Raw genomic sequence first — 144,179 nt, 5'->3', positions numbered from 1 at the left:
GAACTCAGCAGGAAATGGAAAGGGCTTGGATATGTGGTTTGAAGGAGAGATCGGAGGCAAGGATTGCCCCAAGACAGTGAGCTTGTGGGACTGGGGAGAGTGAGCAGCCATTTACTTTAATGGATAGGTCTGTTGGGGGAGTCGAGTAAGATGGGGGAGAGATGATGAATTCTGTTTTGTCCATGTAAAGTTTTAGAAATCTAGCGGAGAAGAAGGATGAAATAGCAGACAGACATTGTGGGATTTTGGTAAGTAGGGAGGTGATATCTGGTCCAGAGTGGTAGATTTGTGTGTAATCAGCATAGAGGTGATACTGCAAGCCATGATATTCTATGAGCTGACCCAGGCAAAAGGTGTAAATGGAGACGAGCAGGTGCCCTAGGACTGAACATTGCGGGACTCCGACAGATAGGGGGCGAGGTGAGGAGGTGGTGTATGAGTGGGAGACACTGAATGTCTGGTCTGTTAGGTATGACGCGATCCAAGATAGGGCCAAGACTGTGATGCCAAGAGATGTGAGGGTCTGTAGTGATAGGGAGTGGTCCACTGTGTCAAAGGCAGAGGACAGGTCCAGGAGGAGGACAGAGTAGTGTTGCTTGGCTTTGGCAGTCAGTAGGTCATGGGGCAGTTTCAGTGGAGTGATGCTGTCAGAAGCCAGATTGTAGCGATCGAAGAGGGAGCAGGAAGAGAGGTGAGAGGACAGTTTGAAATAGACATGCTGTTCCAGTAGTTTAGAGGCATAGGGGCGAAGTGATATGGGGCGATAGCTAGATACAAAGGATGGGTCAAGCGGGTGCTTTTTGAGGATGGGTGTGATTGAGGCATGTTTGAAGCATGAGGGGAAAACACCAGTTGTTAGTGATAGGTTGAAGAGATGGGTTATGGTTGGGATGAAGACTGTGATGAGGTTTAGGATGAAATGGGATGGGATCGGGTCAAGTGTACAGGTGATGAGATGTGATCTGGAGAGTAGGGGGAAAGTTGGTCTTCTGTAAAGGTGGAGATGATGGTTTGGGAGGAGAAGGGCTGAATAGTTAGGAAGAGGGGTTGTGGGGGTTTTAAGCTAAAGCTGTATCTGATGTTATCAATCTTCTGTTTGAAGAATGAGGCAAAGTCTTCAGCTGAGATAAGTGGAGAGGGTGGAGATGCTGGGGGGCGGAGGAGAGAATTTAAGGTGTTGAATAGTCGTTTAGGGTTGTGAGAAAGGGAGGATATGAGAGATGAGAAGTAGGTCTGTTTTGCTGTGTCGAGTGTAGATTTGAAAGTATTGAGGGACGGTTTGAATGCGATGAAATGCTCGTTGGAGTGTGATCTTTTCCATCTCCGCTCAGCAACCCTGGAAGCCCGCCTCAGTTCTTTGGTCAGGTTGGTGTGCCAGGGTTGTCTGTTGATTTTGCTTTTGCGTGTGTGTGAGAGGGGTGACTGATTCAAGAGCTGCAGCTATTGTGGTGTTATATAAAGCGGCAGTGGCATCCGCACTGTGTAGGGAACTTATGTCTGTAAGAGCTTTAAGAAAGAGAAGGGATTCAGAAAATGATTGTAGATCAAGGTGTTTGAGATTTCTGCAAGGGTGTGCAAGTTTGTGACGTGGAGATTGTGGACATGGAGAAGAAAGGGAAGAGAATGTGAGTAGGTTGTGGTCAGAAAGAGGTAGACATGAGTTATAGAGGCAGGGAGCAGAGGTGGGTGAAGATGAGGTCCAGTGTGTAGCCATCTTTGCTAGTGGCTGCAGAGACCATTGAGCGAGGCTGAAGGAGGAAATAAGAGAAATTTAGTGACAGATGAGAGAGAAGTGTAAATGGGGATGTTGAAGTCACCCAGATGATAGTGTCAACAGAGAGGAAATGAAGCAGCCAGGTGGTGAAGTGGATGAAGGAGATGGTGGCTGGGCCTGGGGAGCGATAAATGACAGCCAGTTGGAAGTTGGTGGGCGAGTAGATGCGCACAGAGTGCACCTCAAAGGAAGGGAGGGTAACAGAGGGTGGCAGTGGTAAGTGGGTGAAGGCGCAGTTATCTGACAGGAGAAAACCAACTTTTCCACCTTGCTTGCTGCTGGGTCAGGGGGTGTAGGAAAGGTGGAATCCATCATATGAAAGTGCAGCTGGAGAGGCTGTGTCAAAGGGGGTGAGCCAGGTTTTGGTGATAGTGAGGGAGGAAAGTTGGTTAGCAATGAAAACATCATAGATGTAGGAAAGTTAGTTGCAGACAGAGCGAGCATTCCATAGAGCTCCTGTTAGTGGTACTAGGGAAGCAGGGGATGGGCAAATGGGTATAAGGTTAAAAAGGTTGCGGAAATTCATCTGAGTGGTACCCGATTATATAGTTATTTATTTTTTTACGGACCCATAGTTTTGCATTGGCGAATTTGATCATATGTTCCCATATTTTGGTGCAAACAACTCGGTCTGGAAAAAAACACAGACATGTCAATGGCCCCACAGATTATAATTGGTACAAGTTCTATCTGTATATGTGAAAAACATAGAACACATACATGAGAAACTGAAGTATGAATGTGCCCTAAGGTTACATTCACATGAGCTTGTCCAGGTTTTGCATCCGCAAGATATGGGTTCTTAAAAAAACCAGAAAGCATGTGGATGGCTTCGTGTGCTCTCTATTTTCTACTCACTTCCGTAGACTTGAATGACTGACAAAGTCTGATGTGGAAAATGAACCAGTATAGGACATGCAGGGAGTTTTGTCAGATTAGGAAAGCAAGTCTGCAAAAAAAAAAATAGATACTTACCATAAATAGTCTCATTGAATTGTATGGGTCCATGTCCTGACTGTCTGTTTTTAATAAGTTTGCATAAATGAGTACTAATGCCAAATTCAGAAATCCATATGCGGTTTGAGTAAGTACCATGAGTTCAAGATTTATCATGGATTATTCTCCAGACCTATGCATAAATGCAAAATGATATTTTGTGGTCATGTGACCACTTGCTCTTGCTGGAAATTCCAGTCAATCCTGACAGTGTGGGGTGTGTGCACTACAAGGATTCAGACATCTGCTGTCACATAGAATGATGTAGACTTTTATCAGAAGTCTGGACAACCCCTTTAAGTTAGTCAGGAGATCTCTGGTCAGTCCGGATATCATAGTCCATACTTGGAATGTGTTTCACAGATGGCTGAAATGGGGCTAAGGTTGTGTTCATCCTAAACTCTTTATGTGCATTTAAGGATGCATTAAAACAGTATCCATAAAATGTATTATTGCTTCTAGTCCTCTCTCCTGCTGTGCTTGTGTGTGCCTTGTATTGCTCATGTTTATTGTGCTTGACTATGTATGCCCTGTCATCATCCAGACCAGGTTTTGAGTCCTGTATTTCCATGTTCCCGGTCTGGTCATGTCAGGGGTTAACCTTTCTCAGCCTCAGTCTGGGTTCAGGTTTGCTATTTATCGCTGCTGCTTCCTGCAGGCGATGTCAGTTATAGTTCTGCCTACGGCATGAGTAGCTGACTCTGGATCATCCTGATTTGTCCTGCTGTGATTCCTGACTTAACCCATGTCTCTGGTATTCCCCTCTCCATGTCCCGACTCTGTGTTTCCTCTTTCGTTTGGACTTCCTGGTACTTGAACTTGGCTTTGGACCCTGACCTGCTTTTTGTCTCTTATCTTTGGCATATCCGCTCCTGATCATTACTGATCCTTCGGCTTATCCCTGACCCTGAGTTTGCTTGTTCCTTTGGTACTGAGCTACAGTCTAGGATTTGACCTGGCTTGTTTGACTATTCTGCTGCCATCTGTTAGTAGCCTCGCTGCTGCATGGCAGGTCTGCTTCATCTGTGTACAGACCCTCTTCCACTCTATCATCATCTAGTGGAGCTTGCTTCTACCTGCATTGCAGCAGTGTGACATGCCCCCTTTTTCACATGTAAAGTGCCATGGAATAAATGGCACTATAAAAATAAATGCCTAAACATGATGTTTTTTCAATGCAATAATTGGCCATTCAATTTTAAAAGTGAAACACATTTATTTTGCAAGTTTAAATGTAAAAACAGCATAGCAAAACTGCTCATGTAAAGGTATGCTTACTAATGCAAATGCATCAGAGTTGCGTTTATCAAAATAATATGATTTGTTTGATGCAGTGACATCATTGTGCCGCATTTGTCAGTAATCTGACATTAGGTTTGTTTCTTCAATCTACTATGTCACAGGCCTGGGGAAAGGGAACTATAATTTTAAAATTCTGTGGAAGCATGGTTGAAAAGCAATATCTGACTTTCATTTGTTCATTTTCAGAGATTTTTTATTTATTATTACTTTTGTCAGATTCAAGTTATTTCTGTGACTATTGTGGGTTTTTCTGTCATTAAACGAGGGGTACCAACAATTTTGACCACGTGTGGATGTGTCCGTTTAAAATGGCGTTGAATGGATTTTAATTTGGAAAGACCTTCTTCTTGGTTGGCACTCTCAATATTGAGCACAAGTTAATGGATTCTTCTTCGGAGTTCCCCTGATGTCATACAGATAAAAATCAAGTCACAGGGGCCTGTGTCATAACAGATTACAGCTCTCATTAATATGATGTGTCATGTGATTGCATGGCCGCATCAGGACTCTTCCCCCTTCTCAGCTATGCCAACTGCGTTGCTATAACGGTGCATGACGTTTTACATCACATGACTGGATTTAGTCCAGCAATTCTTTTTTTTAGGGGGTGGCTTTACTGCATCTTGGATAATTTTCCACAGGTAATGAATATGTAATTAACCCATACCTTATGTGATTGAACCTTTTGCCCTATAAATTATTGGCATCCCACCACTCCTGGACAAAGTATTTGTATGAGAAACACGTATATGCATATGTTTTGTTTGGAAGGAATAATTGGATTGGATCTTGCTTCCAATCCTTGCCTTACTTTCCGAACATACAGTGGGTATTGAAATCATTCAGACCCCTTCAAATTTTTCACTAATTGTGTAAATTGCAGCCATTTGGTAAATTCAAAAAAGTTCATTTTTTTTTCATTAATGTACACTCTGCACCCCATCTTGACTGAAAAAAAAAAAACAGAAATGTAGAAATTTTTGAAAATGTATTAAAAAATAAAAACTGAAATATCACATGGTCATAAGTATTCAGACCCTTTGCTCAGTATTGAGTAGAAGCACCCTTTTGAGCTAGTACAGCCATGAGTCTTCTTGGGAATGATGCAACAAATTTTTCACACCTGGATTTGGGGATCCTCTGCCATTCTTCCTTGCAGATCCTCTCCAGTTGCGTCAGGTTGGATGGTGAACGTTGATGGACAGCCATTTTCAGGTCTCTTCAGAGATGCTCAATTGGGTTTAGGACCAGTCAAGAATGGTCCAAGAGTTGTTCTGACGCCACTCCTTTGTTATTTTAGCTGAGTGCTTAGGGTCAGTAGCGTAGCTACTGGGGGGGCAGTGGGGGCCGTTGCCCTGGGCCCAGTTACATGCAGGGGCCCGCTGGGAGACATGGCCAGTATCTGAGGTGTCAGGGAGAGAGCAGCACAATGCCGACTCCCCTGTCTGACAGACTCTGCACAGCTCGTTAATACTTTAATAAAAGATTAATATTACAGTATTAGTTTAACCAAGGCACATACAGACGCCGTATAACTCATGCGAGGATCGCACTGCAATCCTCGGACTGGCCGGTACCGATCCTGACATGAGCATGATAGCGTGATGTATTACTATGCAGCTGTCACACTCAGATGTGGAGAGCTGACAATCAGTCCGAGGATTGCGATGCGATCCTCGCATGAGAAATATGTCCGTCTGTCTGCCCCCTAACAAGTATAACAATACAGTAACCACAAGCTGCATTCTATTTAATAATTTCATAAGCAATTTATTATTATAAAGTTATTAAAGACTCGGGATAATTGTCTGCAGTCACTCTGAGACTACAGATCGCAAAATCATGACTGGGTGCGACTGCCGTCATGAGACCCCAAGACCACTGGTGCGATTAGGCGGTCATGCGACCATATTTGCTATTTGCACATTCCAACTAGATAAGATTGACATCACTCAATAGAAGATAATTGGGAGAAGCCGAAAGAGTCATCACACGACCCCCTGCTCTCATCAGTGATGCTGGGGCCATTACTAATGTACATAGGGGGACTCAGATAAATATTAAGTGGCCACTTTAGAAGCATTATTATTTAGTAGGGTAAATACTGGGTGGCAGACAGTGCTGAGACGGCTGTCAGTCAGTGCCGGGGTGAGGTTCCAGCCGCCACTCTCTATATACAGAGTGGTGACTGAAACCTTGCCAGCGCAACTTCTTATTACTGGAAGAGCAAGGGTGCCAGAAAGAATAAAGTTACATTCTTCCCGGTAAAGGGGCTCTCAGTGCAGGCGCAGCACAGAGTCAGGATGCTATTAACTATTATACTGTGCATTGGAGGAGCAGTGGGGACATCATTATATGTATAGCAGAACTCTTGGGTCCATCATTCTGTATGTACGGGAGCTGTGTACCTATCATTCTGTGCATAGGGGAGCTGTGGGATCATCATACTGTGCATAGGGGAGATGTGTGAGCATCATACTGTGTATAGGGGAGATGTGGGAGCATCATACTGTGTATAGGGGAGCTGTAGGCCCAGCATACTGCACATAGAGGAATTATACATGGGGAACTCAGGGGACATTATTAAATGTTAAGTGGGCACTTAAACATTATTGTTATAGGGGCACTCAGTGATCATCAAAGTTGCACAAGGAGTATTATTACTTTCTAGGGACAAAATTTGGAAGGCACATGCACAGGAAATTAATATTTTCTAGGGGGCAATTTTACCACCTAGAGAGCACAAAGGAGGCATTATTACGATGTAAAGGGCACAGTGGTGGCATTACTATGTGGGGCAGTAAGAGGAGCCGTTATTGTACCACACAGCAGGTGCAGTAAAAGGGACACATACGTCAGTAGGGGCTTAGCATTGGGGTATCAGCAGGATGAGGAGTTTGTGCAGGTTGGGAATACATTTGCACATGGAAACACGAGAAGCAATGGGATGAAACTGAAAGTGAGAAGATACACATTTCATATTAGAAAAAACTTTTAGACAGTAAGGGTGTTCAATGAGTGGAACAGGCTGCCATTAGACTTGGTGAGTTCGCCTTCAATGGAATTGTTCACACAGAGGCTGGACAGACATCTGTCTGAGATGGTTTAGTGAATCCTGCATTGCTGCATTGAGCAGGAGGTTGGACACGATAGCCCTGGAAGTCCCTTCCAACTTGAACATTCTAGGATTTTATGATTCTACATATGAACGGTGCTGGAAATATAAAAAAGACAGATGTGTCTTTGTTGTAATCTCTGCAGATGAGTCTTGGCTGGAGAAGTCGACATGTTGGTCTGGGCCAGATGGAGAAGACGGGAAAAGTGAATGACTCCACCAGAAAGAACGTCCTCTGTAAGTCACCATCTATAACTGTGCAGTAATCTCTATATGTCCTGCAGGACTGGTATCTACCACTATTTGTCACCATAAGTAATATCAGTGCTGGTCTTTGTATAGACTTTTATTATCAATAATAACAGGGCGGTCATCGCCAGAGGTTTCCCTATACCACCATAGTTATAATCATGATTATCTGGTTAAGGGCCACAGGCAGACACAGATAGAAAGGGGCCCTGTGCAAGAACAATATTCCTGTGCAAGAACAATATATGATCCCTTTATGGCAGCCCAAGAGCTCCTAAAAATACAAAATTGCACCATTTTTGGAGGTAGAAATGGGCCCCCTTACCGCCTGCACCCATGTGCAGCCACGCAGGTTGCACCAATGATATGTCCTCCTGTTAGGAGCCCATTCAGATGTTTCGCCCACCCCTGAGCTGAACCCTTAGCTACGCCTCTGCATAGGGTCGTTGTCTTGTTGGAAGGTGAACCTTCGGCCAAGTCTGAGGTCCAAAGTACTCTGAAAGAGGTTTTCATCCAGGATATCCCTGTACTTGGCTGCATACATGTTTCCTTCAATTGCAACCAGTCGTCCTGTCCCTGCAGCTGAAAAACACCCTCCATAACATGATGCTGCCACTACCATGTTTCACTGTTGGGATTGTATAGGGCAGGTGATGCGCAGTGCCTGGTTTTCTCCACACATACTGCTTAGAAAGCAAAAAGTTCTAGCTTCGTCTCATCAGACAGGAGAATCTTATTTATCATAGTCTGGGAGTCCTTCATGTGCTTTTTAGCAAACTCTATGTGGGCTTTCATATGTCTTGCACTGAGGAGAGGCTTCCATCGGGCCACTCTGCCATAAAGGCCTGACTGGTGGAGAGCTGCAGCAATGGTTGACTTTGTGGAACTTTCTCCCATCTCCCTACTGCATCTGTGGAGCTCAGCAATAGTGATCTTGGGGTTCTTCTTTACCTCTCTCACCAAGGCTCTTCTCCCACGATTGCTCAGTTTGGCTGGACGGACAGGTCTAGGAAGACTTCTGGTGGTCCAAGACTTCTTCCATTTAAGGAATATGGAGGCCACTGTGCTCTTAGGAACCTTGAGTACTGCAGAAATTCTTTTGTAACCTTGGCCAGATCGGTGCCTTGCTACAATTCTGTCTCTGAGCTTCTTGGCCAGTTCCTTTGACCTCATGATTCTCATTTGGTCTGACATGCTGTTATGAATGGGTCACCGAGGAGGAAAAAGCAAAACAAGCTAAGTCACAGAAAACCAGAGAGGTTGGTAACTATGCAGATTGAAGATCCCTGATCCTAACCACACAACTAGCAGCAGCCGTGGAGCGTTCATACGATGAACCTAGACGCTTCGTCACAGCCGGAGGACTAAATAAGCCTAAAGCAACAAAAGGGGAAAACTAACTGCCCCAGAGCAGACCCCAAAGGAAAGACAGCCCCCACACATGTATTGACGGTGAAACAAGATGAAAACACAAACACAGGCAGGAAAATAGGCTGAGCAAACGATGGGGCCCAAACTAACTAGAAAGGATAGACACTGTCTGCAATCTGCCAAAAACCCTACAAAAATAATGTCCAACACTTCTGATAACAAAATTAACCCTGAAGTCACTAGACTTCTCCCACTATATCAGCACTCTGAAATATTCTGAGACAGAGCAAAAAGAGACCAATCTAATAAGGGACAAAAAGAAAATTGGCAAATACAGATAAATAAGAGTGGAAATTCAGCACAGCCCCAGCCGGGGCTGGCTGACCACAAAAAACTGAATAGACCAACAAAATCAAGTGTGAACATTAGCAGAAAAACTTAGCTTGAGCTGACTGGAACAGAGCTGAGAACCAAGACCTGACAAGCCAGAAGGAATTCTACAGCACCAGAATAGGGCGTCGGCTGTCTTAAATCCAGTCTGAGATTCCTGAGGTCCAATCGTCATCCTCCTTATCAGGTGTCAGATCTCCACTGATTAAATCAGCCTCACTACCTCCTGTTACCATCAGAGGGAGCCTGGAAGGAGAACTCACAACTGGTAGACCAGAAAATGAACTCACAACAGTACCCCCCCTTGAGGAGGGGTCACCGAACCCTCATCCATGCCACCAGGCCGATCAGGATGGGCCCGGTGAAAAGCACGAACCAATCTATTGGCATGAATATCAGAGGCAGAGACCCAAGAATTATCCTCCTGGCCATAACCCTTCCATTTGACCAAATACTGGAGTCTCCGTCTAACCAAACGAGAATCCAATATTTTCTCTACCTCATATTCTACATTACCTTCAACCAACACAGGGTCAGGAGGTGCTGCCATAGGAACCATTGGCTCAACAAACCTCTTCAACAGAGATTTGTGAAATACTTTATGGATCTTGAACGTAACTGGAAGAGCCAAACGAAAAGAAACAGGATTAAGAATCTCCAAAATCTTATAAGGTCCAATAAATCTTGGCTTAAATTTTGGAGATGCAACCTTCATAGGAATATTCTTAGATGACAACCAAACCATATCACCCACTTTAAACCGGGGACCAATGGTCCTATGCCGGTTGGAAAATCGCTGGGCCTTTTCCTGAGAGAGTGACAACTTATCCACCACTTGGTCCCATATCTGCTGCATTCTCTCAACCACAGTGTCCACACCTGGGCAGGGCAAAGATTCCACTTGCCCTGAAAGAAACGAGGATGAAACCCAAAATTACAGAAAAAGGGTGACATCAAAGTGGCAGAACTAGCTCTATTGTTCAGCGCGAATTCAGCCAAGGGCAAAAATGAGACCCAATCATCCTGATCAGCAGATATAAAACATCTTAAATAAGACTCCAAGGTCTGGTTTGTTCTCTCAGTCTGTCCATTGGTCTGGGGATGAAACGCAGAGGAGAAGGACAAATGAATTCCCAGATTGGAACAAAAGGCTTTCCAGAATCTGGAAACAAACTGGACTCCTCTGTTGGACACAATGTTCTCAGGAATCCCATGTAACCGAACCACCTGTTGTAAAAACAAAGGTACCAACTCAGCGGAAGATTGCAACTTTGGGAGTGGTACAAGATGGACCATCTTCGAAAATCTATCACAAATCACCCAGATAACAGTCATTCTCTGAGAGACAGGAAGATCAGAAATAAAATCCATTGAGATATGTGTCCATGGCCTCTTGGACACCGGCAGGGGCATCAGCAACCCACTAGAATGAGAACAGGGTTTAGACCGAGAACAAGTCCCACAGGACTGTACAAAATTCCTGACATCACGAGATAAGGCGGGCCACCAAAAAGACTGATTCACCAAATCTCTGGTACCAAAAATACCTGGATGACCAGTCAATGCAGAGCAATGAATTTCAGACATCACTCTCTTTCTCCACTGGTCAGGAACATACAATTTTCCCATAGGGCAACGCTCAGGTTTATCGTCCTGAAATTCCTCCAGGGCGTGTCTCAAATCAGGCGAAATGGCAGAAAGAACTACCCCCTCACCTAGGATGGTAGTAGGCTCGGTCACATTAAGAGAATCGGCAAAGAAACTCCTAGAAAGGGCGTCTGCCTTTACATTCTTAGTGCCCGGAAGAAAAGAGACCACAAAATTAAAACGCGTGAAAAACAAGGCCCATCTAGCCTGTCTAGGATTCAAGCATTTGGCCAACTCCAGATAAATCAAATTCTTGTGATCGGTGAGGACCACAACTTGATGTCTAGCTCCTTCCAACCAATGTCTCCACTCCTAAAATGCCCATTTCATGGCCAACAAATCTGATTCCCCACGTCATAGTTGCATTCAGATGGGGAGAACTCTCGAGATAAGAAGGCACAGGGAATCATCTTAGAAATCACAGGGTCTTTTTGGGACAAAACAGCTCCTGCACCAATCTCAGAAGCATCTACCTCCACCTGAAATGGAAGTGAGACATCAGGTTGCCGCAAAACTGGAGCTGAAGTAAATCTCAGCTTAAGCTCCTGAAATGCTGAGACAGCCTCAGGAGACCAATTCAGCACATCAGCGCCCTTCTTGGTCAGATCAGTCAGTGGTTTGACAATACCAGAAAAATTACCTATAAATTTAGGATAGAAATTAGCAAAACCCAAAAACTTCCGGAGGGCCTTCAAAGAAGTAGGCTGAACCCAATCATAAATGGCCTGTACCTTGGCCGGGTCCATTTCAATGGTTGACGGAGACAAGATAAATCCCAAAAATGAAATCCTCTGTACACCAAATAGGCATTTCGATCCCTTAAGGCCTCTTTCACACTTCAGTTAGGCCTCTTTCACACTTCAGTTTTTTGCCATCAGTCAAAATCCGCCAAAATTTGAAAATGGCGGATCCGCAAAAAATGAACAAAAACGGATGCCAGCTGATGGAACGGATCCGTTTTTTTAAAGGATCCGCTATACCGATTTAATGCGGATCCTTAACAAAACGGATCCGTTCCATCCGCTGGCATCCGTTTTGTACATCCGTTGGATCCGTTTTCTTACGGATCCGTTTTTCCACACCTCCAAAATGGGATGCTCCCAAATTTGATTCGCTCTTGGAGAATGCTCTCAAATGTGATTGGATACTGGAAACTAGGGAGAACTATATCTAGGGTGTTGTAATACAATTTCTTTGAAAGGTTTTAGAGCTAGTGGCAGCGATGGAAGGAGTTAGTGCGAGTTTGGAAGGAGTTATTGCGAGTATTGACAGCTTCTGTGTGGAATTGGATCTTCACTTGAATCGGTTGGCAATTATTGCTCTCGAGAGGGAGAAAAGAAGATTGCGAATCCTGTGTATGAGGAGACGGCGCCAGTGGATTCATCCCATTAATGCGCAGAGGTTCACCCGTGGCGTTTTTTCCACACTGTACCTGGAATTGAGGGAGAATCCGGACAAGTTCTTCAACTACGTGCGCATGCGGATGGAATTCTTTGAGATATTGGTGGATCGTGTTGGAGAACAAATCCGGAGAAGGGACACCTACATGCGGTTTTCTATATCACCGGCGGAGCGTTTGATGGTGACTAGAGTTGAGCGATACCAGCCGATACTTGAAAATATCGGATCGGAATGGATCGGCCGATCTTAAAAAAAAGTATCGGTATCGCCGATTCCGATACCGGGAACCAATGCAAGTCAATGGGGCCAAAATATCGGAATTAAAAAAAACCCTTTCTTTCCTTGTAGGTTAATTCTACATGAAGAAAAACAACTAAGAATAATGTAGAATGTATTGTGGGAGGTGGAGGAGACATTAAAGCCATAGAGGTTTAGCCCAATCAAATGGAATAGCAGGAATTAAACTTTTTTTTTAAAGACGTTAGGAGTTACAAAGATATTGACTATGTTAGCCTCATTTATATTTTGCCAGACATGTATGTCTTCTTCTTCTTTCTTCTTTCTTCTTCTTTCTTATTCTTCTTCCTTTTTTTACCTTCTTCTTCTTATTATTATTCCTTTTTTTACATTCTTCTTCTTCTTCTTCCTTTTTTTACATTCTTCTACTTCCTTTTTTTACATTCTTCTTCTTATTCCTTTTTTTACATTCTTCTTCTTCTTCCTTTTTTTAAATTCTTCTACTTCCTTTTTTTACATTCTTCTTCCTTTTCTTACATTCTTCATATTCTTCTTATTCAACAATTATTATTCTACATATTCAACTTCTTCATCTTCTTCCTTCTTCTTCATCATATTCTTGTTTGTGTCAGGCATTCCTGTAATTGTTATCTAGAAAAGTTAGAAGTTTACACCTTCCGTTCTGCCTGTCACAAAAGATTTACAACAGGATTTGTTCGCGTTCAGTTTGGCCTGCAGCAGCAGGCCTTTTCCAGGGGCACCATGAGGAGGAACGGACTCACCCCCATACACTGCTTAGTCTTCTTCTGCTTATAAATAAGATAATATCATTTGCTCAGAGTATTAGTCTTATGCTTAATGTTCTTCTGCTTTGTTTTTTTATGCTTCTTTGTCTTCTCTCTCTTGTTGTTCTGCATCTTGGTGGTTGTCTTCCTGTTCTTTGTCCTCTTGAACCAGCTGACGGTACTGGCACCCGTAGGGGCAGCAGAAGGAACAAGAGCCAATGGCACTACCGAGGACCAGCTGACGGTGCTGGAACCCGGTTACTAAGCAGGAGGTACCTGTGCTACAAAGCACTACCAAGGACCAGCAGACGTTGCCGGAACTCTAATACCGAGATGGAGGCACCTAGGCCAAAGGCTCTGACGAGAACCAGCTGACGGTGCTGGAACCCGGAGGGGTAGCATAAGCTGCAAGAGCAAATGGAAATAGCGAGGACCAGCTGACAGTGCTGGCACCCGGAGGGGCAGCAGAAGGAATAAGAGCCAATGGCACAACCGAGGACCAGCTGACGGTGCTGGAACCCGGTTACTAAGCAGGAGGTACCTGTGCTACAAAGCACTACCAAGGACCAGCAGACGTTGCCGGAACTCGGATACCGAGATGGAGGCACCTAGGCCAAAGGCGCTGACGGTGCTGGAACCCGGAGGGGCAGCTGAAGTTACCCCTGAAAAGCAAAGTTGGCATGCCGCAAGCTGGCCGCAGTTACCGAATCACACAGTCCTACAGGGGGTGCTTGTCCTACTGGCACTACGGAACAAGCCTTTCTTACCAGAACCCGCAGTCCACATAGGAAGCACCTAAACTGCTGGCACCCTAGCCTCGGCTAACCCAACCGCAACACGACATGGCAACTTGGGGTGGCAAACTGACATTGACACTTCCCGGAAACAGCAGGCAGGGCTGGAACCAAGCTGGGCAGGAGGGAGTACCCGTGCCAAAGTCAGTTATGAGCAGCAACTGGCGATGTTGGAGCCCAGGGACAAGCACTTAGCAGGCTGAGGCCTGATGTGCTGTCAATTGGGAGGCAGCAGGACAGATTGCCATCAAAACAGCAGGGGAACAGCTGACGTTACTGAACCCCACAAACACAGGAGCTAGTGTTTTACTCTGTGAAGACGGCACTTCCGAGCAACAACTGGCTGTGTTGAAGCCCAGGGACAAGCACGAAGCAGGCTGAGGCTGCATTGAAGAAATTTTAAGATCGGTTGTAGACTTCTACTAATTTTAACCAAGCTCCACTTAGGCCTGTGGCTTCACTGATATTCGTATTTCCCCTGTCCTCCAACCCCGCCAGTTACAGCTCCGAAGTGGCGTCTGCACAATTCACACTTGTTCCTGTGTTACAGGTGTTCAGTCCGGTCAGTTAATCCCCTGATTTGTGTCCGGCAATGTCATATTATGGGAATGTGGACAGAGCAGGCGACATTGCCGGACACACATCAGGGGATTAACTGACCGGACTGAACACCTGTAACACAGGAACAAGTGTGGATTGTGCAGACGCCACTTCGGAGCTGTAACTGGCAGGGTTGGAGGACAGGGGAAATACGAGAGACAGTGGAGCCACAGGCCTAATTGGAGCACGGTTAAAAATCAGTAGTAGTACGACTGTGTAGGCAGCAGGAGACTTTGCCATCCACACAGCAGGGGATCAGCTGACGTTACTGAACCCCACTGAGACACGGGAGCAAGTGTCTCTTTCAGTGTGGACGGCACTTCCGAGCTACAACTGGCTGTGTTGAAGCCCAGGAAATAGGAGGGTGTAGGCAGAGGCCTACTGTATTTGGAATGTGGTGACAGCAGGAGAGACTGCCATCCACACAGCAGGGGATCAGCTGACGTTACTGAACCCCACTGAGACACGGGAGCAAGTGTCTCTTTCCGTGTGGACGGCACTTCCGAGCTACAACTGGCTGTGTTGAAGCCCAGGAAATAGGAGGGTGTAGGCAGAGGCCTACTGTATTTGGAATGTGGTGACAGCAGGAGAGACTGCCATCCACACAGCAGGGGATCAGCTGATGTTACTGAACCCCACTGAGACACGGGAGCAAGTGTCTCTTTCCGTGTGGACGGCACTTCCGAGCTACAACTGGCTGTGTTGAAGCCCAGGAAATAGGAGGGTGTAGGCAGAGGCCTACTGTATTTGGAATGTGGTGACAGCAGGAGAGACTGCCATCCACACAGCAGGGGATCAGCTGATGTTACTGAACCCCACTGAGACACGGGAGCAAGTGTCTCTTTCCGTGTGGACGGCACTTCCGAGCTACAACTGGCTGTGTTGAAGCCCAGGAAATAGGAGGGTGTAGGCAGAGGCCTACTGTATTTGGAATGTGGTGACAGCAGGAGAGACTGCCATCCACACAGCAGGGGATCAGCTGACGTTACTGAACCCCACTGAGACACGGGAGCAAGTGTCTCTTTCCGTGTGGACGGCACTTCCGAGCTACAACTGGCTGTGTTGAAGCCCAGGAAATAGGAGGGTGTAGGCAGAGGCCTACTGTCTTTGGAATGCGGAGACAGCAGGAGAGACTGCCATCTCCACAGCAGGGGAACAGCTGTCAGTGCTGAACCCCACTAACACTTGAACGAATGTGTTTGGCTCTGTGGAGACGACACTTCTGAACACCAACTGACGCTGTTGGAGCCCAGGATTAGGCGAGGAGCAGGCTGGGGCCTGTTGCTTTTGGCAGGTGAAGGCAGCAGGAGACTTGCCATCTCCACAGCAGGGGAACAGCTGTCAGTGCTGAACCCCACTAACACTTGAACAAATGTGTTTGGCTCTGTGGAGACGACACTTCTGAACACCAACTGATGCTGTTGGAGCCCAGGATTAGGCGAGAAGCAGGCTGGGGCCTGTTGCTTTTGGCAGGTGAAGGCAGCAGGAGACTTGCCATCTCCACAGCAGGGGAACAGCTGGCAGTGCTGAACCCCACTATCACTTGAACAAATGTGTTTGGCTCTGTGGAGATGACACTTCTGAACACCAACTGACGCTGTTGGAGACCAGGATTAGGCGAGGAGCAGGCTGGGGCCTACTGGATTTTGGCAGGTGTAGGCAGCAGGAGACTTGCCATCTCCACAGCAGGGGAACAGCTGGCAGTGCTGAACCCCACTAACACTTGAACGAATGTGTTTGGCTCTGTGGAGACGACACTTCTGAACACCAACTGACGCTGTTGGAGCCCAGGATTAGGCGAGGAGCAGGCTGGGGCCTGTTGCTTTTGGCAGGTGAAGCCAGCAGGAGACTTGCCATCTCCACAGCAGGGGAACAGCTGGCAGTGCTGAACCCCACTAACACTTGAACGAATGTGTTTGGCTCTGTGGAGATGACACTTCTGAACACCAACTGACGCTGTTGGAGCCCAGGATTAGGCGAGGAGCAGGCTGGGGCCTACTGGATTTTGGCAGGTGTAGGCAGCAGGAGACTTGCCATCTCCACAGCAGGGGAACAGCTGGCAGTGCTGAACCCCACTAACACTTGAACGAATGTGCTTGGCTCTGTGGAGACGACACTTCTGAACACCATCTGACGCTGTTGGAGCCCAGGAATAGGCGAGGAGCAGGCTGGGGCCTGTTGCTTTTGGCAGGTGAAGGCAGCAGGAGACTTGCCATCTCCACAGCAGGGGAACAGCTGGCAGTGCTGAACCCCACTAACACTTGAACGAATGTGTTTGGCTCTGTGGAGACGACACTTCTGAACACCAACTGACGCTGTTGGAGCCCAGGATTAGGCGAGGAGCAGGCTGGGGCCTGTTGCTTTTGGCAGGTGAAGGCAGCAGGAGACTTGCCATCTCCACAGCAGGGGAACAGTTGGCAGTGCTGAACCCCACTAACACTTGAACGAATGTGTTTGGCTCTGTGGAGACGACACTTCTGAACACCAACTGACGCTGTTGGAGCCCAGGATTAGGCGACGAGCAGGCTGGGGCCTGTTGCTTTTGGCAGGTGAAGGCAGCAGGAGACTTGCCATCTCCACAGCAGGGGAACAGCTGGCAGTGCTGAACCCCACTAACACTTGAACGAATGTGTTTGGCTCTGTGGAGATGACACTTCTGAACACCAACTGACGCTGTTGGAGCCCAGGATTAGGCGACGAGCAGGCTGGGGCCTGTTGCTTTTGGCAGGTGAAGGCAGCAGGAGACTTGCCATCTCCACAGCAGGGGAACAGCTGGCAGTGCTGAACCCCACTAACACTTGAACGAATGTGTTTGGCTCTGTGGAGACGACACTTCTGAACACCAACTGACGCTGTTGGAGCCCAGGATTAGGCGAGGAGCAGGCTGGGGCCTGTTGCTTTTGGCAGGTGAAGGCAGCAGGAGACTTGCCATCTCCACAGCAGGGGAACAGCTGGCAGTGCTGAACCCCACTAACACTTGAACGAATGTGTTTGGCTCTGTGGAGACGACACTTCTGAACACCAACTGACGCTGTTGGAGCCCAGGATTAGGCGACGAGCAGGCTGGGGCCTGTTGCTTTTGGCAGGTGAAGGCAGCAGGAGACTTGCCATCTCCACAGCAGGGGAACAGCTGGCAGTGCTGAACCCCACTAACACTTGAACGAATGTGTTTGGCTCTGTGGAGATGACACTTCTGAACACCAACTGACGCTGTTGGAGCCCAGGATTAGGCGACGAGCAGGCTGGGGCCTGTTGCTTTTGGCAGGTGAAGGCAGCAGGAGACTTGCCATCTCCACAGCAGGGGAACAGCTGGCAGTGCTGAACCCCACTAACACTTGAACGAATGTGTTTGGCTCTGTGGAGATGACACTTCTGAACACCAACTGACGCTGTTGGAGCCCAGGATTAGGCGAGGAGCAGGCTGGGGCCTGTTGCTTTTGGCAGGTGAAGGCAGCAGGAGACTTGCTATCTCCACAGCAGGGGAACAGCTGGCAGTGCTGAACTCCACTAACACTTGAACGAATGTGTTTGGCTCTGTGGAGATGACACTTCTGAACACCAACTGACGCTGTTGGAGCCCAGGATCAGGCGTGGAGCAGGCTGGGGCCTACTGGATTTTGGCAGGTGTAGGCAGCAGGAGACTTGCCATCTCCACAGCAGGGGAACAGCTGGCAGTGCTGAACCCCACTAACACTTGAACGAATGTATTTGGCTCTGTGGAGACGACACTTCTGAACACCAACTGACACTGTTGGAGCCCAGGATTACGCATGCCGCATGCAGAGGCCAATGGGCAGCGGTTTTTATGGAGGTTGTTGACTACTACTGATTCTAACCATGCTCCACTTAGGCCTCTGGCTCCACTGACTCTACTATTTACCCTGGCCTCCAACCCCGCCAGCTACATCTCTGAAGTGGCGTCAGCAAAATCTACACTTGTTCCTGTGTTACTGGTGCTCAGTCCCGTCAGTTGATCCCCTGATGTTTGTCCGGCAAGTTCGCCAGCTCTGTCCTCATTCCCACTACTGGTTATGGGAATGTGAACAGAGCAGGAGACCTTGCCGGACACACATCAGGGGATAAACTGATGGGACTGAGCCACAGGAACACAGGAACAAGTGTAGATTGTGCTGACGCCACTTCAGAGATGTAGATGGCGGGGTTGGAGGCCAGGGGAAATAGTAGAGACAGTGGAGCCAGAGACCTAAGTTGGGCACGGTTAAAAATCAGTAGTGGTTTGAATGTTGATGGAGCTGGTGACTTTGCCGTCCACACAGCAGGGGATCAGCTGGCGTTACTGAACCCCACTAACACAGGAGCTAGTGTGTTTCTCTGTGCAGACGACACATCTGAGCGACAACTGGCTGTGTTGAAGCACAGGGATTATAGTTCAGGTGGTAGAAAAATGAACACACCAGCAGACCTGGATACAGTTGCCAACCACTAATTTAGTCTGTAAGAGGAATGGCAAAGTCTTTGGAGATCCAGGCCTTGTTCATTTTCAGAAATGTCAGCCGGTCAACATTATCGGAAGATAGTCGCGTGCGACGGTCTGTTAGTACACCACCTGCGGCACTAAAGACGCGTTCCGATAATACACTGGCAGCAGGGCAAGCCAGCACCTCCAATGCATACTGGCTAAGCTCTGGCCATGTATCCAGCTTAGAGACCCAAAACTTGAAGGGGGAAGAGCCATCTGGGAGTACAGCGACAGGGCAAGACATGTAGTCTGACACCATCTGACGGAAGCGTTGCCTCCTGCTGACTCGAGTCGTCGCTGATGGTGTAGACAATTGTGATGGACACATAAAACTTTGCCACATTTGGGCCATAGTGGTCTTGCCTTGTGCTGCGGCGCTGCCTCTGCTCCCTCTTTGTGCAGAGTTTCCTCCACTGCCTCGACGCACAGAGCTGCTTTGTAAAGCACTAGCAACAATGCTGTCGGGTGGAATGGAAAACATTATGGACTGCACCAGTGACTCTTCGTACTCCCGCAGTTTACGCTCCCGGTTCAACGTTGGTATGAGCCTTTGTACGCTGTCCCGGTAGCGAGGATCTAGGAGGGTGTACACCCAATAATCAGCCGAGACGAGAATGTGGGCGATGCGGCGGTCGTTTCTCAGGCACTGCAGCATGAAATCAACCATGTGCTGCAGACTCCCAACTGCCAAAGAACCGCTGTCCCCTGTTTGAGGCGTGACCTCGGCCTGCTCTGCATCACCCCACCCTCGCTGTACATACTGAGTAGAGGTTTGTGTACCTCCCTCCTCTGGAGAGATGTCTTCCTCCTCCATCGACTCCTCCTCATCCTCCTCACAAAGTGTCCCCTGCCTAGGCCTTTGTGAGGAAACACGTAGCGCAGACTGTCCAGAAGCAGATGGCATTTGGGACTCCTCATCCTCCACCTCTTCCGAAACCTCATCCCTTAGTGCTTGCAGTGTTTGTTGAAGCAGGCAGATAAGGGGGACAGTCATGCTGACTAGTGCATCATCTGCACTCGCCATCCGCGTGGATTCATCGAAGGCACGCAAAACGAGGCAGATGTCCTTCATAGAGGCCCACTCAATGGTGCTGAAGTGTGAACGGCGCACAGTGCGACTTGTTTGCGCCTGATGCAGCTGGTACTCCATGACTGCTGCCTGCTGCTCACACAACCGCTCCAACATATGTAACGTTGAATTCCACCGGGTGTGTAGGTCACATATGATGCGATGTTCCGGAAGGCCAAATCGTCGCTGCAGAGCAGCGAGGCGCGATCTTGCCGTGCTGGAACGCCGCAAGTGAGCGCACTCTATGCGGACCTTGTGCAACAGTGCATCAAGATCCGGATAGTCCCTCAGAAAGCTCTGCACGACCAAGTTAAGCACATGTGCCAGACATGGGATGTGTGTGAGGTTGCCTAGGCCAAGAGCTGCCACCAGATTTCGGCCATTGTCACACACTACCAAGCCCGGCTGGAGATTCGCTGGCCCAAACCACACATCGCTCTCCTGCTTGATAGCATTCCAGAGCTCCTGCGCTGTGTGGCTTCGATTCCCCAAAGAAATTAATTTGAGTACAGCCTGTTGACGTTTGGCCATGGCTGTGCTCATATCGGTCGTAACAGGCTCCTGCTCTGCTGTTTCTGAGGAATTTGAGTAGGAGGAGGAGTCTATGTGTACAGACTGGAGTCCTGCAATCCGTGGCGTTGGAAGAACACGTACAGCGCCACTCTCCAGATCTGTACCCAGCTCCACAACATTGACCCAGTGGGCAGTGAGGGAAAGGTATCGTCCCTGTCCATGGTTACTGGTCCACGCATCGGTGGTCAGGTGGACCTTGCTACTAACGGCGTTTGGTAGCGCATGTTTTATTTTGCCCTCAACATGTTTCTGCAGGGCAGGGACGGCTCGCCTGCTGAAAAAAAAGCGGCTGGGCACGTTGTATTGGGGGACTGCCAATGCCATTAAGTCCCGGAAGGTGTCAGTGTCCACCAGCCTGAATGACAGCATTTCAACTGCCAGAAGTTTGGCAATGCCAGCATTCAGAGACTGTGCTCGGGGATGGTTTGCCGAGTAAGGGCGCCTTTTATCCCATGCCTGTGCTACCAATGGCTGTGATGGATGGGAACGTGCTGCTATGGGTGGAATCTGACAGGGTCTCCGGACAACAGTGGCAGAGGTTCTTCCTTGGCGATCCTGTGAGGAAGCCGAACCAGCAGTGTGTGAGCTGGAGGAAGAGGCACCAACACGAACTGAAGAGGTGGTAGGTGGTGCTGTACGTTGGCCTACGTCTTCAGGGTGTCTCTGCAACTCCAACTCGTGCTTGGTGCGCACATGTTTCCACATATTTGTGGTATTGAGGTTGCTGACATTTCTCCCTCTTTTGACTATCTGATGACACAGCTTGCATTTGACAAAGCAAATGTCATCTGCAACTGTGTCAAAAAAGGACCACGCACTGCAAGTCTTGGGAGCGCCCGTTTTGCCTTTGGAATGAGGAATGCTCCTAACGGGTGCCGAAGTGGAGGGTACAGGCAACCAAGTCTTCCCCCTCCCTCTGCCTCCTGTTTTGGCCGGTAGGGGAATCTCTTCCTCCGAGCTGCTCCCACCACCTTCCTGTTCCTCACGCCATGATGGGTCAAGGACCTCATCATCTTCCCTCCCCTCTTCAAACAGCTGCTTCTCCGGGGTTCTCTCACCAGCACGGTACGCACCAGAAAGTGGCAACTGAGTCTCGTCATCATCTGATGCGTACTGAGGTGTGCTGACCATAGGCACTGGCCCACTCGCCTCTTCAGATTCAGAGGGACAAAGAAGTTGCGCATCACTGCATACTCCCTCTTCTTCACATTCAGGAATGCTGCTTGGCTGGCCCCCTCTTTCCAAGCCAACAGATTCCGATAACAGAAGTAGAGACTGTGATGGCTCCTGTCCATGTCTCTCTGACTGCCTGGGCACTTTGGCAGGTGGTGAAGAGACAGATGGTTGCTCTTCGGTGCTCTGGTCCTGAGAGGCTGTGGAAGTAATTGAAGTCGATGCGTTAGCTGCCATCCATCCGACAACGGCTTCAATTTGTTCCTCCCGCAGCAGTGGGGTACGTTGAGGTCCTACAAAGCTGCGCATAAAGGACTGTTGCCTGCTAAAACTGGGGGATGCTGATCCACTGGTGCCCGCAGCAGGCCCAGAATCCCCATGTCCTCTACCTCCAGAATCCCCACGTCCTCTCCCTGCAGAATCCCCACGTCCTCTCCCTGCTGAAACTCCACGCCCACGCCCACGCGCCTTACTCCCTGCCTTCTTCATCTTGCCAGACTGCTTAAGATAGGCAGAAAAGTACAAGGGGGGCCTTAGTGTGCTTATTCCTGAACAGCTGGTTACAGGTACAAGAAACACTAATTTTATGAAGTGTGTGTGTGTGGACTACACTTTAATAGGAGCTGATGTGGCCTACACAAGTTCCAAATGTAGTGTTTGGTGAACTTTTTTTGTGGTTTCTTTGTTGGAAACAAACTCAAAGTATGTGAACAAAGAATTGAAACTGATAGTATCACCAACTTTTTGGAGCTATTACAATGCAGGCAGGTAACCTACAATGCAAAAGATGAGGCTCCAAAAAAATTGGGTAATACTAATCTGGCTGCGCCGGCAGGGCACAAGCCAGAAAAAAGGCTCCTCTATCTACTCCTATATAGTGTTTGCAACCAACCAATGTTGATGGATACGGATGGATGCACACTAATAGGAGAAGATAAAATGAGCTGCACTCAAAGACAAATATGTGTGAGGCAGTGACGCACATTGAGCGTCCTACAACCAGACGTAGCTGCAGGACACTCTACTCTGCGTGAGCTGCACTCACACACAGTCAGAGACCTCTCAGACAGCCGTGAACAGTGCAGCTAAGTGGGCACTGGCACTGACAGGCTGCAGAAAGGCTCCGCTGTGTACTCCTATATAGTGTTTGCAACCACCGTAGATGGAGACGGATGGATGCACACTAATAGAAGAAAAAATGAGCTGCAATAAAAGAAAAATGTGTGAGGCAGTGACACGCTGAGTGTCCTACAACCAGACGTAGCTGCAGGACACACTACTCAGCGTGAGCTGCACTCACACACAGTCAGAGACCTCTCAGACAGCCGTGAACAGTGCAGCAAAGTGGACACTAGCACTGAAAGGCTGCAGAAAGGCTCCGCTGTCTACTACTAGTGTTTGCAACCAACGTATATGGATACGGGTGGAAGCACACTAGATTGAAATTATGTAAAAAATGCAGCTCAAAAATTAAAAGATATATGAGGCAGCAGTGAGGCACGCTGGGCAACCTACAACCTGACGTGGCTGCAGGACCCACTCCACAGCGTGAGCTGCACTCACACAGCCCTTGCAGACAGCTGTGAACACTGCTGCTAGGGCAAAGAAGGCTACAGTGGTGGTTTATGTAGCCTGGGTAAAGCACTAGATGTTTGGTGGAATCGCTATTTCTAACTGTCCCTCACAGTCTTCTACAGCAGCCTGTCCCTAACTGAATTCACAGCAGAGTGAACCAGAAATGGCGGCTGCGGTGGCTTTTATAGTGCATCATGACATCATTTCGGCAGCCAATCACAGCCATGCCAATAGTTAACATGCCTACATGCCTAACAGGATGTGCCCACACTTCGGAGGATTCCCATTGGCTTAATCAAAGCAAGCAGGCTCATAGCATGATGGGAACTTCCGATTCCGATTCCGGTATCCGATATGACAAAAGTATCGGAAGTCAGTATCGGAATTCCGATACCGCTAATATCGGCTGATACCCGATACTTGCGGTATCGGAATGCTCAACACTAATGGTGACCCTTCGGTAAGTTATCTACCTTTTAAAATGTTTCAGATTCTGCAGGCTTTTATTGTTATGTTATGGCTTGTAGTTTGTATTAATTTTACTTTTTTTCCCTTTTTTTAAGATTCCTGGCAACTGGAGAATCCTTCACCTCCCTCCATTTCCAGTTCCGGATTGGGATTTCCACTATTGCTGGAATTGTACAACAGACCTGCCGGGCATTATGGGATTCTCTACAGGAGGAATACATCCCAGAGCCAACCCAGGAGAAGTGGCTGGAGATTGCAGAGAAGTTTCAAGAAATCTGCCAGTTTCCAAACTGCATCGGTGCCGTGGATGGCAAGCATATCAGGATTGTGAAACCCATGGGATCTGGTTCACAGTTTTACAACTATAAAAAATACTTTTCTATTGTGCTTACGGCCATTTCGGATGCAAACTGCAAATTCATTGCCGTGGACATTGGTGCATACGGTCGTTCTAATGACTCTCAGGTATTCAAGATCTCCACCATGGGTCGTCGCTTGTATGGAGACAATTTTGACTTCCCACCTCCAAGACCACTCCCTGGAACAACAGGCCCACCAATGCCTTTTGTGTGCGTTGGCGACGATGCTTTTCAACTTTCTAAACACCTACTCAAACCATACGGTAGTCGTGGATTAACACACCGCAAAAGAATCTATAACTATCGGTTAACCAGAGCGCGCAGAGTGGTGGAGTGCGCGTTTGGAATTTTAACTGCCAAATGGAGAGTCCTGTTAACTGCCATGAAAATGAAAACAGAGACTGTGGATGAGGTGGTAAAGGCCTGTGTAATCCTGCACAATTTTGTCCTTTCAAAGGAACCAGTTTCCATCGATGAAAATGTGTCTGAAACCACCTTGTGGGATTATGAGCAGCAAACTTTTCGGAGTACTGGTTCAGTGGCAAGAATCAGGGACACCTTTGCAGATTATTTTGTGACACCAGAGGGACAAGTGGACTGGCAAGATGACATGATATAATTTTCTTCATACCAATTGTGAGTAATTTTTTTTTTTTTTTTATCTGAAATTTTACCAAGTGTTTGCTTTGCACAAGCATTGTGTTTTACCATGTGATTTGGTTAGTTTTACACTTTGCAGTGTTACCAATTGTTGGGTACCAAGCGTAAAGTTACCAAGTGTTATGTACCTATGTTACCAAGTGTTGTGTACCAAGCGTTTTACACTTTGAAATGTTCACAAGTGTTGGTTATCAAATTTTGTGCTACCAAGTGTTTTTTTGTACCTTGTACACCACAGGTGTACTGTGAAATATTACCCAGTGTTGTGTGTTGTGTTAATGAGACAAGAGGGTAGGTACAGAGGGGTCGGATACCTCGATGTGGTCACCGGGGGCGGTCTCACTAGGGATCACTCCAGAGGGACGCAACTCTGATGCAGACTCCCGAGTGCTGCAGATGGTGCTAAAAAAAAAGGAGAAAAAAATGTATATTAAAAATATTGATATTTAATTTAAGTCTGCTGAAAAAAAAATTGGTTAAACATTTCTACTACAGGAATTGTTTGGGGAATATTTACCTTCTGCACGCCATTGTAGATCGCAGGAACGCCAGGGCTTTGTAGTTTTTGTACTGGGGTCCCCGGCATCCTCCCGACGATCCACTCGGGGTCTGAATCTCTTTGTTGTAGTCCCTCTTGAAGCGATCCCGGAGCGACCGCCACCGTGTGATAACCCTGTCACCTGTGAAGCAAAAAAAAAAAAAAAGGTTTAGTATTCAATAGAGTTGAGCGAAACGGGTCGAAAAAATTCAAAAGTCGCCGACTTTTAGCAAAGTCGGGTTTCATGAAACGAAACCCGACCCTAGGATGAGGTCGGCCACGAGGTCGGCGACTTACGCGCCAAAGTCGCGTTTCAAAAGTTTGTTTTGCGCTCTTTTTCAGCCAATCAGGATCCACGGACACTGTGGGCAACGTGATGACATAGGCACGGGTCACCACCATCTTTCAGAAGGGCATGCAAGTGATTGGTTTGCTTTGGTGGGCGTCACAGGGGGTATAAAAGGGCGTGCACACCGACCGCCATCTTACTTCTGCCGATCTTAGTATAGGGAGAGGTTGCTGCTGATTCTGTAGGGAGAGCGTTAGGCAGGGAAGAAGACAAAAAAACTGCTTCTGCTGCTAGCGATTTGGCCTGCACAACACACCAGTCACTGTGTGTGCAGTGCAAGGGGAGGCTATATAGTGGTGTATCAGTGGTGTTGGTTGTTGGGCTGCCTTTTAAGGCTTCCTGACAGGCTGGCATTGCTGTTTACCCACTGCTCCGCAAACTGCTTTTTTAAAAGCAATCCCAATTTTTTTTTTTTGTCCTGCTGAGAAGAAAAAAAAACTGCTTCTGCTGCTAGCAATTTGGCCTGCACAACACACCAGTCACTGTGTGTGCAGTGCAAGGGGAGGCTATATAGTGGTGTATCAGTGGTGTTGGTTGTTGGGTTGCCTTCTAAGGCTTCCTGACAGGCTGGCATTGCTGTTTACCGACTGCTCCGCAAACTGCTTTTTTAAAAGCAATCCAATCTCCCTTATCCTCTAGTCACTTTTGTCACAGCTGTGCCATCGAGCCTGTCACATAGCGCTCAGATATTCATTGGGCCTCACACAATCCAAAAGTGTCCAGTGTCCAAAAGTGTGTGCAGAGATTCAAAATCTCCCTTATCCTCTAGTCACTTTTGTCACAGCTGTGCCATCGAGCCTGTCACATAGCGCTCAGATATCAGTGGGCCTCACACAATCCAAAAGTGTCCACTGTCCACAAGTGTGTGCAGAAATTCAAAATCTCCCTTATCCTCTAGTCACTTTTGTCACAGCTGTGCCATCGAGCCTGTCACATAGCGCTCATATCAGTGGGCCTCACACAATCCAAAAGTGTCCACTGTCCACAAGTGTGTGCAGAAATTCAAAATCTCCCTTATCCTCTCGTCACTTTTGTCACAGCAGTGCCATCGAGCCTGTCACATAGCGCTCAGATATCAGTGGGCCTCACACAATCCAAAAGTGTCCACTGTCCACAAGTGTGTGCAGAAATTCAAAATCTCCCTTATCCGCTAGTCACTTTTGTCACAGCAGTGCCATCGAGCCTGTCACATAGCGCTCAGATATCAGTGGGCCTCACACAATCCAAAAGTGTCCACTGTCCACAAGTGTGTGCAGAAATTCAAAATCTCCCTTATCCTCTAGTCACTTTTGTCACAGCAGTGCCATCAAGCCTGTCACATAGCGCTGAGATATCAGTGGGCCTCACACAATCCAAAAGTGTCCAGTGTCCAAAAGTGTGTGCAGATATTCAAAATCTCCCTTATCCTCTAGTCACTTTTGTCACAGCAGTGCCATCGAGCCTGTCATATAGCGCTGAGATATCAGTGGGCCTCACACAATCCAAAAGTGTCCAGTGTCCAAAAGTGTGTGCAGATATTCAAAATCTCCCTTATCCTCTAGTCACTTTTGTCACAGCTGTGCCATCGAGCCTGTCACATAGCGCTCAGATATCAGTGGGCCTCACACAATCCAAAAGTGTCCACTGTCCACAAGTGTGTGCAGAAATTCAAAATCTCCCTTATCCTCTAGTCACTTTTGTCACAGCTGTGCCATCGAGCCTGTCACATAGCGCTCAGATATCAGTGGGCCTCACACAATCCAAAAGTGTCCACTGTCCACAAGTGTGTGCAGAAATTCAAAATCTCCCTTATCCTCTAGTCACTTTTGTCACAGCAGTGCCATCGAGCCTGTCACATAGCACTCAGATATCAGTGGGCCTCACACAATCCAAAAGTGTCCACTGTCCACAAGTGTGTGCAGAAATTCAAAATCTCCCTTATCCTCTAGTCACTTTTGTCACAGCTGTGCCATCGAGCCTGTCACATAGCGCTCAGATATCAGTGGGCCTCACACAATCCAAAAGTGTCCACTGTCCACAAGTGTGTGCAGAAATTCAAAATCTCCCTTATCCTCTAGTCACTTTTGTCACAGCAGTGCCATTGAGCCTGTCACATAGCGCTGAGATATCAGTGGGCCTCACACAATCCAAAAGTGTCCAGTGTCCAAAAGTGTGTGCAGATATTCAAAATCTCCCTTATCCTCTAGTCACTTTTGTCACAGCAGTGCCATCGAGCCTGTCACATAGCGCTCAGATATCAGTGGGCCTCACACAATCCAAAAGTGTCCAGTGTCCAAAAGTGTGTGCAGATATTCAAAATCTCCCTTATCCTCTAGTCACTTTTGTCACAGCAGTGCCATCGAGCCTGTCACATAGCGCTCAGATATCAGTGGGCCTCACACAATCCAAAAGTGTCCACTGTCCAAAAGTGTGTGCAGATATTCAAAATCTCCCTTATCCTCTAGTCACTTTGGTCACAGCTGTGCCATCGAGCCTGTCACATAGCGCTCAGATATCAGTGGGCCTCACACAATCCAAAAGTGTCCAGTGTCCAAAAGTGTGTGCAGAAATTCAAAATCTCCCCTGTCCTATAGACACCTTGAACCTAGTTTTACATTACTATATAGTTTGTTGGATTTTGTCTACATTTCTACCAAAAATGAGGAAGGCTGGTGGAAGAGGCCGTGGAATTGGGCGGGGGTTGGCAGCTGGTAATGATGGTGTTGGTGGTGGATCTGATCGTAGTGGCAAGAGCAAAATAGGACCGAATGCAGGAGGTGCTGACCCTGCGTCATCGTCTGGCTACATAAGACCTCGAACGCTTAGTTTTCTAGGAGTTGGCAAACCGCTTTTAAAGCCAGAGCATCAGGAAAAAGTTTTGTCTTACATTGCTGACTCAGCCTCCAGCTCTATCGCCTCCTCTTCTTCAGTTGTAAAAAGTAAAAGCACTGAGTCGTCATTGGAGGCTCATGTTCATGAACCACACCTTTCCTTGTGTCCTTCACCCCAAGCAAGATTGAAGGATGACGCAGGCCATACTACTGATTACTCCATGGAGCTGTTTTCACATACCATGCCTGGATTATCAAGTCAAATTGTGAATTACCCAGGCCAAGATAAATCTGACATGGAGTGCACTGATGCACAGCCGCTGATGGATGATTCTGCTGGTACATTCACTCAGAGCACTACATTGTCCTCGCAGTGTACAGAGCCAGATTCTGACCCTGAAGAGACTCAGGTGCCCCTTCCCGCACACTATACCACCATACACGGTGACACAGAGGAAGGTGCACATGACATAGAAGAGGAGGTGATGGATGACCCAGTTGTTGACCCAGATTGGCATCCATTGGGGGAAGAGGGTGCTGCTTCCAATAGCTCAGATGAGGAGCATCCACAGCAGACATCAACATCGCAACAGCTGTTATCTGGCAAGCCCGGAGCACTCCAAAGACAGGTTCCAAACATCAAAAGAGTTGCTGGACAGCTTGTCCAGAGGGTCAAAAGATCACAGCATGCTAGGCCGCAAAATGTCTGCCAAAGTAGGAAGAGTGCAGTGTGGCACTTTTTTGAACAAAATCCTCATGATCAGGCCAAGGTTATCTGTAAGAAGTGCGCAAAGACCTTTAGCTGAGGGAAAAATCTGAAAAATTTGAATACCAGTTGCATGCTTAGACATTTAACCAGCATGCACTTTTAAGCGTGGACACAACACCAAACCTCAAGTGCCACATGTGCAACTGATCACAACGAAGGTAGTCAGCAACGCTACATTGTTTCCCCCACTGTAAGCCCACCGGTTAGCACAGCAGCAAATGTTGAGGTGTCGTTGCAAGACCACAGCAGTCAGGAATCCCACTGTTATATCAACGAAAGACTGATTCTAGGCCATCAGAAAGAACACCAACTCCATCACCATCATCAACCCTCTCTCAGTCCACCCTGTCCACCGCTACTTCCACCATATGCAGCTCTCAAGTCCAGCTCACCCTCCCAGACACTATGAGTAGGTCAAGAAAGTACTCAGTCTCTCATCCGCGTACACTGGGTTTGAACGCCCACATTGCCAAACTAATCTCGTTTGAGATGATGCCCTTTCGGTTGGTGGAAAGCACAGCTTTCCGCGAACTCATGGCCTATGCAGTACCACGCTATGACCTACTCAGTCGCCACTTCTTCTCTCGCAAAGCCATCCCAGCCCTCCATCATCATGTGATAGACCGCATTGTCCATGCACTCAAGCAGTCAGTGAGCGGAAAGGTGCCCCTCACAACTGATGCATGGTCCAGTCGGCATGGCCAGGGCCGTTACGTGTCCATCACTGCGCACTGAGTTAATGTGGTGGATGCAGGGTCCACAGGGGACAGCGGTGGTGGGACAGTGCTGCCTAGCCCACGGTATAGGAAACAGTTGGCTGTAGGCGTTCGACCCTCCTCCTCCAGAAGCGAAAGCTCGTCCACAGAGCGCAGTCGTACGAGCACTCCATCTGCAGCTGCCACTGTTGCACACGATGTGTCCCCCCTATCAAGCAGCTAGTGGAAAGCGTCAGCAGGCTGTGTTGCAGATGATGTGTTTGGGCGACAGACACACCGCCGAGGTGCTGGCTGAGTACTTGAAGCGACAAACTGAGTCATGGCTGGGCAGTGTACATCTTGAGGCAGGCAAGGTAGTTAGTGATAACGGCCGTAATTTTGTGGCAGCCATAGCCCTTTCAAAACTCAGCCACATACCTTGCTTGGCTCACACCTTGAATCTGGTGGTGCAGTGCTTCCTCAAAAATTATCCGGAGTTAACAGCCCTGCTCCAGAAGGTGCGAAGACTGTGCGTGCACATCCGCCGGTCGCCTGTACACTCCGTTCGTATGCAGAAGCTGCAGCGATTGCTCCACCTTCCCAACCACCGCCTCATTATCGACATTGCAACAAGGTGGAACTCCACCCTGCACATGGTGGAGCGGCTGTGCGAGCAGAGGCAGGCCATAATGCATTTGTGGGAGGATACACGGCCAGGCACTTTGAGAGCAGACATGGAGTTGACAGGTGTGCAGTGGTCGAAGCTGAAAGACCTTTGTAAAGTCCTTCAGTGTTTTGAGGAATGCACACGGCTGGTAAGCGCAGACGACGCCATCCTAAGCATGAGCATCCCACTTATGTGTCTGCTCATGCAAACTTTGACGCACCTTAAGGAGCAGGCGTCTGCAGCCAATGTTGATGAGGAGGAAGAGGAGGAGGGAATCCTTGATGACATTCAGCCATTGTCTGCTCAGGGACCTCTCCTGGACGAGGTGGAGGAAGAAGAGGAGGAGGAGGATGATGATGGGGATGATTACTTAGGGGAGGAGGATGCATCTCGTGGGGCAAGTGAAAATGTTGGCGTGGCAAGGTCTGGTACAGGGTTTGTGCGTGACTGGAGGGATGTGGATTTGCCAGAAAGTGCTCCTCCACCCAGCACTCGCAGTGCATCATTGACACCGGGAACATTGGCCCACATGTCAGATTATGCCTTGCGGATCCTAAAAAGGGACCACCGCATTGCCAAAATGATGAACGATGACGACTACTGGTTGGCCAGCATCCTGGATCCACGCTATAAAGGCAAATTACAAAACATCATGCCACAGGAGAACCTTGACCTAATATTGGCTAATAAACAAGCAACTCTGGTAAATCGGTTGCTTGAGGCATTCCCAGCACACAGCAGCGGTGATGGTTCTCACATGAGCCGTACGGGCCGGGGGCAGCTTGGCAGAGGTGTTTGTGGTGCACACAGCAGAAGTGGCGTTGGAGACAGGGGTTTCATGACAATGTTGTGGACTGATTTTTCAAATACCGCTCACACAACTGGTAATACTGCATCGGTGGAAAGTGACAGGAGACAGCAGTTGTCAACTATGGTTACAAACTACTTTTCCTCCCATATCGATGTTCTCCCACACAGGTCATTCCCCTTTGACTATTGGGCCGCTAAACTGGACACCTGGCCTGAATTGGCCCAATATGCCTTACAGGAGCTCGCTTGCCCAGCTGCAAGTGTGCTATCAGAAAGAGTCTTCAGTGCAGCTGGATCAATCCTGACAGAAAAAAGGACCCGTCTGTCAACCCAAAATGTGGATGATCTAACCTTCATTAAAATGAACCACGCATGGGTTTCCAAGGATTTTGTCCCACCTTCCCCTGATGACACATAGGGTGACAGAAAAATGGCTTGCTTTGGTCCACCTCTTCCTGGTACTTCACCTATTTCGCCTTTTGCATCAGCTGAATGTCCAACATCAACATATGCCACTTTCTAAAACTCCCTAACTGTGCTGCCTCCCCCCCATGGCCGGGGTCACCACCTAGCGCACGACACCGTGAGAGTGCCGTTGCCCTGGACAGGTGGGTAGGCCGACTCTTGGGCGCGGGCACTGGCACAGGGTCCCTCATAGTGCAATCAAGTGTCTCTGACGGTGGTGGTGCACACCCGCCGTCAGACACACCGCTGTACTATGAGGGGCCCAGTGCCAGTACCGACGCCCATGAGTGGGCCCCCCTTGCTTGGGCAGGGCCCCAGCATTTGCAATCTTTACCTCTCCCTGCTCCTCCGCTGTGTAATCTGGGCCGTCAAATCCATACTGTGCCTGACACCGTCTGAGCCTGCCTCCTGAGACATATATTTTGAATGTGTACGCTATCCATACATGTTATCCAGGGATACTGTACCCTTTCTAACCTTTGTGCAATCACGTGCAATCCATACTGGGCCTAACACCGTCTGAGCCTGCCTCATGCTGTATAGACCTGTCTATCCTGTCTGGCCTATACTATTACTGGTGGTTCAGTCCCTCTGTCCTTGTTCACATTCACGTCACTTGACAAGTGGAAAGGTTTTAAATACATGAGTTAGGACTGTCCCACAAGGGTTGCCGTGACGTGGCGGGATGGCTTCTACATTATTTTGATCAAAATTATGTTAACTAAATACCCTTATTATTACTATTATTACTACCTTCATGCAATTTTTGCAACATATTTTTTTACTTTTTTTTACTTTTTTATTCCAGGATATTTGTTTTGTGTTTTGCTTTTGGTTTTCTCTGTGTAAAGGTCATGTGTTCATATGCAATTACATTTTGCATGCACATTCATTTACTTTTTCTGCTCAGACCCAGTTTCTCATTTGTTTCATTGTGCATTCTGTGCATATAAGGGTGTGACCGCCCTGTTTCTGAGTTGGAAAATCCATCCTGTCTGGCCTATTCTATTACTGGTGGTTCAGTCCCTCTGTCCTTGTTCACATTCACGTCACTTGACAAGTGGAAAGGTTTTAAATACAAGAGTTAGGACTGTCCCACAAGGGTTGCCGTGACGTGGCGGGATGGCTTCTACATTATTTTGATCAAAATTATGTTAACTAAATACCCTTATTATTACTATTATTACTACCTTCATGCAATTTTTGCAACATATTTTTTTACTTTTTTTTTACTTTTTTATTCCAGGATATTTGTTTTGTGTTTTGCTTTTGGTTTTCTCTGTGTAAAGGTCATGTGTTCATATGCAATTACATTTTGCATGCACATTCATTTACTTTTTCTGCTCAGACCCAGTTTCTCATTTGTTTCATTGTGCATTCTGTGCATATAAGGGTGTGACCGCCCTGTTTCTGAGTTGGAAAATCCATCCTGTCTGGCCTATACTATTACTGGTGGTTCAGTCCCTCTGTCCTTGTTCACATTCACGTCACTTGACAAGTGGAAAGGTTTTAAATACAAGAGTTAGGACTGTCCCACAAGGGTTGCCGTGACGTGGCGGGATGGCTTCTACATTATTTTGATCAAATTTATGTTAACTAAATACCCTTATTATTACTATTATTACTACCTTCATGCAATTTTTGCAACATATTTTTTTACTTTTTTTTACTTTTTTATTCCAGGATATTTGTTTTGTGTTTTGCTTTTGGTTTTCTCTGTGTAAAGGTCATGTGTTCATATGCAATTACATTTTGCATGCACATTCATTTACTTTTTCTGCTCAGACCCAGTTTCTCATTTGTTTCATTGTGCATTCTGTGCATATAAGGGTGTGACCGCCCTGTTTCTGAGTTGGAAAATCCATCCTGTCTGGCCTATACTATTACTGGTGGTTCAGTCCCTCTGTCCTTGTTCACATTCACGTCACTTGACAAGTGGAAAGGTTTTAAATACAAGAGTTAGGACTGTCCCACAAGGGTTGCCGTGACGTGGCGGGATGGCTTCTACATTATTTTGATCAAAATTATGTTAACTAAATACCCTTATTATTACTATTATTACTACCTTCATGCAATTTTTGCAACATATTTTTTTACTTTTTTTTACTTTTTTATTCCAGGATATTTGTTTTGTGTTTTGCTTTTGGTTTTCTCTATATATTTTGAATGTGTACGCTATCCATACATGTTATCCGGTGATACGGTACCCTTTCTAACCTTTGTGCAATCACGTGCAATCCATACTGGGCCTAACACCGTCTGAGCCTGCCTCATGCTGTATAGACATATATTTTGAATGTGTACGCTATCCATACATGTTATCCAGGGATACGGTACCCTTTCTAACCTTTGTGCAATCACGTGCAATCCATACTGGGCCTAACACCGTCTGAGCCTGCCTCATGCTGTATAGACATATATTTTGAATGTGTACGCTATCCATACATGTTATCCGGGGATACGGTACCCTTTCTAACTTTTGTGCAATCACGTGCAATCCATACTGGTCCTAACACCGTCTGAGCCTGCCTCATGCTGTATAGACATATATTTTGAATGTGTACGCTATCCATACATGTTATCCAGGGATACGGTACCCTTTCTAACCTTTGTGCAATCACGTGCAATCCATACTGGGCCTAACACCGTCTGAGCCTGCCTCCTGAGACATATATTTTGAATGTGTACGCTATCCATACATGTTATCCGGGGATACGGTACCCTTTCTAACCTTTGTGCAATCACGTGCAATCCATACTGGGCCTAACACCGTCTGAGCCTGCCTCCTGAGACATATATTTTGAATGTGTACGCTATCCATACATGTTATCCAGGGATATGGTACCCTTTCTAACCTTTGTGCAATCACGTGCAATCCATACTGGGCCTAACACCGTCTGAGCCTGCCTCATGCTGTATAGACATATATTTTGAATGTGTACGCTATCCATACATGTTATCCGGTGATACGGTACCCTTTCTAACCTTTGTGCAATCACGTGCAATCCATACTGGGCCTAACACCATCTGAGCCTGCCTCATGCTGTATAGACATATATTTTGAATGTGTACGCTATCCATACATGTTATCTGGGGATACGGTACCCTTTCTAACCTTTGTGCAATCACGTGCAATCCATACTGGGCCTAACACCGTCTGAGCCTGCCTCCTGAGACATATATTTTGAATGTGTACGCTATCCATACATGTTATCTGGGGATACGGTACCCTTTCTAACCTTTGTGCAATCACGTGTAATCCATACTTGGCGTGAGAACGGCTGGCGAGCTGTTAAGCAAGCTACAGCACCTGTCCAGACAAGTACAGGGATTCCCTAGCGAGGAGACTTATTTGATTGTTTTCAATGTTGGGACAGCAATTTTTGGGGAGCACTATACTCTGGAGAATGATAGATGGGGCCCACCATACACTGGAACATTCCAAAGGTGGACATCAGACACTGGAGCAGCATTTACAGGGCCCATTATACACTAGAGCATTAGAAATGGGGCCCATTATGTTTGGAGCATTATTTGGGCCCATAAGACAGTGGAGCTTCATCCATGGGGACCAACATATACTGTAGCATTATGTGGAGCTCATCATATAGTGTTTCAAACATTATATGGGACCAATGATTCTGTATGGAGAAATAGATGGGCCTCGTCATGAGATGTAAAAAGTGAGGTATTTTTCATTGGACTATACCGCTATTTCTCTGCCGTATCGGAGCATGATGAGTTGTGGTATGTGTTAAAGGGGCGCTCTTTCGCCCAGGGCACATGAAAACCTGGAGCCAGCCCTCCCCCCCCACAGTTTGTAGCCAAAAAACCCCCATTTTTCAGTGCGTAACTTGTATTATGAAGTTAATTAAGGTTGACAAGCTTAAGAAAGAAGAATTGATGCTTTTGGCATTCAAATGGGCACTGTAGGTGTGTTTCCTGTCCTCCTCTCACTGCCGACTTTTATTCCCCATTGACTTACATTGGGTTTCGTGTTTCGAGACGACCCCGACTTTTCCCTATAATCGGATGATCTTGCTCGACCCGACTTTTGGAAAAGTCGGGTTTCACGAAACGAAACGCGACCCTAAAAAACCAAAAGTCGCTCAACTCTAGTATTCAACACTTCACATGCTGGAAATATAAGTTACTGAAATTGTAATACTTACGCACAAAATCCCTGGCCCTCGCATTGAGTTCCTCACAGTTGTCAATAACTGAAGAACAGAATTCATCCCAGAGCTGGTTGGTCGGCGTGAAGACGGTTTGCCATGTTCCACAGCGGCTCCCGGATTTCCACCTCACGGATGAGTTCATCGGTATCAATAAGGACACCCTCCTCCTGATGTCTGCGGGGAGCACGCTGTGAAACCTGTGAAGATAAAAAGCAAAACAAAAAGCAAAAAATTACATTATATTCAAACACATGATGTTCATTTAAACAATTATCCAAATAGGGTTACTTACTGTTTGCCGACCACCAGAGGCATCACCTTGACGACCCTGGGATGTCCTGGGAGTCACTCTAGTGCGGGCACCGGATTCTGAAGACTGTGGGAAAAAAAAAAATTTTGTTTGTATGGATGCGTAGTTATGGTGTGTGCACTGTGATGAATGTTTGTGTTGGGTGTAGCATTATGTATCTGTGTATGTGCTAAACTTACAATCTGCGCACCCCCTCCGTGTGTCTCTCCACCCTGCACGTCTCCTCCTGGATGCTCCTCTGAATCAGCTTCCTGTTAAAACATAATAGGATAGTGTTTTTAACCCCAAAAAAATTATTTTAAATTAAAAAAAACAAATTTTTTTTACCTCAGCTCGCTAATGATGTGAGGGGGAGCTTTCAGGAGAAGACATTAAGGCTTGGGGCAGCTATATTGCTTCCTGAACTGATCTGCAAGTATAAACACACTTGTTAAGCTACTATACAAAGTATCATAATAAGCTTTCAGGCTTTTATACTTACAGGGAAAACAATGTTTGGCTGGCAGTCTCTGCTTCGGCCTGGCTGGCAGTCTCTGTTGCGGTCTGGCTAGCCCTCTCTGCTGCAGCCTGGCTGGCCCTCTCTGCTGCAGCCTGGCTGGCCCTCTCTGCTGCAGCCTGGCTGGCCCTCTCTGCTGCTGCTCTCTCTGCTGCGACCCTCTCTGCTGCGGCATTGCTGGTAGTGCTTGAAGTGATCTGCAAGTATAAAGACACTTGTTAAGCTACTATACAAAGGATCATAATAAGCTTTCAGGTCTTTATACTTACAGGGAAACTAATGGTTGCTTGTACGCCGCGGTGTGGCTGTTCCTCTCTGCTGCGGTCAGGGTTACTGTTTCTGCTGCGGTCTGACCGGTTATCTCTGCTGCGTTGTTGATCCCTGCTGTGGTCTGAATCTCTGCTGCGGTTGGGCTGGCCGTCTCTCCTGCTTGTATGGTGGCGCTTCATTGTGTGAACTGAAAGAAAATGATATGAAAGTTTAAAAAAACCAAAAAAACATTTTGTATGTGTAATTCCCTGAAACTAATTATACACAATTTTAAGTGTTTGCATGTCTACATTCCCTTATCTCAGAGTGTAACCAGTGATTGAAGGTGTGTAATATTTTGTGTAAACCCACTTTCTTTGTGTTTTGTAACTGAGTGTAACCAGTAATTGAAGGTGTGTAATTGCTGTGTATACCAGTTTGCATTCCCTGAAACTCTCACCGAGAGTGTAACCAGTGATTAAAGGTCTCACCGAGTGTAACCAGTGATTGAAGGTGTGTAATTGCTGTGTATACCAGTGTTTGCAGTCCCTGAAACTCTCAACAGAGTGTAACCAGTGATTGAAGGTGTTTAATTTCTGTGTATACCCACTGTGTTTGCATGTTTTTGAATTCCCTGAAAAACTCAGCTGTGTATACCCATTTTTTCATGGTATGTTGCAATCTCACTTTTACCCACACTTGTATACCAAAAAATTTTAATTACCTTTATGGTAACTTAATTTTACCTTTTTTAAAATGATACAAAGGAGTTTTTTCAAAACAATTTTTTTTTTTTATTATTTTTTTTCCAACAAATAGGAGCTACTCTGCTCTTTATTTTAAATACCACAATAAATGAAAAATAAAAAAACGCAAATTTACAACAGATACATTAATCACACCACAATATGAAAATAAAATCCAAGAAACATTCAAAAGAACAAAAATTAAAATATGTAAAAAAACCACAAACACGCATAACACACAGCCAGGCTACACACACTCCAGGTGTCTTGCAGGTGGAAGATTTGCAGCGGAGTTTGAAATTCTATCAGTCAGGCTGGTGTTTGATGTCTGGTTCGGTGTCTTCAGTGTGGCTGTTGCCAGATGTCTGGGCCCAATAACACCACATACAATACCAGTTAGGCCGGTTTCACATTTGCACTTTATAGCGCTGCGATGGCCTGCACACGTCCGCCACTAATCCCCGCCTACTACCGCACATGAACGCTTGTGATCTGCGCACCCTATCTTTATCATAGGGTGCGCAGATGGTGCGCTGGCAGAATTTTACAGTGTGCTGCGCACTTTTGAAGGTGTGCCGTGCGCGCCAAAATGCAACATGCTGCGTTTGGCCACAAGGGCACACCTTCAAAAGTGCGCAGCACACGGTAAAATCCTGCCAGCGCACCATCTGCGCACCCTCTGATAAAGATAGGGTGCACAGATCGCAAGCGTTCATGTGCGGTAGTAGGCGGGGATGACCGGATGGGACGGTAATTGCGGTGGACGTGTGCAGGAAATTGCTGCGCTATAAAGTGCAAATGTGAAACCGGCCTAAATGGTATTGTATGTGGTGTTATTGGGCCCAGACATCTACATCAAACACCAGCCTGACTGATACAGTCAGGCTGGTGTTTGATGTAGATGTCTGGGCCCAATAACACCATACAATACGGTTTCACATTTGCACTTTATAGCGCAGCAATTTCCTGCACACGTCCGCCACTAATCCCCACCTACTAGCGCACATGAACGCTTGCAATCTGCACACCCCATACTAAAGATAGGGTGTGCAGATCGCAAGCGTCCATGTGTGCTAGTAGGCGGTGATGACCAGATGGGACGGGGATTAGTGGCGGACGTGTGCAGGTTATCACTGCGCTATAAAGTGCAAATATGAAACCGGCCTTACACCACACAATCACAGCAAGAAATACAATATTAAAGTTGTATGAAAATAACATGCAGTACACATGCAACAGATAAAAAAAGAAAGAAAAAAAAAAAAATGCAACACACACACGCTCAAGGGGTCTTGCAGGTGGTAGACTTGCAGCTGTGCAGACAGGTTTTATAGCTCTAGTTCAATCTTCTATCAGGCAGGCTGCAGTCTGATATCTTGCTTGGCGTCTTCAGTGTTGCTGGTGCCGGATTGTCTGGGCCCAATTACACCACATACCATACACCACTCAATCGCAGCAATCACAGCATAAAAAATACAATATAATTACAGTTGTATGAAAATAAAAAGCAGTACACAAGCAACAGAAAAAAAAAAAAAAATGGAAAAAAAAAAAAAAAAATGCATTACACACACACGCACGCACACGCACACACACACACGCACACGCACACACGCACACGCACGCTCCAGGGGTCTTGCAGGTGGTAGACTTGCAGCTGTGCAGACAGGTTTTATAGCTCTAGTTCAATCTTCTATCAGGCAGGCTGCAGTCGGATATCTTGCTTGGCGTCTTCAGTGTTGCTGGTGCCGGATTGTCTGGGCCCAATTACACCACATACCATACACCACTCAATCGCAGCAATCACAGCATAAAAAATACAATATAATTACAGTTGTATGAAAATAAAATGCAGTACACAAGCAACAGAAAAAAAAAAATATAAAAAAAACCACAGACATGCAACACTCGCAGACCACACACACACACACACACACACACACACACACACACACACACACACACACACACACACACACGCACACGCAGGCAGGCAGGCAGGCTACACACTAGCAGGCCATACACACAGAAAAGTCATAGGTATACTCACACTTGGTAAGCTGGTACTGGCAGGCCTCTTGATAGCTGTGTGGCTGCAGGCTGGGTGGGTGGTCTGGCAGGCTTGGTGGGTGGATGGCTTGCTTGCTGTCTGGCTGGCTTGCTGTCTGGCTGCTACTGCATGTCTGGGCCCAATTAGCCCATCTTATATAGTTTTGGGACTGTCTGGAAAAGTATCTTTTTTTCTGGGCATGCACAGTGCGATTTTGCGGATCCTGCCGGCGGATTCCGCAAAATCGCGGATCCCGGTGGATCCGCCGCCCATAGGCGACCATTCTACCGCATGGCGGATGACGGCGGATCCGCCGTCATCCGCCATTTTGACGGCGAAAGAAAACGTTACATGCTCCGTCCCCCTCAGACAGAATCCGCAAGGAATTTTGCGGCTCCGCCGAATAACGGACGCAACGGACGACCATCTGTCAAAATCCGCCACTAATGTATCCCAATGGGGAAAATGGCGGATCCGCAACAAGAAAAAGCGGATCCGCCATTTTCAAATTTTGGCGGATTTTGACTGATGGCAAATAACTGAAGTGTGAAAGAGGCCTTACAAACAGGGAATTCTCCCTCAAAATACAGAACACCGTCCGGACGTGTTCCACATGAGAATCCCAATCACTAGAAAAGATCAAAACATCATCCAGATAGATGATCAAAAACTTATCCACAAAGTCACGGAAAATATCATTCATACAGGACTGGAAGACAGAAGGGGCATTAGTGAGCCCAAAAGGCATCGCCAGGTACTCAAAATGTCCCTCCGGAGTATTAAACGCCGTCTTCCATTCATCCCCGTGCTTGATGGGAATAAGATTATACGACCCCTGAGGTCAAGCTTAGTAAACCAGCAGGCACTCTTAACTCTGGAGAATAAATCAGACATCAGAGGTAACAGGTACTGATATTTAACCGTCATCTTGTTAAGGGAGCGATAATCAATAGACGGTCTTAATGAACCATCTTTCTTGGCCACAAAAAACCCCCCAGCACCTAAAGGTGACGAGGATGGTCTAATATGACCCTTCTCCAACGACTCCTTAATATAGGATCGCATAGCATCATGTTCGGGTACTGATAAGTTGAAAAGCCAACCCTTGGAAAATTTACACCCAGGCATCAACTCAATTGCACAGTCATAACTCCTATGAGGAGGCAAAGACTCAGACTTACTCTCACTAAATACATCAGAAAAATCGGCCAGATAATCAGGAATATCATGAGACTGAGGAGAGGTGGAGAAAACAGGAGCGTCCCTAAGAACACACTGACAACCCAAACTCACCACAGTCCCAGATTTCCAATCCAAAACTGGATTATGAGTTTGCAACCAGGGAAAACCCAGAACAATAGTATCATGCAAATTATGCAGCACCAAAAATTTACAATTTTCTTGGTGGTCTGGGGCAACTCGCATTATCACCTGGGTCCAAAACTGAGGTTTATTCTTCGCCAAAGGAGTAGCATCAATACACCTCAAAGGAATAGGCATCCACAGAGGCGTCATAGAAAAACCACAACGTTTAGCAAAGTCCAAATCCATCAGATTCAACGCTGCTCCTGAATCCACAAAAGCCTTAGTGGAAAACGTGGATAAGGAGCAGATCAGACTAATTGCCAAATGGAACTTAGTTTGTACACTGCCCACAGCAAATGTGTGTGCAAAACGTTTCTCTCGTTTAGGGCAGACAGAAATAGTATGAGAGGCGTCACCACTAGAGTTGAGCGATACCGTCCGATACTTCAAAGTATCGTATCGGATGGTATCGGCCGATCTTTAAAAAAAGTATCGGTATCGCCGATTCCGATACCGGAAGTCCCATTCAAGTCTATGGGACTTCCGGTATCGGAATAAGAAAAACCCTTTCCTGCCCTTGTACAGCCTCTCTGGGGTCTGTACGGGCCTTTCGGGGGGCTGTGCCGGCCTGCCAGGGGGTCTGTGCAGGCTCCGGTGGTCTGTGCCGGCCTGCCGGTGGTCTGTGCAGGCTCCGGGGGGCTGTGCCGGCCTGCCGGGGGGCTGTGCCGGCCTGCCGGGGGGCTGTGCAGGCTCCGGGGGGCTGTGTCGGCCTGCCGGGGGGCTGTGCCGGCCTGCCGGTGGTCTGTGCCGGCCTGCCGGTGGTCTGTGCAGGCTCCGGGGGTCTGTGCAGGCATCGTCCGATGGGACTACAAGTCCCATCGGGCGATGCCTGCTACCATGACAGTGATTGACACATTAGCCAATGATGGGACAGTAGTAGTCCCATCATCCGGCTAATGTGTTAAATGTAAAAAAAAAAAAAAAAAAAAAAAAATTACATGCTACATTCATACTACATACTACATACATGCTACATTCATACTACATAAATACTACATGCAACATACATACTACATATATACTACATGCATGCTACATACATACTGCATGCTACATACATACCACATATATACTACATACATACTACATGCATGCTACATGCTACATACATACTACATATATACTACATACATACTACATACATACTACATGCTACATACTACATATATACTACATGCATGCTACATACATACTACATGCTACATACTACATATATACTACATGCATGCTACATACATACTACATGCTACATACATACTACATATATACTACATACATACTACATACATACTACATGCATGCTACATACATACCACATACATACCACATACATAACACATATATACTACATGCATGCTACATACTACATACATACCATATACATACTACATGCATGCTACATACATACTACATGCATGCTACATACATACTACATGCTACATACATACTACATATATACTACATGCATGCTACATACATACTACATGCTACATACATACTACATATATACTACATGCATGCTACATACTACATGCTACATACATACTACATATATACTACATGCATGCTACATACTACATGCTACATACATACTACATATATACTACATGCATGCTACATACATACTACATGCATACCACATACATACTACATATATACTACATGCATGCTACATACATACTGCATGCTACATGCATGCTACATACATACTACATACATACTACATGCTACATACATACCACATATATACTACATACATACAATACATTCATACAATACATACATAGACATACAGTACATATAACATAGAGTAACATACTTACCAATACTTGTCACATTGTTCCCCGAAGCCATTGTCTTTTCCGGAATAAATATTAACATAACAAACCACAAAAATACTCACCCACGATCCGAAGCAGTCCACGAGTGTGTCCCACGACGATCTTGGGTAGAGAACTGCAGCATCAGCTGTTGCTGCCGTTCTCTACGGGCTGCAGGAATCCAATGACGGAAGGTAGGTATCCTTCCGCACTGTATTCCTCCGCCACTTAAAAAAAAAAAAAAGTCCCTAGTCTCACTTTATGCCATTGCTGTGTGGGAATTTCCAGCCAGAGAGGTTGGTAACTATGCAGATTGAAGATCCCTGATCCTAACCACACAACTAGCAGCAGCCGTGGAGCCTTCCTACGATGAACCTAGATGCTTCGTCACAGCCGGAGGACTAAATAAGCCTAAAGCAACAAAAGGGGAAAACTAACTGCCCCAGAGCAGACCCCAAAGGAAAGACAGCCCCCACACATGTATTGATGGTGAAACAAGATGAAAACACAAACACAGGCAGGAAAATAGGCTGAGCAAACTATGGGGTCCAAACTAACTAGAAAGGATAGGAAAGGAAAGACACTGTCTGCAATCTGCCAAAAACCCTACAAAAATAATGTCTAACACTTCTGATAACAAAATTAACCCTGAAGTCACTAGACTTCTCCCACTATATCAGCACTCTGAAATATTCTGAGACAGAGCAAAAAGAGGCCAATCTAATAAGGGACAAAAAGAAAATTGGCAAATACAGATAAATAAGAGTGGAAATTCAGCACAGCCCCAGCCGGGGCTGGCTGACCACAAAAAACTGAATAGACCAACAAAATCAAGTGTGAACATTAGCAGAAAAACTTAGCTTGAGCTGACTGGAACAGAGCTGAGAACCAAGACCTGACAAGCCAGAAGGAATCACCAGCACCAGAATAGTTCGTCGGCTGTCTTAAATCCAGTCTGAGATTCCTGAGGTCCAATCATCATCCTCCTTATCAGGTGGCAGATCTCCACTGATTAAATCAGCCTCACAACCTCCTGTTACCATCAGAGGGAGCCTGGAAGGAGAACTCACAGCTGGTAGACCAGAAAATGAACTCACAACACATGCACTGTGAGCTGTGAAGTCTTATATAGACAGGTGTGCTCCTTTACAAATCAAGTCCTTTTTGTTTAATTAAACACAGCTGGACTCCAATGAAGGAGTAGAGCCATCTCAAGGAGGATCACAAGGAAATGGACAGAATGTGACTTAAATATATGTGTGAGCAAAGAGTCTGAATTCTTATGACCATGTGATATTTCAATTTTTCTGTTTTAATAAAATTTTAAAAAATTTCTACATTTCTGTTTTTTTTCAGTCAAGATGGAGTGTACATTAATGAGAAAAAAAATTTTTTTACGAAATGGCTGCAACGAAACGAAGAGTGAAAAATGTAAAGGGATCTGAGTACTTTCCATACCCACTGCATAATTTTATGCACATGGTTATGTACAGTAAATGTCTATATTTGTATATACTTTTATTGATTACAACAGGTCAGGTTACCAGATGTCCCCATTTCTTTTTACTTACCTGTGATGTCTCGATATTATTGTGTGTTTAATTGTCCTTTTATGTATTAATAAAATTCATTTTTCTATTATATTTTGAATTACACTTTTATGCGTTGAGGTTCCTTTTCTATACTATGGTGCATAATGGCAGTTTTGTATGGATTTTTGCTGTAGGTGTTTAATAGAGCTTAGAAGGTTTCCGCTAGTTTGTTTTGCAAGTGATAAAATAGACCTAATGGAAACGGAAGAAATATCTGGGCAGAAAAGCAAAACGAGAAACTGTACCTACACGACACTATGTAAGAAGATGATTGCAATGCATAAAGAAGATAAACATTTTGATGGGAGTGCTTCTTTAACGAGAATAGCTTGTTTGGCTACTGGGGCATTTTCACTGGGTGCAAGGTATTGAATGCCATGGGTGTCATGCTCCTTAAATACAGGGTAAGGTCGGAAAATGGAAATATTTACATGGGTGAAAAAGCTACAGCTTTGAAGCTCATTGGACAAATATTAGAGTTGAGCGACTTTTGGTTTTTTAGGGTCGCGTTTCGTTTCGTGAAACCCGACTTTTCCAAAAGTCGGGTCGAGCAAGATCGTCCGATTATAGGGAAAAGTCGGGGTCGTCCCGAAACACGAAACCCAATGTAAGTCAATGGGGAATAAAAGTCGGCAGTGAGAGGAGGACAGGAAACACACCTACAGTGCCCATTTGAATGCCAAAAGCATCAATTCTTCTTACTTAAGCTTGTCAACCTTAATTAACTTCATAATACAAGTTACGCATTGAAAAATGGGGGTTATTTGGCTAAAGTTGTGGGTGGGGGTAGGGCTGGCTCCAGGTTTTCATGTGCCCTGGGCGAAAGAGCGCCCTTTTAACACATACCACAACTCATCATGCTCCGATACGGCAGAGAAATAGCGGTATAGTACAATGAAAAATACCTCACTTTTTACATCTCATGAAGAGGCCCATCTATATCTCCATACAGAATCATTGGTCCCATATAATATTTGAAACAGTATATGATGAGCTCCACATAATGCTACAGTATATGTTGGTCCCCATGGATGAAGCTCCACTGTCTTATGGGCCCAAATAATGCTCCAAACATAATGGGCCCCATTTCTAATGCTCTAGTGTATAATGGGCCCTGTAAATGCTGCTCCAGTGTCTGATGTCCACCTTTGGAATGTTCCAGTGTATGGTGGGCCCCATCTATCATTCTCCAGAGTATAGTGCTCCCCAAAAATTGCTGTCCCAACATTGAAAACAATCAAATAAGTCTCCTTGCTAGGGAATCCCTGTACTTGTCTGGACTCCTTGTCGTCCCCATCTTCCATCTCACTGCACAGTATTTCAACTTTGCAAGTGCTGTGATCCTGAGCAAGCAGGGGGGGCCCACTCGTTGGCGATGGCACTGGCACAGGGCCCCTGATAGTACGGTGGTGTGTCTGATGGCGGGTGGGCCGAACCTGCACTTTCATCTGCAGCTTCCTCTTTGTCACCGTGTAAGATGGAACTGTATATGGGAAGGGTAACCTGAGTTTCATCAGGGTCAGATTCAGGTCGTGTAGCATGCGAGGGGAATGTAGTGGTCTGGGTCAATGTACCAGCAGATTCATCGAGCAGTGGCTGGGCATCAGTGCACTTGTGTCGCCCCCAGGAGTACGGTCGCCACAGTGGCATTACCTTCTTCCTAGGGAGTGTGATGTCATGCTTGGGAGCAACGAAGGATCTCTCTAGCAGGTTAACTGATTGGGCGGCGTTATTCCCACGAGTCAAGACCCTCCAAACAGCGTTCATGAAGGCAAAGTGTTTGTTTTACGTGGGCAGTATGGTTGCAAAGCTGAACCTTAAAGGAATGTCCAGAAGGGCACCACCAGGAGTGGAGCCTACGGTTAAATTCGACTCCACCTGGGAAACCTCAACCATGCCAGCTACAGAACAGATGCAAACATTGCAAGCTTAATTCCGTTAACGAACGAGACTCCGTCATGCCCCGCGGTCCGAGTCCGGCTTACTAGAGGGACACGTGAGGCTCTGGCACATGAGATTGGCCAATAACTGGTGTGTCATGCCCTTACATGTCCGTGGCTGCATGTGCGCTACACTGAAAAGGCCAGCGTTTGTCACTTACAGGTGCAGATAACCCGCTGAACAACGTTAGTGATGGGGATCACTGATTACTATTATTATTACTATTACTACTATTATTATTACCCGCGAACAATGATTTCCCAGTAAGTGCAGGTCAACCGCAGTTCCGAAATTAGGCCTAACCGTCATTCCTGAAAAAATGAAAAACTTACGTGTGCAAACCACAGGTGCTGTAGCTTGCTTAACAGCTCGCCAGCCGTTCTCACGCCCAGTATGGATTACACGTGATTGCACAAAGGTGAGAAAGGGTACCGTATCCCCAGATAACATGTATGGATAGCGTACACATTCAAAATATATGTCTCAGGAGGCAGGCTCAGACGGTGTCAGGCCCAGTATGGATTGCACGTGATTGCACAAAGGTTAGAAAGGGTACCGTTTCCCCAGATAACATGTATGGATAGCGTACACATTCAAAATATATGTCTCAGGAGGCAGGCTCAGACGGTGTCAGGCCCAGTATGGATTGCACGTGATTGCACAAAGGTTAGAAAGGGTACCGTTTCCCCAGATAACATGTATGGATAGCGTACACATTCAAAATATATGTCTCAGGAGGCAGGCTCAGACGGTGTTAGGCCCAGTATGGATTGCACGTGATTGCACAAAGGTTAGAAAGGGTACCGTATCCCCAGATAACATGTATGGATAGCATACACATTCAAAATATATGTCTCAGGAGGCAGGCTCAGACGGTGTTAGGCCCAGTATGGATTGCACGTGATTGCACAAAGGTTAGAAAGGGTACCGTATCCCCAGATAACATGTATGGATAGCGTACACATTCAAAATATATGTCTCAGGAGGCAGGCTCAGACGGTGTCAGGCCCAGTATGGATTGCACGTGATTGCACAAAGGTTAGAAAGGGTACCGTTTCCCCAGATAACATGTATGGATAGCATACACATTCAAAATATATGTCTCAGGAGGCAGGCTCAGACGGTGTCAGGCCCAGTATGGATTGCACGTGATTGGACAAAGGTTAGAAAGGGTACCGTTTCCCCAGATAACATGTATGGATAGCGTACACATTCAAAATATATGTCTCAGGAGGCAGGCTCAGACGGTGTCAGGCCCAGTATGGATTGCACGTGATTGCACAAAGGTTAGAAAGGGTACCGTATCCCCAGATAACATGTATGGATAGCGTACACATTCAAAATATATGTCTCAGGAGGCAGGCTCAGACGGTGTTAGGCCCAGTATGGATTGCACGTGATTGCACAAAGGTTAGAAAGGGTACCGTATCCCCAGATAACATGTATGGATAGCGTACACATTCAAAATATATGTCTCAGGAGGCAGGCTCAGACGGTGTCAGGCCCAGTATGGATTGCACGTGATTGCACAAAGGTTAGAAAGGGTACCGTTTCCCCAGATAACATGTATGGATAGCGTACACATTCAAAATATATGTCTCAGGAGGCAGGCTCAGATGGTGTTAGGCCCAGTATGGATTGCACGTGATTGCACAAAGGTTAGAAAGGGTACAGTTTCCCCAGATAACATGTATGGATAGCGTACACATTCAAAATATATGTCTCAGGAGGCAGGCTCAGACGGTGTCAGGCCCAGTATGGATTGCACGTGATTGCACAAAGGTTAGAAAGGGTACCGTTTCCCCAGATAACATGTATGGATAGCGTACACATTCAAAATATATGTCTCAGGAGGCAGGCTCAGACGGTGTTAGGCCCAGTATGGATTGCACGTGATTGCACAAAGGTTAGAAAGGGTACCGTATCCCCAGATAACATGTATGGATAGCGTACACATTCAAAATATATGTCTCAGGAGGCAGGCTCAGACGGTGTTAGGCCCAGTATGGATTGCACGTGATTGCACAAAGGTTAGAAAGGGTACCGTATCCCCAGATAACATGTATGGATAGCGTACACATTCAAAATATATGTCTCAGGAGGCAGGCTCAGACGGTGTCAGGCCCAGTATGGATTGCACGTGATTGCACAAAGGTTAGAAAGGGTACCGTTTCCCCAGATAACATGTATGGATAGCGTACACATTCAAAATATATGTCTCAGGAGGCAGGCTCAGACGGTGTTAGGCCCAGTATGGATTGCACGTGATTGCACAAAGGTTAGAAAGGGTACCGTATCCCCAGATAACATGTATGGATAGCGTACACATTCAAAATATATGTCTCAGGAGGCAGGCTCAGACGGTGTCAGGCCCAGTATGGATTGCACGTGATTGCACAAAGGTTAGAAAGGGTACCGTTTCCCCAGATAACATGTATGGATAGCGTACACATTCAAAATATATGTCTCAGGAGGCAGGCTCAGATGGTGTTAGGCCCAGTATGGATTGCACGTGATTGCACAAAGGTTAGAAAGGGTACCGTATCCCCAGATAACATGTATGGATAGCGTACACATTCAAAATATATGTCTCAGGAGGCAGGCTCAGACGGTGTCAGGCCCAGTATGGATTGCACGTGATTGCACAAAGGTTAGAAAGGGTACCGTTTCCCCAGATAACATGTATGGATAGCGTACACATTCAAAATATATGTCTCAGGAGGCAGGCTCAGACGGTGTTAGGCCCAGTATGGATTGCACGTGATTGCACAAAGGTTAGAAAGGGTACCGTATCCCCAGATAACATGTATGGATAGCGTACACATTCAAAATATATGTCTCAGGAGGCAGGCTCAGACGGTGTCAGGCACAGTATGGATTTGACGGCCCAGATTACACAGCGGAGGAGCAGGGAGAGGTAAAGATTGCAAATGCTGGGGCCCTGCCCAAGCACGGGGGGCCCACTTGTGGGCGTCGGTACTGGCACTGGGCCCCTCATAGTACAGCGGTGTGTCTGACGGCGGGAGTGCACCACCACCGTCAGAGACACTTGATTGCACTATGAGGGACCCTGTGCCAGTGCCCGCGCCCAAGAGTCGGCCTACCCACCTGTCCAGGGCAACGGCACTCGCACAGTGTCGTGCGCTAGGTGGTGACCCCGGCCATGGGGGGGGAGGCAGCACAGTTAGGGAGTTTTAGAAAGTGGCATATGTTGATGTTGGACATTCAGCTGATGCAAAAGGCGAAATAGGTGAAGTCCCAGGAAGAGGTGGACCAAAGCAAGCCATTTTTCTGTCACCCTATGCGTCATCAGGGGAAGGTGGGACAAAATCCTTGGAAACCCATGCGTGGTTCATTTTAATGAAGGTTAGATCATCCACATTTTGGGTTGACAGACGGGTCCTTTTTTCTGTCAGGATTGATCCAGCTGCACTGAAGACTCTTTCCGTTAGCACACTTGCAGCTGGGCAAGCGAGCTCCTGTAAGGCATATTGTGCCAATTCAGGCCAGGTGTCCAGTTTAGCGGCCCCATAGTCAAAGGGGAATGACCTGTGTGGGAGAACATCGATATGGGAGGAAAAGTAGTTTGTAACGATAGTTGACAACTGCTGTCTCCTGTCACTTTCCATCGATGCAGTATTACCAGTTGTGTGAGCGGTATTTGAAAAATCAGTCCACAACATTGTCATGAAACCCCTGTCTCCAACGCCACTTCTGCTGTGTGCACCACGAACACCTCTGCCAAGCTGCCCCCGGACCGTACGGCTCGTGTGAGAACCATCACCGCTGCTGTGTGCTGGGAATGCCTCAAGCAACCGATTTACCAGAGTTGCTTGTTTATTAGCCAATATTAGGTCAAGGTTCTCCCGTGGCATGATGCTTTGTAATTTGCCTTTATAGCGTGGATCCAGGATGCTGGCCAACCAGTAGTCGTCATCGTTCATCATTTTGGCAATGCGGTGGTCCCTTTTTAGGATCCGCAAGGCATAATCTGACATGTGGGCCAATGTTCCCGGTGTCAATGATGCACTGCGAGTGCTGGGTGGAGGAGCACTTTCTGGCAAATCCACATCCTTCCAGTCACGCACAAACCCTGTACCAGACCTTGCCACGCCAACATTTTCACTTGCCCCACGAGATGCATCCTCCTCCCCTAAGTAATCATCCCCATCATCATCCTCCTCCTCCTCTTCTTCCTCCACCTCGTCCAGGAGAGGTCCCTGAGCAGACAATGGCTGAATGTCATCAAGGATTCCCTCCTCCTCTTCCTCCTCATCAACATTGGCTGCAGACGCCTGCTCCTTAAGGTGCGTCAAAGTTTGCATGAGCAGACGCATAAGTGGGATGCTCATGCTTAGGTTGGCGTCGTCTGCGCTTACCAGCCGTGTGCATTCCTCAAAACACTGAAGAACTTTACAGAGGTCTTTCAGCTTCGACCACTGCACACCTGTCAACTCCATGTCTGCTCTCAAAGTGCCTGGCCGTGTATCCTCCCACAAATGCATTATGGCCTGCCTCTGCTCGCACAGCCGATCCACCATGTGCAGGGTGGAGTTCCACCTTGTTGCAATGTCGATAATGAGGCGGTGGTTGGGAAGGTGGAGCAATCGTTGCAGCTTCTGCATACGAACGGAGTGTACAGGCGACCGGCGGATGTGCGCGCACAGTCTTCGCACCTTCTGGAGCAGGGCTGTTAACTCCGGATAATTTTTGAGGAAGCACTGCACCACCAGGTTCAAGGTGTGAGCCAAGCAAGGTATGTGGCTGAGTTTTGAAAGGGCTATGGCTGCCACAAAATTACGGCCGTTATCACTAACTACCTTGCCTGCCTCAAGATGTACACTGCCCAGCCATGACTCAGTTTGTCGCTTCAAGTACTCGGCCAGCACCTCGGCGGTGTGTCTGTCGCCCAAACACATCATCTGCAACACAGCCTGCTGACGCTTTCCACTAGCTGCTCGATAGGGGGACACATCGTGTGCAACAGTGGCAGCTGCAGATGGAGTGCTCGTACGACTGCACTCTGTGGACGAGCTTTCGCTTCTGGAGGAGGAGGAGGAGGGTCGAACGCCTACAGCCAACTGTTTCCTATACCGTGGGCTAGGCAGCACTGTCCCACCACCGCTGTCCCCTGTGGACCCTGCATCCACCACATTAACCCAGTGCGCAGTGATGGACACGTAACGGCCCTGGCCATGCCGACTGGACCATGCATCAGTTGTGAGGTTCACCTTTCCGCTCACTGACTGCTTGAGTGCATGGACAATGCGGTCTTTCACATGATGGTGGAGGGCTGGGATGGCTTTGCGAGAGAAGAAGTGGCGACTGGGTAGGTCATAGCGTGGTACTGCATAGGCCATGAGTTCGCGGAAAGCTGTGCTTTCCACCAACCGAAAGGGCATCATCTCAAACGAGATTAGTTTGGCAATGTGGGCGTTCAAACCCAGTGTACGCGGATGAGAGACTGAGTACTTTCTTGACCTACTCATAGTGTCTGGGAGGGTGAGCTGGACTTGAGAGCTGCATATGGTGGAAGTAGCTGTGGACAGGGCGGACTGAGAGAGGCTTGATGATGCTGATGGAGTTGGTGTTCTTTCTGATGGCCTAGAATCAGTCTTTCGTTGATATAACAGTGGGATTCCCTGACTGCTGTGGCCTTGCAACGACACCTCAACATTTGCTGCTGTGCTAACCGGTGGGCTTACAGTGGGGGAAACAATGTAGCGTTGCTGACTACCTTCGTTGTGATCAGTTGCACATGTGGCACTTGAGGTTTGGTGTTGTGTCCACGCTTGCAAGTGCATGCTGGTTAAATGTCTAAGCATGCAACTGGTATTCAAATTTTTCAGATTTTTCCCTCGGCTAAAGGTCTTTGCGCACTTCTTACAGATAACCTTGGCCTGATCATGAGGATTTTGTTCAAAAAAGTGCCACACTGCACTCTTCCTACTTTGGCAGACATTTTGCGGCCTAGCACGCTGTGATCTTTTGACCCTCTGGACAAGCTGTCCAGCAACTCTTTTGATGTTTGGAACCTGTCTTTGGAGTGCTCCGGGCCTGCCAGATAACAGCTGTTGCGATGTCGATGTCTGCTGTGGATGCTCCTCACCTGAGCTATTGGAAGCAGCACCCTCTTCCCCCAATGGATGCCAATCTGGGTCAACAACTGGGTCATCCATCACCTCCTCTTCTATGTCATGTGCACCTTCCTCTGTGTCACCGTGTATGGTGGTATAGTGTGCGGGAAGGGGCACCTGAGTCTCATCAGGGTCAGAATCTGGCTCTGTACACTGCGAGGACAATGTAGTGCTCTGAGTGAATGTACCAGCAGAATCATCCATCAGCGGCTGTGCATCAGTGCACTCCATGTCAGATTCATCTTGGCCTGAGTAATTCACCATTTGACTTGATAATCCAGGCATGGTATGTGAAAACAGCTCCATGGAGAAATCAGTAGTATGGCCTGCGTCATCCTTCAATCTTGGTTGGGGTGAAGGACACAAGGAAAGGTGTGGTTCATGAACATGAGCCTCCAATGACGACTCAGTGCTTTTACTTTTTACAACTGAAGAAGAGGAGGCGATAGAGCTGGAGGCTGAGTCAGCAATGTAAGACAAAACTTTTTCCTGATGCTCTGGCTTTAAAAGCGGTTTGCCAACTCCTAGAAAACTAAGCGTTCGAGGCCTTATGTAGCCAGACGATGACGCAGGGTCAGCACCTCCTGCATTCGGTCCTATTTTGCTCTTGCCACTACCATCAGATCCACCACCAACACCATCATTACCAGCTGCCAACCCCCGCCCAATTCCACGGCCACTTCCACCAGCCTTCCTCATTTTTGGTAGAAATGTAGACAAAATCCAACAAACTATATAGTAATGTAAAACAAGGTACAAGGTGTCTATAGGACAGGGGAGATTTTGAATTTCTGCAGACATTTGTGGACACTGGACACTTTTGGATTGTGTGAGGCCCACTGATATCGGAGCGCTATGTGACAGGCTCGATGGCACAGCTGTGACCAAAGTGACTAGAGGATAAGGGAGATTTTGAATCTCTGCACACTCTTTTGGACACTGGACACTTTTGGATTGTGTGAGGCCCAATGAATATCTGAGCGCTATGTGACAGGCTCGATGGCACAGCTGTGACCAAAGTGACTAGAGGATAAGGGAGATTTTGAATCTCTGCACACACTTTTGGACACTGGACACTTTTGGATTGTGTGAGGCCCAATGAATATCTGAGCGCTATGTGACAGGCTCGATGGCACAGCTGTGACCAAAGTGACTAGAGGATAAGGGAGATTTTGAATCTCTGCACACACTTTTGGACACTGGACACTTTTGGATTGTGTGAGGCCCACTGATATCTGAGCGCTATGTGACAGGCTCGATGGCACAGCTGTGACCAAAGTGACTAGAGGATAAGGGAGATTTTGAATCTCTGCACACACTTTTGGACACTGGACACTTTTGGATTGTGTGAGGCCCAATGAATATCTGAGCGCTATGTGACAGGCTCGATGGCACAGCTGTGACCAAAGTGACTAGATGATAAGGGAGATTTTGAATCTCTGCACACACTTTTGGACACTGGACACTTTTGGATTGTGTGAGGCCCACTGATATCTGAGCGCTATGTGACAAGCTCGATGGCACAGCTTTGACCAAAGTGACTAGAGGATAAGGGAGATTTTGAATCTGCACACACTTTTGGACACTGGACACTTTTGGATTGTGTGAGGCCCAATGAATATCTGAGCGCTATGTGACAGGCTCGATGGCACAGCTGTGACCAAAGTGACTAGAGGATAAGGGAGATTTTGAATCTCTGCACACACTTTTGGACACTGGACACTTTTGGATTGTGTGAGGCCCACTGATATCTGAGCGCTATGTGACAGGCTCAATGGCACAGCTGTGACCAAAGTGACTAGAGGATAAGGGAGATTTTGAATCTCTGCACACACTTTTGGACACTGGACACTTTTGGATTGTGTGAGGCCCAATGAATATCTGAGTGCTATGTGACAGGCTCGATGGCACAGCTGTGACCAAAGTGACTAGAGGATAAGGGAGATTTTGAATCTCTGCACACACTTTTGGACACTGGACACTTTGGATTGTGTGAGGCCCACTGATATCTGAGCGCTATGTCACAGGCTCGATGGCACAGCTGTGACAAAAGGGACTAGAGGATAAGGGAGATTGGATTGCTTTTAAAAAAGCAGTTTGCAGAGCAGTGGGTAAACAGCAATGCCAGCGTGTCAGGAAGCCTTAAAAGGCAGCCCAACAACCAACACCACTGATACACCACAATATAGCCTCCCCTTGCACTGCACACACAGTGACTGGTGTGTTGTGCAGGCCAAATTGCTAGCAGCAGAAGCAGTTTTTTTTTCTTCTCAGCAGGACAAAAAAAAAAAATTGGGATTGCTTTTAAAAAAGCAGTTTGCGGAGCAGTGGGTAAACAGCAATGCAGGAATGTCAGGAAGCCTTAGAAGGCAGCCCAACAACCAACACCACTGATACACCATTATATAGCCTCCCCTTGCACTGCACACACAGTGACTGGTGTGTTGTGCAGGCCAAATCGCTACCAGCAGAAGCAGTTTTTTTGTCTTCTTCCCTGCCTAACGCTCTCCCTACAGAATCAGCAGCTACCTCTCCCTATACTGAGATCGGCAGAAGTAAGATGGCGGTCGGCGTGCACGCCCTTTTATACCCCCTGTGACGCCCACCAAAGCAAGCCAATCACTTGCATGCCCTTCTGAAAGATGGTGGTGACCCCTGCCTATGTCATCACGTTGCCCACAGTGTCCGTGGATCCTGATTGGCTGAAAAAGAGCGCAAAACAAACTTTTGAAACGCGACTTTGGCGCGTAAGTCGCCGACCTCGTGGCCGACCTCATCCTAGGGTCGGGTTTCGTTTCATGAAACCCGACTTTGCCAAAAGTCGGCAACTTTTGAAATTTTTCGACCCGTTTCGCTCAACTCTAACAAATATGTCTTCACCACATCTCTGTTTTCTCCAGAATACCTAATTTCCTGCAAGTTATTTCCAAGTCTTTGTCTACTATCATCTTGAACATGACCCTAATAGAGTTGAGCGAATATGTTCGTAATCAGTCGCCGAATCTGAATTTGCCATATTCGTGCCATATTAATACCCTATTCGTGCTGAATTTATGTTTGATGATCGGTTCCGAACATATTCGGTAATTTCTACTCCTATTGACTCCAGTGACATTCAGGTGTGTTCGGAGAATATTGAAAAAACAATATTTGCCGCAGATCGTAATCGGGACCGAAATTTGAAATATTTGCTAAACTCTAGTCCCTAATCCACTGAACCTCAGTCTAGGCACTTTGCTAGATGGTCTTACCTTAAAGGTCATAAGTATCAATGGATCAATTCTTAAATTTCTTCAATAATCTTAAAGTCATAAGAAACATAAACTGACATGATGGTGACGACTTTTTTTTACCATGAACTCCTAAGCAAGCTAGAAAAAAAGGGCGCTACACCTACAAAACTTGGCCACAGAATAAAGTGATATATTATACTCCATACAAAACATTCTTTAAAGTGGTCAAGATGTTCTTTTCCGTCTAATCCTCATTTATACTCCTTAGTCATTTGTTTGGGATTAAATTAGCTGCAATTTGGGGAAAAAGAAATGAAAGGCGGCACATTGAGTGGATATCACTTGTTATCTGAATAGTGATTGCGCAAAACCTTTCATGGCATTTCAGTAAGCCTCAAGGGGAGCGCCATGTGAATTGTTAGACTGTCACTCTGCAACAAAGTCTATCAGCCAGTACTGCCATAGAAAAAGGAGGCAAGGACAATGAATTAAATAGAACTTACCCAATACATTAAAATAAAAAAGGAGTTAAGCATTTCTCGTTAAAACTGTTATTTCTGTTATTTCCTACAGTAAAGCGGAGGCTGTTACTGCAGGCCGATGTTGCTGATGAAGTCATTCCCAAGTGAAATGTATTGAGATCATTTTTTATTTCCATCTTTTGCTAATTTTAAATGTGAATAGATGTTAATGGTTGGAGCAGAAAATTTAACGTTAGCACTTTAATTGGTCTCTTAATTAACACCACTTGGCTTTTCTCCAGCAAGTAGAAAAAAAATATTCTGGAGCAAGAAGATCAGAAGGGATGTATTGCATGCTGGCACTAAAGCTAATGTCAGGAATTTTTGCTTTACATTACATTAGGCCATTTTGATACTTTTCAATGTGACCAAACTGCCATCAGTAGTGAATAGCAGCAGCTCATCATATAATGAAGAAACATTGTGTTAACATGTGACTTATTGCCTAGTCCTTATTTGCAGCCATTCACACCAGAAGGTAAAATGAGGCTGAGAATCATTTGGGCGTAAAAATAAGCTCAAGTTTTGTGCCTTATATTTAAGTAGGTGACAGTAAAAGCTGAAAGATTTAATATAAATACAAGTGGCACATTCTGGCATCTGCAAAATAAAATAAGTGCAAAAGTAGCAAAACTGTATTTGCACACATTTTTTTTTTCTGGGTGAACCACCAAGTTGAGCAAGAGGAAGACTCTTTGGAAACTTTTTCCTTAAGTGTCTTTTTTGTGTTTTTTTGGTTGTTTCCTGCGCACTTTTTTGTTGTTTTTGGCTGTCTGCATACAGTATGTTTTCTTCCGCCATCCCATTACCTTGTTTTGTAAAGTCTATAGTGTCTGCAGAACGTGAGTAGAGATGAGAGAACTTGTTCAGAAAACGTTTGCCAAATTGAAATTTGGCACAAACCTTACACATTCAGATTTGTGTTTGTATTCTTGAACATTTTCCTAAAAATGGCTGCTAAGATGAATAGCGCTGATGACACAGACATCAGCATCACTATTCTGGTCATCTACATCCTGGTCCCAGAGGAAGAGGATTAAGCAGAGGAGGATGTTGAAAAGATCACAATATCTCTAAGTTCCAGACATTCATCGCACAGGCAGGTGCCATGGGAGTGGATTACAGCAATCCAGAGGGGCTTATGCTACCAAACAAACTGTTAGTGAAGGTGCAGGAGCCGAGGACCAAATGGAGGAGGACGAAGAGGAAGAGGTGATGGGCATGCAACAGTCAAGAGATGAAGAGGATCATGATCCCCTATTTGTTGTCTGTTGTTGGCGGGGGGGATGAAGGAAGCATGCTTGATTGTTATCCTGCCACACACCATGGACTAGGACCTCAAGGAAGCACCCGACACGAGTGCCATCTTGCTGCACATGATGTCCGTATTGCTAGGATTCGAAGTAATGCTGACTACTGGGTTGCCACTCTGTTTGACCCATGGAAAAAGAGTACATTTTGCCAGATGCTTTCCCCCCTGGAAAGGGACATGGGCATGCTGGAGTATCGAAACACATTTGTAGACAATCTTAAGAGTGTTTTTCCCCAAGATAGCAGTGAGACACACAGTGTGCATACCAGTTCTAGACTTCCAACCCCGGGAATGTCGAGTTGTCAACGCAAAAACATTAGCAGCAGCAGTGTAAGTGGCTCAAGCAATTTCTGTGAGTGGTTTCACACATTTTTTGCACGATCTCATGCACCAGCAGAGCAAAGAACAAGTGTGACACATAGTGAATGACTGGAGAGAATGGTGCAGGAGTATCTCAAGCTCAATATCGCTGCAATAGAGTAGGTTTGGACCCCTTTGCATTTTGGCCTTCAAAAATGGAAGAGTAGCCTGAGCTCACCAGTCACGCCTTGTAGGCTATGTCATGCCCGGCAGCCAGCGTTGTCCCAGAACATGTAATTAGCGCTGCATGTGGTGTCCTGACTAAAAAGCGCATCTGGCAGTCCTCTGAAAGTGTAGACCACCTAACGTTCATCAAGATGAACAAGTCATGGATCTCCAATGACTTTTGCACCCCAGTCGCAGACTGGGCAGACTAGGCGATGGTGTAGCTCTCGGTGTGCTGCATTGATCTTGCGTTATTGCAGTCTGTGACACCTTTGTTGTAGCTTCTGTTGCTGCTGTTGCTGATGTTAGTAACAAGTGCCTTTGTGGCACAACAATTAGAAGTTGTGTCCATTGCTGTTACTTTTACATTTTGCCTTAATTTTTTTTTCAAAGTACCTAATATTCCTCCTGTTCCTCCTCCTTTTGCTTCCTCCTGAGTCATGACAAGCTGAATTTTTCGTAAATGGACACTCTTTTTCTGGTCTCCTTACTGTGTGTTGCTTGTAGTGGCAGGGGTCTTAGTGCATCATTATACTATTTCTACTCTGGGGAAATTGATGCCACTTTAGTGATATGTGACAATAATTTTTTTAAAATGTGCCTTCTTGGTAGTGATCTACAATCTGCATCGAAATTCCATAACAAAATACGTTAGTAACAACCCCACTTATACCTGTAGCATAAAAATTCAGGAGCAGGTAGTTGGCATGCAGTGCAGTTTTAAATCAGCCTCGTCCCTGATCTGATGCTGCTAATTTTATTTATTGCAAATTAATGTGGTTAAAGGGATCATCCAGGGCTTTCTTTTTTTACTATGGGCCTAAAAACTAACAGGCAGGGAGTTGTTAACTAAGTGTCTACCAACAGCACTCGCTTAGGGCGGTCACTGACCACTCCTGCCGGCAATTCAGCTGCTCGATGTCAACAGAACCAATCTTCTTCCCGGGATGCTGTGTCGATGGGATATGACTATATGACTGCCGACATCATGCTGATTGACTGCTGGCTTCTCGCAGTTAGGCAGCGGGGAGGTGGCTGTCAATCAGCATTACGTGTCAGTCACGACCAATCAAAAGGCCAGAGTGGAAGAGAAACTGCTGCTCTGTCGATGTGACATCAGCAGAACCCTCTGAATCACTGGCAGGAGAAGTCTGTTGCTCTTAGACATATTGTAAAAAAAGATAGTCCTGAATAACCCCTTTAAATTGAAAATAGACATCAACAACAAAATCCACATGTAACACATTCAGATTTCAGACCAAGGTCATCAAATATTAATATATTATAATATGGAGCATGTATGCATATTGTTATACTTCAGTCTCTATGGTTTATGCTTATTATTTATCTTCCTGTGTGGTTGCTGTTTCATAGATCAGTTCCATTAGGGCACAGTTCTGATCTGTAACGAAATTTTAGCTATGTGCCTACGGTGCCTACAGCGAGTCTGAGGTAGTCAGAAAAAGACCTGCTTTCAGATCATTGATCCACAAAGCACGTTTGTTTCTTCTGATTGGTTGCTGTATGTCAGTAGAAGTTCATCACAATCTCAGTAGGAAGTCACTTAGAGTTCATTTCCATTACATCCAGTGCAGAATAATTAGAGATACATACTAATAAACCAATATAGGGGTGGTCCAAAATTCAAAATAATTTTCATCCTAAATTCCCATCTATTTAATGCCATGATCTATTTTCTAATATACTTTAGTATATTAGGGGGGCAGTGAACATGTTGCATTTCGGCGCGCACGGCGCACCGTCAAAAGTGCGCAGCACGCTACTTTCACACTGGCAGCGCATGATCTGCGCACCCTATGCTAAAGATAGGGTGCGCCGATCGCATGCGTGCAAATGCGAAAGTAGGCGGTGATCCCGGATGGGGCGGGCAGGGAGCCGGCTCGGGGCGGGGCTTAACGACGCAGGGCGCAGCATTGTTTTAACGCAAATGTGAAACCAGCCTTATACGTTTTTTAACAAGTTTTTCGAGGGTTATATACCAACGAAATGTACACCAGTCAATGGAATAGTCTATGGGTCACAAATATTATGCAGATGAGGGTATGTGCACTTGTTGAGTAAAATTTCTGCACCATTTCTACATCTCTTGGCAGGAAAAATAGAGCTGTAAAAGCGCATGTTTTTGTTGTACTTTTGCTTGCTCTGAGTAAAGTCAATGGTGAAAAACCTAGGGCACAAATGCACAGAAAATTAACATGCTGCAGATTATCTGCAGCAAATCTGCAAGCCAAGAATACTCAATGAGTGCATGATACTTTAGGTTTCTCATTCACTTTGCTGTAATCAAGTTTTGTGACAAATCTACACAGAAAAAAAACAACAAAAATGCATCAAATCTGCATGCAACGTTTGCACACAGCCTAAAATTTGGAACAAGTTTTTTGTGGCTTATATAGCAAGGAGATCTACCCAAGAATATGTAATACTATATGGGTGAGCAATATCATACTGATAAATTTTGAACAAGATTTTTGAGGCTGATATAGAACTAAATGTGCCCAAAATGTAAGATGTACAGTAAAACCCTATGGATGAGCAATATGATACAGATAAAATTTGAACAAGTTTTTTGAAGCTTATATAGCATCAAAATGTGCACAATATAATATCTATACATAGTGAACAATTTTTATGGAGGGTTATACACCAAGGAAATGTACTCCAAACCACAGAATAGTCTATGGGTGATCAATATAATAACGATAAAATGTTGCAAGTTTTTGAAGGGTTATATACCAACGAAATGTAGCCAAGAACACATAATACTGTATGGCTGAGAAATGCAACCAAGCAAAATTTATAAACATTTTTTGTGAGTCTCATATATTACAAAAATGTACCACAGAACACGGACTAGTGTACGGGTCAGAAACAAACAACATTTTAAAACGCTTTATCTACTGTTATATACCACAAAAATATGAGAGTAAGTACACAATACTTTATGGATGAGTAATCTAATCCTTGACTTTCTACCCTTTTTATAAGTTTTACATGCCACCGTAATGCAACAATAACCATGTTAAACTGTATGGATGAGTCATTGAATCCATAAAAAAATTTGGAACAAAAATATTTTAAAAGTATAGTTGATGTACTTATACAGTCATAATGGCTTTGCAGAAAGTGCAAAGCCAGACAGAAAATATGTTGAGGGTCATGCATAGACCATTGAAAGGAAACAAATGGTGGGACTCATTAAAATATTGAATATTATAAACACTTTATGTGCTGCTGTCAACTTGTGGTGTGGAAAATTATGGGCTAATCCAGACTTTGTTTTTTTTATGAGAGTGAGCCTGTCAACATTCTCTGAAGGCAAAAGCGCTTGTCTATTATGACCCCCCTGGCAGCACTAAAAATCTTTTCAGACAAGACGCTAGCAGCATGGCAGCACAACACCTCAAAGGTATTGAGGGACAGCTCATGCCAGTTGGCCAGCTTTGAGACCCAATAGTTGAAAGTCGCAGCAGAATTAGGGAGTACACTGGTTTGATTGGCCAGGTATTGCTTGACCATCTTTAAAAACTTTTCCCTCGTCAAAAATACCCTGGGGCTGGGCTGGTGTCATGAAATTGGCTTAAACCTTTTAATGTGTACCCCTGCCTCTGCTACAGTCATATGTTAAAGTTTGGGCACCCCTATTAATGTTAACCTTTTTTCTTTATAACAATTTTGGTTTTTGCAACAGCTATTTCAGTTTCATATATCTAATAACTGATGGAAGAGTCTTGAGGAGATCATTTGCATATTCCCAGTGCCTTCTGGGATAAGTGAAGAGTCTCCGCGAGCTCAACGATCACTGGGTTTTGGCCGTTGCAGCTGAAAAGAGGAAATCGGAAAACCAGGGGAAGAGTCTTGAGGAGATCATTTGCATATTCCCAGTGCCTTCTGGGATAAGTGAAGAGTCTCCGCGAGCTCAATGATCACTGGGTTTTGGCCGTTGCAGCTGAAAAGAGGAAATCGGAAAAACTGAGCGCCAATCGGCGCGCGAATTTTGGCTCATCTTTCATCGTTTTTAAGAAATCTCAAGATGGAAGAGGCCAGGAGCCATTTGGTGAGCTGCATTTCTTGCTACATGTTCACAGATTTACCAGTGGAAAAGCCAAACTTCACATGCCACAAATGCAAGCTTGTGTCCCTGTTGGAGGAAAAGTTGCAAAATCTCGAAGAGAGGTTAGCTACGTTGAAGATCATTAAGGAAGGTGAAGAGTTCTTGGACAGAGCAGAATTATCTCTTCATGTTACAGAAAGAGAAGAAATTCGAAGTGCACCTGAAGAAACAGAGGAATGGAGACATGTGACCCAGAGAAGCAGGAGGATCAGGAGGCAGTCAGCACCCATACTGCTCAGGAACCAGTACCAGGCTCTCACGCAGGAAAACGATGAAGAAATACATCAGGATAAGACTTTGCCAACAAACAGCAACCTTGTACACCTTCAGAGTCCTCCTGGATGGAGAAAGAAAAATGTTGTGAAGAAGAAACGGAGAGTGGTGGTCATGGGGGATTCCCTGTTGAGAGGAATAGAGGCCGCTATCTGCAGACCGGATATAACTTCAAGAGAAATGTGCTGTCTTCCAGGTGCAAAAACTAAAGATGTGTCTGACAGGATATCAGGACTCTTCAGACCTACAGATGACTACCCATTCCTGCTACTACATGTGGGGACAAATGACACCGCAAGAAACGACCTGGAAACCATCTGCAGAGACTTTGAAGACTTAGGCAAGAAAGTGAAAGAACTGGGAGCGCAGGTGGTCTTCTCTTCCATCCTCCCAGTGGATGGCCATGGAACAAGGAGGTGGAATAAGATTCTGCAGGTGAGCAACTGGCTACGTCGATGGTGCTGTCAGCAACAATTTGGATTTCTGGATCACGGAGTGAACTACTTATACGATGGACTACTTGCTAGAGATGGGGTGCACCTTACGAAGACTGGAAAGCATGTATTTGGAAGTCGCCTTGCTACACTTGTAAGGAGAGCTTTAAACTAGAACAACATGGGAAGGGAAGCAAAAGACCAGAAAAAGCCATACACCTGACAAATGCTATTGAGAACTCTGCTATTAGAAGTGGAAAGGAAGAACAAAGACGAAAGAATCTAATTAATAAAAATATTGGAGAAAGAGAAACCAATCACAAACTAAAATGTTTCTATACTAATGCACAAAGCATGGGCAACAAACAAGGAGAATTGGAACTACTAACACAGGAAAAGAAATATGATGTCATTGGAATCACTGAAACTTGGTGGGACAATACACATGATTGGAATAGAAGACTAGAAGGATACAACTTATTTGCAAGAAACAGACTTAATAAACGAGGAGGGGGTGTCGCATTGTATGTTAGAAACGCGTATATCTGCACAGAGATTGAAGCTTCAGAGACTGGGAGTTCTGTGGAAACTGTTTGGGTAAGAATACAAGGACAGAACAATGGAAAGGACACCATTGTAGGCATTTACTACAGGCCGCCTGTGCAAGCTGAAGATATGGATGAACTCTTTATGCATCAAATGGCCAAGTTCTCCAAAAAATATGACATAGTTGTCATGGGAGATTTCAACTATCCAGACATTTGTTGGGAATCTCTCTCAGGCAAAACTAACAGGTCAAGGAAATTCTTATCCTCTCTTGCTGACAACTTTATCTTCCAAAAGGTAGGGGAGAAAACAAGGGGAACTGCTACCTTGGATCTAATCCTTATAAACAGGGAGGAGATGGTTGAGGAGGTAAAAGTGGCTGGGACCCTAGGAGGTAGCGACCATGCTATTTTAGAATTTTGGATAACTAGAGGCGGAAGACCTGTGAAGACTCAGACGTCAAGGTTAGATTTCAGAAAGGCAGATTTTAAGGGATTCAGAAAGATAATTGGAGGGATCCAATGGCTGGATATCCTTAAAGACAAAAATGTCCAGGAAGGATGGGAAATCTTGAAAAATGAAATTCTCAAAGCACAGTTGTTAACAATTCCGAAAAGAGGGAAGAATAGGAAGCATTTAAGGAAACCAGGATGGGTGAACACAGAACTTAAGCACATGCTAAAAAGGAAGAAATAAATGTTTATAAAATGGAAAGAGGGAGGCATATCTAAAGAAGAATATAATGCTGTCTGCAGAACCTGCAGGGCACAAATCAGATTATCTAAAGCTGAAAATGAATTGAGGCTTGCAAGAGATGTCAAAAACAATAATAAAGGATTTTGGGGATATGTCAAAAGTAAAAGAAAAGTCAAAGATGCTATAGGATTTTTACAGGATGAAAATGATGAAATGGTAAGACAGGATGTTGAGAAGGCTGAACTTTTAAATTCCTATTTTGCATCTGTTTTCTCTCAGAAAGGAAATGTAACACCAACTGTTATTCACTGTCCTATTAAGGGAATAGAAGAATCCAGGATATCTATAAACAGAAAGATAGTGAGGAAACACTTAGCTAACTTAAATGAATTCAAGTCTCAAGGTCCAGATGAATTACACCCCAGAGTACTGAAGGAGATAGCAGAAGAAATTTTTGAACCCCTCTCCATAATCTTTGAAAATTCTTGGAGAACAGGAGAAGTGCCAGAAGACTGGAGAAGAGCAAATGTTGTTCCTATCTTCAAAAAGGGGAAGAAGGTGGACCCAGGCAACTATAGGCCGGTGAGTCTGACTTCTATACCAGGAAAGATCTTTGAACAAATTATTAAACAACATGTATGTCAATACCTGGATAAGAATGAAGTGATCAAACAGAGTCAGCATGGGTTTGTAACTAATAAGTCATGTCAGACTAACTTAATTTCCTTCTATGACGGTATCACTGATTGGGTGGATCAAGGAAATGCTGTAGATATAGTATATCTTGACTTCAGCAAAGCATTTGACAAAGTCTCTCATACAATCCTTATTGAAAAAATGACTAAGTATGGAATGGACAAGGCAACTGTTAGGTGGATTCATAACTGGCTTAGTGATCGGACCCAAAGAGTGGTCGTAAATGGCTGCACATCCAGTTGGAAGAATGTCTCAAGTGGGGTACCACAGGGCTCTGTCCTGGGCCCTGTATTGTTCAACATCTTTATCAACGATTTAGATGAAGGATTTGAGGGTAAACTGATTAAATTTGCTGATGACACAAAGCTAGGAGGGATAGCTAATACTAGAGAAGAGAGAGAGAGGATTCAAAAAGATTTAAATAAACTGGAGAAGTGGGCAGCAACTAACAGAATGGTTTTTAACAGGGAGAAATGCAAAGTACTACATCTGGGCAATAAAAATGAAAAAAGCATATATAGAATGGGAGGAATAGGGCTAAGTGACAGCACATGTGAAAAAGACTTGGGTATACTAATAGATCACAGACTGAATATGAGTCAACAGTGTGATGCAGCAGCAAAAAAGGCAAATGCAATTCTAGGATGTATTAACAGAAGCATACAGTCTAGATCGCGTGAAGTCATTATTTCCCTCTACTCCTCTTTGGTCAGACCTCATCTGGAATATTGTGTCCAGTTTTGGGCACCACATTTTAAAAAAGACATCAACAAACTGGAGCAAGTTCAGAAAAGAGCGACCAGAATGGTGACCGGTCTGCAAACCCTGTCTTATGAGGAAAGGTTGCAGGATTTGGGAATGTTTAGTTTGCAAAAGAGAAGACTGAGAGGAGACTTAATAGCTGTCTACAAATATCTAAAGGGCTGTCACATTGTAGAAGGATCAACTTTATTCTCATTTGCACAAGGAAAGACTAGAAGCAATGGGATGAAACTGAATGGGAGGAGACACAGATTAGATATTAGAAAAAACTTTTTGACAGTTAGAGTGATCAATGAGTGGAACAGGCTGCCACGAGAAGTTGTGAGTTCTCCTTCAATGGAAGTCTTCAAACAGAGGCTGGACAGACATCTGACTGGGATGATTTAGCGAATCCTGCTTTGAGCAGGGGGTTGGACCAGATGGCCCAGGAGGTCCCTTCCAACTCTACAATTCTAAGATTCTATGATTCTATGATGGACTCAGTTATATTTCTGGATTCAAATGAGGTTTATTTTACTAACAGAAAATGTGCAATCTGCATTTAAACAAAATTTGACCGGTGCAAAAGTATGGGCACCCTTATCATTTTCTTGATTTGAACACTCCTAACTACTTTTTACTGACTTCCTGAAGCACTAAATTGGTTTTGTAACCTCATTGAGCTTTGAACTTCATAGCCAGGTGTATCAAATCATGAGAAAAGGTATTTAAGGTGGCCACTTGCAAGTAGTTCTCCTATTTGATTCTCCTATGAAGAGTGGCATCATGGGCTCCTCAAAACAACTCTCAAATGATCTGAAAACAAAGATTATTCAACATAGCTTTTCAGGGGAAGGATACAAAAAGTTGTCTCAGAGATTTAACCTGTCAGTTTCCACTGTGAGGAACATAGTAAGGAAATGGAAGAACATAGGTACAGTTCTTGTTAAGCCCAGAAGTGGCAGGCCAAGAAAAATATCAGAAAGGCAGAGAAGAAGAATGGTGACACCAGTCAAGGACAATCCACAGACCACCTCCAAAGACCTGCAGCATCATCTTGGTGCAGATGGTGTCACTGTGCATCGGTCAACAATACAGCGCACTTTGCACAAGGAGAAGCTGTATGGGAGAGTGATGCGAAAGAAGCCGCTTCTGCAAGCACGCCACAAACAGAGTCGCTTGAGGTATCCAAAAGCACATTTGGACAAGCCAGTTACATTTTGGAAGAAGGTCCTGTGGACTGATGAAACAAAGATTGAGTTGTTTGGTCATACAAAAAGGCGTTATGCATGGAGGCTAAAAAACACAGCATTCCAAGAAAAACACTTGCTACCCACAGTAAAATTTGGTGGAGGTTCCATCATGCTTTGGGGCTGTGTGGCCAATGCCGGCACCGGGAATCTTGTTAAAGTTGAGGGTCGCATGGATTCAACTCAGTATTAGCAGAATTCTTGACAATAATGTGCAAGAATCAGTGACGAAGCTGAAGTTACGCAGGGGATGGATATTTCAGCAAGACAATGATCCAAAACACCGCTCCAAATCTACTCAGGCATTCATGCAGAGGAACAATTGCAATGTTCTGGAATGGCCATCCCAGTCCCCAGACCTGAATATCATTGAACATCTGTGGGATGATTTGAAGCGGTCTGTCCATGCTCGACGACCATCAAACTTAACTGAACTGGAATTGTTTTGTAAACAGGAATGGTCACAAATACCTTCATCCAGGATTCAGGAACTCATTAATAGCTACAGGAAGCGACTAGAGGCTGTTATTTTTGCAAAAGGAGGATCTGTGAAATATTAATGTCACTTTTATGTTGAGGTGCCCATACTTTTGCACCGGTCAAATTTTGTTTAAATGCAGATTGCACATTTTCTGTTAGTACAATAAACCTCATTTGAATCCAGAAATATAACTGAGTCCATCAGTTATTAGATATATGAAACCGAAATAGCTGTTGCAAAAACCAAAATTGTTATAAAGAAAAAAGGTTAACATTAATAGGGGTGCCCAAACTTTTACATATGACTGTATGTGTCTTCCTGGCCTCTTCTCCTTACTTGGGCAAGGAAGTGCTGCCTCCCCCATTGGAGAGTATGACTAATGAAGACACTGTTGGCAGTGACTTCGGCTACTTTCACATCAGCGATTTCTGCCATGCGCGGTAGATCTGGCAGTTTTTTCGCATCTGCCGAGTAACGGTTCACTTACGGCAACACTGCGTTCGGACTCACTCATTCCCTATGGGACTTGTGGACATGTGCGGCACTTGAGGTTTTGCCGCGATCCGGCAAATGTGATACTTGCAGCAATGGAAAAAAAACGCTGCCAGCAGTGTTTTTTGTCTCACCGCAAGTGCAAAACCGCAAGTGCCGCACATGTCCGCAAGTAGCCATCACTACCTGTCCCTGCACCAATGCTAGCTCATCCCTAACCTTCCCTCTCTGACCTAAAACTACACTATAAAGCTTTAGAAAAGCAATTTATTAACTTACTTATTCCTATGATATTGAGGGCTCCAGGCTGCAACGTAAGTGCATTGCTTTCCCTACGGAGGGCTTCAGGAAGACGGCTGCCATAAGCGGAGCATGGGCAGGACTGAGACTGCATCTGGACCAAGATCCCAATCTCCGCATGTGCCACCTTCGGTGGCCACAGTTACAGAGACTCCTCTTAGCTCACCGCCAGCATCGGGCCTGCAGCATTGCACCGCTGGGACACCCCCTCCTCCCATTCAGGGCCCGCTGTATTGCCCCACTGCTTCCACTGCAGACTTCCACAGGAAGGGACTCGGTCTCCTGTGATCCTGCTTACAAGATAGGAGACCATTATTACAGGAAGGGTATGTTATTACAGGACACAGGATGTAATTACAGGACCGGAGACTGTTATTACGGCACATGGAACTTTTTTACAGGACAGGGGACGTTATTACAAGACAGGGGACATTATTACAAGACAAGGGATGTTATTACAAGACAAGAGACGTTATTACAGGTCAGAGGACGTTATTACAAGACAGGGGACGTTATTACAAGACAAGGGACATTATTACGAAACAAGGGACGTTATTACAAGGCAAGGGGATGTGATTACAGGTCAGGGGATGTACTTACAGGACAATGAACGTTATTACAGGACTGAAAATGTTAATACATGACGAGATGTTATTACAGGACAGGAGACTTTTATTACAAGACATGGGACGTTATTACTGGACTGGGGACATTATTACTGGACTGGGGACGTTATTACTGGACTGGGGACGTTATTACTGGACTGGGGACGTTATTACTGGACTGGGGACATTATTACTGGACTGGGGACGTTATTACTGGGCGGTGGACATTATTAATGGGTGGAGGACGTTATTACAGGGTGGGGGCTGTTATTACAGGGCGGGGGATGTTAATACAGGACAGGGACATGTATATGTATCACACATACACTGCACAGGGGGCACAGTATACACATATGTATCACACACAGATACACTGCACGGGGGGCACAGTATGCACACAGATACAAAGCACAGGGGGGAACAGTATACACACAGATACACTTCACAGGTGGGCACAGTATACACACAGATACACTACACAGGGGGGCACAGTAGGCACACATACATACACCACACACACCCATCACATGGCAGTGACACCGGCGCCCAGCAGTCTCCGATGAGCAGTAGAGCTGGGCTCCTCCCAGCTTCAATGGGATAACCCCGCTACCCTAGCCGGGCACAGCACACAGGAGCGGGTTGTATCCCGCCCCCCCAGAGAGCCGAGGCCGAGTCCGTTTGGCCCAGAACCAGCCCTTCTGTGGTGTCTTATTTGCCGGAATTCTCTGGCCTGTGGGTCGCTGCAGCATCACTAACTCACAGCAGAAAGTGAGCGGAGCAATGAGTGGAATTATTATTATTTATTATTATAGCGCCATTTATTTCATGGTGCTTTACATGTGAAAAGGGGTATACTGTACATAATAAAAAAACAAGTTCAATGATCTTAAGCAATACAAGTCACGACTGGTACAAGAGGAGAGAGAACCCTGCCCATGAGGGCTCACAATCTAGAAGGGATGGGTGAGGATACAGTAGGTGAGGGTAGAGCTGGTCATGCAGCGGTTTGGTGGATCGGTGGTTACTGCAGGTTGTAGGCTTGTTCGAAGAGGTAGGTAGGAATGAGGAGACATCCCATCTCCCAGCCTAGTGAGGCCCACCAGATCCTCGGCCTGTCCTACATTCAGCAGCAGTGTGCCGCCAGCCGGCATGAGCACCGCACTGCAGGCTGAGGCCTCGCTCTGTCCCAGTGTTCTCCACTTACCTTTCCAAGCTGCTTTTTTTTCTCTCCTCCTTTCTCCCCCCTTATCTGTTTGGCTGTCAGATCCCAGGACCTCCCGAGCCAGCTGCGATCTGGACCTGGGGCGCTGTGCCACTCTGGATCTCCTCCTTCCTGCCAGGTGAGTTTAGCAAACACTGACTGCACAGTGTGGGCATGTCTGCAAGGCAGGGATGAGGCTGCTAGCACCAGGCCTTTAACCCAGCAAACAGTAAGCAGCCTGAAACTGCTGCTGGGGGACTGTCCTTGGGGCACCTGCACCCTGTCCTCCGGCCAAGCCCCCCCCTGTTGGTATCCGAGACCCCCACAGCAGCCGGAAGTCTGAGGTGGGTGGGCCGGCCGACCCTGGACTGTCAGGCAGGAACTGAACTTGGACAGAGGAGATTGCCCCAAAGAATTAACACGGAGGACTGTGGACAACAAAACAACCTATATAAGAAAACAGGCCCTCCAAGAGGTTTTATACTTTAAAAATAAATTTTTATTGAACAATGTCATTACACAAGTTTTTTAACTTGTGTAATGACATTGTTCATTAAAAATTTATTTTTAAAGTATAATACCTCCTGTTTTCTTATATAGGAACTGAACTTGGTGCCTCAGTGAGGAGGGGGTGTGGCCTGCAGTGTGACGTGCTTCCGCTTCCAGCTCCCTGTGCAGTACACGTGACAGCACTGGATACGAGACCCCCGCAGCAGCCGGAAGACTGAGGTGGGTGGGGCAGTGGGCGGGAGGGCGAACGGGTCCCAGACTATAAAAATAAAAAACCTTACCTTGCTCAGGTGCCGCCCCCCCCGCATCCTACCGCCCCAGGCACGTGCCCTCAAGTGCCTAGTGGCAAATACGGCCCTGGGTGCAGGGCAGGAGGCATCTGCACCAGTGTTTTGGGCAGGGAATTGGGAAGTACAGGGGAAGAGGCAGTGGTGTCACCCAATGGTGTCTAACTGTGATCTGAGAATTGCTACTGGGCAGGTGTGGGTGGCGCCATCTTGGAGAAGAGATTTTTGTTCTTCTCCAGTAAGATGGCACTGCCAGCGCATGCACAGTAGCAGCTATCGTACCACAGCTATAGAGTCTAATAGCTACTACTGTGCAGGTGCGCCGAGCGCCATTTTCAATTTTTTTTTTTTTTCCCTAGCTGGATAGCATCAAGAAAATGTATTATTGGCACACTAAACATGCGATTATGCTGCAAAGCAGGTGCTACTGCCAGCACCTGCCTGCAGAAGCATTTTTGGTCTCTTTCTTCAGTATGTTAGGTATTCATTATGTAAACTAGGGGGCAGGGTAGTGAGGGATCAGTGACCTGTCAGCAGTCTGCATTATGAATATCTAATCAGAGCACACATACACCAACCACACCTTAGAATCTCATTAACACAAGCTGAAAATAAAGATTAAAGAACAACCATAAGAGGGATTTCATCAACCAAGGTATCATTTTAATCAGTATCTTATTGTGCTGTTTGTATACACCCCTGATGACTATTTCTGCTCCATTTAACTAGTTTTCTGTGTATCCAGCATCTTAAATTAACTATGAGCTCACTTTAATTGCTCATGTCTATCAATAGATGTGGTATCAGATGGACAGATACATGTCTGGACATAAGTGCAAAAAAATCAGTCTATGCTTTATGTAACAGGATCAACGAAGGATCAATGTATGACATGATTAAAGCATACAAAGTAGCTGATATGTATTTAGTACAGATGTGCTCAAAAGTTTGCGCACTAAGGCAGAATTTTTGTTTTCTTGGCCTTTTTTTCAGAGAATATGAATGATAACTCCAAAACTTTTTCTCCACTCATGGTTAGTGGTTGGGTGAAGCCATTTATTGTCAAACTATTGTGTTTTCTCTTTTTAACTCATAATGACAACCCAAAACATCCAAAGGACCCTGATCAAAAGTTCACATACCCTGGTGATTTTGGCCTGATAACATGCACAGAAGTTGACACAAATGGGTTTGAATAGCTACTAAAGGTAACATCCTCACCTGTGACCTGTTTGCTTGCAATCAGTGTGTGTGCATAAAAGCTGAGTGAGTTTCTGGGATCCAGACAGACTTTTGCATCTTTCATCCAGCCACTGACATTTCTGAATTGTAAGTCATGGGGATAGCAAAGAATTGTCAATGGATCTATGGGAAAAAGTAGTTATCCAAGGAATTAATAATGCCAGTAAGCAGCATTCAAACTGTGATTAACAACTGCCAGGAAAATTGTTCGGAATGCAAAGAAAAACCCACAAATAACATAACAATAGTGTAACAAAGAATGCAAAAGTATATGGATGACAATCAAATTCAATCCAGAAAAATGTTTCAATGCTTTTTCTCAGTAGTAGAGATCTCAGAAATATTCAGTTTAAGTAACAGTGTATGTCTGAGAAATTTAAGCCTACAAAAGTTTTAAAAGCTTTTATTCACTTTTAGAGATCACAGAAATGTACTCCACACTACGGAATAGTGTATGGCTGAGAAATGGAGCACAGGAAAATGTTTCAATCATTTTTGAGTGTGCTATATAACACAAAAAAAGACCTCAAAGCACGTAATACTTGATGGATCAAAATAAATTCATTTTTCCAGCCCTCACAAAAACAACTGCAACTCTATATTTACCAATGGACTTCACAAGCCTCATCCCTGTCTACTGACTGGATTCTGTCACTCTCCCTGCTCCTGCAACTCTCTCTCCCTCCCTGGGATAAATTCAGATTTTATGTGATACAAACGAATTGCCCTTAGGCAATTGCCCTTAGGCCTTAGGGCTGTTATTATGATGGCTCCGCTTCAGCACCAGTATCAACACTACAGGCCTCTAATGCATTATACTGTGCACACACAGGCCTAGACAAGCCCTCTCTCCCTCCAACACGAAGTGGCAAGAGCTGTGCAATGGTGTAAGTGTGCAGAGCTGGGCGGCGCCTGTCCTTTTATAATCCCTGATGATGTCACATGGCCAGCCAATCACAGTAATGCCACAGCCAAGATGACTACGGCATTACAGTGACTTACAAGCAATCCCTGCATGCTTATTGGCTGTGTAACAGGTGCCAAAGATGCGTGGCGGGGATTCGAGTTTTACATCGAGCACCGTATATTACTCGCCAAGTAACAAGCACATTCGAGTACCGTGATAACCAAGTATCACTGAGCTCGTTCGCTCATAGTAACTACCTCACAAATACTGAGGTTTATGTAAAGTGGAGTTTGAAAAGTTCATTTCGGTCCATTACACATGTTTGAAATAGTTAATAATAATTAAAATAAATATATATTTTTATTGTGGCACCTAAAAATATCCAAAAAGCTTCAACAGTGGTAGTGAATGTCTACCATGATGTGACATTGCCAGGAATATTACTGTAGCTATATTTGCTTGTTTAACTTTTTTACACCTTTATGATAAATTTTTGGATTTCATTTGGCTACTTGTTGACATTAAAATGGAACAAACCTCCCTGAGTTCCAAAAAGCAAAGCAGTCTCAGTCATGGGAGCAATCATTCAGCAGTCCAGGCTAGCAAAATTCAAAGTGATTTATTTCAGGGAGGTTTATGTCATCATTTCTGGTCCTCTGGGACCTTCCTCCGGCTGCATTAGGGGCTGGAATATTGATATACAAACAACATAAATAATGCATTGGTGTTTTGTTAGCCCCCAGAGTGCTGAATGAGGGCACTGTGGATGTGTCATATGTACTGACACTGGACAGAGACCCCGAAGTGTTGATGTGTTTGTACTTTCCGATGTTTTTGAAGGCCTTGCTTACGTGTTCCTGCAGAAGACACCTTATAAATCCTGATTATAATTTATGAAATTATATACCTCAACAATCCAAACTTTGGAATTCACATTCTCCTGTTCCTTTTTGCTTCCAAACCCTATATTTACAGTCTGCCTTGAATTTTAAAATGCTTTTCAAGTGACCCGAACTTTGATATGCTAAGGTTTTATGCTATATGTGTGTATATATGTATATAACTCAGGATCAATAGTACACTAGTAATGCAATAGAATGTTTTCAGAGTTGGTTGAAATTTTATTTTACGTAGAATTATTAATATATATATATATATATATATGAATACATTATACATCGATATTATTGTATTTTATTGCATTGTACACATAGTATTATTGATCCTGAGTTGCATTCACAGTTTTATAGGATTGAGTCCTGAAATCATACAGGATTCTTTGCAGCAGGCATTGTACTGAATTCTGTCACAAAGGTCTTTTCAGCGCATTTACATATAAGAAAACGTGGATTTCTCAGGAACTACTCATAGGATTGCAGAAATCACAATATCATGTCATTCAACTTTCTATGACTTAAATACACATAAAGTCTAGATTATAAGGGTTGATGCTACTGACAAATGTAATTTAAAATGACCCTCTATCCTGACCCTGAAAAATGGTTATATATTTGTTATGTACACAGGGGCAAATAAGTATTTGGTCCCTTTCTGAATTTTTAAGTGTGCCCACTGATAAAGACATGAACAGTCTATAATATTAAGGGTAGGTTAAATTTATTTGCATTTTGCAGAGAGAAATAAGTATTTGATCCCCTACCAACCATTAAGCGCTCTGGCTCCTACAGACCAGGTAGATGCTCCTAATTACCTGCATTAAGGACAGCTGTCTTACATTAGTCTTTATAAAAGACTCCTGTCCACAGATTCAATTAATCAGTCAGATTCTAACCTCTACAACATGGGCAAGACCAAAGTGCATTATAAGGATGTCAGGGACCAGATCATAGACCTGCACAAAGCTGGAATGGGCTACAAAACCATACGTAAGATGCTGGGTGAGAAGGAGACAACTGTTGGTGCAATAGTAAGAAAATGGAAGAAATGCAAAGTGATTTTCAATCGACATCAATCTGGGACACCATGCAAAATCTCATCTCATGGGGTATCCTTGATCATGAGGAAGGTGAGAGATCAGCCTAAAACTACACGGGGGTGAACTTGTTAATGATCTCAAGGCAGCTGGGACCACAGTCACCAAGAAAACTATTGGTCAAACACCTTTCTGTAAAGGTTTAAAATCCTGCAGTGCCCACATGATCCCGCTGCTTAAGAAGTCACATGTGCAGGCCCATCTGAAGTTTGCCCATGAACACCTGCATGATTCTGCGAGTGATTGGGAGAAGGTGCTGTGGTCAGATGAGACAAAAATTGAGCTCTTTGGCTTTAACTCAATTCGCCGTGTTTGGAGGAAGAGAAATGCTGCCTATGATCCAAAGAACACCATACCCACTGTCAAGCATGGAGGTGGAAACATTATGTTTTGAGGGTGTTTCTCTGCTAAGGGCCCGGACTACTTCACCGCATCAATGGGAGAACGGATGGAGCCTTGTACCATAAAATCCGGAGTGACAACCTCCTTCCCTCCACCAGGACATTAAAAATGGGTCCTGGCTGGGTCTTCCCGCAAGGCAATGACCCAAAACATACAGCCAAGGCAACAAAGGAGTGGCTGAAAAAGAAGTACATTAAGGTCATGGAGTGGCCTAGCCAGTCTCCAGACCATAATCCCATAGAAAACTTATGGAGGGAGTTGAAGCTTCGAGTTTCCAAGCAACAGCCTCAAAATCTTAATGATTTAGAGATGATCTGCAAAAAGGAGTGGAGCAAAATTCCTCCTGACATGTGCGCAACCCTCATCATCAACTACAAAAAATGTCTGACTGCTGTGCTGCCAACAAGGGTTTTGCCACCAAGTATTAAGTCTTGTTTGCCAGAGGAATAAAATACTTATTTCTCACTATAAAATGCAAATAAATTTGTATAATTTATACAATGTGATTTTCTGGATTTTACGTTTGGTATTCTATCTCTCAATGTTAAAATTAAACTAACCTTAAAATTATTGAATGTTCATGTCTTTGTCAGTGGGCAAACTTACAAAATCAGTAAGGGATTAAATACTTATATCCCCCACTGTATACAGTAACGATCCAGAATAATGACGCTTGATTGTCTCCTGCTGCCTCTTCCAATGAGATTGGCTTTCTGGTCATCAAGAATTTAAGATGGCCGCTAAAGATATAGGCAGCAAAACCAAAGAAATGAGCAGGAATATATGCTAATATAAGTGCAATCTCTAGGTGCATATTCACATTTAGCAGACAAACCCCAAGATAAAAACAGAATGAACAAATACCCTGCAATAAATAATTAAATAGTAACATCACATCTAAATCACCTAGGGTACTTAACTGACACAATTTTGATAAAAAAAGCATAAAAGCCATCCCACAGCAACAAGGTGTACCCAATCAGGATGGTCCTGCCCTGCCGTTATCTGTAAGGCCTGCTGACATATAATGGGGTGAACTATAGGGTCTGTCCCGATTGGATATACCTTGTCGCGGGGGGGTGGCTTTTACGCTTTTTTGATCAAAATAGTATCAGCTATGTTATTTACATGGACTGTTACTACTTACTACAGAGTTTTTGCTCCTTTTGTTTTAATCTTAGGTCTTGCCTGGTTTAGGGATAAGTAGTACGTTGGAATTACGCCTTGTGCAGTGGAGGTGAAGATTAGACTTACCACTACCTCCTGTGACACAGTGGGCCATCTTGGGTCCAGGAGAATAGTGGTCTCATCGGAGAAGGGAAGAGGAGGAAAATACAGGCCACTAGGTAGGGTGACGGCGTGAGAAACAAGTAGTCACTATTCAGTCCCTGGGTGTAGGGTCACTATAAATAAAGGGAGAGAACAAAGGGAAGTAATGCATTGACAGGCTAGAATGTATTGAAATACAACATAATATTTTTTAAGACTAAAAAACATCAATATGGGGAGCATCCGATGTGTTAGACTCTTTTCAGAACCGAACCCAAATTTCAGGCAAGTTGGCAGCAAATGCACTCATAAATCTGCATTTGTTACAAGGACATTTTTCAACATAAATATTTGTAATAAATAAATATTGAATAACAATGGAATAAAAGTGATGGGAGTGATGATACACAAAGGTACAGAAATCTGGTATTGAGGCAATCTGATCGTCCCATTCAACGAGAACAAAATATTGCAGAACTTGCCTCCCCCCACCTTAAAAACAAAGACTACATTTCTAACATAATTAGAAACACAAAAATTTAATTTAATTAATTAATTAAAAAGTAATAGCTGTCATGATAAGTCGGATGCAAGAATGACAAATGTGTGCAGTATGTAAGGCACATGTGATCAGAAATGTCACTGACGGATTGAGTAATTTTTAATTTGGTGATTATTAATGTTATAAAAGTAATAATTATCCTCATTATCATAAATAATATTGTAGAATGATGTTAAAATCATTTATATTTCTGAGAACTTTGGCAAATGATGTCACATTGGAAGAGTTTCAGCAAGTAAAAAAAATGTGCTCATACTTTTTTCCCCAATGTTATACAGACACCTAGTGGTCACTTTGCAGATTGCACAGGTCTCATTTAAAGTTTGTGAACTTTTTGAAGTGTGTGACCTAAAATGAAAACCACACAAGAAGGTTTATTATGAATGCATTAAATATAAAATGACACAAAGGTGCATATCGCTGTTAGCATTTGTAAACATGTTTGCATTTTAATTCTCCTACTCTGACTACTGTAAGTGGAAAGGTGCAGCAGCAGCAACTGAGAAAAGGAAGGAAATACAGTGTGACAACTGAAGGGCATGGTGAAATGTCATGACAAGTGAGATACTCCTACTCCTGTAATTGTTAAGATTATTTGACACTGACTACTGAACCTACGAGAAGTAAAAATGATCCCATCTCTGATACAGAGAGGGGATCACTGCTGCACAACAGAGGGTGAAGTGTGCACAATGCTTCAATTGGTTGCAGAGGGTTACAGATGGACCAACAGCTTTCTGGTGTAAGCTGCAAGTGATTTCTCTTTTTACAGGTTAATTATATTTTATGAGCCCCATTTCAAAAATTATATGAATACTGCACTACCTTGACGAATTTAATGTTATAAATAATAATAGTTAATAATAAAATGTTCTTTACAATTCAGAAAGGGAAAAGAGCAAACAACATTCACAATCGGACACCACAGTGTGACACAATCTGTGAAAAAATAGGAGCAAACCAAAAGTTAAAAAGTAGGGAGGAGTGAACACGAACTGTAAAGTGTCCTGTACCGAACTCTGAACATGGACTTTTAGCAGGATGTCCGGTTTGCTGTTTGCGTTCCGATGACAAATAAAGTTTGGCGCAGCCAATCACCAAGCTTTTAGGCTGTGGGCACTTCCACATCACCGGTTCCGGGCGTGTATAAATGCCAGATGACAAGTGGTGCCTCCATTTAGCTCTGATTAGTGTAGGGACAGAGTGCAGCTGGACAGAGGGACAGTGTTAAGTAGTGCACTCTGCAAAAAAGCCGCTTTGTGTACTCTGCATGTGTCTCAGTGGGAGCAGTGTTTCAAAATGCTGCTGTGTGTACTCTGCACCCATATCTATGGGAGTACTGTGCCAAAAAAGCCACTGTGTGTACTCTGCACCCTTGTCTGTGGGAGTACTGAGCCGTAAAGCTTCTCTGTGTACTCTGCACTTCCGCCTGTGGGAGTACTGTGCCAAAAAGCTTTTGTGTGTACTTTGCACCCCCGCCTGTGGGAGTACTGTGCCTTTAAGCCTCTGTGTACTCTTCAGCCATGTCTGCATGAGTGGTGTGCCTAAAAATAAATCTATACGAAGAAACAAAAAAAAAAAGAAGCATGCTATGTACACAAGGGACACTAGATAAATGTAAATATTTTATTGAAATAAACTGCAAAACACGTAAAAACAGTTAAAATTTTTCAGGAAATGACATGGAAACATACAAAAGCCCACAATAGGGCTGAATACCTGCCAAGCTTATGACCTAATGGATGGTGTCATCCTTAACAATATGCACAATAATGCATCCAGAAACCAAAACTGTATCATTTGTATATGTAGTCAGCTATATAAGAATGTTTAAAGCTCAAACTATGTATCAATGTGGATAATAAAATGCTAAAGTGCACAGTGCTAATATACACATAATGGATAGAAGTCCCTGGTGATCATAACTATGACATGAGAAACTCACAGTTGACATATCAAAAAAATTGCCCTACAAAAGTAACATAATGCAGGGTACCAGTAAGATCATGTGCACATAAGAGACCACTTACTGAACTATATTAATATGAATTGCTAGTTTCTATCAATAAGCCAAAAGCTAACTTGAGATGTATATCGAACTGCAGTCAATAAGGCTACATATAGGGCAGAAATGTCACCACAAGCTGGTATAAACAGTGTTTGTAATAAGGCCTGAAATAATCAAAAAGAAATGGCAGATAAAAATTTTCACAATGTTTTTACTCTGCAGCCGTCTCTTTGCCATTTGTGGGCCAAACAAATAAATTTACTGTATGAGTAGTTTGCCTAAAAAATAAATACACTTTGCAGCCATCTCTGCAGCCATTTGTTGGCGAAAAAAATAATTCTACTCTGCAGCTGTGTCTTTGCCATTTATGCTCCAAACATGTAATTCTAGTCTGCAGCTGTCTCTTTGCAATTTGTAGGCCAAACAAAAAGTGTTATTGTACTGTTGTGTCTATACAAGTAGCATGGCAAAAAAATAAATTTACTCTGCCGCCATCTCTGTGCGAGTAGTGTGCTGAAAAACCACTTGCAACATTGAGGGAGAGCAAGAAATAGGGGACGAGGGTGTAGCCGTGATGGCGCTGGTGTAGTTGCTGTTGATGGTGGTGTAGCTACTGCAGGGAGAGGATGTGGTCATTTTATGCCTGCTATGTTCAAATATACAACACCTTTCTCTGGTGCATGAAGGCAACAGGACGTTATGCGTCATTTCATAGGGCCGAATATTGCTACATGAATTGTAAGGCCAGAACATGTTGAGGCATTGATACATTGGATGGCTGATAACAGCTCCAGTTCCTTCACATTATCTTCTACCCAGTCCACTGCAGAAGGCACCTAGTTGGCATTGGAGGACTATGGTCATCCACAGGGCCGGACTGGGACAAAAAAGCAGCCCTGCCACACAAACCCCACCAGCCCACACTCAGCACTCATCAGCCCTGATCAGTGAATTTTTGCTATACTTTGTCATCCCCTCATCACTCTATTAAAGGAGTTATTTGAAGAGCCACATGTTAATGGCACCGCAGTGCGTATGATTGACCACAGCTCCCTTTACATGGTGCTCTTCAAAGCTACATTTCCTAGGATCATGGGTGTCCCAGCAGTCAGATCCACAACAAACAGAAAGTCATCCCCTATCCAAAAGATAGGGGAGAACTTCCGAATTTGGATAACCCTCCATACAGTATTATGGGCACCACATAATGCTCCACACATTACTATGGCCCCATATATTGCTCCATATGCTATCTCCTCCATCATTGCTTTGAACTGTACCTGCATCTATGACGCTGGTACAGTTGAATGCCATGGCGGGGGGAGTTGGCGCTGGAGGCAGGTAGGCCCCCTACCTCACAGAGGCCCCATAGTGGCTGTGTGATGTGCCGCTAGCTGGGGGCCCCTGGGGGAGTGGAGGCCCAAGGTGGCTGTTACACTTAGCGATGCATTAGCAATCCCGACAACGATATGGATTGCTGGTGCATCGCTAAGTGGTCACTAGTGAGCTGCCAAACAGGCAGATCTCACCAGCGACATAGCAGCGGTCGGGGGTCGCTACTTACCTGTCAGACGTGGCAATCCTGACGTCCTCCCGCCCCCGCGTCCACGCATCGCTCGTCGGCGCCACAGGAAGCCCAGCAGGACGCGCCCGACGAGAAATGGTCCAGGACGTTCTTGCGCGATCAGCAATAATCAGTGGGGGAGCTGGTCGGAGGTAAGTATTACATGTAGCGATATCGCTAGCAATATCGCTGCTGTGTCACAAAATTGGTGACATTACAGCGATATTGCTAGCGATATCGCTATGTGTAATGGGCCCTTAACTCTGGCCCTGCCTGCAACATAGGTCCTGCTACATGCGCTGCAAGCACTGACTGCTGCTTGCGCACACCTGTAAAACCGCTGTGCCCACAGAGGGCCGGCAGCAGGAAGAACAGGCCGGTGGCCACATCAGCTGGCAAGCGGCCAGATGAGCCAGTGCTGCCAGCCCGCGGCCCACATGACAGCGGCCCAGTGGGAAACTGCCCGGTTGGGCAGATTATCAATCCGAGCATGGTCATCCAGCTTCCACCTCACCCCCTTGCAAATCTGCCAAGCAGTTTAAGCCCCAAGTCATGAAGCAGTATCTTTTGCTTTTTCATGACTCCACTGGCTGGGGTTCCATGGCCCATCCACCTAGCTCTGCCCCAGAAGTGAAAGAGACTGAGTGCACTGAATGTCAAACCATGTGTTAGGTTGCAGGTACATAGTAGGGGTAGTGTAGATGGTCAGTGGGCCATGGCAGCATAAGTCAGAGGATGATGAAACACAGTTGCTAACTGTAGCATCTTCATGCAGTGTGCAGACTGGCAAGGAGGGCAGGGGTGAGGAGTGGGTAGAAGATGATGTGTGGGATGATGAGGTCCTAGACCATACATGGAGAGGAGTTCATCCTAGTGATGTGCGCAGTTTGGAGGAAGAGGAGGTGGCCATGCTGCCCAGCACCACAGCAAAATAGGGAGCAGGGTGCAAAGGCATGGTGGGTAGCCCCTAGCCAATACGTCAACTGCTACTGCCCACAGTGTCGTTGAAATCAATACACCAAAACCAGCTTAAATGAGCTCCATGGTATGACATTTGTTAAGGGAATGTGCTGACAACAAGTGATGGATGGCTTGTATGCTGTGCCATCAGAACCTGAAGCAAAGCATAAATCTTCATTATCTGCACCACCTGCATGATGTGGCATCTAAATTTCAAGCATGAGGTGCTGTGGAGTACACACCTTAGAAAGCATGACAGATCTGAGCCACCTCCTGCTCCCTCTTCTGCTGTGATCTTTGAATATTCTCCCTGCTCACGATCAACAAGGTCATCTGCCTCCCCGCAAAGAGAGGATGTGACAGCACCACCACCGTCACTAGCATCACCGGGCATCTCCACACCTTAAAAAGCATGACAGATCTGAGCCTCCTCCTGCTCCCTCTTCTGCTGAGAGCTTTGCCTATTCTTTCTGCTCACGATCAACAGGGCAATCTGCCTCCCCGCAAAGAGAGGATGTGACAGCACCACCACCGTCACTAGCGTCACCGGGTATCTCCACATCGTCCCATGGAAATGTTCAACTTTCTCTCTCCCAAATCCTCGAGAGAAAGAGGAAATGCCCCCCTACTCACCCACAAACCATGGTCCTGAATGACAGCATTTCCAAATTACTGCCCTTTGAAATGCTGTCATTCTGGCTTGCTGAGACTAAAAATTTCAAGTTACAGCGGTGGCTGTTTTCCAGTACGTTTCCCAGCCGCCACTACATTTTCAGGCATGCCACCATTGCCCTATGCACACAACATCAGTGGCAAGGTCCACATAACCTCAGATACATGGACCAGTAAGCATAGCCAGGGATGTTACCTCTCCCTAACTGCATACTAAGGTAAATGTAGTGGTGGCTATGACAGACACTGAAGGCGTTCTAGCCAATGTCGTGCCACCAATGAGGATTGCTGGATAATTCTCTGTCCAGGTTGCATCCTCCTCCTACTCTGCTTGTGGGTCGCCCCGCGGCTCGCCCAGGGCTGTGGGGTACTCGGTACCGGGCCGGTGTAAGGGGGATGATGTGTCACAGCAACGGTGACCCGGTCCATGGCCCTGGGCCCCAATATCAATGGCGGTGGTGTTTGTTTGTAAAGTAAAGTTCGTGATGCCACCCGTGGTATATGGCAAGTGAGATGTTAGCCAACGCTGCGTGCAGATCCTCTGGGGCTGATGGTGTGTTGCAGCTTAGATGGTGTAGCTTTCCACAGGTGAAGCTGTAACCCCAGGGCAGTGTATAAGTGATGGGCACAGGGATGTAGCAGTGCCGACAGGTTAGGAAGCAGACACAACACAGCGGGGTGCAATTTCTGTACCTTTACTTGGTAACTGCAGTCCAGGGTCCTGATTACAGATGGTATTGAGCAGGCTAGCCTGGAAGCAACTCAGGAATTCTCTCTCACAGATGGGCTGTGCAGTCTCCTTAATAGCGCTGTGTGTGTGAAGTACTCCAGTCCATAGTTACTTTGAAGTTCCTCCTGTCAAATGTTCCTAGAACTCTCCTTGCACGGCAGACAGCTGTAGCTAGAGTTGAGCGAAACGGGTCGAAAAAATTCAAAAGTCGCCGACTTTTGGCAAAGTCGGGTTTCATGAAACGAAACCCGACCCTAGGATGAGGTCGGCCACGAGGTCGGCGACTTACGCGCCAAAGTCGCGTTTCAAAAGTTTGTTTTGCGCTCTTTTTCAGCCAATCAGGATCCACGGACACTGTGGGCAACATGATGACCTAGGCACGGGTCACCACCATCTTTCAGAAGGGCATGCAAGTGATTGGCTTGCTTTGGTGGGCGTCACAGGGGGTATAAAAGGGCGTGCACGCCGACCGCCATCTTACTTCTGCCGATCTTAGTATAGGGAGAGGTTGCTGTTGATTCTGTAGGGAGAGCGTTAGGCAGGGAAGAAGACAAAAAAACTGCTTCTGCTGCTAGCGATTTGGCCTGCACAACACACAAGTCACTGTGTGTGCAGTGCAAGGGGAGGCTATATAGTGGTGTACCAGTGGTGTTGGTTGTTGGGCTGCCTTTTAAGGCTTCCTGACACGCTGGCATTGCTGTTTACCCACTGCTCCGCAAACTGCTTTTTTAAAAGCAATCCAATCTCCCTTATCCTCTAGTCACTTTTGTCACAGCTGTGCCATCGAGCGTGTCACATAGCGCTCAGATATCAGTGGGCCTCACACAATCCACAAGTGTCCAGTGTCCAAAAGTGTGCGCAGAGATTCAAAATCTCCATTATCCTCTCATCACTTTGGTCACAGGCAGCTGTGCCATCGAGCATGTCACATAGTGCTCAGATATCAGTGGGCCTCACACAATCCACAAGTGTCCAGTGTCCAAAAGTGTGCGCAGAGATTCAAAATCTCCATTATCCTCTCGTCACTTTGGTCACAGGCAGCTGTGCCATCGAGCGTGTCACATAGCGCTCAGATATCAGTGGGCCTCACACAATCCACAAGTGTCCAGTGTCAAAAAGTGTGCGCAGAGATTCAAAATCTCCATTATCCTCTCGTCACTTTGGTCACAGGCAGCTGTGCCATCGAGCCTGTCACATAGCGCTCAGATATCAGTGGGCCTCACACAATCCACAAGTGTCCAGTGTCCAAAAGTGTGCGCAGAGATTCAAAATCTCCATTATCCTCTCATCACTTTGGTGACAGGCAGCTGTGCCATCGAGCGTGTCACATAGCGCTCAGATATCAGTGGGCCTCACACAATCCACAAGTGTCCAGTGTCCAAAAGTGTGCGCAGAGATTCAAAATCTCCATTATCCTCTCGTCACTTTGGTCACAGGCAGCTGTGCCATCGAGCATGTCACATAGCGCTCAGATATCAGTGGGCCTCACACAATCCACAAGTGTCCCGTGTCCAAAAGTGTGCGCAGAGATTCAAAATCTCCATTATCCTCTCGTCACTTTGGTCACAGGCAGCTGTGCCATCGAGCGTGTCACATAGCGCTCAGATATCAGTGGGCCTCACACAATCCACAAGTGTCCAGTGTCCAAAAGTGTGCGCAGAGATTCAAAATCTCCATTATCCTCTCGTCACTTTGGTCACAGGCAGCTGTGCCATCGAGCGTGTCACATAGCGCTCAGATATCAGTGGGCCTCACACAATCCACAAGTGTCCAGTGTCCAAAAGTGTGCGCAGAGATTCAAAATCTCCCTTATCCTCTCGTCACTTTGGTCACAGGCAGCTGTGCCATCGAGCCTGTCACATAGCGCTCAGATATCAGTGGGCCTCACACAATCCACAAGTGTCCAGTGTCCAAAAGTGTGCGCAGAGATTCAAAATCTCCATTATCCTCTCGTCACTTTGGTCACAGGCAGCTGTGCCATCGAGCGTGTCACATAGCGCTCAGATATCAGTAGGCCTCACACAATCCACAAGTGTCCAGTGTCCAAAAGTGTGCGCAGAGATTCAAAATCTCCATTATCCTCTCGTCACTTTGGTCACAGGCAGCTGTGCCATCGAGCCTGTCACATAGCGCTCAGATATCAGTGGGCCTCACACAATCCACAAGTGTCCAGTGTCCAAAAGTGTGCGCAGAGATTCAAAATCTCCATTATCCTCTCATCACTTTGGTCACAGGCAGCTGTGCCATCGAGCGTGTCACATAGCGCTCAGATATCAGTGGGCCTCACACAATCCACAAGTGTCCAGTGTCCAAAAGTGTGCGCAGAGATTCAAAATCTCCATTATCCTCTCGTCACTTTGGTCACAGGCAGCTGTGCCATCGAGCGTGTCACATAGCGCTCAGATATCAGTTGGCCTCACACAATCCACAAGTGTCCAGTGTCCAAAAGTGTGCGCAGAGATTCAAAATCTCCATTATCCTCTCGTCACTTTGGTCACAGGCAGCTGTGCCATCGAGCCTGTCACATAGCGCTCAGATATCAGTGGGCCTCACACAATCCACAAGTGTCCAGTGTCCAAAAGTGTGCGCAGAGATTCAAAATCTCCATTATCCTCTCGTCACTTTGGTCACAGGCAGCTGTGCCATCGAGCGTGTCACATAGCGCTCAGATATCAGTGGGCCTCACACAATCCACAAGTGTCCAGTGTCCAAAAGTGTGCGCAGAGATTCAAAATCTCCATTATCTTCTCGTCACTTTGGTCACAGGCAGCTGTGCCATCGAGCGTGTCACATAGCGCTCAGATATCAGTGGGCCTCACACAATCCACAAGTGTCCAGTGTCCAAAAGTGTGCGCAGAGATTCAAAATCTCCATTATCCTCTCGTCACTTTGGTCACAGGCAGCTGTGCCATCGAGCGTGTCACATAGCGCTCAGATATCAGTGGGCCTCACACAATCCAAAAGTGTCCAGTGTCCAAAAGTGTGCGCAGAGATTCAAAATCTCCATTATCCTCTCATCACTTTGGTCACAGGCAGCTGTGCCATCGAGCCTGTCACATAGCGCTCAGATATCAGTGGGCCTCACACAATCCACAAGTGTCCAGTGTCCAAAAGTGTGCGCAGAGATTCAAAATCTCCATTATCCTCTCGTCACTTTGGTCACAGGAAGCTGTGCCATCGAGCGTGTCACATAGCGCTCAGATATCAGTGGGCCTCACACAATCCACAAGTGTCCAGTGTCCAAAAGTGTGCGCAGAGATTCAAAATCTCCATTATCCTCTCGTCACTTTGGTCACAGGCAGCTGTGCCATCGAGCGTGTCACATAGCGCTCAGATATCAGTGGGCCTCACACAATCCAAAAGTGTCCACTGTCCACAAGTGTGTGCAGAAATTCTAAATCTCCCCTGTCCTATAGACACCTTGTACCTTGTTTTACATTACTATATAGTTTGTTGGATTTTGTCTACATTTCTACCAAAAATGAGGAAGGCTGGTGGAAGAGGCCGTGGAATTGGGCGGGGGTTGGCAGCTGGTAATGATGGTGTTGGTGGTGGATCTGATGGTAGTGGCAAGAGCAAAATAGGACCGAATGCAGGAGGTGCTGACCCTGCGTCATCGTCTGTCTACATAAGGCCTCGAACGCTTAGTTTTCTAGGAGTTGGCAAACCGCTTTTAAAGGCAGAGCATCAGGAAAAAGTTTTGTCTTACATTGCTGACTCAGCCTCCAGCTCTATCGCCTCCTCTTCTTCAGTTGTAAAAAGTAAAAGCACTGAGTCGTCATTGGAGGCTCATGTTCATGAACCACACCTTTCCTTGTGTCCTTCACCCCAACCAAGATTGAAGGATGACGCAGGCCATACTACTGATTACTCCATGGAGCTGTTTTCACATACCATGCCTGGATTATCAAGTGAAATGGTGAATTACCCAGGCCAAGATGAATCTGACATGGAGTGCACTGATGCACAGCCGCTGATGGATGATTCCGCTGGTACATTCACTCAGAGCACTACATTGTCCTCGCAGTGTACAGAGCCAGATTTTGACCGTGATGAGACTCAGGTGCCCCTTCCCGCACACTATACCACCATACACGGTGACACAGAGAAAGGTGCACATGACATAGAAGAGGAGGTGATGGATGACCCAGTTGTTGACCCAGATTGGCATCCATTGGGGGAAGAGGGTGCTGCTTCCAATAGCTCAGATGAGGAGCATCCACAGCAGACATCGACATCGCAACAGCTGTTATCTGGCAGGCCCGGAGCACTCCAAAGACAGGTTCCAAACATCAAAAGAGTTGCTGGACAGCTTGTCCAGAGGGTCAAAAGATCACAGCGTGCTAGGCCGCAAAATGTCTGCCAAAGTAGGAAGAGTGCAGTGTGGCACTTTTTTGACCAAAATCCTCATGATCAGGCCAAGGTTATCTGTAAGAAGTGCGCAAAGACCTTTAGCCGAGGGAAAAATCTGAAAAATTTGAATACCAGTTGCATGCTTAGACATTTAACCAGCATGCACTTGCAAGCGTGGACACAACACCAAACCTCAAGTGCCACATGTGCAACTGATCACAACGAAGGTAGTCAGCAACGCTACATTGTTTCCCCCACTGTAAGCCCACCGGTTAGCACAGCAGCAAATGTTGAGGTGTCGTTGCAAGGCCACAGCAGTCAGGGAATCCCACTGTTATATCAACGAAAGACTGATTCTAGGCCATCAGAAAGGACAACAACTCCATCACCATCATCAACCCTCTCTCAGTCCGCCCTGTCCACCGCTACTTCCACCATATGCAGCTCTCAAGTCCAGCTCACCCTCCCAGACACTATGAGTAGGTCAAGAAAGTACTCAGTCTCTCATCCGCGTACACTGGGTTTGAACGCCCACATTGCCAAACTAATCTCGTTTGAGATAATGCCCTTTCGGTTGGTGGAAAGCACAGCTTTCCGCGAACTCATGGCCTATGCAGTACCACGCTATGACCTACCCAGTCGCCACTTCTTCTCTCGCAAAGCCATCCCAGCCCTCCACCACCATGTGAAAGACCGCATTGTCCATGCACTCAAGCAGTCAGTGAGCGGAAAGGTGCACCTCACAACTGATGCATGGTCCAGTCGGCATGGCCAGGGCCGTTACGTGTCCATCACTGCGCACTGGGTTAATGTGGTGGATGCAGGGTCCACAGGGGACAGCAGTGGTGGGACAGTGCTGCCTAGCCCATGGTATAGGAAACAGTTGGCTGTAGGCGTTCGACCCTCCTCCTCCTCCTCCTCCAGAAGCGAAAGCTCGTCCACAGAGCGCAGTCGTACGAGCACTCCATCTGCAGCTGCCACTGTTGCACACGATGTGTCCCCCTTTCGAGCAGCTAGTGGAAAGCGTCAGCAGGCTGTGTTGCAGATGATGTGTTTGGGTGACAGACACACCGCCGAGGTGCTGGCCGAGTACTTGAAGCGACAAACTGAGTCATGGCTGGGCAGTGTACATCTTGAGGCAGGCAAGGTAGTTAGTGATAACGGCCGTAATTTTGTGGCAGCCATAGCCCTTTCAAAACTCAGCCACATACCTTGCTTGGCTCACACCTTGAACCTGGTGGTGCAGTGCTTCCTCAAAAATTATCCGGAGTTAACAGCTCTGCTCCAGAAGGTGCGAAGACTGTGCGCGCACATCCGCCGGTCGCCTGTACACTCCGTTCGTATGCAGAAGCTGCAGCGATTGCTCCACCTTCCCAACCACCGCCTCATTATCGACATTGCAACAAGGTGGAACTCCACCCTGCACATGGTGGAGCGGCTGTGCGAGCAGAGGCAGGCCATAATGCATTTGTGGGAGGATACACGGCCAGGCACTTTGAGAGCAGACATGGAGTTGACAGGCGTGCAGTGGTCGAAGCTGAAAGACCTTTGTAAAGTCCTTCAGTGTTTTGAGGAATGCACACGGCTGGTAAGCGCAGACGACGCCATCCTAAGCATGAGCATCCCACTTATGCGTCTGCTCATGCAAACTTTGACGCACCTTAAGGAGCAGGCGTCTGCAGCCAATGTTGATGAGGAGGAAGAGGAGGAGGGAATCCTTGATGACATTCAGCCATTGTCTGCTCAGGGACCTCTCCTGGACGAGGTGGAGGAAGAAGAGGAGGAGGAGGAGGATGATGGGGATGATTACTTAGGGGAGGAGGATGCATCTCGTGGGGCAAGTGAAAATGTTGGCGTGGCAAGGTCTGGTACAGGGTTTGTGCATGACTGGAGGGATGTGGATTTGCCAGAAAGTGCTCCTCCACCCAGCACTCGCAGTGCATCATTGACACCGGGAACATTGGCCCACATGTCAGATTATGCCTTGCGGATCCTAAAAAGGGACCCCCGCATTGCCAAAATGATGAACGATGAGGACTACTGGTTGGCCAGCATCCTGGATCCACGCTATAAAGGCAAATTACAAAACATCATGCCACAGGAGAACCTTGACCTAATATTGGCTAATAAACAAGCAACTCTGGTAAATCGGTTGCTTGAGGCATTCCCAGCACACAGCAGCGGTGATGGTTCTCACACGAGCCGTACGGGCCGGGGGCAGCTTGGCAGAGGTGTTCGTGGTGCACATAGCAGAAGTGGCGTTGGAGACAGGGGTTTCATGACAATGTTGTGGACTGATTTTTCAAATACCGCTCACATAACTGGCAATACTGCATCGATGGAAAGTGACAGGAGACAGCAGTTGTCAACTATGGTTACAAACTACTTTTCCTCCCATATCGATGTTCTCCCACACAGGTCATTCCCCTTTGACTATTGGGCCGCTAAACTGGACACCTGGCCTGAATTGGCCCAATATGCCTTACAGGAGCTCGCTTGCCCAGCTGCAAGTGTGCTATCGGAAAGAGTCTTCAGTGCAGCTGGATCAATCCTGACAGAAAAAAGGACCCGTCTGTCAACCCAAAATGTGGATGATCTAACCTTCATTAAAATGAACCACGCATGGGTTTCCAAGGATTTTGTCCCACCTTCCCCTGATGACACATAGGGTGACAGAAAAATGGCTTGCTTTGGTCCACCTCTTCCTGGTACTTCACCTATTTCGCCTTTTGCATCAGCTGAATGTCCAACATCAACATATGCCACTTTCTAAAACTCCCTAACTGTGCTGCCTCCCCCCCATGGCCGGGGTCACCACCTAGCGCACGACACCGTGCGAGTGCCGTTGCCCTGGACAGGTGGGTAGGCCGACTCTTGGGCGCGGGCACTGGCACAGGGTCCCTCATAGTGGAATCAAGTGTCTCTGACGGTGGTGGTGCACACCCGCCGTCAGACACACCGCTGTACTATGAGGGGCCCAGTGCCAGTACCGACGCCCACGAGTGGGCCCCCCTTGCTTGGGCAGGGCCCCAGCATTTGCAATCTTTACCTCTCCCTGCTCCTCCGCTGTGTAATCTGGGCCGTCAAATCCATACTGTGCCTGACACCGTCTGAGCCTGCCTCCTGAGACATATATTTTGAATGTGTACGCTATCCATACATGTCATCCGGGGATACGGTACCCTTTCTAACCTTTGTGCAATCACGTGCAATCCATACTGGGCCTAACACCGTCTGAGCCTGCCTCCTGAGACATATATTTTGAATGTGTACGCTATCCATACATGTTATCCGGGGATACGGTACCCTTTCTAACCTTTGTGCAATCACGTGCAATCCATACTGGGCCTAACACCATCTGAGCCTGCCTCCTGAGACATATATTTTGAATGTGTACGCTATCCATACATGTTATCCGGGGATACGGTACCCTTTCTAACCTTTGTGCAATCACGTGCAATCCATACTGGGCCTAACACCGTCTGAGCCTGCCTCCTGAGACATATATTTTGAATGTGTACGCTATCCATACATGTTATCCGGGGATACGGTACCCTTTCTAACCTTTGTGCAATCACGTGCAATCCATACTGGGCCTAACACCGTCTGAGCCTGCCTCCTGAGACATATATTTTGAATGTGTACGCTATCCATACTTGTTATCCGGGGATACGGCACCCTTTCTAACCTTTGTGCAATCACGGGCAATCCATACTGGGCCTAACACCGTCTGAGCCTGCCTCCTGAGACATATATTTTGAATGTGTACGCTATCCATACATGTTATCCGGGGATACAGTACCCTTTCTAACCTTTGTGCAATCACGTGCAATCCATACTGGGCCTAACACTGTCTGAGCCTGCCTCCTGAGACATATATTTTGAATGTGTACGCTATCCATACATGTTATCCAGGGATACGGTACCCTTTCTAACCTTTGTGCAATCACGTGCAATCCATACTGGGCGTGAGAACGGCTGGCGAGCTGTTAAGCAAGCTACAGCACCTGTCCAGACAAGTACAGGGATTCCCTAGCGAGGAGACTTATTTGATTGTTTTCAATGTTGGGACAGCAATTTTTGGGGAGCACTATACTCTGGAGAATGATAGATGGGGCCCACCATACACTGGAACATTCCAAAGGTGGACATCAGACACTGGAGCAGCATTTACAGGGCCCATTATACACTAGAGCATTAGAAATGGGGCCCATTATGTTTGGAGCATTATTTGGGCCCATAAGACAGTGGAGCTTCATCCATGGGGACCAACATATACTGTAGCATTATGTGGAGCTCATCATATACTGTTTCAAACATTATATGGGACCAATGATTCTGTATGGAGAAATAGATGGGCCTCGTCATGAGATGTAAAAAGTGAGGTATTTTTCATTGTACTATACCGCTATTTATCTGCCGTATCGGAGCATGATGAGTTGTGGTATGTGTTAAAGGGGCGCTCTTTCGCCCAGGGCACATGAAAACCTGCAGCCAGCCCTCCCCCCCCACAACTTTAGCCAAATAACCCCCATTTTTCAGTGCGTAACTTATATTATGAAGTTAATTAAGGTTGACAAGCTTAAGTAAGAAGAATTGATGCCTTTGGCATTCAATTGGGCACTGTAGGTGTGTTTCCTGTCCTCCTCTCACTGCCGACTTTTATTCCCCATTGACTTACATTGGGTTTCGTGTTTCGGGACGACCCCGACTTTTCTCTATAATCGGACGATCTTGCTCGACCCGACTTTTGGAAAAGTCGGGTTTCACGAAACGAAACGCGACCCTAAAAAACCAAAAGTCGCTCAACTCTAGCTGTAGCCTCTCTCTCTGAGACTCCTCTCACTCTCTGAATCCCCGGCTCTCTATCCGTTTCGCTGTTGTGCCTCAAGTCTTTGCTGGGAGCAGGGCATCTACAGCCTCCTACTCCTCGGGTATCTGTGGCAGGGCCATTAGTACCCGTACCACCGTGGAGACCCGACTCTAGTTCTGTGCGCTCTCAAGTTGAGGGAGCTCGCCTGGTGCAGCTCAACCTCCATCTTCGTATTCCCTGTCTGCACACTTCACTCTCCGCAGACTAACTAACTCTACTTCCTCCTGGCCCTCAGGGATCACTCCTCCCCTCAAACCTGGGTCAGAGCTCCCCCTGCTGGTCAGGAGTGAAACTGTGTTGTATGCATGGATTGACTGTGAGAGAGTCCCATCATTGTCTCCAAGCCTAGCATTACCCTCCCCTGGAGGAAAGCAAAGCCATTGTGGCGACTGTACTCCTGGGGGGCCACATTCCCCCTAGTGAAAGTCAGCACTCCTGGGCTGAACAAAAGAAAACATAGATAACATATAAACATTTGAACAATAATATTTGTACAAGATTTGAAAAAGGAAAAATGTACAAAAACCAAGTGTTTCCAAAAATGGTCCTATGATGGTAAGTCCAGCATCAATGTCCCTGGTCCATTCCTGGGAAAATGGTAAATAGTTAGAAATAAAGTTTTTGACCACACACAAGTCCAGTGGTTCAGTGTCCATAAAAATCACCTGTACCTGTAGGTACAAAAGCTTGAAAAACGGTTACATATTTACATTTCAACAGTTTCAACATTTACATTTTACTTTAGATGCGGTATCTAACTGGTGGTATTCCCTGTGTGGTACGAATAGATCTACGTAACACTGGTGCTGTAGTGTGTGAGGTACTGAGTACACTACTAGGGATTCTACATGGCACAGCGATATGTGATTGTCTAGTGACTCTTGGACTCCACTGGGGTACAACAGGTTCACCACTGGCAGGGCGAGGGTTCTCCGGCTCCACTGCTGGTGTGGCTTCTGCTACCTGATTCTCCTGATTCTCTCGAGTCACGTCCTCCTGTGCCTCCACTTGGGGAAATAACAACACTGGTACCACAATTGCATCGTTAATTCTAGTCCAATTCGCAGGGAACTCCCCAAGCACTGTGCTGACCTTCTCTTCTGCCTCTACATGTTGGATGTCCTCTAACTCTTCTGCTCTTGCTTTCAACTGGTCAGGGCATAACTTCAAATGGTCCCTGGATACCGCTGCTGAGGTATTTCCTCCATCTTTACTCACAAGGCATACTTTAGCATTATCAAAGGTTGAGGGCAGAATGGTATAAGGTTCGGCCTCCCATTGATCATCCAGCTTGTGCAACCTCCTCTTCTTTTTGAGGACTACCTCTCCCAGTGAAAAGGGGACAGCAGGTGCATTCTGATTGTAAAGCTTCTCCTGCCTTTGCCTTGCCTGGGCCAGACTCTTCTCCACACACTCCTGTACTCTTTTGTACTGCTGCTGCCTCTCTTTGTCCCAGTCAGCATCTGGTGACGTTACTTCAGGCATCAGGACTCCCATGTCCAAGTCAATAGGCAGCTTACCAGGCCTTGCTCTCATCAGGTACGCTGGAGTACAGTTGGTAGAGTTCACTGGGATATGGTTGTAGAGGTCTACCAGATCGGGCAACTTTTCTGGCCACAGATTTCTCTCCTCCAAGGGCAGCGTCTTCAGCAGGTCAATCACTACCTGGTTCATCTTCTCACACATGCCATTGGTCTGTGGGTGATAAGGTGTTGTCCGGATCTTCTTACAACCATACAAGTTGCAGAACTCATGGAACACTTCCGCCTCGAAAGCTGGACCTTGATCGGTGAGTACTCTCTCAGGATACCCATGCTGCCTACAGAAGTGTTGTTGGAAGGCTCTGGCTGCTGTTCTGGCAGTGAGATCTTTGACAGGTACCACTACCAGGAATCTTGAGTAGTGGTCCACAATGGCGATAGCATAGCTGTAGCCCGACCAGCTTGGAACCAGCTTCACATGGTCCAGGGCTACCAACTCGAGGGGTTGTTTGGTGATGATTGGTTGCAGGGGAGCTCTCTGGCTGTCTCGATCCCTTCTGCGCAGGTTACATCGTCCACACTCCCGGCACTACCTCTCAATGGCTTTCCTCATACCAGTCCAGTAAAACCTCTCTCGGAGCAATGCTTCCAACTTCTTCCATCTGAAATGTCCAGCTCCCCCACGGCTCGCCCAGGCCTGTGGGGTACTCGGTACCGGGCCGGTGTAAGGGGGATGATGTGTCACAGCAGCGGTGACCCGGTCCGTGGCCCTGGGCCCCATTATCAATGGCGATGGTGTTTGTTTGTAAAGTAAAGTTTGTAACGCCACCCGTGGTATTTGGCAAGTGAGATGTTAGCCAACGCTGCGTGCAGATCCTCTGGGGCTGATGGTGTGTTGCAGCTTAGATGGTGTAGCTCCCCACAGTTGAAGCTTTAACCCCAGGGCAGTGTATAAGTGATGGGCACAGGGATGTAGCAGTGCCGACAGGTTAGGAAGCAGACACAACACAGCGGGGTGCAATTTCTGTACCTTTACTTGGTAACTGCAGTCCAGAGTCCTGATTACAGATGGTGTTGAGCAGGCTAGCCTGGAAGCAACTCAGGAATTCTCTCTCACAGACGGGCTGCGCAGTCTCCTTAATCGCACTGTGTGTGTGAAGTACTCCAGTCCTTAGTTACTCTGAAGTTCCTCCTGTCTAATGTTCCTAGAACTCTCCTTGCACGGCAGACAGCTGTAGCCTCTCTCTCTGGGACTCCTCTCACTCTCTGAATTCCCAGCTCTCTATCCGTTTCGCTATGGTGCCTCAAGTCTTTGCTGGGAGCAGGGCATCTACAGCCTCCTACTCCTCGGGTATCTGTGGCAGGGCCGTTAGTACCCGTACCACCGTGGAGACCCTACTCCAGTTCTGTGCGCTCTCAAGCTGAGGGAGCCCGCCTGGTGCAGCTCAACCTCCAGCTTCGTATTCCCCATCTGCACACTTCACCCTCTGCAGACTAACTAACTCTACTTCCTCCTGGCCCTCAGGGATCACTCCTCCCCTCAAACCTGGGTCAGAGCTCCCCCTGCTGGTCAGGAGTGAAACTGTGTTGTATGCATGGATTGACTGTGAGAGAGTCCAATCATTGTCTCCAAGCCTGGCATTACCCTCCCCTGGAGGAAGGCAAAGCCAGTGTGGCGACCGTACTCCTGGGGGCTCCACATTTGCTCTACCTCTTCCTCATCCAGTCACAGAAACACTTGCACTACCAGCTTCAGCACAGACAGGGGGAAATGAAAGTAGGCTGTTCTTAAACTCCTGTTTGGGGGAAAAATCCCACACCGTTCAGGAGATGCGGAAGGGGATCAAACAGCAGACAGATGCGTGATTGGTGTTGGTTAACCTCAAGGCCAGCCTGGTGGTGGGCAATAACAGGCAAAATCTTATAGCATCTCTGGGCCTAGCTGGTTTGACGCAAATCACTTGCCTGGGACACGTGCTGCACTTGTTGGTGCAGAGATTCCTGGAAAACTACCAACATATGTCAGATCTGCTGCTGAAAGTGTGGGCAGTGAGTGCGTTCTTTTGTCATTCTCATCCTGCTGCCTCTCGTCTGTCTGCGCTGCAGCATCAATGCTGCTTTCTCACTCACTGGCTGATATATTATGTACCAGCAAGGTGGAACCCCACCTTGCTGGAGAGACTGTGCAAACAGTAGCAGGCAATAGTGGAGTTTCCAATGTAGCAAGCACAGGTGAGTCGCTCTCCAAAACAGCACCACGTCACCACAAATGACTGGATCTCCATACGGGACATATGTGCTGTGTTGTGCTTCTTTGAATACACCACCAGTATAACCAGCGCTGATGACTCTATCATCAGCATTTTTATACCATCTATATGCCTGCTGGAAAAAAAGCAACTCAGGCAATGATGGATGAGGCGGTGGCACAGGAGGAAGAGGAGAAGGAGCAGGGCCAATTCATACCGTTATCAGGTTTTTCATCCACACATGGCTCAGATTATGGGCTTCTGTTCAAACAGCGGCCAGGTACTCAACTGTACAACCAGGGGACAGCTTGGGAGGATGAGGGGGAGGACGAGGCATGCAGATTGATGCTGAATTGCTAACCTGTTTTTCTTAACTGATGGGTTTGACCCATTTGACCTATTTAACTTATGGGTCTCCAAAGTGGACACATGGCCTAAGCTTGCTCTTTATATCTTGGAGGTGCTGGCCTGCCCTACAGCAAGTGTACTGTCGGAACGTGTGTTTCGTTCAGCAGTGAAGTTTGATCACAGACAGGTGAATCCACCTATTCACATCCAACGTGGAGAAGCTAGTATTATTTAAAATGAACCAGATGTGGAACCCACATGACTTTTCCATACCTTTCAGAGGACTGTAAGAGAAATTAGCGCAAATAGGATCTTATACGATATAGAAAATAGGTATCACTTAGATTAGACTAACTTGATATATCCATTGAAAAGCATGGAATGTGAGCATCTGCTGCAGCGGATCCACAGGTCAGCCAGTGACCATTAGACATCAAATGAAAGGATATTTGTAGATGATTTCCACACTGCTAGATGAACTGAGATGTATACTCCGGTATAATGAGTGGAAAAGTTGGTGGTTTTGAAGTACAAAATTATTTCTTCCTCAGGATCCACCAAATGTGTTACGGGGTTACCAAAACGGAATGGTGCCAGAAGACTGCAGTGTCTGTTTGCTCCTACTCCGCCGCTGAGAAGAATCACTTCTCCAGTTTATTAAACATGTTTATTTCTTCCAGCAGGACAGGGGTTAATCATCCATGTTGGAAATTCCTGTGTTCAGCTGTGCTCGGTTAGCCACTCTTTTTCCCTATAAAATCTGGTCTCTATTACCTAGTCCTTTTCAGAGTTAGCACTTGCTGCATGACAAAAGGAAGGAGAGAAGTTGGTTTGAGAAGGAGTGCTGGAGGAGTTAGAAGTGACTGTTGTTTGGTTGTTTGGTTCTTCCCCTTTCTGCACATCCTGGTAGAATCCTCTGTTATATGTGAGTGAATATTTTGTGTGTGGAGTTTTCAGTTTAGTCTTGTCTTTGTTGCCCTGTTTGTTGGGTTGGCGCACTGTGGTGCACAGTAGTGCCCCCATTTCCCTGGGAGGGGGAAGGGGGCAGACAAAGGGCTAACTTAGGAGATAAGGCAAGGCCGGACTCCCCGGCGTCTTCGCCATCTGAATTATCCCGAGGAACAGGGTGAGCTAGGGTGTTTCCTTGTGTTAGGGCCAGGAAAGGAGCCCCTGGTCCTAGGTCACTCGACAGCTGTGTCTCAAGTAATTTTGTACTTCAAAAGGCGTAGAATAAACCACTACCTTTTCCACTCATTATACCGGAGTGTATGTCGTATTTCATCTAGCAGCGCCAAAACCATCTACAAATATCCTTTCATTTGTTGTCTTCCATACCTTTGGATGACTAGACAACTATACTGGCCATACCCATCCAGTTTTCAACTCTATTTGCCCTTCGTTTCATTTGGGTGCCTCCTCCCCAAGTAAAAAAACAAAATTTTGTGTTGGCTACCACCTCCTCCACCTCTTCCACCTACACTAACTGTGGTTAGTTATAACAAATTATAATGATTATATTGCACATAAAAACATTTCATATCATATATTCAACACTACAAATTTTCAACACAAATTAACTAAATGATTACCCAAGTATTAATAGTATTTTATTTTCAACTCATTCAAGAGCCTTTTGATAAACAACATTTTTGTTTTTTCCTTCCGGTGCAAAGATGAACAGATTTTTGGCAGTTCCAACTCTTGAACAGGCCATGTAAAGTTGACCATGAGAAAAGCATGGAGATTGCAAATCGATCCCTACTACTTTCAACCAAAGTTTTTTTCAAAACAATATTAACCCCTTAGCGACTGCCGATACGACTTTTGAAAGCAGCAGTTACGGAGCCTTATTCCTCCTGCACCTCATGCTCCTACTTTTCACACAGCCTCCTCCTGCACCTCACGCTTCTCCTTTATACACAGCATTTTTCTGTAGCACAGCTTTTCTCCTTTATAGATGCCTCCTCTGGCAGAACCTCACATTCCTCTTTCATATACAACTGGAAACAGTTGATCCTGAGAGAAATTATACAGATACAATATATACAATTGCACTAAGTATACACAGCCTACTTCTTCTGCAGCACCACACTTTTCTCCTTTATACCTCGTTCACATGTTATTTGGTCAGTATTTTTACCTCAGTATTTGTAAGCTAAAGCTTGGACTAAAACAATCAGAGGAAAAGCATATTAGAAACTCGTCACCTCGTTTGTATTTTTCAACCACTCTTGGTTTTGGTTTTGGCTTATAAATACTGCAGTAAACTGAACATGTGAATGTGACCTTATACACAGCCTCCACCTGCAGCACCTCATTCTTCTGTATACACAGCCTCATACTGCAGCAGCACTTCACTTCTCTCATTTTCCCATCACTCCTCTCATTTTCCCCCTCACATCTCTCATTTTCTGCCTCACACCTCTCATTTTCCCACTCACTCCTCTCATTTTCCCCCCTTACACCTGTCATTTTGACCTCACACCTTACATTTTCCAATCACTCCATTATTTTCCCTCACTATTCTTTCATTTCTATTTCTTTTCACTCCTCTAATTTTCACCTCACTCCTCTCTTCCCCTCACACGTGCACAGCAACCTCCCTTTCTCTTAACATCATGCCTCACAGGAGAAACTCCATTCTAGACATGATAGAGCTAGATGTGGCCTTTTCCTGCCGCACACTGATACTCTGAAGGTGGTGGCCCTGATTGTAGCTCGCAGCGGCTGGGACATCGCAGTGGGTGAGCGTTGAAGGGTGAGGTTGGAATTCGAGCTTAAAATCAGAGCATCAGCCAATGCTCGTCAAATACCAAGCACATCTGAGCATCCAGATACTCAAATGATATCCAAGTATCCCTGAGAACATTAGCCTCTGGGAGTACTATGCCAGAAAACCTCTGTGTGTACTGTGCCAAAAAGCCTCTGCTTCTACTTTACCAAAATGCCTCTCGGAGAATATCTGTTTGTACTACAGTAGCTGTCCTGAACCTCAGAACATGTCCCGGTTTAGTGTGTATAATTATATAAATGTATATATATATACAGTATAGTTGGCTCGTAACATTGTAAAGATGTGTACAAAACGTGCTATGTATATACAGTGCCTTGAGAAAGTATTCGGCCCCCTGGAACTTTTCAACCTTTTCCCACATATCATGCTTCAAACATAAAGACACCAAATGTTAATTTTTGGTGAAGAATCAACAACAAGTGGGACACAATTGTGAAATTGAATGAAATTCATTGGCTATTTTACATTTTTGTTGAAATACAAAAACTGAAAACTGGGGAGTGCAATATTATTCGGCCCCTTTACTTTCAGTGCAGCAAACTCACTCCAGAAGTTCACTGTGGATCTCTGAATGATCCAATGTTGTCCTAAATGATGATAAATATAATCCACCTGTGTGTAATCAAGTCTCCGCATAAATGCACCTGCTCTGTGATAGTCTCAGGGTTCTGTTTGAATCACAGAGAGCATCATGAAGACCAAGGAACACAACAGGCAGGTCCGTGATACTGTTGTGGAGAAGTTTAAAGCCGGATTTGGATACAAAATTATTTACAAAACTTTAAACATCCCAAGGAGCATTGAGCAAGTGATCATATTGAAATGGATGGAGTATCATATCACTGCAAATCTACCAAGACCCATCCGTCCCTATAAACTTTCATCTCAAACAAGGAGAAGATTGATCAGAGATTAAGCCAAGAGGCCCATGATCACTCTGGATGAACTGCAGAGATCTAGAGCTGAGGTGGGACAGTCTGTCCATAGGACAACAATCAGTCGTACACTGCACAAATCTGGCCTTTATGGAAGAGTGGCAAGAAGAAAGCCATTTCTCAAAGATATCCATAAAAAGTGTTGTTTAAAGTTTGCAACAAGCCACCTGGGAGACACACCAAACATGTGAAAGAAGGTGCTCTGGTCAGATGAAACCAAAATTGAACTTTTTGGCAACAATGCCAACCGATATGTTTGGCATAAAGGCAACACAGCTCATCACCCTGAACACACCATCCCCACTGTCAAACATGGTGGTGGCAGCATCATGGTTTGGGTCTGCTTTTCTTCAGCAGGGACTGGGAAGATGGTTAAAATTGATGGGAAGATGGATGGATCCAAATAAGGACCATTCTTGAAGAAAACCTGTTGGAGTCTGCAAAAGACCTGATACTGGGAGAGAGATTTGTCTTCCAACAAGACAATGATCCCAAACATAAAGCAAAATCTACAATGGAATGGTTCACAATCACAAATAAACACATCCAGGTGTTAGAATGGCCAAGTCAAAGTCCAGACCTGAATCCAATCGAGAATCTGTGGAAAGAGCTGAAAACTGCTGTTCACAAACGATCTCCATCCAATCTCACTGAGCTTGAGCTGTTTTCCAAGGAAGAATGGGCAAGAATTTAAGTCTCTCGATGTACAAAACTGATAGAGACATACAGTACTCCAAGCGACTTGCAGCTGTAATCGCAGCAAAAGGTGGCGCAACAAAGTATTAAGTTAAAGGGGACGAATAATATTGCATGCCCCACTTTTCAGTTTTTGTATTTCCACAAAAATTTTAAATAACCAATAAATTTCATTCAACTTCACAATTGTGTCCCACTTATTGTGGATTCTTCACCAAAAATTCATATTTGTTATCTTAATGTTTGAAGCCTGATATGTGGGAAAAGGTTGAAAAGTTCCAGGGGACCGAATATTTTCGTAAGGCACTGTATTTATAGTGCATTTTGTGCTATATGTGTGAGGTGCTTATCATTCGATTTGTTTTGCTATTTAACCCCTTCTGTGATTTCAGTGGATGTTGTCCATCATGCATGCGGTCTGGATTTACCTTGTCTCTTGTTTTAACATTAATGTACACTCACTGGCCACTTTATTAGGTACACCTGTCCAACTGTGTGTTAAGACTTAATTTCTAATCAGCCAATCACATGGCGGCAACTCAGTGCATTTAGGCATGTAGACATGGTCAAGACAATCTCCTGCAGTTCAAACCGAGCATCAGTATGGGGAAGAAAGGTGATTTGAGTGCCTTTGAACGTGGCAAGATTGTTGGTGCCAGAAGGGCTGGTCTGAGTATTTCAGAAACTGCTGATCTACTGGGATTTTCACGCACAACCATCTCTAGGGTTTACAGAGAATGGGCCGAAAAAGAAAAAAAATCCAGTGAGCGGCAGTTCTGTGGCCGGAAATGCCTTGTTGATGCCAGAGGTCAGAGGAGAATGGGCATACTGGTTCGAGCTGATAGAAAGGCAACAGTGACTCAAATTGCCACCCGTTACAACCAAGGTAGGCAGAAGAGCATCTCTGAACGCACAGTGCATCGAACTTTGAGGCAGATGGGCTACAGCAGCAGAAGACCACACTGGGTACCACTCCTCTCAGCTAAGAACAGGCATCTGATGGCTACTTTCAGCAGGATAATGCGCCATGTCATAAAGCTCGAATCATCTCAGATTGGTTTCTTGAACATGACAATGAGTTCACTGTACTCAAATGGCCTCCTCAGTCACCAGATCTCAATCCAATAGAGCATCTTTGGGATGTGGTGGAACGGGAGATTCGCATCAGGGATGTGCAGCCGACAAATCTGCGCCAACTGTGTGATGCCATCATGTCAATATGGTCCAAAATCTCTGAGGAATGCTTCCAGCACCTTGTTGAATCTCTGCCACGAAGAATTGAGGCAGTTCTGAAGGCAAAAGGGGGTCCAACCCGTTACTAGCATGGTGTACCTAATAAAGTGGCCAGTGAGTGTATGTTGATAATTTTGGAATAAAGTATTTAGATTTTATATAACCAATTTTGGACTTTTACTCCATGGATTATTTGTAGTATTTATGGTTTTTGGAGTGTCCATGGTAATTGTTTGTCCATGACTAAGGCACTTGGCCTTCTATTCTGATTGATGTGCATCAGTGGAATCTGTTCTTAGGTATATATATATATATATATATATATATATATATATTATTGGCTCATATCATTGTAAAGATGTGTACAAAATTTGCTATGTATATATTCTTAAGGTGTTGTATAGATTAAATGTAGTATTGATATTAGCCCACTAGATGAAGCTATAATAGTGCAGGATAAGAGTACAAGGGAAAGTAAATAGTTAACATAGGATGGGCTAGCTGAGGTGTAAGGCAGGAAACATTTCTGGTTAAATTCATTCAGGGATAGGTAGCCCAAAGTGCTCAGGGGAGCTAAATGCCCAAGCTACTCAACACACCGTAATGTTGAAGGAGGAGCCCAGCCATCGAGAGTCAGTGGGCCAATTCAGTTACAGACTCAGCAGTGGCAGCAGCTACAGGAACCTGGGCCACCAGAAAAGTCACCGCAGCACTACAGGGAAGGTCGCTCACCATGTGGCAGGTCATTGCTTGGGCTGTTGCTCTCAGATCTGGGGCAAAACGGCTGAGAGAACATCCATATGCAGTGAGGCTGGCCAGGGAGGATGCTAAGGAGCAATTGGAAACAGTCCGAACCAGGCACATGCAGTGTGACAAGGAGAGTAGTGCAGGGAAAGACGAAGTAACGTGTAATGTACAAGCTGTCAATGATGTTGTAACGAATCTTGATGACAATCTCTCATACAATTATAGAAAGGGTCTAATGTAATCTCATATATATATCCCCTAAAAACGATACTTTATTAGTTAAAAACCACAAGTGTGGTAAACACACCAAAGAAAAAAGTGACAAAAAATAAATTAAAAAAGTGTTCAAACAGAGACCACTCTAAGGTGACACCTAGGAATCCCTGATGTAATCCTGAGCTTGAGTCTACCTGTCCTCGGAGGTTGGCACCCTAGGGGGGAACATTGTGGCGCCCCCCGCTCAACGATGACTATCCCTAGGGGCCCTAATATACCCTACAGCCACTAGTGGTCACCTCTACCCGATAATAAAGGGGACCTCTATTACTAGACAGAGACCAATCTGCTCTAAAGAGGGCCCTGTGTCCCAAAGAAAGAGGTTAAAAATAGAACACATATGGCATCAGGTGGTATAATTAAATACTCATTTGCATTATAATGCCCCACATCCGATATCAACAGTGAGGCACCATATACAGATTAATGGGAGTCAAAAACCGAACACTTTAGATAAATTCAGTGTTGCCACGATCTTGCAGGTATAAAATCTCTTAATACAAAGAGAAAAATATATCCAAAGCTGGCAATTTAACCAGTGTAACACAGGATAGAGGATAGTGTCCCATTATTAAATCCATTAGCGTCCCATTATTAAATCCATTAGCATCCCATTAGAAACAGCAAAGTAAACACAGAACTGCCACAGCGATACTCATCTGTGTTTATCGCCACCAGCCATCAAATGGTTAACGCCTCAACGCGTTTCACCTGAGTAGGCTCTTCAGGAGGCCCGATAGTGCAATGTCTTGTGTCCCATAACGGTGCATAAGCCAACCGCTTATGCACCGTTATGGGACACAAGACATTGCACTATCGGGCTGGTGGCGATAAACACAGATGAGTATCGCTGTGGCAGTTCTGTGTTTACTTTGCTGTTTCTAATGGGATGCTAATGGATTTAATAATGGGACACTATCCTCTATCCTGTGTTACACTGGTTAAATTACCAGCTTTGGATATATTTTTCTCTTTGTATTAAGAGATTTTATACCTGCAAGATCGTGGCAACTCTGAATTTATCTAACGTGTTCGGTTTTTGACTCCCATTAATCTGTATATGGTGCCTCACTGTTGATATCGGATGTGGGGCATTATAACGCAAATGAGTATTTAATTATACCACCTGATGCCATGTGTGTTCTATTTTTAACCTCTTTCTTTGGGACACAGGGTCCTCTTTAGAGCAGATTGGTCTCTGTCTAGTAATAGAGGTCCCCTTTATTATCGGGTAGAGGTGACCACTAGTGGCTGTAGGGTATATTAGGGCCCCTAGGGATAGTCATCGTTGAGCGGGGGCGCCACAACGTTCCCCCCTAGGGTGCCAACCTCCGCGGACAGGTAGACTCAAGCTCAGGATTACATCAGGGATTCCTAGGTGTCACCTTAGAGTGGTCTCTGTTTGAACACTTTTTTAATTTATTTTTTGTCACTTTTTTCTTTGGTGTGTTTACCACACTTGTGGTTTTTAACTAATAAAGTATCGTTTTTAGGGGATATATATATGAGATTATAAACGAATCTTGATGAGCTGCGAAGTCATGAAAGTAAAGTTTTACATTTTGAGTTGCACCTGGACTGTGTCTCTGTTTACTCAGAAGTGGCCAGAGGTTACCTTAAGGAATGGAGAATAGACCCTGACTGCGCAGGGGACGGAGAGGCATGTTAGCTGAAAGTGAAACATGATTTTTCTGTATTGGAAGGCCAGGGCACACAAGGCCCAAAGAACTCAGCCACGACTATGGCCCTGGCTGACCTCTACACTTGGCGTAGTCAGCAGGATGCCGTAACTGTGCCGCGTGAGAAACCCGTGGACGATGGATGGATGTGACCAGAAAGGATAGAGAAGTAATTGTGAATAATACTGAAGTGCAGGATGTGACTGATACACTGGACTTGTCTAAAACCTTTAATGAGGGTACCTGTCATCTGCGGAGGAGAGTCACCGGTGGCTGCCTGAGGCCAAGTCATCACATTATCGCAAGCAGAAATGCCAACACCAGGTGCCAGAGACAACGTCCACCAAGAAGGAACCTTCGCCAGAAGAAAGTGACGAGCCAGAACTTCCACAACAGTTGGAGCAGAAACATCACAGAGACGTAGAACTTTTTCGCTCGGGGCCAGCATTACAACAACGGTGGGGACCAGAACCAGTGATGGCCCTAGAGCTGGCAATACATCATCAGAAGCTGGAGTGCATCTGCGGAAGCATCCAATATTTGCAGGATGGGCTCGGCCAGATCCCCAAAGTCATCAGCGGTGAGTGAACAGCGACCTTTGAAACCAGAGGGTTGGTCCTTTCTGTTGCCTTCTACCTCACCAGGCAGGCACTCTGTCCGGGGGGTGAGCCCCTTGATTTTTCCCACAGTCATCAGGGAAGGGAGGCCAAGCCTATGTCGAGCGCAAGTATGGCGATGGGCACTCCATGGGTCTGCACAACGGTACAGGGCTCGTCCCACACCCCTGGCAAATCCATCTGGATAGCGGATATTATCACTAGGAAGAAGCAGTGAGAGAAAGAAATTAGGACCCATCTGCACCAATGCGGGGAGGGCGTATGGCCGGGCGCTGCTCTCATGGGCAGCTGGTCTATGCAAACGTGGAGCAAGGATGCGGCTTTATACAAGAGGCAGGAACTGATGACAAAATCTACATTAATGCTACCTCCATGAAACATGGGAGACCCCTATTGGAAGGGAACTGGGTCTCATTCCTCAAAGAGGACTGCCCTAGGGGCTATTATGCAGTAGCAGTGACATTGTGTCCAGAGGATAGTGGCCTAGAGCTGTATGCGGGCCCAAGTCGGGATCAGTCGGCTCCTTGTCTTTCAAATTCCCCGAACACTACCTCTGCTGCATCCTGGCAGCCCATGGACTCTGCAGCTGCAGAGTCCACTTCAGCCCTTATGCGGACATAGAACACTGATGAAAAAGCAGCACAGGACGCGTGCCGTTGAACTGTTTGAAAGCAGAAAAAATGTAGATGTGAAAAGTTGTGCTCATTGCACTATTGGTGTATAAGTGATATGCGGGACTGTTCTGCATCCCTACGGGCAAAGGAGCGCTGATACACTCCCAGAGTCAGGAGCAATGCGGCCGGTACGGCCAGGAGTGGACAATGAGGATGAAAAAATTTGGGGTTTTTTGCGCTTGTTGCGCTTTTCTGCTGGATAAGCTGGACTTTTTTCTTTTCTGGAACAACGGTTCCTTGGACTAATGGAAAGAGTGCAGCTGCAGCAACAGACTGCATTCTAAGACCAGGTAGCCTACACATGGTGCATGGGACCATGCCATACACAAAAAGAGTGGGACACCTCCGTTAAGGACAAAATATTTATGGACTGACGGTATAAACAGATGGACTGTCTGCGAGCACCCGCTTGTAAATACCGTTGAATGCAAGAAAAGTATTTTTGGTTATTTATTTATCCTCCCTGCGTGGAGTATTCTTTTGTATAAATAAAGTTGGCATAAGATATGGTTGGGGACGACCATTGTAAAAGGAATGGAGAGTGTAAGGGGGTAACAGAAGCTGTCATGAACCTCCAAACATGTCCCGGTTTAGTGTGCATAATTATATAAATGTATATATCTCTATATATAAATCTGAATGTGTGTGTGTGTGTATCACCAACCAATCATGAAGCAGAAGAGTGGGACAGCAACCAATCATGAAGCAGCAGAGTGGGGCGCGGTTGGAGAGCAGGGCTGAGGACGGATACAGCAGGACAGTGCATGGAGAGCGGGGCTGTGAGAAAGAAAGGCTTCAGGACAAGGGAACGAATAGTGCCAGCACCCTCCCAGCCCTGTCCCGGCTCACTCGGCGCTCCCCGTTACCAACTGCGCTATCCCCCCTCTCCCCTGCACCTTCCCGGCCTAAATTTAGTCCCCGGCTTCTACTGCAGCCTACTACAGCGCTAGGCCACGCCCCCCGCGGGCCCCCCAATGACATACGCTGCAGCTCTGCTCTAGCTCTGCCCAGCTCCGCCCACTCCAGCCAAACGAACAATCTGCACACCTCTCTCTCCTGGTCCCGGCGTCACCGTGTGTGGTGCATGGAGAGCGGAGCTGTGGAGGAAGGAAGATGCAGTGCACCACATGTCTCACTCCCTGAGGCAGGGGGAAGGCACTATTCAGGAGCGGTGATGGCACTGGCTGTTCTGTGTGCACACACTGCACAGGACCTGTGATGAGGTCACAGGAAGGGGAGGAGTCAGGGGTCACATGATCAGGGGCCTCAGTGTGTGCAGGAAGGATGCTGCTGTCTGTGTGCTGGTTGTAATGGTACTGGATGAAGGTAATTTTATGCGTGGGGTGAGGAGGGATTTACAGGGTGGATGGAGAAGAGCCCTGTGTGTTCGAGGTGTATGGAGCGGAGCCCTGCGTGTACGAGGTGTATGGAGCGGAGCCCTGTGTGTACGAAGTGTAAGGAGCGGAGCCCTGTGTGTACAAAGTGTAAGGAGCAGAGCCATGTGTACAAGGTGTACAGAGCCCTGTGTGTATGAGGTGTACGGAGCGGAGCCCTGTGTGTACGAGGTGTATGGAGCGGAGCCATGTGTTTACGAGGTGTACGGAGCCCTGAGTGTACGAGGTGTAAGGAGCGGAGCCCTGTGTGTACGAGGTGTATGGAGCGGAGCCATGTGTGTACAAGGTGTATGGAGCCCTGTCGGTATGAGGTGTACAGAGTGGAGCCCTGTGTGTACGAGATGTATGGAGTGGAGTCGTGTGTGTACGAGGTGTACGGAGCCCTGAGTGTATGAGGTGTACGGAGCAGAGCCATGTGTGTTCGAGGTGTATGGAGCAGAGCCCTGTGTGTACGAAGTGTACGGAGCGGAGCCCTGTGTGTATGAGATGTACAAAGCGGAGCCGCGTGTGTACAAAGTGTGCGGAGCTGCACGTGTACGGGGTGTATTAAGTTCGAAAGGAATGCGGACCCCCAGCTCAAATTTTTTTTGTGTGCGGCCCATTTATTCTGCTGAGTTTGAGACCCCTGCTGTAGAGGGAGAGAGCGGGAGAGCAGGGCTTTGAAGGAAGAGAACGGGGCTGTGGATGGAGAGAGCGGCAGAGCAGGGCTGTAAAGGAAGAGAACGGGGCTGTGGACGAGAATGGGGCTGTGGACGGGGAGAGCAGGGCTGTGAAGGAAGAGAACAGGGCTGTGGACAGAGAGCAGGAAAGCAGGGCTGTGAAGGAAGAGAATGGGGCTGTGGACTGGGAGAGCAGGGCTGTGAAGGAAGAGAACGGGGCTGTGGAGGGAGAGAGCAGGAGAGCAGGGCTGTGGACGAAGAGACCGGGGCTGTGGAAGAAGAGAGTGGGGCTGTGGAGGACACCGGGACATGGATGTAGAGCGTGGCTGCGGAAGGATAGAACAGGATGGCAGGTGGAGAGCGGGGATGTTAAGGAAGACAGCGGGACCCACAGTTAGGTACTATGCCCGGGAAACGCCGGGCTCTTCAGCTAGTATATTATAAATCCTACAAATAATCCATAGAGTAAAAGTCCAAAATAGGTTATATAAAATCTAAATACTTTTTTCCAAAATTATCAACATACACTAATGTACAGACAAGAGACAAGGTACATCCAGAGCTCATGCATGATGGACAACATCCACTGAAATCATAGAAGGGGTTAATTGGCAAAAAAATCGAATTATATGCACCTCACACATACAGCACAAAATGCACTCCTAATGAAGTGAAACCTCCCTCCATAAATACTATATAACATGCAAGTGTATTCAAAGCATAGGGGCATCTGACTATGTGCTATAAATGATACACAAAGTGCAGGGTGCAAATAAAGTACAATAGCAGTAACAGGGTTCCTCAGTACATAGAGAGTATAGAAAACGCAAGTGTATTTAAAGTATAAAAGAATAACACATAACAGAATGCTAATCTTACCCAGGTAGCTGTCAGTGTGTGTCCGGAATGCAGCCCCGACGCGCCTTTTACATGGGCTTCCGGAGGGGCTGTGCCTGTTACTACTATTGCACTTGGACCTTCACCTCCTGGTTCAGGATTATAATTATCTCTTCTTTTTATTCTGTTATTTTAAGTCATTTCTCTATCCAAGTTTACATACAGTGCAATTGCCCTGTTCTTACCCCTATTTGGCTTCCTTTTACAGCAACATAGCCCTTACTAAGACCATTTTATAGCTATTATAAAGCATCGAAGTTCAGGTTCCCATTGACTTGTATTGGGTTCAGGTTTGGGATCAAGTTCATATACCGAACCGAACCGAACATTTAACTCTGTTCGGCCAAACCTGACGAATCCGAACATCTACGGGTTCGCTCAGCCCTAACCCTAACTCAAAATGTAATGGCTACCATAGTGGTACTTATGTATAGTAATGATGTTTCGATGGTTAGAGTCTATGACATATAAGTAAGTCACAATAACTCAATGCCAAGCTCTGGGAAACCTTAAGCTCTGGTCAAAGACACTATTTGATTACTCTGGCTTGCAGTGAATAGGCATAGTGTGTGGGAGCATTATCAACTAATCATGGCAAAGTTAATATTTAAAAAAAAAAGCCTTAGGCTAGTTTCACACTAGCGTTTAATCCACGCAGCGCACGGTGCTGCTAAACCCCGCCCCCTACCGGCTCCCTGCCCGCCCCATCCGGTCATCGCCGCCTACTATCGCACATGGATGCTTGCGATCTGCGCACCCTATCTTTAGCATAGGGTGCGCAGATCGTGCGCTGGCCGTGCGCTAGTAGGATTTTGGCGTACACTGCGCACTTTTGAAGGTGCGCCGTGCGCGCCGAAATGCAGCATGCTGCGCTCGGTGCGCATGGGCGCACCTTCAAAAGTGCGCAGCGCACGCCAAAATCCTACTAGCGCACGGCCAGCACACGATCTGCGCACCCTATGCTAAAGATAGGGTGCGCAGATCGCAAGTGTCCATGTGCGATAGTAGGCAGCGATGACCGGATGGGGCAGGCAGGGAGCCGGCAGGGGGCAGGGCTTATCGGCGCCATGCGCTGCGTGGAATAGACGCTAGTGTGAAACTAGCCTAAGACTCTTTCCAAAATGTAACATAGAAATATTTAAGCAAATGGCCTAATCAATAAAGAAGCAAACAGGACCTCTAGCGCCACCTATTGAAAGTAGCAATCTTAAAACTGAATATCGACTCTTTAAAGAGTCTCGTCACACGATAAGCAACCAATCCAGAAACCACACTTGCAGATACGTAATTGGAGTTTTTGACACCTCAGCAGTGCAAAGCTTGTACTTCACATATTTCCCCAAGTTAAAGTGTATCTATCACTAGGTCAAAAGTGGGTAGTTTTCAATCCTATTTTATTTCTGCTGCTTCCCTGAAAACTCCATTTTTTTTTAAATTCAAAATACAGTTCCAGAGATTTGGGCCTTTTTTAAAATTCAGAGTTAATCTTCTTAGTCTTTACTAAGCAGGCATGGTTCACAGAGTAATTATGCAGATTAACGTACAGACACCCTCAAGCAAATGCTGGGAGCCACACCCCCTTGGTAAAGAGCATACAAATTAGAACTAAAGAAAAAGACCACCATCTCTGTAGCAGTATGGTGAATTTATAAAAAACTGAAAATGGAATACTCACTGGAGAATAATATAAGAACAGAGACTAGCCATTTTTTACTTGGTAACAAGTTATTATAACCCTTTCATGACATGACAAGTTCCTGTTGCTGCAGTATCATTTTTTCCACCCCTTCTTCCAATAGCCATAGCGTTTTAATTTTTTCTATGACATAGTAGTATGAGAACTTGCTTTTGATGGACAATAAAGAGCAGTACATCAATGAATTTATGATATCATCCATGATTATGATGAAAAACTGGAAAATAATGAGCACAATAGGGTCTTATCCAGGTTAAAAAAATTAAATGAAAACATAGAATATGCTCACCTTCAAAGGTTGTGAAAGGCACAACCACTGTGAGCGCCGAATAGACTGGCTGCTGCAGATCCACGTAAGATTTCCTGTGCAACTGGAGAACGTGTAGATGACACCACGCTGCCCATAGGAAAGATGAAGATGAAAAACTGCATCTTTGCTACTGGTAGTGCGTTTTTATGTCCACTTTCTCCAGTTGCACATGATACCATGAATGAAATGTAGCCCCCCCAGACACCAGTAGCACTCATGCAGCCCCACTGACATCACCATGTTTAACTGTAGGTTCCATTAGAGATGAGCGACTTTGCCTTTTTAGGGTCGAGTCGGGTTTCATGAAACTCGACTTTCTCAAAAGTCGGGTCCAACGAAATCGGCCGACTTTAGGGAAAAGTCGGAGGCCGACTGAAACACGAAACCCAATGCAGGTCAATGGGGAAGCAAAGTCGGCAGGGAGTGGAGGACAGGAAACACACCTAAAGTGCCCATTTCAATGCCAAAAGCGTCAATTCTTATTACTGAAGCTTGTCAACCTTAATTTACTTCATAATAATAGTTACACATTGAAAACAGGGGGTTATTAGGCTAAATTTGTGGGGGGGGGTTATGCTGGCTCCAGGTTTTCGTGTGCCCTGGGCCAAAGAGTGTCAGTGCGCCCCTTTAACACATACCACATCTCATGACGCTCCGATACGGCACAGAAATATAGGTATAGTACAATGACAAATAATTCACTGCTTACATGACATGACTGATCTATTTTAAATTGTACAATAGCTAAAAAAAGACAGTATATTACTCCATACTGTATTATGGCCACCACATTGTGCGCCATACAGAATGATGAGCCCCATATATTTCTCCATACAGAATAATTGGCCACATATAATGTTCCATACAGTATATGATGAGCTCCACATAATGCTACAGTATATGTTGGTCCCCATGGATGAAGCTCCACTGTCTTATGAGCCCAAATAATGCTCCATATATAATGGGCCCCATTTCTAATGCTCCAATGTATAATGGGCCCCATAAATGCTGCTCCAGTGTCTGATGTCCCCAATCTGGAATGCTCCAGTATATGATAGGCCTCATGGATGATGCTCCAGTGTCTTATGGGCCTAATAATGCTCCAAATATAATGGGCCCCATTTCTAATGCTCCAGTGTATCATGTGCCCCATAGATGCTGCTCCAGTGTCTTATGTCCCCCATTTGGAATGCTCCAGTATATGATGGGCCTCATGGATAATGCTCCAGTGTCTTATGGGCCCTAATAATGCTCCATATATAATGGGCCCCATTTCTAATACTCAAGTGTATCATGTGCCCCATAGATGCTGCTCCATTGTCTGATCTGCCCCATTTGGAATGCTCCAGTCACGGACCGCCACCGACATGTTAACCCATTGCACACGACGATCAAACAGGATCGCGGTGTACCGGGGGTTAAAGGGAAGCATCGGCAGGGAGGGGTCTCCCTCCGTGCTTCCCTGTGCCCCCCACCGCAGCGCAATGTGCTGCAGGGGTCTCTTTCCCTACAGGTCCCCGGATCCAAGGTGGCGACGGGGACCTTCGGGGGCCTGAAGGGAGCTGACTTCCTCAGTGCCTGCAAAGTGCAGGCATGAGGAAGTCTGCTTCTATGCCTGTGACAGATCGCTGATCTGTCACAGTGATCTGTGATGTGACAGATCAACAATCTGTCACAGGACAGTGATGTCCCCTCTGGGACAACCTAATAAAGTTAAAAAAGGTGTAAAAATAATTTAAAAAAAATCGCTAAATAAATTAGAAAAAAAAAATATTCCCCAATAAATTCATTTTTTGGAAATAAAAAAAGAAAAAAACAATAGAAGTACACATATTTGGTATCGCCATGTCCATAACGACCCGCCCTATAAAACTGTCCCATTAGTTAACCCCTTTAGCGAACCCCTTAGAAAATAAAATTAAAAAACGAAGCAAAAAATAATGATTTATTATCATACCGCCGAACAAAAAGTGCAATAACACGCGATCAAAAAGACACATATAAATATCCATGGTACCACTGAAAACGTCATCTTGTCCTGCAAAAAACGAGCCATGATACAGCATCATGAGTGAAAAAATAAAAAAGTTATAGCTCGCAGAATAAAGCGATGCAAAAATAATTATTTTTTATATAAAATAGTTTTGATTGCATAAAACCGCCAAAACATAAAAAAAACATAAATGAGGTATCGCTGTAACCATACAGACCAGAAGAATAAAAGCGCTTTATCCATTTTACCGCACGCGGAACGGTGTAAACGCACCCCCCAAAAGAAATTCATGAAACGCTGGTTTTTGTTCATTCTGCGTCCCAAAAATCGGTATGAAAAGTGATCAAAAAAGTCACATGCCCGAAAATGGTACCAATAAAAACGTAAACTCTTCCCGCAAAAAATAAGACCTCACATGACTCGATGGGTCAAAATATGGAAAAATTATAGCTCCCAATATGTGGTGATGCAAAAACTATTTTTACAATAAAAAGCGTCTTTTAGCCTATGTCAGCTTCCAAACATAAAAACCGCCATGAATAGTATATCAAACCCCCCATTATCACCCCCTTAGTTAGGAAAAAATAATAAAATTAAAAGAAAATGTAGTTATTTCCATTTTCCCATTAGGGTTAGGGCTAGGGCTAGGGTTAGGGCTAGGGCTAAGGCTAGGGCTAGGGTTAGGGCTAGGGTTAGGGCTAGGGTTAGGGCTAGGGTTAGGGCTAGGGTTAGGGCTGAGATTAGGGTTAGGGGTGTGTTGGGGTTAGGGTTGGAGTTAGAATTGGGGGTTTCCACTGTTTGGGCACATCAGGTGCTCTCTAAATGCAACATGGCGTCGGATCTCAATTCCAGCCAATTCTGCGTTGAAAAAGTCAAATGGTGCTCCTTCCCTTCCAAGCTCTGCCATGTGCCCAAACAGTGTTTTACTCCCACATACAGGGTATCAGCCTACTCAGGACAAATTGTAAAACAACTTTTGGGGTCCAATTTCTCCTGTTACCCTTAGGAAAATAAAAAAATGGGGGCAAAAATATCATTTTTGTGGAAAAAAATGATTTTTTTATTTTCACGCCCAGGCGTTATAAACTTCTGTGAAGCACTTGGGGGTTCAAAGTGCTCACCACACAACTAGATAAGTTCCGTGGGGGTCTAGTTTCCAAAATGGTGTCACTTGTGGGGAGTTTCAATAGTTTAGGTACATCAGGGGCTCTCCAAACGCACATGACACCCGCAGACCATTCCATCAAAGTCTGCATTCCAAAACGTCACTACTTCCCTTCCGAGCCCCGACGTGTGCCCATACAGTAGTTTTCTTCCACATATGAGGTATCAGCATACTCAGGACAAATTGGATAACAACTTTTGGGGTCCAATTTCTCCTGGTACCCTTGGGAAAATAAAAAAATTAGGATTAATTGATCATGTTTGTGGAAAAAATAAGATTTTTTTATTTTCATGCCCGGGCATTATAAACTTCTGTGAAGCACTGGGGGGTTCAAAGTTCTCACCACACATCTAGATAAATTCCCTGGGGGGTCTAGTTTCCAAAAGTGTGTTATTTGTGGGGGGTTTCCACTGTTTTGGCACATCAGGGGCTTTACACGACATGCGTCCGATTTCAATTCCAGCCAAAAACGACAAATGGCGCTGCTTCCCTTCCGAGCTCTGCCATGTGCCCAAATAGTGGTTTACCCCCACATGTGGGGTATCAGCGTACTCAGGACAAATTGCACAATAACTTTTAGGGTCCTGTTACCCTTTCAAAAATAAGAATTAAGGGTGAAAAGATCATTTTTGCGGAAAAAATATGATTTTTTAATTGTACGGCTGTATATTAAAAACTTCTGTGAAGCCCTAGGGGGTTCAAAGTTCTCATCACACATCTAGATAAGTTCCTTGGGGGGTCTAGTTTCCAAAATGGTGTCATTTGTGGGGGGTTTCCACTGTTTTGGTACATCAGGGGTTTTCCAATCGCGACATGGTGTCCGATCTCAATTCCAGCCAAAAACGTCAAATGGCGCTGCTTCCCTTCCGAGCTCTGCCATGCACCCAAATAGTGGTTTACCCCCACATGTGGGGTATCAGCGTTCTCAGGACAAATGGCACAATAACTTTTAGGGTCCTGTTACCCTTGGGAAAATAAAAATTGGGGGTGAAAAGATCATTTTTGTGGAAAAAATATGATTTTTTAATTGTACCACTTTACGTTATAAACTTCTGTCAACCCCTTGTGGGTTCAAAGTTCTCATGAAATATCAAGATAAGTTCCTTGGGGGGTCTAGTTTCCAAAATGGGGTCACTTGTGGGGGATTTCCACTGTTTAGGTACATCAGTGGCTCTCCAAACGCGACATGGCATCCGATCTGAATTCCAGCCAATTTTGCATTGAAAAAGTCAGACGGCGCTCCTTCCCTTCTGAGCTCTGCCATGCGCCGAAACAGTGGTTCTCCCCCACATATTAGGTATCAACGTACTCAGGACAAACTGCACAATAACTTTTGCAGTCGAATTTCTCCTGTTACCCTTGGTAAAATAAAAAAAATTGAACCTGAAGTATTTTTTCGTGAAAAAAAGTTAAATGTTGATTTTTTTTAAATATTAAAAAAATTCCTGTGACGCACCTAAAGGGTTAATAAACTTCTTGAATGTGGTTTTGAGCACCTTAAGTGGTGCAGTTTTTAGAATGGTGTCACTTTTGGGTATTTTCTATCATATAGACCCCGCAAAGTGGCTTCAAATGTGATGTGGTCCGTAAAAATAAAATGGTGTTGCAAAAATGAGAAATTGCTGGTCAATTTTTAACCCTTATAGCTTCCTAACAAAAAAAAATGTTGGTTCCAAAATTGTGCTGATGCAAAGTAAACATGTGGGAAATGTTACTTATCAAGTTTTTTGTGTGCTGTATCTCTGTGATTTAAGGGCATAAAAATTCAAATTTGGAAAATTGCAACATTTTCAAAATTTTCACCAAATTTCCATTTTTTTCACAAATAAACGCAAGTTATATGAGTGAAATTTTACCACTTGCATGAAGTACAATATGTCATGAGAAAACACTGTCAGAATCACCAGGATCCATGGAAGCATTCCAGAGTTATTACCTCATAAAGGGACAGTGGTCAGAATTGTAAAAATTGGCCCGGTCATGAACGTGCAAACGACCCTTCGGGCTTAAGGGGTTAAAAGCAGTCTACCTACTCCCAGAAAATGGAGGGCTTCCAGAGCTACACCATGACGCAGGCTTAACACCTCCTGCCTTAGCTGCTATTGTGTTTTTGGCACTACCAGAAGATGCACCACCACCACTATCAGTACCAGGTGGCCCCCCATGCCCACGTCTGCGTCCTCTTCCACCATACTTCCTCATGTTTTAGAAAATGGACCCAAAATACCAGCAGATATATGGTACTGTATCAGAAGCGTATAGCTCTATACAGTCTAGGGCTAACAGTAAATCTCCGTATATATTTCATGAGTCATACACAGATGCTCACAGGCTCAGTATGGATTACCCAATAAAATGAAAAGGTGAAAAAGGGTACAGTATCAACAGATACAAGGTATATATAGTAAAGTATAAACATTCTGAATTTCCGTATACATTTCAGGAGGCAGACACAAACGCTCTCAGGCCCAGTATGGATTACACAAGAATATGAAAAGCTGTAAATGGGTAATGTAACACAAATGTACAGCTGTATACAGTGTTGGGCAAATTTGAAATCTCGGTATATATTTCCGAAGACACCCTCAGATGCTCATTCAGTCTGGGTTTGACCATAATAAAAAATGTTGTAAGAAAGGTACTGGATAACAAGATAGCAAGTATATACCGTATATTATAGGGTACAATTGAAATCTCCGTATACATAGTCCCGTAGTCAGTCTCAGACGCTTACTCAGTATGGATTTGACCATAATACTAAATGTCGAACAAATATACTGTATAACAAGATACAAGCTGTAGCGAGTTTATGATAAAAATTGGTATCTCCGATTCACAGTATATATAGAAGGCGTAAACCACACACTGTCTCTCACTATGGATGATACCGTAATACAAAATTTGGAACAAAGGTACTGTATCAGCACATACCAGGTGTATCCATTCTAGGGGTAATTTTAAATTTCGCCTATACTTCCGGAGTCAGACACAGACACTCACAGGCTCAGTATGTATTAAACCAGAATTTAACAAGTAGAAAAAGGGAAAGGTAGTCGAAGCGTACAACAGTATACAGTGTTGTGGTACTTTTAAATCTTAGTATATATTTCAATCTCAGTAAGCCAGTCCAGACTCTCCGCTACTGGAAACTACATGGATACAAGTACAGAAGAAAAGTCGAGTGTTAGCAGAAATTTGGGAATTACTCATCGCAAGAAAACCTCCCGGTAGATGTTGCAGAGGCGATGCAGACCCTCAATTACTGTGTCTGTGGAGACAACGAAAATGGTTCTTTGTGAAGAAAGGATTGCTTTATCGCAGTAGCGTGGATCACATCACCATTACTCGTCTCCATCAAACTGTGATCACAGGGAGAGATGTAAACATAGTCCTCACTGCCTATCATGATGTGTCTGGTCATTTTGGAGTGCCAAAGACAGAAGCAACAGACCGTAGGTGATTCTATTGGATTGGCATGAGAGGAGACATTGAAAAATGGTGGCAGGAATGTCACACGTCTGTGACTATCACAACTGTGAAAGGTGATCATAAAGCACCACTGCATCCGCTTGTAAGTTGACGTCCATTACAAATGGTAGCCATTGATCATCTGAAGGTTGATGTCACGGTCACGTGTGTCTGGACGCAGCGAGTACCGCAAGGCATAAGACACCCGTGACCCTGGACACAGCACCTCCAGTGGGGCGAATTTAAATAATAAAACGTGCAGCTGGATACGCCGCCTTCAAGTGGCGAATTTAGGTATTACACGTTATACATACAGTAGTCTGGAAACCCCGCCTCCAGTAAGGCGAATTTGAATAATAAAGGGGGAACCTGCGTAACATTAACAATGGTGGGCCCTGCAATAGGGAATAGGGAAGTGGAGACCTCCTAAACTCCCCTGAGCCAGAGTCCCTGCACTCCTCACGTTCCCTATGCCGGTTCCGCACCGGGTGACAGACAGGAACCTAAAAACCCTAGCTCGCCCTGAACCTAAACCCTCACTAGGGAATTGGTCAGTGCGGAAACTAATCCCACCACTGCACTAAACTCACATGAGGGAAAATGACAATACAGGGGAAACACCTCTTAGCTTTGCTCTGTTGCGTACGCTCCTAGCAACAGAGCCCCCCACCTGTGTGCATCTTCTCCTCCACCCGGATCCGTCACCACAACTGGATCCCCCACCATAGTGCAGCCTTGGAGCAGAGTCCACCACCAACTGCAGAAGTCCAGTAACAGAGTCCCAAAGATGAGTTCAGCTCCTACCCAAAAAGTCAACATGCTTGAGTCCAGCTCTCAGCAACCAAGTCCCGCATGCTGAGTGCAACTCTCTCTATAGTCGTCACTCCACCAAGCCATGCAAGCACTTCCTGCCGACACCATAAACTGTGATTCCACCACGCCATGCCAGCCCTTCTTGCAGACCACATAGCTGCCACTCGTCCCCTCTGGCTGGGCTGCGCAGGACTCATGTTCAGCTCCTTCCTCACCCAGGCTTGCTTCCCAAATGACAAACACACAATATCACCAACAGTGATTGAACACACCTGGCTCTTTTTTTATAGAGCCTCACACCTGATTTATAATTACGTGCACTAAACCAAAGAAACTAAAGTGCACTACCACTCACCACCACCGGGGCAACTTAGAATGAATGACACCACATGTAATAATTCTAATGGCCACCGGGGGCAATCACATCACTTTGGCACTTAGCCAAAGGAAAAAAATTTCACTTATCCATTTAATCTGTCAGATCCACGCTGTATCATGACAGTTGAGGCCAGCAGGACAGGGCATAGCTACATCTTAACCATCATCGATCAATACACCAAATTTCTAGTGGCCATCTCTGTGAAGGATTTAACTGCCCAGACTACACAGCGGTGGAGCAGGGAGAGGTAAGTATTGCAACTTGCAAGTGCTGTGGCCATGACCAAGCAGGGGGGCACACTCGTGGTGGTTGGTACTGACACAGGGCCACTCATAGTACGCTGGTGTGTCTAACGGCGAGTGGGCCACCCACCGTCAGAGACACTGTATTGTGCTTTGAAGGGCCCTGTGCCAGTGCCGTCGGCCATCTGTGGGCGCATCCACCTGTTCAGAGCAACGGCACTTGCTCGGGTGCGCCAGGTGTTGACCCCAGCCATTGGGGGGGTGGGCAGTGGGCAGCCCACTTAGGGAGGTTTAAAAAATGGCATATGTTGATGTGTTGGCTGGACATTCAGCTGCTGCAAAGGGCGGAATTGGGCAAGTCCGAGGAAGAGGAGGACAAATGGGAGGCAGTTTTCTGGCAACCTGTGTGTCATCAGGGAAAGGTGGGACGAAATCCTTTGAAACCCATGCATGGTTCATTTTAATGAATTTTAGAACATCAACATTTTGGGTAGACAGATGGGTCCTTTCTTTTGTCAGGATTGATCCAGCAGCCCTGAAGACTCTTTCAGATAACACACTAGCAGCAGGGCAAGCGAGCTCCTGTAAGGCATATTGTGTCAATTCAGGCCAGGCGTCCAGTTTAGAGGCCCAATGTCAAAGGGGAATGACTTGTGAGGGAGAACATCGATATGGGAGAAGTAGTTTGTAATCATAGTTGACAACTGCTGTCTCCTGTCACTTTTAATCGATGCAGTATTAGCAGTCATGTGAGCGGTACTTGAGAAATCATTCCACAACATGGTCATTAAACCCCTGTCTCCAATGCCACTTCGGCTGTGTGCACCACGAACACCTCTTCCATTGTGCCCACTACGGCTCGTGGGAGAACCAGCACCGCTGCTGTGTGCTGGGAAAGCCTCAAACAACCTGTTTACCAGCGTTGTTTGTTTGTTAGCCAATATTATCTCTAGGTTCTCCTGTGGCATGATGTTGTGTAATTTGCCTTTGTAGCATGGATCGAGGATGCTGGCCAGCCAGTAGTTGTCATCTCTCATCATTTTGGCAATGCAGGGGTCCCTTTTTAGGATCCGCAAGGCATAATCGCACATGTGGGCCAATGTTCCAGGTGTCAATGATGCACTGCCAATGGTGGGTGGAGGAGCACTTTCTGGCAAATCCACATCCCTACAGTCATGCACAAACACTATCTGACCTTGGAATGCCAACATTTTCTCTTGCACCCTGAGAAGCATCCTCCTGCCCAAAATAATCATCCCCCTCATCCTCCTCCTCCTGCTATTCCTCTTCTTCCTCCACCTCGTCCAGGACAGTATTCTGACCAGACAATGGCTGACTGTCATCAAGGCTTCCCTACTCCTCCTCCTCCGCTGCAGACGCCTGATCCTTAATCTGCGTCAAATTTTACATGAGCAGACGCATATGTGGGATGCTCATGCTTATGATGGCGTCATCTGTGCTTACCAACCTTGTGCATTCCTCAAAACACTGAAGAACTTTACAGAGGTCTTTCTGCTTTGACCACTGCACACCTGACAATTCCATGTCTTCCCTCAAACTGCCTGCCCCTGTATCCTCCCACAAATGCATTACAGCCTGCCTCTGTTCGCACAGCCTCTCAACCATGTGCAGGGTGGAGTTCCACCTTGTTGCAATGTCTATTAATAGGCGGTGTTTGGGGAGGTGGAGCAATCGCTGCAGCTTCTGCATACGAGTGGAGTGGATGTTTGAGCGACAGATGTGCGTGCACAGTCTTCGCACCTTATGGAGCAGGGATGTTAACTCCGGATAATTATTAAGGAAGCACTGCACCACCAGGTTCAAAGTGTGAGCCAGGCAAGGTATGTGTGTAAGTTTTGCACAGGCTATGACTGCTACAAAATAACGGCCATTATCACTGACTACCTTGCCTGCCTCAAGATGTAGACTGCCCAGCCATGACTCTGTTTGTCGCTGCAAGTAGTCGGCCAGTACCTCCGCGGTGTGTCTGTTGTCGCCCAAAGACATCATCTTTAACACAGCCTGCTGCCGCTTACCACTAGCTGTTCGATAGTGGGACACCTTGTGTGCAACACTGCCAGCTGCGGATAGAGTGCTCGTGCGACTACGCTCTATGGACGAGCTTTCGCTGATAGAGGAGGAGGAGCAAAAGCCTACAGCCAACTGTTTTCTATACCGTGGGATAGGCAGCACTGTTCCACCGCCGCTGTCCCCAGTGGAGCCTGCATCCACCACATTAACCCAGTGCGCAGTGATGGACATGTAACGGCCCTGGCCATGACTACTGGCCCATGCATCTGTTGTGAGGTGCACCTTTCCACTCACTGACAGTTTTAGTGCATGGACAATGCGGTCTTTCACATGCCGGTGGAGGGCAGGGATGGCTTTTCAAGAAAAGAAGTGCCGACTGGGTAGGTCATAGTGTGGGACAGTGTAGGCCATGAGGTCACGGAAAGCTTCACTTTCAACCAAACGGTAGGGCATCATCTCTAATGAGATTAGTTTGGCAATGTAGGCGTTCAAGCAAAGTGTACGCGGATGAAAGGATGAGTAATTTCTTGTCCTAGTCAGAGTGTCTGGTAGGGAGAGCTTGACTGGAGAGCTGCATATGGGGGAAATAGTGGTGGACCAGACGGAGTGAGAGGGGGTTGGTGATGGTATTGGTGGTGATGGCCTAGATTCAGTGTTGTGTTGCAAAACCATTGTGATTCCCTGAGTGCTTTGGCCTTGCGACGACACCTCCACATTTAGTGCTGGTGGTGTGCTTAACGGTGGAGGTGGTCTTACAGTGGTGGAAGCGATGTAGCGTTGCTGGCTACCTTCAGTCGGAGCAGGTGCACACCTGCTACCTGAGGTTTTGTAGTCCGACCATGCTTGCAAGTGCATGTTGATTAAATGTCTAAGCATGTAACTGGTATTCAAATTTCTGAGTTGTTTACCTCGGCTAAAGGTCCTACCGCACTTCTTACAGGTAACCTTTGCCTCATCAGTAGGATTTTGGACAAAGAAGTGCCACACTGCACTCTTCCTACTATGGTAGACATTTTCTGGCCTTGCACGCTGTGCTAAGTTGACCGTCTGGCCAAGCTCTCCTGCAACTCTTTTAGTTTTTGTTCCACGCTTTTGGACAGCTACGGGCCTGGCAGATAACCGGTGCTGCGATGTCAATGCTTGCTGCGGATCCTTCTCCTTATCTGAACTATTGCCAGCACCACCCTCCTCCCCCAATGGATGCCAATCTGGGTCCAGAACTGGGTCATCCATCACCTCCTCTTCAAAGTTATCTGCACCATTCTCTTTACCTTCCTCTGTGCCACCGTGTAAGGTGGTATAGTATGAAGGAAGGGGCACCTGAGTTTCATCAGGGTCAGATTCTGACTCAATAGACTGCAAGGGCAATGTAGTGCTCTGGGTCGATGTACCAGCAGAATCATCTAGCAGTGGCTGTGCATCAGTGCTCTCCATGTCAGATTCATCTTGGACTGGGGAATTGTGGATTTGACTGGATAACCCAGGCATGGTATGTGAAAAGAGCTCCATAGAGTAATCTGAAGTGTGGGCTGCCGCATCCTTAACTTTTGGTGGGGGAGAAGGACATAAGGAAAGGTGTTTTTCCTGACCAGAACCCTGCACTGACGAATCCGTGCTTGCAGGTTTCGAACGTTAAGAAGAGGAGGCAATAGAGCTGGTGGCTGCTTTGGCAATGTACGCCAATACCTGTTCTTCATGTTCCGGCTTTAAAAGCGGTTTTCCTACTCCAAGAAAAGGCAACCTTACAGGCCTTCTTGGGCCAGACGATGACGCAGGCTCAACACCTCCTGCCTAAGCTGCTATTGTGCTTTTGCCAGAACCAGCCGATGCACCACCACCATCAGTACAAGCTGCGCCCCCCTGCCCACGTCCGCGGACTCTTCCACCATACTTCCTCATGTTTGGGAAAATGTACCAAAAATACCAGCAGAGAGAAGATATTGTATGAGGAGCGTCCAGCTGTGTAAAGTGTATTAAAAAAATTAAATCTACGTATATAGTATATATTTTGTTAGTCACAGACGCTCTCCCAGCATGTATTTGACCGTAATACAACAAGCACATATACAGAACTGTATCAGAAGTGTACAGCTGTATACGTTTTTTGTGTAACTAACAATCTCCGTATATGTATTTACGGAGTGTCACACACACACGCTGACTCTGTATAGATGTGACTGTAATGTGTATGGCAGCTATACAGTACTGTTTCAGAATCGGACAGCTCTATATGGTGTGTGTATGGAAAATTGTCAATCTCCGTCTATTTGTATAGGGACTGACACACGCTGTCTCTGTCTAGTTTTGACCGTGATCAAACAGCAGATATACGAAACTGTTTGAAAAGCGGACAGCACTCTAAGGTGTAGGTCTGGAAAAACGGAAAAACTCCTCGTCTTTTTTTCCCAGAGTCACACACAGATAGCTTCTATTTGTCCGTGATACAAGGCGGTACACGGTAGTTTGTGACGAGTGTACACCGCTATACGGTGTCTGTATGGAAAATTGTCAATCTTCCTCAATTTGTATAGGGACTGACACACGCTGTCTCTGTCTAGTTTTGACTATTATCAAACAGCAGATATACGAAACTGTTTGAAAAGCGGACAGCACTCTAAGGTGTAGGTCTGGAAAAGCGGAAAAACTCCACGGCTTTCTCTTCCAGAGTCACACCCAGATAGCTTCTATTTGTCCGTGATACCAGCCGGTACACGGTAGTGTGTGAGGAGCATACATCACTATACGGTGTGTGAAAAAATGAGCGCTCAGTAACTCACCAGGACAAAATAAAATTTGGAGTGCTTTGAAAAAAGCAGTTTGAACAGTAGTGTGCACACAGCAATGCAGCTAGCAGGTAGCCTTAAAAGGCAGCCTAATCACCACCAGCGCTTCTGCACAAAAGCAAAAATCCTCCCCTTTCACTGCACACTAACTGTACAGTAAAAAGCGCTATCAGCAGAAGCAGTTTTTTTTTCTTCTTCCCTGCCTAACACTCTCCATGTTCAGAATCAGCAGCAGCACCTCTCCCTATTCTAAGATCGGCAGAAGTAAGATGGAGGTCGGCGGTCACAGCCTTTTATACCCACTGTGACACCACACAAAGCCAGCCAATCACTTCAATGCCCTTCTCTAAGATGGGGGTGGCCGCTGCCTATGTCCTCGCATTGCCCACAGTGTGCATCCACCTTCATTGGCTGAGAAAAGGCGCTGGATGCATTATTTGAAACGCGACTTTGGCGCTCTGATCGGCAACCTCATAGCCGACCTCACGCTATGGTCGGGTTTCGATCGGCGAAACCCGACTTTAGCTAAAGTCGGCGTTTTTTGAATTTGACTGACCCGTTTCGCTTAACTCTAGGTTCCATGCATTTTTCTACATTTATTTTTCAAAATTAATTTATAGATGTTCTGCTCTATGTTGAAAGAGAAGATGCTACCATCACTCTGTACCCTTGGTAGATGTGAACTTTTCCAACATGACAATGATCCAAAACACAAATCTGTTGCATTTCTGCAGAAAAATAGGGTGATCGTGATTCAGTGTCCAAGTGTCTCCTGATCTGAACTCGAAACACTTATGTGGAGTCCTGAGGCGACACATTGCCATCACTCTCCATCCAGCATCCAAGCTCGATAGAGGTTGTTATTGAGGAATGGAACAAGATAGACATTGCAATATGTCGCCAACTTCATTCCGTGCCTGGTACTGGCCTTAAAAATCATGGAGGTCATTGAAAATACTAGCTATAGCTGTTTTTCACTTCATTAAATTTTTGCATCAATTAATTTGAGTAAAACTGAAGGTTTTGTAATGAAAGTAATATTATTAGGCTGGGTTCACAAGTAGCGTTTTTTTGCGTTTTCGCGGCGATTTTAAACTCGCGATTTTGCCACGAAAAAGCAAAAAAACAGCATCCCATGCAATCCTATGGGATTCCGCAATGCTGTGCTAATGCTGCGGATTTTCCGCGGCGAAATCGCATCACTGTAAAACACGCAGCATGCTCATTAATTTTGTGGAATCGCGGCGATTCCGCCCACATAGGAATGCATTGTTCTGCTTACTTTCCACATGTGGCTGTGCACACCATACGAAAAGCAAGCAGAACATTTGTGAATGGTACCCACGGTGTGAAGGAGAGGAGACCAGGGTACCATATCTCTGTAAAAAATAGAATTAAAACAAAAAATATTGTTATTCTCACCTTCTGATGGCTGGCGATCTTTCTTCCCTCCTCTCTCCACGCTCCCGGCATCTTCCGGTCCCAGTAATCCTTTGCGGTCATTCACAATGACATCGCGGGAGCGCGACGTCTCGCGGTCATTCGCTCTAAGGATTACTGGGACCGGAAGATGCCAGGAGTGTGGAGAGAGGCGGGAAGGCTGCGCGGGATGCCAGAAGATGAGAATAACAATATTTTTTATTTTTTTATTATTTTTTACATCCTATCTTTTACTACTGATGCTGCATAGGCAGCATCAGCAGTAAAAAGTTGGTCACACTCATCAAACACTATGTTTGACGAAAAATATTCAGGATTGAGAGTCCTCAGTAGTTGATACCTTTTAATGGCTAACTGAAAAGATGATAACACATTGCAAGCTTTCGAGAGCTTTCGAGAGCTTTCGAAAGCTTGCAATGTATTACCATCTTTTCAGTTAGCCATTAAAAGGTATCAACTACTGAGGACTCTCAATCCTGAATATTTTTCTATCCACTGGCTAACACTGTACAAAGATATACATCTTTCCTGTATGTTTGACGAGTGTGACCAACCTGTCAATCAGTTCTCCAAGCAATGCACCAGATCGCTTGGAAAACGCTAGCATTCTGCAAGCTAATTACGCTTTCAAATCGCTAGTTTTTCCGTGGGAAAATCGCGGGAATTTAAAATGCGATTTTCCCGCGGAAAGGAATTCTGGAATTCTCGCGGTAACTTAGTGTGAACTTAGCCTTAGCCTTACTTTCATGTTATGGGTTAAAAAAAATTCTATGAAAATCAGTCTTTACAAAATTTTGGAAATTATACCAGCATTCAATTAGATATTCATTCAAATCTTACTTTATAAAGGGGTGTACTAATATGCATATATATAGACTGTATATGACATTGGCTTTGTAGTTAAAGGAACTGACCAGAAGATGGCACAAACGCACTGTTAGAAACAAGCTCCTGATGTGGTTATGTTTATGCTACCGATGTGCTTTTTTCCTAGTTTTGGACAAGCTCTTGTGCAGCAAAGTTCCTGATATATCACACAATGAATTCCTGAGCAGAGACAAGCGATATGTGTTACAAATTCTACTCAGCTCATTTTCCAGGATTTAAATAAGATTGATTTATCATTGGTCTCATACCTGACTAAAATCTGAATCTAGAGAAGAAGATACAGTGGGTACGGAAAGTATTCATACCCCTTTTAATTTTTTTTTTTAAATTAGTTTATTTAACCTCAAAACAAAATGTACAATATACATATTTGCATACAGTAGTAAGCATTATACAGAGCACACATACTCACATATATTATTGAACACAAACCAAAATGTGCACTCTTATTTATATGCAAGGTAATACATACATAACCTACAGAATATATGTAAAGGACGCTCCTTGGTCAGATCTGTGCCTTGCCACAATTCTGTGTCTGAGCTCCTTGGCCAGTTCCTTTGACCTCATGATTCTCATTTGGTCTGACATGCACTGTGAGCTGTGAGGTCTTATATAGACAGGTGTGCACCTTTACAAATCAAGTCCTATCAGTTTTATTAAATACAGCTGGACTCCAATGAAGGAGTAGATCCATCTCAAGGAGGATCACAAGGAAATGGTCAGCGTGTGACTTAAATATTAGTGTCTGAAAACTTATGACTATGTGATATTTCAGTTTTTCTTTTTTAATAAATTTGCAAAAATTTCTACATTTCTGTTGTTTTATTCAGTCAAGATGAGGTGCAGAGTGTACATTAATGAGAAAAAAATGAACTTTTTTGAATTTACCAAATGGCTGCAATGAAATAAAGAGTGAAAAATTGAAAGGGGTATGAATACTTTCCATACCCACTATGTGGCTCCCCTGAGGGTTCAGTCGCCACAGAGGTACTGCACCTCATCCAGAGGTGTAGTATCCCACTATCCGAGGTAAGATGGAGACACATGACCACACTCAGACACCTGCATCCCACACTTGGCATGTCAGAAAAGGGCTTCTGAGCCCTGAAACGCGTAGTATTTTTGAGATGTGATTAGTAAAGATTTGTGATTTATTACTCATTGTCACCAGTACACCTCTTTTGTCAAGAACTGTCTGACTGCTTGTATTGAGAACTCACCTATTTAGTTATTTAATGGCATTTGGCTCAATCTCGAGGAATGGATGAACGATGTGTAGGAAGATCAATCTTGTGCAAGCCTAGATAGGTCTACCAGGGTCTTCTCTGCTTCTTGATTGTATCAAGCCATCGGGTTGCTGGTCTTTCTCCTTGTTCTTTCTATTTTTCAGATAATGATGTACTTCTTCAGTGATTGCTCTCTTCGTATGATGTGTCCAAGCTGACCAGTCAAACCTTGTGATCCTTGCTTCAAATGACATGACTGGCTTGAATTGTTTAAAAATTGGTTTGTTTGTTCCTCTTGACAGCCATGGTATTGATAACATCCTTCTCCAGCACCACATCTCAAAATTGTTAATTATCCTACTCTCTTGTTTCTTTATCATCCAGGACCCACTTACAACCACAATATTCCTGGATCTACCCCCTTCCTAGCTCCGTTGGGCATACCAAAATGTGGGACTAAAATAGTCTCTGTAGAATGTGCACTATTATGCCTGCAACGGAGTTGTTCCCATTCCAGCACAACTTCAAAAGGTGGGCAGCTACTGTATAAGTGGGCAGCGGCCAATGTGTTAAGAGATGATCCATAAATATATACAGTGGGGAAAAAAAGTATTTAGTCAGTCAGCAATAGTGCAAGTTCCACCACTTAAAAAGATGAGAGGCGTCTGTAATTTACATCATAGGTAGACCTCAACTATGGGAGACAAACTGAGAAAAAAAAATCCAGAAAATCACATTGTCTGTTTTTTTTTTCATTTTATTTGCATATTATGGTGGAAAATAAGTATTTGGTCAGAAACAAAATTTCATCTCAATACTTTGTGATATATCCTTTGTTGGCAATGACAGAGGTCAAACGTTTTCTGTAAGTCTTCACAAGGTTGCCACACACTGTTGTTGGTATGTTGGCCCATTCCTCCATGCAGATCTCCTCTAGAGCAGTGATGTTTTTGGCTTTTCGCTTGGCAACACGGACTTTCAACTCCCTCCAAAGGTTTTCTATAGGGTTGAGATCTGGAGACTGGCTAGGCCACTCCAGGACCTTGAAATGCTTCTTACGAAGCCACTCCTTCGTTGCCCTGGCGGTGTACTTTGGATCATTGTCATGTTGAAAGACCCAGCCACGTTTCATCTTCAATGCCCTTGCTGATGGAAGGAGGTTTGCACTCAAAATCTCACGATACATGGCCCCATTCATTCTTTCATGTACCCGGATCAGTCGTCCTGGCCCCTTTGCAGAGAAACAGCCCCAAAGCATGATGTTTCCACCACCATGCTTTACAGTAGGTATGGTGTTTGATGGATGCAACTCAGTATTCTTTTTCCTCCAAACACGACAAGTTGTGTTTCTACCAAACAGTTCCAGTTTGGTTTCATCAGACCATAGGACATTCTCCCAAAACTCCTCTGGATCATCCAAATGCTCTCTAGCAAACTTCAGACGGGCCCGGACATGTACAGGCTTAAGCAGTGGGACACGTCTGGCACTGCAGGATCTGAGTCCATGGTGGCGTAGTGTGCTACTTATGGTAGGCCTTGTTACATTGGTCCCAGCTCTCTGCAGTTCATTCACTAGGTCCCCCCGTGTGGTTCTGGAATTTTTGTTCACCGTTCTTGTGATCATTCTGACCCCACGGGGTGGGATTTTGCGTGGAGCACCAGATCGAGGGAGATTATCAGTGGTCTTGTATGTCTTCCATTTTCTAATTATTGCTCCCACAGTTGATTTCTTCACTCCAAGCTGGTTGGCTATTGCAGATTCAGTCTTCCCAGCCTGGTGCAGGGCTACAATTTTGTTTCTGGTGTCCTTTGACAGCTCTTTGGTCTTCACCATAGTGGAGTTTGGAGTCAGACTGTTTGAGGGTGTGCACAGGTGTCTTTTTATACTGATAACAAGTTTAAACAGGTGCCATTACTACAGGTAATGAGTGGAGGAAAGAGGAGACTCTTAAAGAAGAAGTTACAGGTCTGTGAGAGCCAGAAATCTTGATTGCTTGTTTCTGACCAAATACTTATTTTCCACCATAATATGCAAATAAAATGAAAAAAAAAAAGACAATGTGATTTTCTGGATTTTTTTTCTCAGTTTGTCTCCCATAGTTGAGGTCTACCTATGATGTAAATTACAGACGCCTCTCATCTTTTTAAGTGGTGGAACTTGCACTATTGCTGATTGACTAAATACTTTTTTCCCCACTGTAATTACAGTATACCACTGTTGCTAACCGTAAAATACATTGTGCAAAGACCAATATTACCCAAATTATTAATGCACAATAAAATAATACTTCCACAGAATGTCCTCTACCAGTACCACTATATAACCCCCACAGCTCACTATAAATTGTTTGATGACCCCAACAGCTCCCTATAACCGGTATAATGACCCCCACAGCTCCCTATATACTTTATGATTGCTCCCACAGCTCCCTATATACAGTATGGTGGACCCCACAGCCCCCTATGTCATAGAATCATAGAATGTTATAGATGGATGGGACCTCCAGAGTAATCATGTCCCATCACCTGCTCAATGCAGGATTGACTAAGTCATCTTTATCAAGCCTCTGTTTGAAGACTTCCATTGAAGGAGAACTCACCACTTCCCATGGCAGCCTGTTACACTCATTGATCGCCCTCACTGTCAAAACGTTTTTCTAATATCTAATCTGCATCTTGTCCCTATCAGTTTAACTCCATTGCTTCTCTTGTTTCCATGTTCAAATAAGAATAATGATGATCCCTCTACACTGTGACATAGCTATTTAGTCTCCTCTTAGCCTTTTTTGCAAGCTTAACATTCCCAGATCCTTTAACTTTTCCTTATAGGAAATACTTTGCAGTCAGCTCACATCCTCATAGCTCTTCTCTGAACTTGCTCCAGTTTTTCAATGTCTTTTTTAAAATATGGTGCCCAGATCTGGACACAACATTCCAGATGAATCCTATCCAAGGAGGAGTAGTGGGGCATAATTACTTCAAGTGATCTAGACTCTATGCTTCTCTTAATACATATTAAAACTGTGTTTGCCTTTTTGCTGCTGCATCACACTGTTGACTTATGTGCACTCTGTGATCTATTAGTCTTTTTCACATGTGCTATTGCTTACTTCTACTCTTCCCATTCTGCAGATGTAATTTGCATTTTCCTTGCCCAGAAGAATCTTGCATTTCTCACTGTTAAATACCATTCTATTAGTCGCTGCCCAATGTTGAAGCTTATCTAGATCCTTCTGAATCCTTTCTCTGTCTTCTCCAGTGTTAACTATCCCTCCTGGCTTTGCATCATCTGCAAATTTGATTACTTTACATTTAGTTCCCTTATCTAATTCATTTATAAAAAATGTTGAACAACATTGGGGCCAGGACACAGCCTTGTGGTGACCTACTTGAAACACTCTTCCAATTGGATCTACAATTATTTATCACCACTCTTTGAGTACGATCACTGGGTTATGAATCCACCTAACCGTAGCCTTGTCAATCCCATACTTGGTCATTTTTTCAATAAGGATAGCATGAAATGCTTTATCAAATGCTTTGCTGAAGCTGATATATACTATATCTACCACATTTCCCTGATCCATCCATCATAGAAGAAAATTTGTTTAGCTTGGCAAGACTTGTTTGCTACAAACATATACTGGCTCTGGTTAATTACTGCATTCTTATCCAAGTACTTTCATACATGCTGTTTAATAATTTGTTATAAGATCTTTCCTGGTATAGAAGTAAGCCTCACTGGCCTGTAATTTTTTGGCTCCATCTTCATTCTTTTTTTGAAGATAGGGATAACATTTGCCCATCTCCAATCCTCTGGGACTTCTGTTATCCAGGATTTTTCTAAGATTGTGGATAGTGGTTTTGCAATTGTCTCTGCTAACTTTTTCAGTAAATCACAACATTATATATTGCCTAGATACGAGGCACTTCCGATTATCAACAAATCATACAAAAAAGAATTGGAAGCTATATACCATAAAATCAATAAAGTTTTATTATGAACAAGTTAAAATGTCTCATAGCACAATACAATACATATGGGGTCAGTAAATGCAAAAGAAAAAGGAATTAAACACCAGTACATGAGGTTCAAAACTACATACAGTATACACGAATCTTGTTTTTGATCCATAAAAGTATACTATAAAATAAGAGTGTCCCAAAAAATTGTTGATGGAGCTTATAATGTACAGTTGTGGCCAAAAGTATTGACACCCCTGCAATTCTGTCAGATAATACTCAGTTTCTTCCTGAAAATGATTGCAAACACAAATTCTTTGGTATTATTATCTTCATTTAATTTGTCTTAAATGAAAAAACACAAAAAGAATTGTCCTAAAGCCAAATTGGATATAATTCCACACCAAACATAAAAAAGAGGGTGGACAAAAGTATTGGCACTGTTCGAAAAATCATGTGATGCTTCTCTAATTTGTGTAATTAACAGCACCTGTAACTTACCTGTGGCACCTAACAGGTGTTGGCAATGACTAAATCACACTTGCAGCCAGTTGACATGGATTAAAGTTGACTCAACCCCTGTCCTGTGTCCTTGTGTGTACCACATTGAGCATGGAGAAAAGAAAGAAGACCAAAGAACTGTCTGAGGACTTGAGAAACCAAATTGTGAGGAAGCATGAGCAATCTCAAGGCTACAAGTCCATCTCCAAAGACCTGAATGTTCCTGTGTCTACCGTGCGCAGTGTCATCAAGAAGTTTAAAGCCCATGGCACTGTGGCTAACCTCCCTAGATGTGGACGGAAAAGAAAAATTGACAGATGAGACAAAAGTAGAGCTTTTTGGGCAAAGGCATCAACATAGAGTTTACAGGAGAAAAAAAGAGGCATTCAAAGAAAAAAACACGGTCCCTACAGTCAAACATGGCGGAGGTTCCCTGATGTTTTGGGGTTGCTTTGCTGCCTCTGGCATTGGAATGCTTGACCGTGTGCATGGAATTATGAAGTCAGAAGACTACCAACAAATTTTGCAGCATAATGTAGGGCCCAGTGTGAGAAAGCTGGGTCTCCCTCAGAGGTCATGGGTCTTCCAGCAGGACAATGACCCAAAACACACTTCAAAAAGCACTAGAAAATGGTTTGAGAGAAAGCACTGGAGACTTCTAAGGTGGCCAGCAATGAGTCCAGACCTGAATCCCATAGAACACCTGTGGACAGATCTAAAAATGGCAGTTTGGAGAAGGCACCCTTCAAATATCAGGGATCTGGAGCAGTTTGCCAAAGAAGAATGGTCTAAAATTCCAGAAGAGCATTGCAAAAAACTCATTGATGGTTACCAGAAGCGGTTGGTCGCAGTTATTTTGGCTAAAGGTTGTGCAACCAAGTATTAGGCTGAGGGTGCTAATACTTTTGTCTGGCCCATTTTTGGAGTTTTGTGTGAAATGATCAATGTTTTGCTTTTTGCTTCATTCTCTTTTGTGTTTTTTCATTTAAGACAAATTAAATGAAGATAATAATACCAAAGAATTTGTGTTTGCAATCATTTTCAGGAAGAAACAGTATTATCTGACAGAATTGTAGGGGTGTCAATACTTTTGGCCACAACTGTAACACTTCCAAGAGGAAAAACTCCTAAAGCAAGTTAATATATTGAATAAACAACACTCCCTTAAGAAGAAGCCTATCCACGAAAAGCGCATCAGGTGTGCCACGGCCTTCCAGGTATGCTATTTGTCTATCAGCAATAACCCTTTCCTTCTCCTCTCTGGCTATTCACATGCTTTACTTTTTGTAGCCAGCATGCTTATTTATTGCACTATGCATTACCCTTTATAGCATGCATGTCTACACATTGCACTATGCATTTATATAGCCTATATTTACCACCGCCACTTAAGGATTAGGATTTAGCTGATTCAATGGGGTTTTATATAGGATCAATTGTTGTTTATTCAATATATTAACCTGCCTGGCATATAGCTTCCAATCCTTTTTTGTATAGCTTTTACAGTACCCTAGGATGTAATTCATCTGAACCAGGAGATTTAAATTAATTTAAATTAGCTAAGTGTTCCCTCGCCATCTCTGTTTACAGATAGTGTGCATTCTTTTATTCCTTCAATAGCACCATGAAGATCAGTTGATGTTACAATTGCTTTCTTAGAAAACACTGATGCAAAATAGGAATTTAAAAGTTCGGCCTTCTCAACATCATTTTTGACCACGTCACCATTTCAACCCTTAAAAGTCCTATAAAATCTTTGACTTTTCTTTTGCTTTTGACATACCTCCAAAATATTTTTTTATCGATTTTGGTCTCCCTTGCAAGCCTCACTTCATTACTGGCTTTAGATCTTCTAACACTTGCCCTGCATTCCCTGGAAGCAGCATTACTGTATGTACTGTATAATGGTCTACACAGCTCTACTTATACTGTATGATGGCCTCCACAGCTCCTTGTATATAGTATGATAGCCCTCACAGCCCCATATACATTGTATTATGGCCCCGCCTCGCCTTATATATGGTATGATGTGAGTGAGGACTGATAAAGCCAAATTTTTGGGCCCAGGTGCATAGTAATATTCATGGTTTATCATTATGATATCCAATAAGCTTATATTCTGTAGTTGTGATGGTCAGGTTTATACATACTTTGGATCATATAGTGTACACAGTAGAATTAATTAATTAATTGAAAAGGGTTGCTTCATCAAGGCAACTCCTGTTTATATGTCTCATAGCACAGATATATAGTTGTTACATCTCTATATGAGCCAAAGCAGAAGACTGGTAAGAGGCTATGCTCTGGCTGACATGGCTTATCCATGTGCCACATGGGTATCTATTCTTTGATTGCTGTCAGCTAGTTTTAATGGTATGGAAATAAACGGCAAATGTCATCAGTATCTCGAAAAATAAGTTCCTCAGTGTCCCCTTTCTGCTACTGAGATCTCACACTGCTCAGTACAAGCTGCAGCTGTCAGTTAGGCTGGGTGCAGATTGAATACACTTGGACTCTTAAGTAGAGATAGGAGAATTGATCTGCAGGACTCCTGTCAATTGGACAGGTCAATAATTTCTGACCGCAGGAGGGAGTCTTGTGAATCTCTTTAATTCTCATATTACCAGCTCTTCTTTTGATTAGTTGGTTTGGTGCAAGGTCATCATTGTAGAGTAAGTGAAAAATGAGGATGAATGAACTCATGGAGATTAACAGCCAACACTGCGGAGACACCATCACATGTTTCTCAACGCAGTGATTCTAGGGCAATGCCCCCACCCTTATTGGAAATATGTAAATATATGCAAAACACAAGCCACGGAGACACCATCACATGTTTCTTAACGCAAGCAATGACCAGCCAGGTCTTTCCCTGGGAGGGAACAACAACAGGAAGGGCAGTCTCCAATGAAGGAAACCACCTATGCAAAACATGGTATCCATCTACAGACAGCTGTTTCGGGGGTATGGCCCCTCATCAGTGTGGAGTAGGAAACTGGCCAGTAGGCGCAATGCCTAGTAGAAGACTGTGAAAAATGAGGATGAATGAACTCATGGAGATCAACATCCAACACTGCGGAGAAACCATCACATGTTTCTCAATGCAGTGATTCTAGGGCAATGTCTCCACCCTTATGGTAAATATGTAAATATATGCAAAACACAAGCCGCAGAGACACCATCACATGTTTCTCAATGCAAGCAATGACCAGCCAGGTCTTTCCCCGGGAGGGAACAACCACGGGAAGGGCAGTCTCCAATGAAGGAAACCATCTATGCCAAAACATGGTATCCATTCACAGACAGCTGTTTCGGGGTATTGCCCCTCATCAGTGTGGAGTAGGAAACTGGCCAGTAGGTCATCATTGTAGAGTAAAACATGCAAAGCAGAAGCTGCGGAGACACCATCACATGTTTCTCAACGCAAGCAATGACTAGCCAGGTCTTTCACCGGGAAGGAACAACCACGGGAAGGGCAGTCTCCAGTGAAGGAGACCACCTATGCCAAATCATGGTATCCATCCACAGACAGCTGTTTCGGGGTATTTGCCCCTCATCAGTGTGGAGTAGGAAACTGGCTAGTAGGAGCAATGCCTAGTAGAACACTGTGAAAAATGAGGATGATTGACCTCATGGAGATCAACATCCAACACTGCGGAGACACCATCACGTGTTTCTCAATGCAGTGATTCTAGAGCACTGCCCCCATCCCTTATGGGAAATATGTAAAACATGCAAAACAGAAGCTGCGGAGACACCATCACATGTTTCTCAATGCAAGCAATGACTAGCCAGGTCTTTCACCGGGAAGGAACAACCACGGGAAGGGCAGTCTCCAATGAAGGAGACCACCTATGCCAAAACATGGTATCCATCCACAGACAGCTGTTTCGGGGTATTTGCCCCTCATCAGTGTGGAGTAGGAAACTGGCTAGTAGGAGCAATGCCTAGTAGAACACTGTGAAAAATGAGGATGATTGACCTCATGGAGATCAACATCCAACACTGCGGAGACACCATCACGTGTTTCTCAACACAGTGATTCTAGAGCACTGCCCCCATCCCTTATGGGAAATATGTAAAACATGCAAACATGTGGATGGATACCATGTTTTGGCATAGGTGGTCTCCTTCATTGGAGACTGCCCTTCCCGTGGTTGTTCCTTCCCGGTGAAAGACCTGGCTAGTCATTGCTTGCGTTGAGAAACATGTGATGGTGTCTCCGCAGCTTCTGTTTTGCATGTTTTACATATTTCCCATAAGGGATGGGGGCAGTGCTCTAGAATCACTGCGTTGAAAAACACGTGATGGTGTCTCTGCAGTGTTGGATGTTGATCTCCATGAGGTCAATCATCCTCATTTTTCACAGTGTTCTACTAGGCATTGCTCCTACTAGCCAGTTTCCTACTCCACACTGATGAGGGGCAAATACCCCGAAACAGCTGTCTGTGGATGGATACCATGTTTTGGCATAGGTCGTCTCCTTCATTGGAGACTGCCCTTCCCGTGGTTGTTCCTTCCCGGTGAAAGACCTGGCTAGTCATTGCTTGCGTTGAGAAACATGTGATGGTGTCTCCGCAGCTTCTGTTTTGCATGTTTTACATATTTCCCATAAGGGATGGGGGCAGTGCTCTAGAATCACTGCGTTGAGAAACACGTGATGGTGTCTCCGCAGTGTTGGATGTTGATCTCCATGAGGTCAATCATCCTCATTTTTCACAGTGTTCTACTAGGCATTGCTCCTACTAGCCATTTTCCTACTCCACACTGATGAGGGGCAAATACCCTGAAACAGCTGTTTGTGGATGGATACCATGTTTTGGCATAGGTGGTCTCCTTCATTGGAGACTGCCCTTCCTGTGGTTGTTCCTTCCCGGTGAAAGACCTGGCTAGTCATTGCTTGCGTTGAGAAACATGTGATGGTGTCTCTGCAGCTTCTGTTTTGCATGTTTTACATATTTCCCATAAGGGATGGGGGCAGTGCTCTAGAATCACTGCGTTGAGAAACACGTGATGGTGTCTCCGCAGTGTTGGATGTTGATCTCCATGAGGTCAATCATCCTCATTTTTCACAGTGTTCTACTAGGCATTGCTCCTACTAGCCAGTTTCCTACTCCACACTGATGAGGGGCAAATACCCCGAAACAGCTGTCTGTGGATGGATACCATGTTTTGGCATAGGTGGTCTCCTTCATTGGAGACTGCCCTTCCCGTGGTTGTTCCTTCCCGGTGAAAGACCTGGCTAGTCATTGCTTGCGTTGAGAAACATGTGATGGTGTCTCCGCAGCTTCTGTTTTGCATGTTTTACATATTTCCCATAAGGGATGGGGGCAGTGCTCTAGAATCACTGCGTTGAGAAACACGTGATGGTGTCTCCGCAGTGTTGGATGTTGATCTCCATGAGGTCAATCATCCTCATTTTTCACAGTGTTCTACTAGGCATTGCTCCTACTAGCCAGTTTCCTACTCCACACTGATGAGGGGCAAATACCCCGAAACAGCTGTCTGTGGATGGATACCATGTTTTGGCATAGGTGGTCTCCTTCATTGGAGACTGCCCTTCCCGTGGTTGTTCCTTCCCGGTGAAAGACCTGGCTAGTCATTGCTTGCATTGAGAAACATGTGATGGTGTCTCCGCAGCTTCTGTTTTGCATGTTTTACATATTTCCCATAAGGGATGGGGGCAGTGCTCTAGAATCACTGCGTTGAGAAACACGTGATGGTGTCTCCGCAGTGTTGGATGTTGATCTCCATGAGGTCAATCATCCTCATTTTTCACAGTGTTCTACTAGGCATTGCTCCTACTAGCCAGTTTCCTACTCCACACTGATGAGGGGCAAATACCCCGAAACAGCTGTCTGTGGATGGATACCATGTTTTGGCATAGGTGGTCTCCTTCATTGGAGACTGCCCTTCCCGTGGTTGTTCCTTCCCGGTGAAAGACCTGGCTAGTCATTGCTTGCATTGAGAAACATGTGATGGTGTCTCCGCAGCTTCTGTTTTGCATGTTTTACATATTTCCCATAAGGGATGGGGGCATTGCTCTAGAATCACTGCGTTGAGAAACACGTGATGGTGTCTCTGCAGTGTTGGATGTTGATCTCCATGAGGTCAATCATCCTCATTTTTCATCATTGTAGAGTAAGGCCTGTTTCACATTTCAGTAATTTGACATCAGTCGACATCCGTGAGAGTGTGAAAAAACGGATCCGTTTCCGTTTTGAAACGAACGTATGGCACAGGATCCGTTTATTGACGGATCCGTTTTAGCTGCTAAGTTCATGAAATTTAAAGTGACATGACTCTGGAAAGAGAGAGAGAGATATTTTTCCCTGCTTCCAGAATGGCGTATAGGGTTAAAAAGCATCGCCAATAAATTCTCCCGGGCAGGTGCAGTCAGAAAAAGCGGTCCGCCAGTGTAAAAAGCGTTTCATTGTCCATCTGCTCTGCCCGGAACCGCTAAAATTACAGCGAATCCATCAAAAAACTGAAGCAACGGATGACCATCAGTCAAAATCCGCCGCTAATGTGAGTCTATGGAGAAAAAACGGATCCGCCAAAAAAAGGGGCGGATCCATTTTTTTCTAAAAGTGGCGGATTTTGACTGACGTCAAAAAACTGAAGTGTGAAACAGGCCTAACACACACACGGCGGCGAGCCAGACTGACTAGTGAAAAGAAGAATTGGAAATGCTGGGAAGGTAAGGGGATTTGCAGTCCTCCCATTCTGTGGTTACAGATTAATGACCTGGCTGATGGACCAGAGTTCTGCAATCGGTTCTCCCATCTACACTGATTAGTCTCTCATGCTTATTTTAATATTACGATTATACTGCCATCCTGAAATGATTGATTTTGAAATGAAGTGATTTTTCAAGGAAAGTGCAACAGTCTCATCAGGTCTAAGAGAAATCTGTTAACAGAGTCCATTTACAAAGAATATTATATTAATCCATCCTATATACATTTGTAAGTACATGCCATATATTCATTGCTCTTGTACATTAAATGATATAAAATCCTTTGAATCTTAGTATGCAAACCGCATGTTTAGACAGTTTTCTCAAGTAAAACACTTTGTAAGGTTTGTGGGCAGGAAATAAAATGATCACATTTTGCTACCGCCCAAAAAAATCTGTTCTGACAGATTCATTTACCTCTCTGAGGTTTCGGAGTAATTTTGGTAAACTTGTCATGGAAGTGTAGAATTACTGTTCTTTACCCCAGACAGATATTACCGACCAGACAGTTTTGACAGATTTTGCACGCATGGTGTTTTATTGGTCTTACTATATTTATTTGTTAAGCTACTGAAATAATTTGTAAACCATTTTTTCATGACACATTGGGTAGTTTTAAGCACTTTTTTTAGATCTGTTATTCTATTTTAGTTTTATTATGGATAAACTGTAGAAAATGTAAAAGAAAATGGTTAACGTATATGTCTTAACTATTTTAAATTAGTAGATTCTTATATAATAAAATAAAGTGTCAGAATTAGAGATGATCAATCTGCTAAGGATCAAGTTCAGGTCAAATTTCCTTAAATCTCATCATTCGATTTGTGACTTGCAAAAAAAAAAAAACCCTGAACCACTAATCTGTGATGCCCCAGGTACTGATTACATCTGTACAAGGTATAATAATCCGCTAAAATCACTGGATAAGGGTCCTGTTACATTCAGCGATGCACCAGCAATCCCGACAATGATACGACCCGGTCAGGATCGCTGGTGCATCGCTAAGTGGTCGCTAGTGAGCTGCCAAACAGGCAGATCTCTTCAGCGATACACCAGCGATACAGTGATCCGTCGGCTGTATTTATTCTGTTGACATCCGCCTGCGTCCATGGGTTCTGCGATGTCGCTAGTCGGCGCCGAACACAGCGATGCATGCCGGCCAGCGGGATGCCAGCAACGGAAAAAATGGCCCAGGCCATTCAAGCACGATCAGCGATATCCAGCGGGGGGGGGGGGGCGCGGTCGCAGGTACGTGTCACACAAAGCGAGATCACTGGCGAGATCGCTGTTGTGTCACAAAATTGGTTGCTGGTGCATCGCTAAGTGGTCGCTAGTGAGCTGCCAAACAGGCAGATCTCTTCAGCGACACAAAAGCGATACAGCGATCCGTCGGCTGTATTTATTCTGTTGCGTCACAAAATCGGTCACGCTTTAGCGATCTCGCTATGTGAGAAAGTCCCTTAAGTCTCTCTTTTGTAGAGTATAAGCTCTAATGATCAGTAGTGACCTCTTCTATAGAGTGTAAGCTCTTCTGGTCAGCGAGCTCCTCGTTCACCTATACCCATTGTATTTTATGGATATGCCCTGTACTTTCAATGATAATAACAGTTTATAATTAGTGATGAGCGATCGTACTGGGATAAGGCGCTATTTGACCGTGCTCGGGTGCTAACCGTGTGTCTTCAGTGTGTTCGAATAATATGTTCATGTCACCGTGCCTGCATGTCTTGTAACTGTTCAAAAGCCGCAACACAGCCGCAGGGACTGAAGCATATTTTTAGAGAATGCCGAAGACACTTTGTTAGCACATAAGCATGGTAGGATAGCATCTAATTTGAGCACGTTTGCTCATTACTATTTATAAAGCATAAATCCAGGGGAATATTAGTAATATATCCCATCTGGTTCTTTGAGACGGGGACAACATGGGCCTGTGTGATTTCAAATGCCAGGGCTGGATTTTAAGCCCCAGTCCGTACCTGGTTAGGAGGAATACAATTGGGTAAAAATTTTATTTGTGACCCAACCCAAGATATTATGGATTATAGTGGAAAGGTTCAAAATAAGCCCTGAATCACTCCTGTAGACTTAAGTCGTATGTCCTTCATTGGTTATTGAGTTGCCAGTATGCAATGAGACTTAGGCAGGAAGCAGGTTAAGATGTTTGGTGGTCCTCAAGTAGTTAAATTATGCCTACCCAGCATGGGGTCCTCTGCTGTCAGACATGTAATGACTATTGCCACAAGTTGTGCAACCTTAATTTTGGGGGGCTGGCATAGACGCAGGCAGCATTCTGGTTAGTTGAGGGGGTGGCGGTAAAGATGCTAACAAACGACACGCTGATGGGGTAGTGCCGCAGAATGATTAGTGGGCAATGGAAAGTTGTTGAATGACATGCTGACAATTAAGAGAGGGTGTGCTGCAGAATGCCAAGATGACAAGCAGGACGTGGGTGTGCTGGGGCATCATAAACTGGTGACCGGGGGGTGGGTACTTGCTGTGGTGAGATGAATGTCACTGTGTGATGTGTGTGTCTAAATAATATCACAGGGAATAATATTTGAAATTATATGAATGTTTATTTATTTGAATTTTGTTAAATTGCTAAATTCTTGATTCAATCAGAATTCTATTTACTGAAGACTTTCCCTTATCACCTAGAGCATCTTAAAATCTTTATCTCCAGTCCATGCGCGGAATAAGGATCCACGTCTACTTCTTCTGACCTTCTCACCATCTAAAGGCATTAACAGTCTAAAAGGCTAAGCAAGTTGTATTTTTTGAAGGTTCTTCGTCTGAAGCAATAATGATGTCTGGCTTTGGAGGAACTAATTTTGCTTAATATGTCACCACAATTAATCAGGAAAACAAGGCAGAAGAAAAAAAAAAGCAGCAATTTGCTGATACAAAATGAAAATGTTTATTCTGCCAGTTGTTGGATGCTACATAAATGAGCATAATTCAGATATATAGGATCATTTTACCTTTTGCTATTTAGGATTTATTTTATCATTAAATAGTAATAATTTTTAATGGAAATGAATGTGGCGACTCAAGGCAGTTTAGAAGTAAATTGAGCTCATTGAAATGATCACCAAGTTTCTCATTTAAAGAATTAAGTTTAATTGTGTTTGAATGTCACCAAAGCCGTGATATTTTCATACTGCTTTTCTTTTATGACATCTAATCCTAGTTGATTCCCATATTAACTATATCTGATATTTAAAGGCTATGCATGACTATGGAAATGCCACCAGTGTCATAAACTAGGACCATATACATTCCTTATATGTTAGTTATTAAAAGTTGAGTTCAAGACTGTCATTTCAGAATGCATCAAATTTAACAACTAGATTTTTTAATAAAAAATATAACCGTAATAGATAAATTGACATTGGTCTGAAACTGAGAGAATAGCATTAGAGCCTATTACTTGCCACCAGCATTAGAGCCTGTTACTTGCTGCTAACTTTAGAGCCTATTACATACTACTAGCAATAGAGCCTGTTACTTGCCACTAGCATTAGAACCTATTACTTGTTGCTAACACTAGAGTCTATTGCTTGGTGCTACTTTTAGAGCCTATTACTTACTACTAACATTGGAGCCTATTACCTGCCACTAGGGTCTATTTTTGTGTAATGATTCACCTTTACCCGTTGGATTTTATTGAAATATGTCCCGTCTTTGCAATGATAATAACAGTTTTTAAAGCTACTGAAATTTGACACCATCAATTTCTGTATGTTTGAAGAAGGGTGAGCTGAGAACCACTGGTGACTGAGCGGCTGCGAGCGCAGCCTCAGTGAAAGGTGGTGATATCATTGAGGTTACGTCCGGTCACTGAGGCTCCGTTCCCAGCTGGGCTGAACTGCGGTGACCTCGGTGAGATCCCCGCTATCAACGTGAGAGCTTTTTTGCTGATTGATTATGTACAGACTGGGTATTCTGTCTTGGGGCACTTGTACTGTCTGGTCATGACAGACCATTTCACAAAATACGCGGTGATCGCACCCACCAGGGGCCATACAGCAGAACCAGCCACTGCGGAAGTCAGACTGTCGACTATAAATCATGGCTGATCCCTTCACCATATTGGATCATCCTATATCTATTATGTTACTCTCTGTAATACATGTATATTTTGCTTAGCATGTATTGCAGTGTTTCACAACTTTTTAGGCCTTGATGCACTCTTAGGACAAAACAATGTACATCGGGGCAACTGTGACAATTTTTTACAAATGATCAAAAACACTTTAAAACACAATAGACAATACCAATAAATCAGATTTGGCTATTCAGGTAAGAATCTTGCTTTATTGGTGGCCTCTATGTGAACTTATTGCAGTACTCACCACTTCATCACCCTAGGCTTTTTTTTAAGGCCGTCTCAGACAGATGTGTGGGCCTGAGTATTCAGTAAGTTTTGTGTTCAGTTACTGTGTGCTTTGGAGTTTGCCACCATTCACTTCTCTTCTCTCAGCTGACCATCATCTCTTCAACAAAACTCTTGTTTCATACTCTATCTGCATGTAATTCCTTGCCCAGATCTGCTGAAAAACCCTTTGTCTCCTAAATGCATAACAAACTCTCTTTGGAGATATTCATACTACAAACGCAGCTGCAACAATGCATACTTTCTCTACAAGCCTTGACTGTTCATCTCTCCTGGCTTTGTCCTTTCCAAGGATCATATTTCCATTAATAACATACAACTTTGTGTTTAAAGCACTATTTGGCATATTTTTAATTATTTCACTGCTGAAGTGGTGCTATTAACGTAAGTTCCTCGCCCCTCGTTATAGATAATTACCAGCCACTGTCCTCATCATTGAGCCACAGATCAATTCTCAATGTAAGTCCCTTCGAGCCAGAACAAGACTTTTGTAGACTTACGTTGAAAGCTTGTGACTGTTAGCGCTGTCTACCAGTCAGTCAGAAGTTGTGGCCACAAGTTGGCGGATCGGAAAAAGAGTGACTTCGAGAAGAGCAGAAGGTGGTGTCTGCTAAGTATATTGCTTGGGGCAGGGAACTGATATTATTGATACTTTAACCATTATCGGTGGTTTAACCATTTAC

This window comes from Dendrobates tinctorius, unplaced genomic scaffold, assembly GCF_039654945.1.
Source record: "Dendrobates tinctorius isolate UK_male_01 unplaced genomic scaffold, ASM3965494v1 ptg000070l, whole genome shotgun sequence".
NCBI classification, from domain to species: domain Eukaryota; kingdom Metazoa; phylum Chordata; class Amphibia; order Anura; family Dendrobatidae; genus Dendrobates; species Dendrobates tinctorius.
Note: the sequence above shows the minus strand (reverse complement) of the source record.